This window comes from Microtus oregoni, unplaced genomic scaffold (assembly GCF_018167655.1).
Source record: "Microtus oregoni isolate MIOR12 unplaced genomic scaffold, Mior012 000032F_ref0000030, whole genome shotgun sequence".
In the NCBI taxonomy this organism is placed as follows: Eukaryota; Metazoa; Chordata; class Mammalia; order Rodentia; family Cricetidae; genus Microtus; species Microtus oregoni.
In genome coordinates, this window is record NW_024543091.1 from 7998207 (window position 1) to 8142385 (window position 144179).

The window sequence follows — 144179 nt, forward strand, 5'->3', positions numbered from 1 at the left end:
ATGCAGACTAAAAGTTGAAGTTCTTAAAGTAAAAAACAAAAAAGGAAGAGAGTTGTTGTGTGTGGTAGCACACGCCTTTAATCCCAGTGCCTAGAAGGCAGAGGCAAACAGATCTCTGTGAGTTCAAGGTGTACTAGCTTACACCTTTAATCCCAAAGCCTGGGAGGCAGAGACAGGCGGATCTCTGAGAGTTCAAAGACAGCCTGGTCTACAGAGTTACTTCAGGTCAAAGATACAGAGAACCTGTCTCAAAAAGCAAAAAGTTAAAAGTAAAAATAAACAAAATAGAGGTTAAAACAAAGCTGTACAAAGATGGAAAATACACAGAGAATCTTGATACTGTATGCTATTATGCTCTCTTTGAATCGTTTGAATGCTGAGGAAGGAGCAACAGCTGCTAAAAGATATTTATTTATAAATACTGCTGAACTAATCCAACATAGATATTTTGAATTTGGATCTAAGGACTTGATGCTTTGGAAAGGAGTTTCTTATTTTGTTTTCACAGAGGATGAGACGCTGTTCATTTCTTCTATTCCGATTTGGTATGATGGACCACGCCCTCCTGAAGGGTTGGTGTAAACATCTTTAGAAAATTGCTTCGCTCAACTGCCAACTGAGAAGAAACTAGCACACAGGTTATACCATGAAAGACCTAATTAACGACGCCCCCATTCAGCAGGAAGCAGTTTGGAGAGAAATAACTGCGCCCATATTCCCAAAAAATGTTTATAAATGTTCTTTTACATTTAAAGGGGGATATGATATAGATATGAATAATTTACATTAGTATAGATTTTGCTTTATTGATAGAGATTTAAGGTCAATTTTGTTATATGTATAAGTGTTTCTGATTTTGATTAAGGTATTGTGATTGTGCAGTTCATTTAAATACGTACTGTATAATTAAGAAATATAGGTTGTTAATGGATAATCATCGATAATAGTAAAGCTTGTAGTCATGTTAGTTAGATTTTCTAGACATATAGAGATATATTTCAGATAGGCATTCTTCATATCTCTCAAAGGCTGCAGAATATGGCATTTAAAATATTTTAATAACTTAGGACTTTTCATGACAATGAGACACTCTGCTCCTGGCAGCACCAATCTACTTCAAGAGGAAGATGGGCATCGAAGAAGCTCGTTATGGAGTTTTGATAGCCATTTGGGCAAGAAACTGCTCTTGCCTGGACTATTTCATAAACTGGACACAGAGAACCCGCAGAGAGAGGACTACTGAACTTGCCTAAGGTGAGATGATCTTTCGGGGTTCCTGATTCATTTTGAAAGAGTCTGCGAGACATTCTGCAGGACACAACAGATAGTGACTGAACTGACTTTGAATTTTCCTGCTTTATGGAAATGTCTGCTGGATACCATGGGCCTGAAGGCTGAAGATGGATGCCCCAACGGTATAAAAGAACTTTGGGTGACTGTCCAGGCAGCGAGATGTCTTTGTCATTTCTAGAGTTTGAAGTTTCTTAGTTCTTGTTTACTTAGGTAATATATCTTTCTGGAGTCTTTGATGGAGTTAAGAATAGTTAGTTATAGTTATAGTTTTCCTTAGTTATGATAAAGATTATTGTAACTTTTACTTGATAACTGTTTTGTTATATGTAATTTTGCTATGTTAAAGCCTTTTTTTTGTTTAAACCGAAAAAGGGGAAATGATGGAGGAAGGTCATTGGCTAATAAAGGCACTGCCCTGGCCCATTTTATTGGTTAGAGGATAGGTGGGAGGAGTAAACAGAACAAAATGCTGGGAGGAAGAGGAAGTGAGGTCAGAGTCTCGACAGCTTTCCTCTCGGGAGCAGACGCCTCAGAGAGAGACGCCATGCCCTGCTCCCGGGATGAAGCTCCGACCCAGGATGGACTAGGCTAGAATCTCCCTGGTAAGCGCACCTTGGGGTGCTACACACAGATGATTATAAATGGGCTAAATTAATATGTGAGAATTAGCCTAGAAGAGAATGGGCCAGGCAGTGTTTAAATGAATACAGTTTGTGTGTTGTTATTTCGGGGCATAAGCTAGCTGAGCAGGCAGCCGGGGTGCTGGGGACGCAGCCCCGCCTCCCTTATTACTTCAATTATATAATGGAAAAAGAAAGCACCTTTAACAAATGGTGTAGGCATAACTGAATGCCAACATGTAGAAGAATGGAAATCGATCCATATCTATTTCCCATGCACAAAACTCAAGTTCAAATAAATCAAAGACCTCAATATAAATATAGCCACACTGAACCTCATAGAAGCCTTTAACACATGAGCACAGGAGACCACTTCCTAAATATTACACCAGTAGCACAGACACTGAAAGTAAAAATTAATAAATGGGACCTTCTAAAACTGAGAAGTTGTTGTAAGGCAAAGGACACAGTCAATAAGACAAAACAATAGCCAACTGAATGGAAAAGGATCCTCATCAGATAGAGGACTGATCTCCAAAATACCTAAAGAATTCAAGAAACCAGACATCAAAATACCAAATAACCCAATCAAAAAATGGGATACATATCCAAACAGAGAATTCTCAACAGAAGACTCTCAACTGGCCAAAAGACACTTAAGAAACTGTTTGACATCCTTACCCATCAGGGAAATGCAAATCAAAATGACTCTGAGATATCATCTTACACAAGTCAGAATGGCTAGGATCAAAAACACAAATGATAACTTATGCTGAGTAATGTAGAGTAAGGGGCACACACCTCCATTGCTTGTGGGAGTGCAAATTTGTACAGCCACTTTGGAAATCAATATGGCAGTTTCTCAGAAAGTTAGAAATCAATCTACCTCAAGACTGAGCAATACCACTCTTGGGCACATATCCAAATGATGCTCAATTACACTTCAAGACATTTATTTGTACAGCTATGTTTAAAGCAGCATTATTTGTAATAGCTAGAACCTGGAAACAACCTATGATGTGGGATGTCCCTCTGTATGCCATGATTACCATTGGTTAATAAAGGACTGCTTTGAGCATATAGCAGAGCAGGCCAGAAAGAGCTGGGCAGGAGGACTAGGCTGAATGCTGGGAGAAAGGAGGCAGAGTCAGGGAGAAGCCATGTAGCCCTGCCAGAGACACCAGAATTTTACCCGGTAAGCCATAGCCACGTGCCAATACACAGATTAATAGAAATGGGTTAAATTAATATGTAGGAGTTAGCCAATAAGAAGCTAGAGCTGATGGGCAGTGATTTAATTAATACAGTTTCTGTGTAACTATTTTGAGGGTCTGGGAGGTTAGGAAACAAACAAATGGCCAGGCAGCTTCCCCCAACAAACCTAGATGTCCCTCAACTGAAGAATGGATGAAGAAAATATGGTACATTTTGATGGAGGAAGGTCATTGGCTAATAAAGGCACTGCCCTGGCCCATTTTATTGGTTAGAGGATAGGTGGGAGGAGTAAACAGAACAAAATGCTGGGAGGAAGAGGAAGTGAGCTCAGAGTCTCGACAGCTTTCCTCTCAGAAGCAGACGCCTGAGAGAGACGCCATGCCCCTCTCCCGGGATGAAGCTCTGACCCAGGATGGACTAGGCTAGAATCTCCCCGGTAAGCGCACCTTGGGGTGCTACACACAGATGATTAGAAATGGGCTAAATTAATATGTGAGAATTAGCCTAGAAGAGAATGGGCCAAGCAGTGTTTAAAAGAATACAGTGTCTGTGTAATTATTTCGGGGCATAAGCTAGCCTGGCAGGCGGCAGGGGTGTTGGGGACGCAGCCCTGCTGCCACCCTTATTACTTCAACATTTGAACAATGAAATATTACTAAGAAGTAAAAAATAATGGCATCTTGAAATTTTCGTGAAAATGGATGGAACTAGAGAAAACCACCCTGAGTGAGGTGACTCAGACCCAGAAAGACTAACCCAGTATGTACTAGCTCATAAGTGGATATAAGATGCAAAGCAAAGGATAACCAAAATATAGTCCATGACCCCAGAAAAGCTAGGTAACCTAAAGAACCCTAAGAGAAACATACATCTATCCTCCTGGGAAGTGGAAATAGACAAGATTTCCTGAGAAAATCGGTAGCTTGGGGGTGGGGGAGAAGGGAGGGCAGAAGGGGAGGAGAAGGGAAGAAGGGAAGGAAGAAGAAAACAGAACAGAACAGGATGGTCGAGATGGGGGAAAGACAGAGAGGGAGAGCAAGGAAAGAGATAATATTGATTGAAGGAGCCATTATGGAACTAACAAGAAACCTGGCACTAGGAAAATTTTCAGGAATCCACAATGACAAACAAAGCTAAGCTATAAAGGAGAGGGTGCCTGAATTGGCCTCTCCCTGTAAACAGATTGATGACTACCTTAATTGTCATCATAGAACCTTCATCCAGCAACTGATGGAAGCAGATGCAGAGATCCACTGAGAAGCACAGGGCAACCTCCCAAAGTCTAATTGAAGAAAAAGAAGAGTGCTAATATGCGCAAAGGGGTCATGACCATGATGTAGATACCCACTGAAATGGTTTACCTGATCTAATGGGAGCTCACTGACTCCAGAATAACAGCAGGGGGACCATCAAAGGACCAAACTAGGCCCTCTGAATGTGGGTGACAGATGTATGGCTGAAGCAGTCTGTGGGGCCACTGGCAGTGGGACCAGGATCTATCATTAGTCCTTGGAATGGCTTTTTGGAGCTCGTTCTCTTTGGAGGACTACCTTGCTCAGCCTAGCTTATCACTTGGTCATGCCTCAAGTGATGTGCTTGACTTGGTTGACTAACTATAGGAAGCATAATACTCTCTGAGGGTGGAGGAGTGGGGACAAGGTGAAGGGAGCTGGAGGAGGGAAGGAAGTGGGAACTGGAATTGGTATGTAAAATGAGAAAATATTTTTTAAATAAATTAATTGAATAAATAAAAGATGTTACATGCTTAGAGTACAAGACTTGGGTCTGACCTGAAAGCCTCTTTCCGCTATTCCAGCTTCCATGGTTCCAGAAAACCTATGCAAGTTCCCATGGAAGGGAAGAAATTAAACAGTCCGATCAAGTTGTAACATCTATGAGCTATTACAAGTACTAGCATAGCAACCTATGCATAAAATTGCAGCAAGTGGCATTCACATAGTGATGGTAACCACCAGCTGTCTAACTGGACTTATGATCACTCAACATGAGGGAAACCATGCCTGGTCCTGGAACCCTAACCGGCTTCCTGGGGCTAGAGAGGTCATGGACGTAAGAAAAGAACTTATTACTTCTGTTTTGCTAGACCAGTTTAATTTTTTACTAAAGCATAAATCACATCCATATACCTCACAGATAAGTGTAATTTTTATCCCTTTTCAGGTAAGCATCTTTGGCAGCAAATAGAGAATGTCACAGAATGCAGAGATCAACAGACAGATCATGGGAATGCTACTCTCGAGGGATACATCTATAGCACACTTTCTTCATCTGTGGCTCAGGAAATAGTTCTTAAAGAGATGGTGTCCTCAAATGAAAGGTAGAAGAAACAATTTTAAATAGATACAAACTTATGAATAAATTGCAGGATTGATAAAAGTAAACGCCCCAAATGATGAATATTGTTTGCTATGCACATAAGTTTACAGCATATTATTGATGTCTATCTATATCTGAGTCCTCAAATCTTTTCTTGTATTACAACTTGATGCCTGGATATCAACCATCTAATTGTTTCTCTGGTTGGAATCTATCCCTAGACTTTCAGTCTCCTTCAGTAATGTCAAGTGTAATCTATCAATCCAGGAATTTTAATTTCCAAATATTTCTCATATCTTACTCTTTCCATCTCCCCTCTGGCCCTCAGTGCACGTGCCTTACATCAAACTTCTGCCTCATGCGTGAGCTGCAACAGCCTCCAAAATTGTCTTTCTCTAGTTCTGTCCTCTTTACATCACACCCCATCATAGTCTAGGAAATTCATTTCAGGTGAAGGTATGAGCCATGTATCTTTCCTTTAATAACATCACACTATCTATAAATCCAAGTTCCTTATCAATAAACCCAAGTTCCTTAGTGAGGCATTAGAGAACCCCTCTATGATCATCCCTGGTCATTCTCTTTAGCCTTCTCTTACCCTTCCCATCTTTGCTATGGAATCGGTAGAGCAGGTAATTTCATATATTATGGGTTTATGCCAAATATGTTCTGAATAAATGTATGCCTACTGAAACTTAAAAGTAGGGTATCAGAACATAGCCAAAGTAATGACATAGGGTTAATAATGCTTTGGGGGGACTGTGAGAAAAGCTCCAGGAAAAAGGGTAGAGGGCTTAGTATCTCAGGTACATTTTGTTCCCAGAATTATTCTTGGATGTAATCTCATGCCTCTTATGTTGAACATTTGTGTTCAGTTCATAAGACTTCTGTATTCTTGTTGGATATCAGAACACAGCAATAGAACCCAATCTGGTTAATGTATTCCGAATCTGAATATGACCTTCTGTCTTTTGTGCTGTCCCAGATATAATTTGTAGTATGTACCAAGCAATTGTATTTAAATTGGTCTATCCTGGGAAAGTTCTGGGAAATGGCTACTCTATCAATATTTAGTATGTGCCCACTGGTGTTTATTTACATGATTTTTGGTCCGGTTTTTCTAAACTCAACTCTCATTAAATCATTTCTTTCTTTATTATTTCATATATAAAAGTACACTGAACTGTATTAAGATTTTCTACTGCGTTAGCCTGTAGTCTGCTCCATTCATTTAGGTCCTGAGATCCAAGATCTCGCAGACAGTTCTGCTCAGGGTAACAAAAGTCACCAGCAGGAAAACTACTTCTTTCTGTAGTTTTCTCTCTGTTGAAATAAATGGACTAAGCATCTCTCCCCTCAAACTTGCTGCTTCTTGGTTGGACCACAATATATAATACTGGATATATTTGCCCAAGAATTTGTTTCTTTTACCATACTCTAATGATTTGGATAGCTGAGGCTGTGCACAAATCATGCTTCATTCTTTTCAGTCTGTGGAATATTTTAGGTGGTGAATAAATGTCTGTTGAATCTAACTGACTTTACAGTTACCATAAAATTAAATTTAGCTTCAGTTGCCTGCCATAGAAAGATAGTGCTGGTGATTAAAAGCAATTGAAAAATATGTTGAACCTCGGAACTGAGCAAGACTATTATTACTTACACTGCATGATATGAAAACTTCGAGAGATTACTTGATCATCTGCTGTTGCTGTCTTTGAGCCCATCCTAGAGAGTTGGATACAATGTTCCACAGAAGCACAAAGACAAAAAACATATTTTTAAAAACTTTAAAGAGCAGACAGCTAGATCCTATGAAGCTTTCTGTGGCTTGGAAGCTGATTCCAGAGGCATCATGTTTTTCCTAACACTTACCTAAGAGGACATACCTAAGGTTTGGAAGTCAGTTGAGAACATCTATTTCTGAAAAATTTCCTGTCTTTTGCGGTTCTGGTCAAGATGGTCAAAACGTTGTGTGTGTATCCTCTTGGTCTGGGCCCAGGTTTAGCACAAGAAGATTCCTTTAGATCCACATTTGATGCTGATTAATCACAGACTCTGGGAAAAGCAAATAAATTTTTGAGTTTCAATTTCCTTTCCTGTTGCGTGCTGGCATCAATCCTACTGCAGAGAATATCTGCCCTCCTCACCATATGGACCACCATTTTCCCTGCTCACCACCATCTCAGGAACTTCCTGTCAGAGTGCAGATCATGGCTCTGCCTTTTAGAATGTTGGCACTGGTTTTCTAAGATGTTTGCAAGAAGTTATAGTTCCAATATAATAAAGTATAAAGTCACAGTGTCAATCATCCTGACAGGTATGTGGATAATTTGTAGCTATTATTTGTTAGATCAGTCAGATTTTTTGTTTGTTGTTCTGTCATCATTTAGAGTATATTTATATATTATATAGCACAGTTATATTATATATGCTATAGTTATATATTAATATATAACTTAATGCATATACTGAAACTGTCACTCAGAATTTTTTTGATCTTGCCTTTGTTTTACCGGTGTCTTCCTGAGTAGTCATGGGTTGTCACATAAAATCTTTTGGTAAACTAGTTGTGTGTAGTAGGCCTTCCTGCTTCAAATATTTAAACAACAATTATTTCATAACTTTTTAGACAAAATAACTCATTTTAATCTAAGCCATAGAAAGCCCACTTTGTTTCTCTTGTAAAGTGAAGGTAGCCTACCATGAAGGGAGTTCACTGATAAAAACATGAGAAAACGTTTCAATTATAGTTCCAGACAAACACCAATGTTGTTTGTAAAAGAATCTTAGAAAGGGTCGCAGCATAGGTTTGTTCTGATTTACAAACCAAAGGGTTCTAGTGATGCTGACAGTGCCTAATAGTCCCTAGTAATAACCAACAAGAAACAATGAAATGCGACTGGAAAATAGCAATTCATAAGAAGACAGAGTAGAACACTGGGATAAAAGGAAGGAGGAGGTATAAATAAGGTTGACTGTTTCCTTTGTGCTGACCATATGGTCAAGAGCTTTAAACATTATAAACCGCTCAACCCAAATTTTACTTATTACATATTTATCTAGGGCACAATCTTATTATTTCCATTTTATGCTTAAATATGTGTCAGGGAAATTAAATAACATGCCAAATGTTACACAGCAATTCCTCCAGTTCAACTTAGAACTATGGTTGAGTTTCAACAGGCATCTACCCATCCCCTGCTGAGTGTTTGCACTGAGAAAAATATCAAAACCTACGACTTAGCCTCTTAATCTTTTGAGAAACACTTTTATAGCTCAAGATTTTCCTTTCCACATCAGCAAAATATTGGATGCCTGTTGCTTCCATGTATTATTTAAATATATGACTACATTCAAGATTAATAACAAATAGAGAAGTGTCTTTGACGGTACTGAAAGCATTTGGAAATTCTTCAAAAAATTAGGTTAAATATAATAATTTTCCCTTGGCCCAAAACTATACTGCCTCATGATCAAATCGTATTTTTCAGAACTCAGGATATAATAAAAATGGCTTATAAGCATTTAGCATGTGGTAATATTATCTAGGATTAAAAGAGCTAAATGAAATTATCATTATATTTAAAAACCATCCTTTAATACCACGTGAGAAAAAAATGTTACCAGTTCCAGCATAAAAATGTAAACTGTTGAATGACCAGTAATATATGTTTTCAGAAGATAAATACTAAAGACAAAAAAAAAATCAATTTAGATGACATGCTCTGCTATGATAGGCCAATTATCTACATTAAATTTGAGAGAAATTTGGTAAGAACATGGAATAATTAGATAATTTATTTAATAAAGCCAAGAAGTGAGAGCTAACTACAGTGGGCAAGCTTTTCATCCTCAAGGAACTCTTAAACTTTAGGACTTTTAGAGGAGCCCAGATATAGTGCTATGCACCTCTTCTCCCACTATATGGGAGTTAATGCCCACCTGGACTGCAAAGCAAGAACTAGCTTATTTATTTAAAAATTAATAAGTAAAACAATATTAGGATTGCATTGTGTTGTGCCATGTTCAGTTGATATCATTGGGAGGCCTGATCTTTCCTGAAGGGAAATGGAAGAAGAGTGGATCTGGCAGTGCAAGGAGGTAGGGGGAACTGGGAAGAGAGGAGGGCGGGGAGGCTGCGCTCAGGATGTATTATACGAGAGAGTAAATTAAAAACAAAAAAGAAATGATAGCAAAAATTGCTGTAAAGTAAGCCTGTAAACAAGTTCATTTAAAAATTATGTAATTGAGTAGGTGAATCTTAATTATGTAAAAAAAAGTTGGTACGAATGTGCATCCTTTGGGTATATGCCCAAGAGTGGTATTGCTGTGTCTTGAGGTAGACTGATCCAAATTTTCTAAGAAACTGCCATTCTGATTTCCAAACTGGCTCTACAAGTTTGCAGAACTAGCTTTCTGGAGTCCATTCCACATGGAGGGATACCTTGGTCAGCCTCGATATAGGAAGAAGGGGTTTGGTCCTACCTCAACTTGATATGCTAGACTTCACAGATTTCCCCTTACAGACCTTACCATTTCTGAGGAGTGAGTTTGGGGTTGGGTCAGGGGAAGGTGGAGAAAGTGGGAGGAGAGAAGGGAAGACGAACTATGATTGGAATGTAAAATGGAAAAAAAAACATTTTAATAATTTTGTTTTTAAATTTTAAATGTCTTTATCAATCTTAACAGAATTTTCATATTAAAAGAACTTTCTGGAATCTGTGAGAGTGATCCCAGTGAGGACTCCTAGTAACGGAGGACAGAGAGAGTCTCAGCTGGCTATTTCTTGTAGCCAGGCAGGGTGGTAGGATTGGGTTGTATTCTGTTGAGTTGTTGTCCACCAAGAGGGTCCTGTGGAGAGCCCCACACAACCAGGCTGATGCTAGGACAAACTGACAGGAAATGTGACATTGTTGAGGATAGCACCTGCACAGCTCACTGAAGGTAGAGAAGTTGAGCTGGTGCCTGCATGGAGCCTGCACCCCTATGTTTTAGTCTCTTTGGTGCAGGGAAATACTTTGCAGGTTACCAAAGGAGAAAACTTGACCCCAGTCAAGCCACAAAACCTTTGGCCAACAATTTGTCCAGCCTCAAAGATGTGCTGGGGCAATGGTGGCTACAGAACTTAAGGGAGTGGCTGACCAATGTCTGATTTAAATTGAGGCCCACTCCCTGAGAGGAAGACCACATCCAACACTGCTTGGATGGCCTGGGATTCGAGACTGGATAGCCCGTAGACCTAGGGTAGAACCAAACACACAAACACAACTGGTCTTTTTTTAAAAAAAAATTCGATGCAATGATTCCTAATGATATTCTGCTATACTCATAGATTGGTACCTTATCCAGTTGTCATCAGAGAGACTTCCTCCAGCAGCAGATGGGAGCAGGTGTAGAACCCAAGTCAGACGTTCTGTGGAGGTAGAATTCCCCTCAGACCTCAGGGAATCCTGCAAAAGAGGAGGCAGAAGAATTTTATGAGTCAAATGGGATAGAGGACACCAAGAGAACGGCCTACTGAATCAACTAAGTATGGCACCCATGGGCTCACAGAAACTGAAGCGGCAAGCATGGGGCCTGCACGGGTCTGCATCAAGTCCTCTGCTTATATGTTGTGGCCGTTAGCTTGATATTTTTGTGGGATTCATTGCTAATTATGGGAGCCAGTGTGTCTCTGATTCTTTCCTGCTCTTCAGACTATGTTCCTCCTGTTAGGTTGCCTTGTTTAGCTTTGGTGTGACAGCTCTTGCTTTGCCTTTATTGTATTTTGTTTTGTTGTGTTTGGGTATTGTGTCTTGGAGGCCAACTCTTTTTCTGATAGGCGACAGGGGGCAAGTGGATCTCAGAAACAGGAGAGGTAAAGATGAACTAGGAAGAGTAGAGAGAGGGTAACTGATCAGGATGTACTGTATGAGAGAAGAATCTATATTTTCAATTTTTTTTTAAAAAAGGAATATGAAAGACACTTTGTGGAAGTGGAGGTAGAAAGATTTTAAGGACCAGTGGATATGGAAACAGCCAAGGAAATAAGTCCTTTTAGACAAAACAGGGCTGACATGCACATAAACTCATAGACATGCACTGGCCTGCACAGGCTTGCACAGGTCTAAGCCAGATGGGGTCCAAGCCCTGAGAGGGGAAATGCGCACAAATCTCCATCTATAAACTAAAAGCTATCTCCAATTGGCAGGTACTCAGAAAAAAATAATTTTCTCCAACAAAGTCTTACTGAGTATACAAACCATAATTAAGGAGAGGCCCCCTTCCCAGAATTAGATGGCCAATATAAAACAAATTCAATGTATACTTAGAGGTACTTTTGTCTATAATGCTTTGTCTGTGCTTTTTGTACCTTACAGATGTTTGATTTATACACTGTAGATTCTAATTTTGTGTTTTTATGAGATATGATAGTGTGTGTGTGTGTGTGTGTGTGTGTTTCTTGTGCTTTTTCTTTGGCTCTTTTTTTCTTCTTCCATTTGTTTTGTCCTATTCTGGTTTGTTTTGCTTTGTCTTATTACTTTTATGTTGCCTGTTTATATTCTAATGAGAGAAGAAAATATAATGTGGATTTTGGGCAGATAGGTGGGAGCTGGAAACCATGACCAGAATATAATTTATATAATTTTTCTTTTATTATCCTCTCTCTCTCTCTCTCTCTCTCTCTCTCTCTCTCTCTCCCTCCCTCCCTCCCTCCCTCCCTCTCTTTTTTCTGAGACAGAGTTTCTGTGTGTAGATGTGGCTGTCCTAGAATTTGCTCTGTAGATCAGGCTAGTCTTGAACTCAGAGATCCATCTACCTTTGGATGCTGAAGTTAAAGGCACACATGGAAAACAACCTGAGGAAATTCAGTGTTTGCCCTTAATGAGGCAGCATCCTGAGCATGAATGGATATTGTGTGCCAACACTAAGAACTCAGAGAACTCAGGTCAAATTTGCGAGTAGGTATTGATGCTTCATTTTCATACAGTCTTTCAGAGTCACAAGATATTCTTCATTTGATTTTTTTTTATCATTGACAAAAGTGAAATTGACCAGTTTAGCTCACAGACCATATAGTCACCTAAAATAAGACTAATCTGTCCTATAAACCAAGGGTTGTCAACCTCTGCCTTAGGTTGGATGGATGGCTTTTTGTCTACATGGAAAAACCAGAATATTTGCTTGGGAGAATCATGTCACATCTAAGTGTCTGTGGTGAGTACAGCCAGGGCTGATCACACCCAGTTTTGTTTTGACTAGCACCCAAGGACACTGTGGGGACAGGACAGCAGCACACACTTTAAAAATATTAAACTCTGAAGACTGGCTTTTGGGACAAGATCTCCTCAGTAAATGGGAGTGTGGGGGTCTTGGGAGAGGGTAGAAGAGGAGAGGGGAGGAAGAGAGGGGAGCGGACAAAAATGTATAGCACAATAAAAACAATTTAAAAAGACAGATTTTGGGTTTTCACATAAAAGTTAACAGTTGCCTTTTGAAAGACCTACACAACAGGAAAGTCAAAACTGAAATTCATATGTTATAACCAAGTGCTTATCCCAGCTCTGGGCACGCACAAGCAGCCTTTATATGCTAGATAAGGGAAATTGAAGAAGTTACAAGATGTCAGCACTTGAAGGACCCTTCCCAAAATTATGCCTAATTCAATTTATTATAAATGAACAGATTCAGTCATTTCACAAGAACGATTCTGAGTAAAGTGATAAGCTAAAATAATGAGCACTCGTGTGGAAACTTTTACTTTGCTTTAGCTACAAAGTCATATGAAGCTTTATTCAAATGAACAGACAAAGACATTAGATATGTGTTACTTAAATTCCTCTCTCTGCATTTTTTACATAAAATGTCATAAAACTGTTTGGGTCACATAAAGTTTTCTATTAGCTTCAGCTAACAGAGAAAGAAGGACTAGCACAAGACCTAGGAGAAGGCTTCCTTCAGCTTAAGTACAGAAGCCCAGCTTGTTCTTTGCCACTGAATCAAATTAGAAGCAGCTGGTAATTGGGACCAGATGAAGTTTCAAGGGGAGGAGATGGAGAACATTCCAAAGTGAACACTGAACATTTTTCCACAAAGACTAATGTCAATTAGTACAACATTATAGTCTCTGCAATTACACATGGCAACTGAACTACCTTGAAAGTGAAGCAATTCATTTTTGCAGATTGACATAATTCCAAATCTGGGTAAGATTAATGGCAATCAACGTCTTTATACATGCTTTGTGCTGCTTTGATGTGTTCTGCTCAGCAAGGGCTTGCATCTCTCCGCAAAAGAAGGAGCATTTTGTCTTTTTATTTTATTTTCTTTGTTTCATGGAAATTAAGTTTTTGATTAGCGAATGCCATAAACGTTAAGGGAAGTGTAAATAGTTAAGCTCACTTCACATTGCTTGCATGTGTTCCGTTTCTCATGCTTCATCGTCCCTTCACACCCTTTAAACAAACAAAAAGTCAGGATATAAGTTACAGTGTTCTCAATTTTACATAGTCTACAAAAACACTGCTTCAATTTTAGAGTAAAATGCTTGGTATGCATTTATTCAAAAAGTTTTTCGAAACAGCCACATAAAAATACAGGTGTGTTTGTTTTGTTTCATTTCTGATTGCCCCATGTAGGAACCTATGCACCTTTATCTGTAGTGATTCTGTCCTCTGGTCTCTAACAATGTCAGAAAGATCAAGTCTGTTATGAATAGATTACCCTGGAAGAGAATTCTTAGAAGACTAATACTTTCACTTTTGTTTGTTTCTTTGTTTGTTTCTATGTTTTTCAAGACAGGAATTCTCTGTGTATCTTGGAGCCTGTCCTGGGACTCTCTGTAGACCAGGCTGGCCTCAAACTCACAGAGATCCTCCTGCCTCTGCCTCCTGAGTGCTGGAATTAAAAGCGTGCACCACCACTGCCCAGTTACTTTAACTGTTTAAGTATATCCTAAAATAGTAAGTCCTGCCTGACAACCAGCGAAGCTGACATAATTAGGAACAGGAAACAATAGGAGGGAACGAATACCTTTCCCAAGATCCTGGCACTGCTATACCAAGCACTGAGATACAGCAAACTGAATTTCCCTTAATCTTATTACATGTCCCGGCTGGTGTTTGGTTCATGCTACCTCGCTTCTTATTCCACGAAACTTTTTACTGTGTATCTCTATCTCCTCTGGAACCTTAGGTCTCAAGCATCTCTCCCAAATTTCTACAGAAGTTTGCAAACAGAATATGGATGGAATATGGATGCCAAGCTGTTATTGAGTGATCCTGCCTGTGTGTAAGTAGACAGCCCCTTGCAGAACCTGGGTATAGGACACTACTTCCCTCCTCTGAATAAAGTAGCTTCCTCTCCAACTCATTCGTGCTTGCCACCTGAGAATGGAAGCCAACGGCACTATGGGTGTTGATTTTATATGTGCTAAATTTTTCATCAGTCTTAATAGGTAAATCATAAAACATGGACATTGCTTATCACTTACCTGCAGATACCTCATTTTCATTAACTCATATGAAAACTTCATATGCATGTATATGCTTTGAGTATCTGACACTAAATGATCATTTAAACTTTAAAAGAATCTCATGGTTTTACGTTGTATGTTAGTTTTTATTTTTGTCTAAACAGAATACAGACACCTTTACATAAGACTAAATAGTGTATGTTTTTGCCAACGTGGTGACTTAACCATGAACATTGTATAACACATAGCAATTTGGTCAGCAAACTATTTTTAAAAGATTTATTCATATTATTTTTAATTATTTGCAGGTGTTAGTGTCTGTGTGTGGGTATGTGCATGTCATTATAGGTGCCTGTGGAGACCAGAGGCCTTGGATCCCCGAGACCATTAAAGAAACAACTAGTGCTTTTGTACTTCTGTAATGGTGTTACATACCGTACCTGTTAACTTGATTAGCTTATCCACTAGTAGTTGATCATTAAATCTATTTCTGACTGGTGGATTTATAGAAAGACGTCTCTAAGCAAGGTATCTTCATTTCCTTATATATTTTCCCTTGCGCATTGATTTCCTTTAAAAAATAATTCTACCTTTTAGATTTCAGGAAGCCCAAACATTTGAGCAGAATAAAAAGAAGCCATTTAAGAGGCTTCAAGATCATCAAGAAAGTCCGGTTCTATCCCAGGCTTTTTCAGACCCAGGCCAGCTGGCCTTGGTGAGTTCCCGATAGAACACCCCCATTGTCTCAGTGTGTGGGTGCACCCCTCGCGGTCCTGAGTTCCTTGCTCGTGCTCCCTCCCTCTCCTTCTGCTCCTGATTTGGACCTTGAAATTTCAGTCCGGTGCTCCAATGTGGGTCTCTGTCTCCATTCATTGCCTGATGAAGGTTAATAACTACTGAGAATTCAAGAACAATGGCAATGGGTTTTTGATCCTACTGCACGTACTGGCTTTGGGGGAGCCTAGGCAGTTTGGATGCTCACCTTACTAGACCTGGATGGAGGTGGGTGGTCCTTGGACTTCCCACAGGTCAGGGAACCCTGATTGCTCTACGGGCTGATGAGGGACAGGGACTTGACCGGGGGAGGGGGAGGGAAATGGGAGGCGGTGGCGGGGAGGAGGCAGAAATCTTTAATAAATAAATAAAGCAAAAAAAAGATCATCAAGAATGCTTTATTCCCCTTATCGTGCTCTATTAGTGTCATCTCACACAATAGAAATTCTTTAAAGAAAACTGTAAATGAATAACATCCTGAAGAGAAATCATTAAAGTCATGGAAATAAAAAAGCAAATTTTACACCGTGCCAAAGATAGGAATTACAAAAATAATATGTGTTTTTCCTATTCGCTTTGAAATATTTTTTTGGGGGGGGGTTGGTTTGTTGTTTTGGGTTTTTTAAAAGTTAGTATTATTTACACAGTTTGAAAATTTTTAATCTGATGAAGGAAGAATTCTTTCTTATCCACTCGAAATATCTAAGGAGTTCTGTTTGCAGCATAGGATGGTCATTCATAGGGTCAGCTAGGGTTACACGCGTTAGGGTAGTAGAGAGTAACAACATGCTCTTGTTTCTCCCTTCTTTCCCAACAAGGAACCTGCTTATGTTTGACATGGTTGCACCTAGTGTGACCGGTGAATAACCAAAACCTTCATCTCACATTCCTATTTGCATTCCAAATGGCAATCTTTCCAATGCCCTTGGGCATCCAGGGAAGCCAAATCCTGAGTGCCAAATCTTAGGAAGAAATAGCAAGCAAATTAAAAAGAACATGGCATGAACTCCTTCAGTGAATGACCAGTAGTAGAGACCGCAGGAAAGGAAAGCCTGTCTCGGGTCAAGCCTGTGGGCAGGACGTGTCTGATGAATTTGATTATTTGGTCTTGCTTTTTTTTGTACATTTCTGAGTAGACTTAAAGAGGTTTAAAAATGATGTTTAATGTCCATAGTTTGATAAATATATACCTGGTTTAAGTTACTTGAATTTTATGTATCAAACAAAATAATTTAAAGATTTTAAGGGTAGTTGTAGGAAGGGAAGTGATCTTTCTTTCCATTAAGAACCCTTTCAGTAAAGGCCAGCATACCTACACAACTCATTGAACATGCAGAATTCGAGCTGGTGCCTTCCCCATTATGTGTATCTTTGGTACAGGAAGGTACTCTGCTGCTACCAGAAGAGATCTGTAAATACCATGCCAGTCACAAACCTTTCCTCTACAATGATATCCTGTTTACAAGACATACATACTGAGTAATGTTGGCACAAAGCTTGTGGGAGTAAGTAAGCAACATCTGATTTGACTTACGGCCCACTCCATGCAATGGAATGCCTACTTGATAGCATTTGTGTGACCTAGAACCAGAGACTAGCTATCCCAGAGACCTAAGGTAGAACCAAATAATACTGGACTACAAAACAAAAAAGTAGTGATATAATGACTCCCAATGATGTACTAGTATATTCATGGATATGTGCCTTGTTCAGTCATTATCAAAGAACATTCAGTCCTAATTGGGGTGTTTCCATCAAATCCCTTCCCTCAGTGCTCAGGAAACCTCACAGAAGAAGAAGTCAGAAGAGTTGTAAAAGTTTTATTTTTCAAGTTTTATGTTCTTATTTAGGCTTATCCCAAGGGTTTGATTTTGTTTTGTTGTTGTTATTGTGTCACTGGTTTGGGCTATTGCAAACGGTTTTGTTTCCCCGAGTTCTTTCTCAGTATGTTTGTCATTTGTATATAGGAAGGCTACTGATGCTAATTTTGTATCCTGTCACTTTGCTGAAAGCATGTATTAATTCCAGGAGTTTTCTATTAGAGTTTGTAAAACCTTTAAATATAGAATTACATTGTCCTCAAATAGGGACACATTTATTTATTTCTATTTAATCCATTTTATTTTCTTATCTAGTGCTATAAATCTAGTTAAGAACAACCATCATATTAAACAGATGTAGAAAGATTGGAAATCCTGTCTTACTCCTGATCTAAGCAGGAGAGTTTTGAGTTTCTCCCCACTTAGCGTAGTATTAAATATAGGTTTGTACATATTGACCTTCTTGGACAATTGCTTTTATTCCTAGCCTCTTCAGGGCTCTTGCCATGAGGGATATTGAATTTCATTAAATTCTTTACTTTATTCATTGAAATGATTGTATGATTTTTTCCTCAAGTCCACCTCTATCATGAATTACATTCTTATTTATAATGTTGAATAATTTTTGGTTCTCTAGAATGAAGCCAATTTGATCAGTAAGCATGTTATGTTTTGACATGCACTTGTATTTATACTGCAGAAATTTTATTAGAAAATTTTTGTGTCTAAGTTCATCAAGGAGATTGCTTTACTATTTCCTTTTAATGTTGTTTGCTTATCAGGATAATACTACATTTCTAAAAGGAATTTTGGAGCTTTCTTTTCTACTATAGTTTATGGAATGATCTAAGAATAATGGTGTTAATTCTTCTATGATGATCTGGTAAAATTCTTCAATAAATTTGACTGGACCTTGGCTCCTTTTAGTTGGGAGATATTTTATCACTGTTTTAATTTCTTCACTTGGTATAGGTCTGTTTGAATTATTTATCTCTTTGTGGTTTAACTCTGGTAGGACATATTCATCTAGAAATCATCCATATCGTTTATATTTTCCAATTTAGTGGAGTGTGTTTTTAAGGTACGACCTACCAAGTTTTGAAATTTCATTAGTATCCATATTCATCTTTGATTTTGTTATTTCCAGTGTTCTTCTTCTTTGTTTAAGTGAAGAGATTCTTAATGCTTTTAACAAGGAGCCTATTTTCCACTTGAGCCACTGAAATCAAACAATGACCCTATATTCAAGCATCACTCTTGCTTAGCTTTATTCCCTTTGCCAAAGGCTCATTTTCCACTTCAGAAAAGAAGCGTTTTACACACTTATCACAATTCCTGAAACACACTGCACTGGCTGCAGGAAGGAGGGAGTGGAGGATGTAAAAGCCATTTGGCTGCAAATAAGGAGATAGTTAAAAATATTGACTGAAGCCACAGAAGAGTATCTTGCATTCCTCTGCACATTTCTTTACGTCTAAGTTTTGATTTTAGTCATTTAAGCTTGTGTCATTTGTATTAATATTCAGAATCCCTAAAGGACAGAGACATTTTATTTTTGGCCTCACTGATTTTATCTTCAGATCACCTTGAAATAATGCAATCTTCTGGAGAGAGGGCCACATGTGGAAAGGGGAAGAGAACAATAGCTCCCAGTTCCATCTGGGTCATAGACCTTGCATAAGGCACAGATCTTTACCACTTGCACTAATCTGCTCTTACTAAGTTTCTTAGTTGTCTAAACTCAGAATAAAGATGGGTTTGGTGTGAAGGGATGAAATATTAAATAAACTCACAAGGGTGCCGTGAGGTAGAGCAGAAGGTACAGGGGTCTGCCACAAGGCTTGAGGATCTGAGTTTGATTTCCAAAATCCATAAGGTGGGAACGAGAATCAAATTCTACTAGTTGTCCTCTGACCTCCACATGTATGCAAAATAAAATGTAAAAAAAAATCAGAGTTCATTCAGAAAATTTGGCATATAGAAATACAAAAACAATTTCCAGAAAAAAAATCTTCTAAAATCATTAACATTTATATTTCTCCAAATGTTTATGAATATACTCTGTAATTAGATAAAATTTAGTTCTGCTAAGTAAAAGACAATCATAATTTATTGATTAAATCATGTTAATACCATTTTATTCACAGAATGCTAATGAAAGGAATTCCTCTGCTATGAGACAAAAACTTTGATAAATCTATGATTTCCAATTAATGAACAGTTTGAAGAAAAAAATAATCAAATATCTATTTTATAAGCCATAGTTCATGACATCTTAGCTAGAGCAACAAGAAAACCAAAGTAGATAAATGGGACACGAACAGGAAAGGAAGAAGTCAAAGTATCCTTATTTGCAAACAATGTGATTTTGTGTACCAAAATTCCTAAAGAATTGTTCAGAAAACTTCTATATCTGATAAATACATTTAGTAACGTAGCAGAATATAAAATTCAAAAACAAAAATCCATGTCATTCTTATATACAAGTATAAAAAATAGATCTATTCAGAGATAAATCATAGAAACACTATCTTCCACAGTGGCCTTTTGGAATAGTTCTAGCTACAGTAGTAAAAGACTTGTATAGTAAAATCTTTAAGACACTGCAGAAAGAAATTGGAGAGGATATCAGAATTATCAGAATATAAAAAGAACTCCTATGCTTATAGATCAGTAGAATTAAGATAGTGAAAATGGCCATCCTAACTAGAACAATCTGCAGATTAAATATTCCAACACAACTTAAAATTCTAGCCATTTTCCACAGATATTGAAAACCAATCTGTAACTTCCTATGTAACCACAAAAGACCCTGGATAGCTGAAACAATCCTGAGGGAAGAGAACAATGGTGGAAGGCTTACCATTCCAGGTTTCAAGACATATCATATAGCTATAAAGATAAAATCCACATGACATTGGAAGAAAACAAATATACCATTCAATAGAATAGAATTGAATGCACTATCATACGTTCACATACTTCCAGTCACCAATATTTTAAAAAAGAAGACAAAAATATACAATGGAGCAAAGAAAGTATCTACAAAAGATGTTGCCAAACAAACTGGATAATTGCATGAAGAATGAAACTTGATCCTTATCTTTCATTTTGCACAAAACGCAACTCCAAATGGATCAGTAACATCAATCTAAGATGAGATATCCTGAATCCAAAAGAAGAGAAAGTAGAAAATACACCTGAACTTGGTGGAAAAAGGAAGGACTTTCTGAACAAAATCTTGATATTTCTGACTTAAACACCAACAATAAATGAGAACTCATGAAATAAAAAGGCTAATGACCAGTAAAGACCACCATCAACCAAGTGAAGAGACAGTCAACATAATGGGAAAGATCTTTGTAATAGTACATCTGACAGAGGGTTAGTCTGTAGACTATACAAAGAACTAAACAAACAAATGAAGAGCATCAAGAAAACAACCCAATTTAAAAATGGGTCATGGAACTCAATAGAACATTCTTAAATGATGAATTACAAATGGCTAAGAAATTTAAAATTCTAGCCATCATTTAACAACTGCATAATACTCCATTGTGTAAGTGTACTACATTTTCTTTATCCATTCTTTTTTTTTTAACTTTTTTTTTATTGAGAAAAGAGAAAAAAAAAAAAACAAATTTCCTCCTCCTCCCAGCCTCCCATTTCCCTCCCCCTCCTCCCACCCTTCTCCCCCTCCCCCCACTCCTCTCCCCTTCCCTCTCCAGCCCAAAGAGCAGTCAGATTTCCCTGCCCTGTGGTAACTCCTAGGTCCTCCCCCCTCCGTGCATTTCTAGGAAGGTGAACATCCAAACTGGCTAGGCTCCCACAAAGCCAGCACATTACGTAGGTTCAAAACCCGGTGCCATTGTCCTTGGGTTCTCATCAGCCCTCATTGTTGGCCATGCTCAGAGAGTCCAGTTTTATCCCATGCTTTTTCAGTCACAGTCCAGCTGGCCTTGGTGAGCTCCCAATAGATCAGCTCCACTGTCTCAGTGGGTGGGTGCTCCCCTCGTGGTCCCGACTTCTTTGCTCATGTTCTCCCTCCTTCTGCTCCTCATCGGGACCTTGGGAGCTCAGTCCAGTGCTCCAGTGTGGGTCTCTGTCTCTGTCTCCATCCATCACCAGATGAAGGTTCTATGATGATATGCAAGATATTCGTCATTATTGCTCTAGGATAGGGTCATTTCAGGTTCCCCATCCTCAGCTGCCCAAGGAACTAATTCTTTTATTGAGTGATATTCTTGTTGTTTCCAGTTTCTGGCTATTAAGAGTAAAGCCAAAGTGAACATTATTGAGCAAGTATTTTTCTCGTAAAATGGAGCATTCTTTGGGTATATGCTCAAGAGTGGGTGGTATAGAGGTGTCTGACTCTGGGACCTCTGAGGGAGTATGCCTGAGCCAGTAACTCCATGGGTCTTGGCACCAGTCTGGAACCTCCGAAGGGATAGACCAGATCCAGAGACTTTTGTGGGATCAGGCCCAGACCAGGGACATTTAGGAAAACAGGTCTGAGCCAGCACCCTAGGCCAGAACAGGCCTGAGACAGTGAACTCCACAGGAGTAGGTACAAGGGAGCAACTGCTGAGGGAGTTGGCTAGAATCAGAGACCTCTGAAGTCCACATGTGAGTCTGGAACCTCTGAGGGAGTAGAGTAGGTCTGAGGCAGGACCTCTACCAGAGCAAGCCCAAGACAGCAATCTCAGCAGAAAGAGCCCCAAGCAAGAAGTCTCTGTGGGAGCAGACACAAATGATCCCTGGTATTGCAAAGCAAACCTCACGAGCACTGGGTAACCTCCAGGAACACAAAGTGACCAACGGCTTGACTGGAACAGTGTCCCTGGCTGAAGCACAAGGAACAACCATCTGAGCCTTGGATCCACTGGCAGGTGGAAGATTGATCACCAGAGTCACAAACAGCCCCAACTACACCAATCAGAAGAAAAGATGGGTAGACAAGGTAAGAACATATGCAGCATCACAAAATTCTTCACAGACCTTGAAAGAATGGTACTCAACTTCATATAGAAAAGCAAAAAACCTAGGATAGCCAAAACAATCCCATGCTATAAAGGAACTTCTGGAATCATCACAATCTCTGACTTCAAAGTCTACTACAGAGCTACAGTACCAAAACCAGCCTGGTACTGGCATAAAAACAGACAGGAGGACCAATGCAACTAAATTGAGGAACCAGATATCAATCCATACACCTACAAACACCTGATTTTTGACAAAGAAGAAAAAATATAAAATGGAAAAAAGAAAGCATATTCAACAAATAGTGCTGGCATAACTGGATATCAACATGTAGAAGAATGAAAATAGATCCATATCTATCACTATGCACAAAACTCAAGTCCAAATGGATCAAAGGTCTCAACATAAGGCCAACCACACTGAACCTCACAGAAGAGAAAGTGAGAAGTACACTTGAATGTACTGGCACATGAGACCACTTCCTAAATAAAACCTTAGTAGCACAGACACTGAGAGAAACAATTTATAAATGGAACCTCATGAAACCGAGAAACTTCTGTAAAGCAAAGGACATGGTCAACAAGACAAAACGGCAGCCTACAGAATCAGAAAAGATCTTCACCAGCCCCACATTGGACAGAGGTCTAATCTCCAAAATACAAAGAACTCAAGAAATTGGCCATAAAAATAACAAATAATCTAATAAAAAATGGAGTACAGACCTAAACAGAGAACTCTTAACAAAGGAATCAAAAATGGCTGAAAGACACTTAAGGAAATGCCCAACATCCTTAGCCATCAGAGAAATGCAAATCAAAACAACTCTGCGATTCCATCTTCCACCTGTAAGAATGGCCAATATCAAAGACTCTTTTTTTTTGGTATTTATTTATTTTTATTTTATTTATTTATTTATTTATTTATTTATTAAGGATTTCTGCCTCGTCCCCACAACCGCTTCCCATTTCCCTCCCCCTCCCCCGATCAAGTCCCCCCCCCCCCTCATCTGCTCGAAGAGCAATCAGGGTTCCCTGACCTGTGGGAAGCCCAAGGACTGCCCACCTCTATCCAGGTCTCCTAAGGTGAGCATTCAAACTGCCTAGGCTCCCACAAAGCCAGTACGTGCAGTAGGATCAAAAACCCACTGCAATTGTTCTTGAATTCTCAGTATTCCTCATTGTCCGCTATGTTCAGCTAGTCCGGATTTATCCCATGCTTTTTCAGACCTAGGCCAGCTGGCCTTGGTGAGATCCCAATAGAACTCTTATGATAGCTAATGCTGTAGAGGATGTTGGGTAAAGGGAACACTCCTGCATTGCTGGTAGGAGTGCAAAGTGGTATAGCCCCTTTGAATATTAGTATTGTCATTTCTCAGAAAATTAGGAAACAACCTTCCTCAAGACCAAGCAATACCACTTTTGGGTATATATCCAAAGGATACTCTATAGTACCACAAGAACATGTGCTCAACTATGTTCATAGCAACATTTTTTGTCATAGTTAGAACCTGAAAACAACCTAAATGTCCCTCAACTGAAGAATGGATAAGGAAATTGTGGTATATTACACAATGGGGTACTACACAGCAGAAAAAATAATGACATCTTGAAATTTGCAGGCAAATGAATGGATCTAGAAAACATCATATTGAGTGAGGTAACCCAGACCCAGAAAGAGAACTATCATATTTACTTACTCATCAGTTGCTTTTAGACAAAAAAAAAATGAAAAAAAAGAAAACCAACCTACAATTCACAATCACAGAAATCCTAGACAATAATGAGGGTCCTAAGAGAGATATAGATGTGATGTAGAAAAATATAAGATCTCCTGAGGAAACTGGGAGCATGGTGACTATAGGAGAGAGTTGAAGAGAAGGGGAAAGGAAAGGAGGGGAGCAGGGAAATATGTACAGCTCAATAAAAAAGAGTGGTATTTCTTAGTTTTGAAGTAGATTGATTCCCATCTTCCTGAGGAATTTCCATCTTGATTTCCATAATGACTGTACAAATTAACACTCCTACCAGCAATGGAGGAGTGTTCCACTTGCTCAACATTCTTGCTAACATGAGCTGTCACTTGTGTTATTGGTGTTAGCCATCATAACCTTTGCAAGCAAATAGAACTAGAAAAAGTCATTCTGAGTGAGGTAACCCGGAACCAGAAAGAAAATATATTAAGTATTCACTTATATATTAGTCATCAATTAAATGATAACCAAGCAACAATCCATAGAACCAGAGTAAAGATAAGGGGTATAAAGGAGTTTCAGGTTTATTCCTGGGAGGGGAAAATAGAATTGATTTATGGGTAGATTAGATGTCACTAGGGATGGGAGCAGAGTATAAGGTGTGGTTGAGTGTATATAGTGGTGGGAAAAAGTGTTGGGGGAAACAGCTGGAAGTGGAAGACATTTGAAGGGCGATGTGGAGCTCTAGTACAGTGGAACTTCCAGGAGTCTATTAAGATGATCCTAATGGGGACTCTGATTAATGGAGGACACATAGTCTCAACAGGCTATCTCTTGTCACCATGCCAGGCTTCTAGTGGCAAGACTGGGTTGCTTTCAATTGAGTTGTTGACCAAAGGGGCTCCATGGAAACTCCCAAATAACCCAGGCTGTTGCTAAGATGAAGGGTTGCTTTCCCCAAACCGAGAGCAGGGTCCCATTGCTGAGAACAACACCCACACAGCTCACTGAACACAGAGAAATGGAGCTGATGCATACATTCAGTCCTCATTCCTATTCTCTAATCTCTTTTGTGCAGAATGATATCCTGCAGGCTACTGAAAAAGAAAAATGGACACCAACCCATACACAAAATCTTGAGCTGCAATCTGTCCTGCCTGCAACTATGTTAGGACAATGGTGGCACAGAATTTGTGGGAGTAGCCAACAAATGTCTGGTTTGAGTTAAAGCTGCATTATGTGGAAAGAGAGAGTATAAATGGAAGTCTCCATTAAATCCCTCCTCTCAGAGCTCAAGGAATCCCCCAGAAGAGGAGACTAAAGACTGTAAGAGACAGAGGGGATAGAGGGCACCAGAAGAACAGGCCCTCTGAATAAACTAAACAAGGCTTGGTTCACAGAGAATGAAGCAGCAAGCATAGGACCTGCAAGGGTCTGCACTAGGTCCTTTGCATATATATTATAGCTATTAGCTTAGTGTTTTTATGGGACTCATAACTGTGAGAAGGAGTGTGTCTCTAACCCTTGTGGCTGCTCTAAGGCTCCTTTTTTTTCCTGCTGAGTTGTCATGTCCAACTTTGATATGATAGCTTTTGTTTCATCTTATTAAGTTTTATTTTGTCATATTTGGTTGTTATCTGTTAGAAACCTGTTCTTTTTCTAACAAGAGATGAAAAGGAGTGAAACCAGAGGGTGTGTGTGTGAAGAAATGAGAGGAGTAGAAGGAAATGAAACTATAATCAGGATATATTGTATGAGAAAATAATCTATTTTCCTTTCCTTCTTTTTTTGTACTTCATTACACTTTATTAAGAAGATACCTACATTAGTACTTCTATGTAAATAATGATGACAAAGCATCATGGGAAACCCATCATGTATCATATGTAGACAGTAACTTAATCATTCTTTACACAATCAACATGCAATATTTAAGCAAAGTTTAATCCTTATTAAGCAAACATTTTTCTATGACTTGCCTTCTCTTTAATCTTTTTGTACTCTTGTAATTTTTTTTAACTTTATACAATTCTGCTTGGATAGCTTTATCTCTTGGGGCTATCTCCTGTGGTTTTCTTAGATCAGCCAATGATTGATCAAATTCTTTTCATCTTTGCCATACTTGTATTTTGTAGTATAGTGCTTTGGTGTTTGATGAACCCCTTTCAAGAACCTCCAAACAACTGTCCATTGCTCCCTGCCAATTTGACATTTCAATTTGCAAACACCAACACTCATTACACAGCTTACGGCTATAGGCTTCAGTCTGGATGTATCTGCTTTCTCAATAATAGCCTTTAGACTATCCATGTACATTAAAATCTTTTTAATAGCCATCTCCCAATTCTGAGATTTGAAAAAGATATTTCTAATATTTTTAAGTCTTATGCTATTGATAAAATTTTATCTACAACTTTTAAATCTACATCTGCATCCTTGAGGAAATCTGGATGACTGTCACCAGAGCCATCTTCGGGGAATATTCCCCAGTCCTCCCCTTTCAATTCTCCACATTCAGCAAGGACAGTTTGGCAGGTTTTTCACTTCTACATTTTCAAGCATCCTTGCCACACCTAGTGCTTTAATTACTTGTCTCAATAACACATGTTTCCCACCCAACTACACAGTTGGAGTGGTTGTGAAAAAGAACTGAGAATCATTTGTCTTAGAGCCTACATTTGCCACGCTCAGCAAATCCTCAGATCAGGCTTACAATGAAAACTTTCATCTTCAGATTTTTCATTACAAATACCTTGTCCTCCTATGCTCTTCTTATTTGAGAAGTCTCCACCCTAAAGCATAAATTTTTTAATAATTCAGTGAAAATAGCATTCATTGAAATTGGGAGGCTTCCAAGTGGCAGATCCACTCCTCTCTTCTTTACACAATGAATGAAAATTTTCTGCAGTTCTAGAGCAATATGTGCAAACAAATCCAAAATGATTCTGACAACTCACCCCTCCCTAGCTGATGTCCTTGTCAAAGAAGACCTGTAGTTCTTGGGATTGGAAGGCTTGGCTGGCGGGGACAGGTGTGACATCTTGGATACACACACCAGCAAACAGAAGAAGGGCACCTTGAAAGCAAGGGGGGGGTGACAAAAATCTATTTTCAATAAAAGAAAAATGTCAGAGGGTATGGAGGACACCAAGCACCAAAGAAATAAGGTCTTCTAAACACAGCACAATATAGACTCACAGACACTATGACTGCATACAGAAACCTGTACAGGTCTGGGCCAGATACAGTCTCAGTGACGAAGAAGGGGGTGTATATAGCCCCTATTCCTAATTCTTAAAACTGTCCTCAACTGATAACTAATAATAAATAAAAATTAGTTTTCTCCAAGGGAGTCTTACTACATTTACAAATCATTCTTATGTGTAGGTCCCATGTGATATAAAATAATTCTTCTGTACACTGTATGAATATATGTCACTGTGATTGGTTTAATAAATAAGCTAATGGAACACTAGCTGAATAGGATGAAATTAGGTAGGTAAGCCAAACTGAGAATGATGAGATGAGGAAGGGCAGAGACAGAGAAGTCACCAGCCAGACAGGGAATGAGCTGGATACACAAAATGGAATGAGGTAAAAGCCATGAGGATTGGGGCAGCATATTGATTAATAGAAATGGTTTAAGTTATAAGAGATAGTTAGTAACAAGCCTGAGCTATTGGATGAGAATTTATAATTAACACAAGCTTCAGTGTATTTATTTGAGAATGGCTGCAGAATGATGGAAATCAGTGCGGAGGTCTAACAGATGATTAAAATAGATCTATACTACTCTTGGGCATATACCCAATACATCTTATTGCAAAGCTACTAGCTCATCTATGTTTATTGCTGATCTTCTCGTAATAGCCACAAAATGAATAATTTAGATGTATATATAATGAATACAGGACATTTACACAATGGAATACTCTTCAGCTTTAAGAAGAATAGTAGTTATGAAATTTGTAGTTAAATGAATGGATTTAAAAACAACCATACTAAGGTAATTTAAACACAGAAAGACAAACATTGTTTCTCTTTAATATGGATATCATCTTTCATGCTTTTGACATGTGTATTTCATTTAAAATACCCACAAATGTTTGGTAGCTAGTAATGGACTGGGAAATCTTCAAAATAAGGGGAAACAATGCAATTATAAAAAAGGATAAAATTATAAAAGTGAAATCATAACAGGATGATTAAATGGGGAAAGTCAGGGTAAATGAGGGAATATGGGGTGAGATAACTTACACTAAAGACCTTTTGAAAAGACATATGGAGACTAACATGTAAGCTTCCTAAAATGAGTTTATGTAAAATTATCACATAATTGGGAAACAATACCCCAAATCCTACCAAAGAAACCCCAAGTACCAGGAATGGATTACTTATTTTTAGCTTTCCAAATGGATCGCATAAACCCCAAATAATTACAGACTATTACCAGTATTATTGGTTACCATATATAACATGATGTTAAGACTCTATTGCAAAAGACACCACATACTTATTTCATAGAACCTGGAGCACTTTCGCTGGTATTCAAACAGACACTATACTCATATTGGCTGAGGTCCATAGTGCTGGAAGTTGCTACTGGAGGAGACACATATTACTATCATCACATATCAGTAAATCAATCAACCCTAATCCAAGAAGCTTTTTCTCTCAGTAGCCGGCAACTAACACAGAAACCCACAACTGGCTGGTGAGCAGAGAGTAAGAGACTTCGTGATGCTCAGCCCTAGATGGGATCTACAATTCACAACAATTTTGAACATTTACAATTTGTTTTAAATTGTTTAAAATTCACATTTATGTCAAAAATGTAAAATTTATGAAAAGATAATTGTTCAAATTTGCTTTATGAATAATTAGAATTAACCCAAAGACCACCAGGCCACTGGTTTGTACTTTGCATTTTAAAATATTTTAAAGATTCATTTTATTTCACTATGTGTGTGTGTGTGTGTGTGTGTGTGTGTGTATATTTCTGTGTGTATCTGCATAGAAGTATGTACCTATTTGTGTGCAGGTGCCCATGGAAACTAGAGGAGAATGTTGGATCCCTAAGAGCAGAAAATAATTATACTCACAAGTTTTCTGATATGGGTGCTGAAATCTGACCTTTTGTTCTCACAATTGAACACTTTTAAATGCTGAGCCATCAATCCAGTCACTGCATTTTGTATATCTTTAAAATCTACCATTGGATTATTTTATCTACCCATATTTCATTGGATTCAGTTTTTCCAGTTGAGTATTTTTGAGAACTTCATACATAAGTACTGTATTTACATCATTCTCACCAATATCTCTATCATGTACACTCTCCTAAGTCTCCTTTTAATTTCTCTAAATACACAACATCTTTTTTAATTGTTGTTATACACACACACACACACCCATATCTGCTTGAGATTGTATAACCTATAGGGGAGCTCATCCATGGACAATACTTATTATTCCTCTCACAGTTCAATAGAATACAGAAAGAATTTTTGGAAAAGATCATTATTAATGAACCAAAACCAGGGTGTAGGAAATATTCAAAGCATGCTCAAATTCCATGGTTTTAGATAATGTGAACTTAATTTCAACCTTTCTGGGATTTGTGATTTGGTTTATTTGGAAATTCTAAAGTAAAAATCTGGAATATTATCTGACTATTCTCTGACACAGGCTGGATCACAATAAGACTCAGGAATTCTTTTGCTCATTTCTGGGTCAAGACTCTTTTCTTTTTGAAAAGGGTAGCATTTTCATGACACTCCCAATTTTCAATGTCACATTTTATTTCAAAAATAGAATAAATCTACGAAGAGTTCATTTCGTGCAGTGAGAATTATGTGTCACAGTCTATGCTAGGTATTGAGATACATGCTTGGGAACTGTAAGCAAGCAGGCATTTATAATAAATATGAAGTAGTTCTGCTTGCCATACATGAAGAGACTTCAAACAGACATCTGGGAAAGATGTTCTCCCTTGACTATAGGAAGAATTCTATGAAGGAAGAGGCCTTAGAATCCTTTCCTTATACCATTTCTTTGTATCGTACTCAAGTTGGATATTTGATGGGAGCAGTTTGCAATGATGAAATTCATCATGCGGATTGTAGTGAAGCAGAAAAATGGAAAGTGAAACAAAGTCTTCAAATAGAAAAATTATTTCCCTAGTGAGTGAATGCCAACAAATAAACATGGGCCTTATTCACAGACAGGGTACATACACAACAAAAAGGAAATTTAACAAGATAAGAAGTCTACAGAACACAGAATGAAGGTGATCTGAATTTGAGTCTTGGTGAAAATTCCCAAGATGCTCACATGATAACAATACTGGAAAGCTCTGGCATCTCACAGACAAGAATTTTGTGTTTTTATATTTTATACAACTGTTAGATTTTCTGGTATTTATATCTCAAAGAATCTTGACTAGAGATATGTGACCTGGATGATCGTTTTACGGCCTTCTTAGAAAAGAATAGATACTTCCACTGGATCTACAATGACTGAAGACCTACTAGTAGACCAGACAAGAGACAGTCAAGTGCTAAGTAGGAGGATGTTTGAGAACTAAGAACTAGAATCTAGAGAAGCTGATAAGGATGGAAAGAATGATAAACTATATTAACTGATATTTTTGGGAAAGGGGGGTATAAAGGAAGAATCCCAGAGACACTATGTTACCTATCAGTTGAAATTTCTCCAAAACTTTCATCCTTTCTAAGTGTGATCCAAAATCCTTTATCTGCCCCTAAGATTTCACGATCTGTTCTAACATTAGTACCTGGTATTCTTTCCTTGGTGTCTCTGCTGCAGGAACAGAGGCTTCATTTCTGTTCTTCATGGATTTTTAGCTTGATAATGCTTTTCATGCTCTGTTCCATCAAACCAGAGCTGTTCCATTCCTTTTTTACAAACATCACCATGGATTTCTGCCTCTTGCTTTCTTTAGGTTTCTGTTGACATATCACCTCCTTGGTGATGCTTGGGATGGCTACTGTATATAAGACATCAAACTCAAACAACTTTCTGTGCTTCAGAGACCCTTTGGCTTCTTAACATTCCTTTTCTGTTAGATATGTCACTGTCCTCTCTGTTAATGGGGTCCATGTTTATTTGTTGACATTCTCTCATGAGAGAAATAATTTGTCTCTTTAGGGAGACTTTGTTTCACTCTCAGATCCTGAATATTCCATCTTTAACAGAGGTTTAGTGACAATGTATGTTGACAACATCAAGAATAAGATTATGAACATTTTAAGAGTGCCAAGAAAAAAAAAAATATATATATACTAATTACTTTAACTTGCTTTTGTTCTTCATTTTCCAAAATTAACCTAGGCTTCATTCTTATTCTTTTCCATCAAGGTTGAAGGGATGGTAAACACATGACTACCCATAAAGTACATATAACAGGATTCATGTTAATCCCGAGGCATTTAAAACAAGAAAGTCACTTTTTTCAAAAGACTACACTCACTCCATTATAGAGAATGAATCTAGAAGGGAAAAACTATATAAAAGAAGCCCTATCAAGAGGCAACACCAGGAATCCAAGTGAGAAACTACTAGTATTTTCACAGAGCAAATGACAAAAGTGGCAAAGACCATAATTAGGCTGTTATTTAAGGTAACTGGACTTGCTGAACATAGCGGACAATGAGGACTGCTGAGAAGTCAAGAACAATGGCACTGGGTTTTGATCCTACTGCACGTACTAGCTTTGTGGGAGCCTAAGCTGTTTGGATGTTCACCTTACTAGACCTGGAAGGAGGTGGGAGGTCCTTGGACTCCTCACAGGGCAGGGAACCCTGACTGCTCTTCGGGCTGATGAGAGAGGGGGAGTTGACTGGGGGAGAGGGAGGGAAATGGGAGGCAGTGGCAGGGAGGAGACAGAAATTTTTAATAAATAAATAAAGAAAAAAGAAAAAAGCCATTGCTAATGACTATTCTGTCTTAAGTGTAGGCTCAAGAGGCTTAGGTATCCAAGCTGAGGTTACAGTCATGCATCCAATGATGCTCTACAGCCAGCATGAGTCTGTCAATTCTGGTTCATCTGAAATTGTCCCTTTTGTGCTCTGAGTTTGGCCATAGCACATGGTCTTCTCCTACAGCTAAAACTACTTCTACTTCCAACCAACTGGGAAGAGAGGGGATGCCAGGAAAATGAATTTTTCAAGGTCTTAAAATTTTGGCACTTTTTTTCTAACAGATGCTTATTTTTACAGCTCATTGTTCCTCGGGGAATTTCTCAGGGGAAAGAACTGACAGAAGATGACTCATACATGAAGAAACCAATGTGGGTATGAACTGCAGTGATGTAGAGAGTGTGAGCTTTGGAACTGGAATAAGCAGCTTGAATATTTGCTAGCAGAGTTGTTTTAACAAATTAACAGTATTTGCTTTTTCATTTTTAAGGTGTAGATAATTGCACCTAAGTGTCATAAAGAGTTATGAGGATTATGACAAAACTAATAGCCTAATGTCATAGGCACACAGTAGATGCTAACAAACAACATGTGGCTCCTTTCTTCTCTAAACTACTGCCAAGGTGCTGGTAACTAGCTAATCATCCTATCAAATGTTTTCACACTCACCTTCCTGGCCAAGAATTCTCCAAACTTTGTATGTAAATCAGAACAACCCATGGTAATATCGATTTTTTGCTGCGTGATGAAGTGTTGCCTCGGAGAATGTTCCAGTATTGGGAATCCATTTAAACAAGGTTAACAACAGTCATTTCTATCTTGTGTTTACCTAGTTTTTGCTGTTGATTGTTTTTAACCATTTTCTCTATTGTTTGATTCTTGTGCTTACATATTTATCATGACCTAAAAGCCACTGTGTGTGTGTTTCACATGTCTTAGGTGTGGTGTAGGCTTCGCCATCCAGCTTATGTATTCTGTGATGAATACATACCACACAGAAAGTCACCTAATGATGCAGTAATCTGACGATCTCACCATCACTAAATGATACATGACTGTATTATAATTGTTGTGATTCAGGAGGGTTTACCAATGGAATTTCAACAGGAGGATTCATGCCATTATGAGTTCTGGCTAGTTTTATGTAAACTTGAAACAAATCAAAGTCCTATGAGAGGAGGAAGCCTCAATAGAGAAAATGCTTTCATAATATATGATAGGCAGGCCTATAAGATATTTTTTAATTAAATAATTGACAGGGGAGGACCCAACCCCCTGTGGGGGGGTGTCATCTCTGGGCTGGTGGTCCTGGATGATATAAGAAAGCAGGATGGACTAAGCTATGAGGAACAAATCAGTAAGCAGCACCTTGTAGGGCCTCTGCATCAGCTCCAGCATCCAGGTTCCTATCCTGTTTGAGGTTCTGCCTTGGAATTTATCAATGAATTGTTGTCTTGGGGTTTCTATTGCTGTGATGAAACACAATGACTAAAACAACTTGGTGAGGAAAGGGTTTATTTGGCTTACACTTCCACAGCACTGTTCATCATCCAAGGAACTCAGGACAGGAACTCAAGCAAGGCAGCAAGATCATAAGAATGGATCTTCTGGAGGAATTTTCTCAGTTGAGGTTCCTCTTCTCACATGACTTTAGTTTGTGTTAAGTTGACATAAAACTTTCCAGAACACCTGGGTTTCAGGATATGGAAGCCAAACAAACCCTCTCCTCCCCAAGTTGCTTCTGGTCATGGTATTTCGTCACAGAAATAATAACTAAGACACTCTATCATTCACACATTTGTCACTAAGATCGCTGTCAAAGCACTTGAGATTTTTAAATCTAGTGTTCAATCTACAGTTAGTTGGAGTGTAATAGGTAAATATATTTCACAATTAATCCTTATTCTCTATCAATTCCTATTCAATCCTCATGGAAGAAAATGTTTAGAGGCATAGTAAGCCTGGGAGTCCCAAGATATAGTACAGCATACTGTTCTGCAGTAAACTTCTTCTTAAGTAACTAGGAATCCCTTTTAAAATAATAAGAAGAGTATACTATAGAAACACATAAACTAATAAGAGTCAGTCAGTACCAAGCACGCTGTATACTGTACATAATTACACTGGTTACTTTTCCATAACTGACAGCACAATATGTTCGTGTACATCGATGATGACACTTACAAAGGTAATGATTGGCTATGATGGCTCTAGGCAACAAGGTTTCTAAGTTACATTACCATTTTATGGGACTATCATTCTATATGTCATTTGTCACTAATGGACACACTGTTACACAGCTGCAACATATGACTGGATAAGAACATTCAATACAGTTTATCATTTGCCAAGGGCCTCCTTCATTTCTATGCACATTCTATTGCTACTGAGTCCCCCAGACTCCAGATTTCTTATGTTTGGGAAACTATTACAAAGAGACTGCATTCTATTAATACGACTGAGTGTCCTGAAGTTTCTCTACTGAACGTTCATTGTAAGGCAATGAATGACTCTATCCCTGTTTCCAATCCCCACTCTTTAGAGTTCAAGGCAATGTGACCTTCAAAGCAGCTGATGTGGAACTCATTCTGAGCTTTTTTTGTGCTTTCTTTCAAGAAGAAAACTTGATACGACTATCCATATATGAAGATGAATTTAGAGAAGAAAGTGTACACAGTAGGTAAACCTTACGTAGAATATTTTTCCACTATCAAAGACTGAAGCTTATATCTGGAAACTCACACGCTGTCTTTGGTGGACAAAGTAGTCAAATTCAAAGTCTCTTTAGCAAGCACCAAAACAGAACCTCATTGTAACAAGACAAAGCTAGGTGAAGATCAGAACCTAAGTTTCTCCTTGCCATTCCTTTTCTTCACATTTCTTTATCACTCTCTTTCTATCTTCCACTCAATGGGTGGAAGAAGAATCACACACGTATATGACAGAAAGTAACCAAAATTCCATATTTTCTTTGGCCCTGACAGGACTAATTTGTATCTCTTATATTTTTGGTTGTGAGGCTAGGCTTTAGCAGCTGAGCCATCTCTCCAGGCCGAATGATTTGCATCTCTATCACCTTTTCTTTTTCCTCTTTTTCTTCTCTTTCCCTCTCAAATAAAAGCATTTCCTCTCAAAAGCTGTCTCTGATACTGTTGTGGTTAGTCTCCCCTCTTGCCTTGGAATGTATTTTGAAATGCCAGACAAGATGACTCAGGGACGATGGAGGGGAAAGTCTGCAAGTCTCTTGGTCTCACATAGTGTGTGAAATAGAATACTATTAAGAAGAGTTCATTCTGCCAAAGTAGCCAGAATAACGTGCAGATAATATTTTCCACAATCAAGAACAGTACCATAAGGACTTATAAATGATGGTTATGAGCACGGAAGTGTTCACAATGGCTTAATTTGTTGAGGGAATACGGGCATGGAGTGTCAACGTTTGGCTAGACGCTCTGTGCATATTTAGATATTGGGGGAGAAAAAGAGAACTTGCTGTAAGGAAAGAAACCAAATGAAGAAGTACATACTTAAGAGGCCTGTGCTTTTCATTAGTGAAAATAGGCCCTTGAGTTCTGTCAATGTAATACTAAATGTATCATTGAGTATTTGAACTTGTGCCACTGTTTCCACTCCAGCAAAGAAACTCAATAGTTTCAGAAGCCCCTTGATCTCAGTCTCTCCTTTTCATGCTTCAGAAGCAACAGTTCCAGGCAGGGTGGAGACACAGAAGGACCAGAGACAGGGAGAGGCAAGAGTGCTTGGGGTGGAGGAATGAATGAAGAAAGATGAAGAATCAGTTATAATACACAAAGATTGTTCAAGTCTTTTCAGTTGGCAGATAAAATATTGCTTCCTGGTTGACTTTACAACTAGGGCAAAAAATCTCATAATTTAATAACTGGTTATATAATATTTAATTCACATATTAGGTTTTTAATATTTTATTAAATATTGTGGTGTCAAAATCCCACAACTTAATTTCCTTTTCTCATCACTACTAAGGTTATTGGAGGATAAGAACACAGTATGTTTATAGTATGAATCATACACATTTTGAAGACATGATAATCATAGCTCTCTCAACATTATTTTGTTATTGAGGAATCTTAATAATCTTTGGTAAGCCAAAATATGCTTTTTACTTGTATAATATGAAGACTCTAGGGTCTTTAGATGAGCAGGACATCCTTACATCTTCCCTGGCATGCCTGGGGTACTTTCCACCATGGTCAGGTGAATGACAATCCCAGGTGGACAGGCGGACAGGCAAGTCCTTCGTTCAATAGTCAATAAAATTAAAGATTTGGACTATATGTCTCTTAAAATAACTTTCCCTTGAAATTTCACTGCTTGGTGACAGTTTAGTGACATTTCTCTGTTCTCACTAAGCAATGAATCAGTCTATGGAGAAGCATCCAGTGTTTTAAATTGCCAGAATGGAATCAATTCACTTTCTTGGGTAGGATGTCCTGCTGGTTAATTTGATATGTATTCTTGGAACTTCCTCAAGTCCTTTATGGCATATAGAAAAATGAAATAAATCAAAATAAATGTACAATCAAAAAACCCCAAAACAAAAACAAAAAACCTAACAAACATAAAACCACCTACTGTGTCAGCAGTCTAAAAGAGAAAATTCTGAGTTAAGGCTGTAGTTCTTTATTGGAAGTAAAAGATCATGTCCAGATACTTAATGATTTCTAGAAGAATTGAGAAATTACTTGAAGAATGTACATGGCATTCCTATTTAAAGAGAGAAACAACATCCAGGTCACAGGGACCACCTTGTCATTTGTGACCAGTCATCTGGATCATACTACTCAGAGTATGGGTCCCTGAAGACAAGAAAATCCTGTGCCAAAAACCACATCAGACTGTTCTGCCTATCTTCCTTCTATAAAACTTTTCTTTTTCCAAAAAACTTAGAGGGGTCAAAATGGTCAGACAGGATTGAGCTCACATGTTTTAGTGATAGCCTACTGATGTCCCAAAGGTTCCATTTCTTATTCCAACATGAAGAGTGGGTGCTTGCTCATGTACATAGTTTGCCAAAACAACTCACTAATTAATGAGTAGATATTGTAATGCCCAAACCGAGGCTTGTGTAAAAATTTAAGAACAAACTATGCCAGAGCAGTTCTGTGTATTCAGATAAAATCTAGACATCAACAGAAATACAATGTATTCATTATGTATTAAATCAATTTTACATCTAGGTAATGATAGCCCTTACCTTGTTTCATTGGTGGTCTTCCTAATAGCTTCAAATCACAAGAGTTACCTAAAAGAGGAAGACTATGACTGAAAAAGCATGGGATAAAACCGGACTCTCTGAACATGGCGAACAATGAGGGCTGATGAGAAGCCAAGGACAATGGCACGGAGTTTTGATCCTACTTCATGTTCTGGCTTTGTGGGAGCCTAGCCAGTTTGGATGTTCACCTTCCTAGATTTGGACGGAGTGGGGAGGACCTTGGACTTTCCACAGGGCAGGGAACCCTGACTGCTCTTCAGACTGGAGAGGGAGGGGGAGAGGAGTGGGGGAAGGGGGAGAAGGGTGGGAGGAGGGGGAGGGAAATGGGAGGCTGGTAGGAGGGGGAAACTTTTTTTTCCTTTTCTCAATAAAAAAAAATAAAATAAAAAAAAGAGGAAGACTATGGACTTACTGGAAAGGATGTGAATTTAACAGGAAGAATAGGAATCTCCTGGGCTAAACCTGAAGCTGTATTCTGGCTTAACATCTTTATGAGTAATATTTAAATTTCTAGTCCTCTCATCTCTCATATAATTAATGAGAATAACAACTTTTCATAGGACTGGGATAGAAGCATCATGGGCATTGTCTACGGCAGAACTGGCAGATAATAAATGGATATAATGCCCAAATCTGTCTGTAGGATGAGTCACGGGGACTGAAAAAGGGGTTGACCAACTTTTCCTATAAAGCATAAGACTACAAATATTTTAGATTTATCGGATCATGTTATTTCTGTAGTAACCATACAGTTGTATTGTTGTAGTAAAGCTGTAACAATAAACAGTAAAGAAATGAATGTAATCACTAATATTCCAATAAATTTTATTCACAAAACAGAAGGTACAACAGGAGGTAAAAATTGTGCCTTACAGATTGTCCAGCCCTGGTGTAAAGCATCATGTTATTTTGTAAAACATAAGTACCATAGCAAAATTACATCTTTCACAAGCTTTTTATTAATTATATCCAGAGTTCAAAATTCATGATAAATCGGTCTTTGTGGGTAATTTCCAAACGTCCAAACCACAAATCAAAATTGCTTTCACACAGAAGTTATTCTTCATGTTAAGGGCACCCCCCACTTTACTGTTTAGTCTAGAGATAGCTGTGGAAGACTAAGAAGCATTAGAATGAGCCAGTGTTCAAATGATATTAGACAAACACCAGGAAAATCTGGCATTCTGGCCATCAACTTACGTGCATTTCCCAACATGTTGAAACCCTGTGTTAAAGGTCACACAAACTTTCCAGTGCTGTGATTCTTGAGCATACAAAACCGTTCTGGCTCTGTAAGATTTGTCAGGGGCTGCCTTGGTTGGCAGGGTAGTCTCAGCTATTTCATGCATGGCACACCACGTTTTAGTACAATGATATAGTTTGTGCACTGTGTGACATTTTTAGTATTCATTTAATCTTCATTTTATAGGGAGGTTTTGTGTCATGAAATATTATGATATAATCAGACCAAGGCTGCTCAAATTATGGAGAAGGAAACAAACTTGTCAAAAATAAGCTACATATAAATATAAATCATATCTAGTTATTTGATTCAATATAAGTAAATAAACTGTAAAATGTAATGGCTAGCATGCTGTTGCACAGGAAGTTGAATATAGATAATAAAATTTTGCTGTACATTATTAAAAGTTAGAAAAAATGATATTGACTCTTAGGGCTACTATTGCTGTGATAAAATGCTATGACCAAAGCAACTTGGAGAGGAAAGTGTTTATTCATTCAATCTAAAGACCAGATTCCTGGTGCCCTAAATTTGACTGGCGTTTATTGTAAACTATCTCAGCATTTATCAATACTAAGTAAAATTCTGGAATGAAAATAATTTAAAAATATTTTTCTTTATAGGCATTTTTTCTACCTGAAATATATAGTATCTAAGATATATATATGTATATATATACATATATATGTTTAAATTTGCTGTCAAGATTTAAAATAGTGTATTTCTCATAAATGTTCTTATTTATAATTTTCTGAAAAGCTACAAGATCTAGCATTATTATAATGGCCCTCTTGCTTGTAAATTCTAAGAACAAAATGTCATTTCAATGTCAAGTTAAAGGGTTGCAAATGAGTAGCTAGTCTTGAGTAAAGCTACAATTTACTTTCTGTTAGTATGTCAAAGCAACAACAATTAAAGAAAACAGCTGAAGTTGATAGCTGCAGGATGGAGACATTGAGTTAAAATGTGCATGGCCATCATTAACATTTTTAAATTTAAATTTAAAGCTTTGATTGCCTGTGTGAAATCCCTCTATGGTTATTAACTATTAATTTATTAACTAAAGGCCTATTAACTTTCCCTAAGAGGAATGGGAAGAGAGTTATCAGATCCTCTTTTAAGGACACAGCATCACTTCCTTCTGCTTGTCCCAATCAAGATGCAGGTATCCCTGCCCCAGCTGCATGTGATCTTGATGATATTGGAAAGCACTAGAGAATACAGGAGGTGAAGGGTTAAGTGAAAAGGTGACTTCATTTATGCTGGTGTTGGAGGTCCTCACCCATGCCAGAGTGGAACATTCCTGCCGTGCAGCTGTTTTGTAGGAGATGCAGGCAGGCCTGCTTTTCATCCCACCCGGCTTCCGCATGGCTAGCTTAACACCCGAAATAACAACACACAAATTGTATTCATTTAAACACTGCCTGGCCCATTAGTTTCAGCCTCTTATTGGCTAATTCTCACATCTTGCTTTAACCCATGTTTAGTAATTTCTGTAGCACCAGGAGGTGGTGGCTTACCGGGAAAGATTCAGCATGTCTAATCTGGCTCCATGGCGTTTGACTCCCTGCCTTCTTCCTCCCAGCATTCTGTTCTGTTTATTCCGCCTACCTAATTTTCTGTCCTATCAAAGGCCAAGGCAGTTTCTTTATTAACCAATGAAATTAACACATAGACAGAAGACCCACCTACATTTCTGTTTGGGGTCACCCATGCTCTCATTAGTAGCTATCATCCATGTTATTATTAGTAATCCCCATACTCATATGTTCACCAAGCTGGACTTGGATGAAATTGTTTATTCTGCCCATGGGACTCTGGAGCAAACAGACACTAGTCACATCTCAGAGAAAAGTCTCATAATAGCTTTTGAGTAACACATAGTATTTTGTAGTCTATATTGTGAACCGCCTCCTATATCAACAGTTTCCTATGTTGATTAGATATTTCTCACAGATATGAGGCTTGCTTGCACATTTGCTATTTTAACATCAGTGGTGACAGGAGATTTCACCACAGCCAGTCAAAACTGAAGTGGAGATGTTAGCGCTAGCATGAAGTGGAGAGCTCTCTTTACAGTCGTCAAGGGATTCATTGTACCCAGACCAGTGTTTCTAAAGAAACAGAACGGTCAAATATGACTCATCTAATTTGCATGTCAGTGTGGCTTTAGAAATATTTGTGTGAAATCATATATTGTGTCACATTCCTTATCAAGGCATTAAATCTTCAGAAAATTCATAACATAAAGGAAGGAGTCCCTGCTGTGTGATATAAATAGGTCAATTATTGTTATCTACTGGTATTTTAAAATTATTCCTGCTTTCTCAATGATAGCCTTAAGCCTTTAATATTCACTGTAACTCTTGTTTTCTGACTGATAACAGGAATTGTTAACATAGCATAAATTGTAAAGATTAGACAAGTTTTGTAATAAAACATTTTAAAGCTTTTTGTTGAACGCCGATTTCCAGATTCTTAGAAGTAAATTACAAGAATAACACTACGTGTGATTATTCCATCATACTTTTTGACATATTCAAAGACAGACAGGCCAACAGAATGTTTACTGAGATATAGCTAGAGAGCAGGAGAGATGGCTCAGTGGTTAAGAGAACTTATTGTTCCTGCATAGGACCACGGGTCCGTTCCCAATGACCATATGATAGGCTGCTCACAAAAATCTGTAACTCCAATTCCAAGGAATCTAATGCTTTCTAACCTCTGAAGGCACCTGGGCTACACATGGTGCACATACATGCATGCAGGCAAGACACTCATACACACCAAAGTAGTAAATCTAAATAAACATTTGTCAACATAGAATTAGGTAGCTGATGAAATGACTCAATGGATAAAGTGCTTAAAAAATAAGCAGGAGGACTTAACTCCAGACGTACAGCACTAACATAAAAAGCTGGGTGTGGTCATGAATATGTATAACTGCAGAATATCAGGACAGAGACAGGAGGATCCGCATAGCTTCTGCTGATGCTGCCTAGCTGCAGTGGGAAGTTCCAGACTCAGTAAAAAGAAACTGTCTCAAGGGGTAAAATAGTGAGCAAGAAATCCTAAAGCTGATCTCTGGCTTCCGCAAGCAACCTCATGGGTGTGTACTCATCTGTGCATATGCACACCACACACACACACACACACACACACACACACACCACATTAGCATCATCATTAGATTAAATAATTTAGTAACTGGTTTGGAGAGATGGGACAGCACTGATTGCTCTTCCAGAGATCCTGAGTTTAATTCCCAGCAACCGCAAGGTGGCTCACAACCATCTCTAGTGAGATCTGATGCCCTCTTCTGGCATAAAAGTGTACATGGAGATAGGGCACTAATGCACATAAATCTTCTTTTAAAGATACCTTCAAAAAGAAAAGAATTTAGTATTCCTTATGTTGATGATGTGTGCTTTTAGCATCTGACATATTAAACATACCTGGAGAAGAACAAATGAAGATTGTCAAGTAGAATTTATTTTTCCGCCCTCCGTCCTCATTAGCTAAACAACATGAAAGCTATTTATCATGTGATAGACATAAATACAAACTATTTGCAAAACAAATTACCCACGAGTCTATTCACCAGCCAAATATGATCTTGCGAAAAATGCAGTGAGAACGAGTGATGTCTAGAATGAAGAATAAATATTACGAAGTTTCACACTGGGAAAACAAATGTCTAAAAAATCCTTTGATTTATCTCTCCACTGACTTTCTCTTGAAGTCAAGAACTATGTGGAGCTACAGCATCTAGTCTGATGCTCTAGTCCTGACTAATAATGAATGCGATATTCCTTGGTTTCATGGTTACATCTGAATCCGAAATATAAATGTATTCAGAGGGTAAAGGATGTGACAAGTACCCTAACACTCTGTGATGTTACTAAATTTGATTTTACTTGTGTTATAGAAATCCATCCTGTACACAGAATTTTGTGAGTTGAAATAGGAGATGCTTGTTACATAAAATGTACATAATTTTCCATAAAACTTTTGTACTTGGCCGCAAATGTCACCACAACACCAAAGAAGGTGAGGATTCAAAACCTCCCTTGGTATTTGCTGTCCTTCATGAGAACAAGTTAGCAGAGGATTGAGAGAACAGGCTGCCTCTAAAGAGTTCAAGAACAAAAAAATGAACCAGGGGAAAGTTCAGTACCTTCTGGAGAGTTGGGGAACAAAAAAAGGGTCTACTGAAACTGCAGAGCATAGATAAAAGAAACGTTTTCTTCTACAACAGGAAATATTACACTGTAACTGTCTGACATCAGGCTTGCAAGGATGGAGACTTTGCTGGAGAGCAAGCCAGTAAAAGCGAGTAGCACTAAGGGATCACAGCATATGAAGGCGCTGCCCTAGAGTATGGGACTGCAAGCCACATTGTTGATGTTTGAAGTTTAAAGTCACGGGGTTCAACCATAAATACTATTTAAATCACTTTATTTACATTTTAAAAGCATATTGTAATGTGATTCTGTTTTCTTGTTTTGAAACAATAACTGTTTAAACAGATGATTATAGAATTGAGAACTTCAAGAAGCAATCTAAAACTGATTCAAAATGATTGCAGATTCCTATAGCATAAATATTTTTGCCACTGATGCTTTCAAGTTACCAACCACCTCATCACCAGCTCTCAATATTCCTCAGCATTTAGCAAGCATCTCACAAAGCAGTAGTCAGATCCAACGTATCACAGCTAGTAATAACTTCAAAATCACAATCCCCCCATTCCTCAGACAGGAAGGCAGCCAGTCCATCTTTCTGCCCCTGTAAGCACAAAGTGCTTGATTTATCCAATATAGATACAAACATTAGATACTTATGAAAAGAAGGATGGATGGCTATGTGCTGTGATCGATATTGGGAATAAATGATAGCTGTGAATCACTCTTTCTCCACATCTTTCATTAAGTATCACAGTGTTAGGAGACATCTTTCATTGACTAGATGAGTAATAATTATTTAGTTAGGGGGCTTCACCCCAGCCCCCTGACATCCATTCTTGGAAGGTTGGGTGGAAAACTCCATCCATGCTCCCTTCCCTGGGAGTTGCCTCAGTCCAAACTCTACCCTAAAAAGGCCCACCAAATAGTGATCCTCCCCAGGGAGGGTCAAGAAAGCCGTCAACTGGTAACCCCTTCCCAGGGAGGGTCAAGACCACTCCCATGGGCTGTTTAAACTGCCCCCCCACACCCAGAGAATGAACACACGGTCTCCCAGTTTCCTGTGGTCTTCCCTTTTACTTTTTTACCTCTCCGTATTTCTCTGTATGGGGCACCCAGGAGTGCTGGAAGCCATTAAACCTGGGCATCTTTTAATTCAGTCTGATTTGGTCTGATTGGGATTACTGCATCAGCAGAGAGGTTATTTGTTTAAGGAAAAATACTTAACAATAATAAAGTATTCATCTCATATTTTCAGCTATCCACAATACAATTGCATGATCCACTAGCAATACCAGCTTTTGTGAGAGCTATAGAGAAAGCAGAATGTTCACGTTCCATTGTAGTATACCAAATTTTTAAATATATTAATAATTATAAAAAATAACAAAAAACTGTACAAAATAATTGATTGGAAATAAACTAAATGCTTTGCGATAATCAACTATCCCAGCACATATCCTTGAAAGAAAGTTGTTATCTAATAAGGATCACATGAAAGTGGAAGATGCACTACAGATGTACAGTTTTAAAAGATAAATGCAAGAAATGTTCAGAAGTTTAAAAAATTATATAATAAAGGTTCCAATGATATTGAAGTAGATAGAATCTTTGATAAATAAATCCTGGGAAACTGAAAAACTCAGCAAATTAGTGAAAGTATGGATGAGAAAGTCACTAAAAAGTTAAAAACAAATTAAAAAGCCGAACATAAGTCTGGGATATGGAAACATCAATAAATAAAAGACAAAAAAGAATGATCCCTAGGAAAGCCTTATGAATGAACTACATCAAATAGAAGAAAAGAATTCAGAACTTAAGACAAGGTTGATGAATTAGAATATTCAGAAAGTAAAGCATTAGAGAGGAAAAGTAACTAGAGCCTTTGGGGTCCAGCCCCAAGGTACTCTCCAGGGTTCAAATTGGATGCTATAGCAAGCAGAAAGCACTTAGGTTATCTGAGGGTGAATAATTTCTCTCATACTTTGCTGTTTAGAACAAGTCGCTTTATTTTACTTTTTTATTTTTTAAAAGGATCTTTTCTAATTTTGCATACTTACCCCAGTTCCCACTCCCTCCCCTCCTCCCACTCTCTCTACCTTCATCCCACCCCACCTCCATTCACTCCTCAGAGAGGGTAAGGCTTCCCATGGGGAGTCAACAAAGTCTACCACCTCACTTTGAGGCAGGACCAATCCCACCCCCAATGCCCTATATTTATCCCTAGGAAAGAATGGGCTCCAAAAACCAGTTCAAGCACTAGGGGTAAATCCTGGTAAAAGATGCTATCTCAGAGTCACTTTGATTTGCATTTCCCTGATGGCCAAGGATGTTGAGTTATTTGAGCAATTCCTTATGTGTATTTTAACCATTTGAGATTCTTCTGATGAGAATTCTCTGTTTAGCTCTGTACCCCATTTTTTAATTGGATTATTTGTTCTTTTTTATTTGTTTATTTTTCGATACAGGGTTTCCCTGTAGCTTTGGAGCCTATCCTGGAACTAGCTCTTGTAGACCAGGTTGGCCTCGAACTCACAGAGACCTGCCTACCTCTGCCTCCTGAGTGCTGGGGATTATTTGTTCTTTTGATGTCTAGTTTCCTGAGTTCTTTATATATTTTGGACATCAGTCTTTCGTCCAATGTGGAGTTGATGAAGATCTTTTTCCATTATGTAAGCTGCCATTTTGTCTAATTGACTGTGTCCTTTGCCTTACAGGAGCTTCTCAGTCCCATTTACTAATCGTTGTTCTCAGTGTCTTTGTTACTGGTATTATATTTAGGAAGTAGTCTCCTTGTGCCCAAGTTTTGAAGACCACTTCCAAGTTTCTCTTCTGTGAGGTTCAGTGAGGCTGGATTTATTTTGAGATCTTTGATCTATTTGGACTTGAGATTTGTACATGGGGATAGTTATGGATCTATTTGCATTTTTCTACATATTGACATCCAGTTACACCATCACCATTTGTTGAAGATGCTTTCTCTTTTTCCTGTGTATAATTTTAGCCTCTTTGTCAAAAATTAGGTGTTTATAGGTATGTGGATTAATATCAGGATCTTCTATTTGATTCCATTGGTCCACCTGTCTGTTTTTATTCCAATATCAAGCTGTTTTCATTACTATAGCTATATAGTAAAGCTTGAAGGCAGGGATGGTGATGCCAACATGCAAAGCATGAGTCTGGGACCTTGGAGGGAGTGGGCTTGAGCAAGAGACCACTGAAGGAGCAGGCCCAGGCCAGAGACATCTAAGGAAACAGGTCTGAGCCTGTGACCCCCGCTGAAGCAGACCCAATATGGCAACCTCCACAGGAGCAAGTACAGGGAGCAACTGCCCAGGAAATAAGCCTGAGACAGAGAGCCCTATAGAACTGGATGTATCTCCCTTTCCCACTCCACCCTTCCGCTGAAGCAGGCCAGAGGCAACAACCTCCAAAGGAGCAGGTACAAGGGAGCCACTGCTGAGGGAGCAGGCCAGAAGCAAGGACCTCTGAGGGTAGCAGGAGTGAATCAATGACCTCTGAGGAAGCAGGACTGAATCAGTGACCTCCACTGAAGCAGGCCCGAATCAGTGACATTTCTCAGAGCAGGCCCAAGTTAGCAACCTTAGCAGAAACAGCCCCAAGTAAGCAACATCTGTGGGAGCATGACTGAGCAAGCCCTGGAGGGCTGAGCAACCTCCAGGAACACAGAATGACCAATGGAGTGACTGGAACAGTGGCCCTAACTGCACCATGAAGAGAACCCATCTGAGCCTTGGATCCACTGGCACCTGGAAGATTGATCACCAGAGACACAGACAGCTTCAACTACACCAATTAGAGGAAAAGATAAGTAAACAAGATAAGAACACACACAACACCACAAAAAGCAACAAGACACCAATAAAAACTAGTGGCCCTACAACAGCAAGAATTGAACAACCAAATATAGATCAAGCAGAAGAAAATGACCTAAAAAGTAACTTTAAGAGACTGCCTGAGGCCCTTAAAGAGGAAATGAAAAATTCCCTCTAAGAAATGGATGAAAAGACAAACAAAAATAAATGAAATCAACAAATCCCTTAAAGAAAACCAAGGAAAAAACAATCAAGCTTATGAAAGAAACTATTCAAGACTTAAAAACTGAAATAGAGCCAATAAAGAAAATACAAACTGAGGGAATTATAGAAATGGAAATTATGAAAAAATGATCAAGAACCACAAATGCAAGCATAAACAGCAGAATACAAGAGATGGAAGAGAGAATTTCAGGTGCCGAAGATAACAATAAAGGAAATAGACTCATCGGTCAAAGAAAACAGTAAATCTAACAAAAGCTTAACCCAAAATATCCAGGAAATATGGGACACCATGAAAACACCAAACTAAGACTAGTAGGTATAGAGGAAGGAGAAGAAAGCTAACTCAAAATCACAGAAAATATATTTAACAAAATCATAAAAGAAAACTTTCCCAACCCAAAAAAAAAAGATATGCCTATGAAGATACAAAAAGATTACAGAACACCAAATAGACTGGATCAAAAAAAAAAGACCCCTTGACACATAATAATAAAAACATGAAATATACAGAATAAAAAAGAATATTAAGAGTTGTAAAGGATAAAGGCCAAGTAACATATGAAGCAGACCTATCAAAATTACACCTGACTTCTCAATGGAAACAATGAAAGCCAGAAGGTCCTGGTCAAGTGTTATGCAGACATTAAGAAACCACGGTTGCCAGTCCAGGCTACCAAACATACCCAGAAAAACTTTCAATCACCACAGAAGGACAAAACAAGAAATTCCATGACAGAACCAGATTTAAATATTACCTAGCCACAAACCCACCACTATACAAAGTACTAGAAGGAAAACCCTAGGAAGTTGGCTAAGTCCAGAAAAACACAGACAATAGATGATATCACAGCAGCAAATCACAAAGAAGGGAAAAACACACAAAATAATATCACCAACTACAAAAACTAAGATAACAGGAGCTGGCAACCACTGGTCATTAATATCCCTTAATATAAATGGGCTCAACTCGCCTTTAAAGAGACACAAGCTAACAGACTGGATAGGATAACAGAATCCATTCTTCTGCTGTCTACAAGAAACACCCCTCAACCTCAAAGACAGACATCACGTCAGAGTAAAGGGTTGGGAAAATTTTTTTTCCAATCAAATGGACCTAATAATCAAGACGATGTGGCTATTCTAATATCTAACAAAATAGACTTCACATTAAAATCAATCAAAAGAGACAAAGAAGGACATTTCATATTATTCACAGGAAAAATCCATCAAGAGGAAATCTAAATACTGAACATATATGCCCCACATACAAGGGCATATATGTAAAAGAAACAATTCTAAAGCTTAAATCATGTAATTGAAGCTGATGGAGAGTTCATGAGCAGTCCTTAAATTACTACATCCTGCCAAGGATCCAGTTCCTGTGCTTCTTTCTCCAGGACTCTTATCAAGACACCATATACTAACTGCAGAGTAATGCTAGCTGATGGGTACTAGACACATAATCGATTATAAAATAGAAATCCCTGTGGGCTTTTAGATCTGTATGTATATAACATCCGACTTAGCCAGGCACAGCATGGCTAAAACCTTGTTCACAGATGGCAATGCCCTTACTATATTCTTTTTACTGATATAAAGTACTTCATGGATTTATATAGTTATATATGAATGGGTTTTATATGTGTCAGAGAAAGTACGAAGATTATAAAATATGCACTTAGAAGAAGAAAAAACATAGGTCTGTAAAACTCAATGTAGTAGTCATTTAAAATAATATGTGCACACAAGGCTTCAGATGTCTTCTGCTAAGCAGAGTCTCAAGTGGAACAGATCTACCATTCTGATTTGAGTAAAACCCATCCAGTGTGTATTTGTGCTCATCAGAAACCTCTAACACGGATATGGAAAATTATAGTCAGCCTATTGCTCCTTGGAATTTTATATGCTTACCAAATAAACAGCTTTTATAGCATGATCTTATTTCATCCTAATAAGGTGTTAAATTTTTTCTGCTTTTAATTATCTAATTTTATTGAGCAAGTGCCTATTCATTTGCTCGATAGAAAGAATTCTACTTTTCCACTGTAAACGTCATCCACATTCTTCCATGGCTACTGATAGTCTAACATCTGGTATTTCTAAAGAAAACAGCAGAAAAGCCCTGAATCACAGTCTGAGAGAACTCACTTAAATAACCAGAGAGAACTTCACAAGAAGGAGAAAAAAATCTCTTCCTTCTTGATTTGCGATTGTTCTTCAGTGCTCACAAGGCCCCCATTATTGCACTGGTTGGAGCAGATCCTTCCTGATATGAAAGGCCCAGCTGTTCTTGTCTCCATGCCTGCGGGTAAGACTTTTAAGAGAATTAAAACTGAGCCCCCCAAAGTCTGACTCTTTCACATGCTCCACTGTGTGGATGGACAGCAAACTGGGGCAGTTAAAATTTGACCCACTTACCACTGTCAGATGGTTCCGATCAAGGTCTGACAGCCTCTTTAAACCTTACCATTAGGGGATTAAAGGAAATAACAGATTTTTCCTTCAGAGCTTTGCACTTTCCTTTTCAAAGTTGATTTCTTTTTAGATTATTCTCTGCACTGATTCTAATAAAATACATATTCTCACACAATAAAATATAGTCAGAGTGGATGCAGAAAGAAGTTTATGACAACCTTTGGAATTCCTAGATGGTTGCCTAACATTTACATTTGGAGTTGGTAGAATAAGAAGACCTGTTCTTCGTTTACGAAGTGCACACTCTTATGTGCTAAAACAGAGATCCCACAGTTGCATCTCCTCACCATGACCACAAAGCCAGCACTAAATGTGCCCTCATGAAGTATTGCTATCCAAGAGCTTGCCCTCTTTACCCCAGATTATTCACCTGGTCCTCAGAGGCCTCCTCTGACCAGCCACTCTGCCTTCTTTTTTGTTCTACTTGGGAGTTCATTTGCTATAGTTTCCTTCTTTCCATACTGTCTCTGTGAGAGTCCTTGGCTTCCCCTGTCAATGGTATTCCAGCTGTTGGCTCATGTTTTCTCTAGGAAAGTGATACCGATGATCTTCCCTGGAAATTTAGACCACTACACAGGCAGGAACCTTTGCATTCAGGATCCTTCCCTGTCTGGATTCTGGTTCTCTTAAAGTGAAGGGTTATATAGTGACAAAACCATGCCATTTCTAGAAGGGTGTTCCTGTGGGCTTTAAAACTGTGTGTGTCTTCTGCACTCAGAATAAGGAGCTAGACTTCACACAACAGTCTTTTTAGCAAAATGACTCCCATCCTTGATCATTAAAAGAATTCACCAAAAGAAGAGACAAATACCGAGTAAAATTTAGTTGCTAATATAATCACATAGATAATTTAATTCTGTTTCTCAAATCATAATAATCAATAAACCCTTATTTCATGTTCTCTTTCCTGTCTATCTCCCCCTTCAGTGTTGTAAATTGACAACAGAGAAGTGGGAGCAGAGGAGATGCCCATCTTCTCAAGAATTCTCGGATTTGCAATGTCCCATGTGTGTCCTAGCTGCCAGATACCTTCTGCCCATTTTAAACTTATAGGTTGTTTGTTTTCCATGACTAAGGGGTGTCTGACTATCTATTGCTCTGTGTAGTCTAAACAAAATTCTTTACCTTTTGTTAACCTCATTTCTCTAAAGAGTGGGCCGGTATTGAATAAAGGAAACTACAATTAGGCACTATGCAAGAAGAGGGCATTTGCATGTGAGGTTGCTAAAAGACCAAAACCTGGTAGTCAATCATACTCTGCATTTAGTGCAGCACAGACCCTGCTTCAGTAAATATATTCTTTGTCTGATATTTCTTTTTGAACGTTAGTACGTCAGAGGGAGCGTTTTAGATAAAATATTCTGCAAGTAGATATCTGCTTTAAAACCAAAGGCAGAAACAAAAAGGTGGTTTATTGGTTAATGTTTGTGCTTTCTCTTTAATTAAATGTATTTTCCAAAAGAGTTTATAGTTTCAAAGCATTTAAGCACTAGAGTGACTGACAAATCATTTTCTTTTTCTGATGCTGAAGGAAAACAGGATTCTACTGAGACTTGTCATGCTTGTGAACCCGTGGAATTCTAAACCAAAAGTACATGATCACAATGACAAATTTTGGTGGTGTTTCTGGATGGAATATGTAACTCATTTGTCTACATTCCATATATGATGATGAATAGTTTAATCTCTTTCACTATGCTGCACAATGGAAAAATAAATGAGACTTACATAAACATACAAAATCCATGCTTAAGAGTTTTAATATATGTGTAGGATAACTTTTTATTTAATATTTGACAACTTCATACATATACATAATATTACAACAATGGAAAGAACATTATGACAGGAAATAGTCTTCTAATCTAACACTTTATCAAGCAGACCACGGGCTCTTTATTCTGTCAAAAATGTGCTTGTGTGTGTTGCGTGGTGTGCAGTATGCACAAACAATCCTCATCATATGGGGAAGATGCTTGGTGCCCTTTTCTGCCATGTTTCACCTCATTCTTTATTTTCACCTTGTTATTGTGACAGGGTCCCACAGGAGACCTGGCAGGCACAGATTCTTAGGGATCCTGTTATTTCTATTCCCCCACCTCTGGGTGTACAGATGTGTGAATTGCCATGCCTACCTTTTTACATGGATACTTGTGATTCAAATTCAGGTTCTTATGCTTACAAAACAAGTACTCTTAGCAGTAAATCCTATGAAACCTATTTTTTCAAAATATTTTAAACTATGATTTCCAAATTGCAGTCAAGGTTTATCTTTATTAATAATTGGTGAAAGTACTCATAATCTTCAAGATATGCACTCTCTCTCTCTCTCTCTCTCTCTCTCTCTCTCTCTCACACACACACACACACACATCACATCATAAATGTCATGAAAATTGTCTTTACAAATGTCTACAACCAGTACAGTGATGTCTATTGCCAGGAGGGTAAGTTATTGCTTTGTGGTTCTATCTGATTCTAGTTGGAATACAAACATGCAGTGGTGAAGCTGTGAAGAAAGAACAGCCCTCCTTTGTTGCAGGTAGAAATTAAAATTTATTGCAACCATTGTAAAATAACTGTAGTGACCTCTTTCAAAAATTAAACTACCAGCTATCACCATTTGGAGTATATTCCCAAGAAATCCTAAGTCAACAAACTACAAAGACAATTGCACATAGGCAACAACTCATCTCTGTAGAGTTAAGGTCAGCACCATGCCTGGTAACACATACAAATGTCCTAATCTCTATTTATGAATCAGTGAGATGCAACAAGGAGAGTGTGTCAAGTTGCAAGAATCTGGAGAAGTTCCTTGTAGAAGTGGATCCAACTCACAACTACAACCTCAAGTGTTGACTTCCTTCTTTTCTCTATGAATGTGTCAGATGAAAAATGCATACATGCAATTCAAGAAACTTGTCACATCTCAATTTCCCTGATTCAGTTCAAATCAGTGTGCCTTTCAATACAAATTCAATATGGATCAGATGCAAATGTAGAGATGATGAAGGGATATTCAACGTTCACTAGCAAGAAGGGTAGCAGGCACAGGCTGTATGTGAGGCTTGACAGGACCAACTTCACTGGGGGTAAACAAAAATCAAATTCTCACATTTATGATTCCAAGCTTTTTTAGACAGCAGAAAACAAAGTCAATAACTGTCTTGGATTCAAGATGTGCCATTAAACACGGTTAAAATTGTTAAACCTTCTTATTGACTAAATTGATCAGGATTTTCTTTTGCCTGCGTATTATCAGTATCATCTGATGTTAGACCTTTTCACTGCTGATTTTGTTCAAATCACTGATGCTCTTAGCTCTGTGTTTGTGAATTCCGAAGCATTAATCCCTAGTAGCTTGTTTGGACGCGTGCCTGTGCACTGTTTTGTCAATTTCTAAGACATAAAGAACAAGGTTTCTTGATTACATGACAAAATTAGCATGCATTACATCTATTTTTAGAATCTAGAAGAAAATGCATGTCTCAGTATCAGTATACTGTGCAACATTTTCTGCCAATTGTGGATAAAGTGAACTGAGACAGAAGGATAAAGCTGTTATTAGACTATTTGACTTCATTACAGGAAGAAAATGAAACCTGAGGCTCCCGTTGTTTAGTCTTAGTATTCAAACCAATGAGTCTCTGAGCTAGTCCTGCCAGTACAAGATATGAAATAGTTCCCTTTAGATAGAAAGCCAAACAAGACAATGATATTCAAGGACTGAATCAAAGTTGAGACGTACATCATCCTTGGGAGCTACTGAAAGTTACTGTTACATTTTGTAATGCTAAGTTTACATGTAGGTATATAAATACAGATACCTTTAGATACAAACATTTATTGCATTTATGTGTGTTTGAATATTTATTCCAAAACCCGGGCTTCTCTTATTAAGAGAGAAATCATATGTCATTCTAAGCTTTAATGTAACTTTAAATCAATGTGTTTATTGTCTTAAGAAAAATAAAGTTCTTGTGTTTTTTTAGGGGCAAGAAAAATAATATTGAAATGTTTACCAAGAGAGTAAATGACAGGTTAAAATGAATTCAATGGATTAAAAGGGTAATTCATTTATCCTCCTAGAAATTGAGACTCAACTACTCTTTTGGTGTTATCAGAAGTGTGCTTAATCTAGCTGTGCAATGTTTTTTATTTGTAAGTTCATTGGAGTAAAATGATTTTTAAACTTTTAAACTTTTTTTACTTCAATATTCATGGTTTTATAGGTAAAAGTAATGCTAAAATCTCCAAGAACGAATATTGTAAAATTTTCTGTGCCAAATATTATTATATAATCTCTCTATATAAAGAAACTACTATTCCTATCTAGTCTGTTATCCTGATCATTGTTGCCCTTATTTATCAATTACAGGGGAAGCTCACAAAGAAAAGCTGGGATTTCAAACCAGCAGTTTGATTTCCTGGTTGTCAGCTATTAGAATATACACATAGTTTGTCAAAACTTTTGACATAAGCATGGATCACAAACACATGCATGCCAACTTGTAGATAAACTGTGATTCTCTGACAAAGAGATAATTGCATAAATCTTAAGGAAAAGAGAAAGATCTGTTACTATAAATTATTATTTGTTATAACTTTAAGAGAAAAAAAAAGTCACCACCTTCTAACTCCTTGTATGGCACCTTCTTGACACAGAAAAACACTGAAAAAGTTTTATCATCTTCTCTTGATTCAGGTAGTACTAATCTCCCTTAAAAACATTAGAATATATCAAGCTATTGGTGAAAATCCTTTATTTTATGCTTTCTATAGCAAAGTTCATATTTTCAAAGAGGATGATACTAAATATATGCAAAGGAAAAAGACCAAAACATCTCTTAAATGAGGGTATAAAGATAAAATATTCTAACATCTTAAAAATAAAAATTTCAAATTAAAAAATCATTTCATGACAATTTACCTGAGAGACTGTGAATCAAACTATCATTTGTGACATCTGAAGCAGTTATTTCTTAAAGAATATTTACAAGTCTATGTCTTATAACACCATGTTTGTCACTCGATATGAGTGTCTTGCAATCAAGATTTTATGTTCCTTCTCATTTAAATGTTCAGTCTCTCACTTGAATCTAACCTGTGTGTGTAGACATTTCTAGGCAATGAGTTCCACTTTTATGTAGGGGGTGACTTAGACAAGAACTTCTAGAGTACACAAAGAATAAGCAGGCTTCTTAACTATCTTCTGCAGCACCGACACAGCTACAGGATAAAACTGTCTATAATGTTGCCAATATGGTTTTAAAACACTCCAGAGCCACAGGCACCAACATGCAGGAATTAGACAACTATTGAAAAAAAAAATGTGGGCAAAATCTCACAGTTGATTCTCCTTGAGTAAATCTTCCAGTCATTTTTCACCTCTAAAATATGATTCTGAAACTTCTCTAAGATGTTTTCCCTGAGTGTCTGTAAGTAGCTGTCCACTCCACAATACCTTAAACTTTGTCCTCTGTTTTCAAGACGGGGCACAAACGCAGATGCATTGTAACTTACTCAAGACAACTTGGACCATTTTTCTAAGTCAACATCCCACAAAAAAATCTGCATTACTGACCCTTTGCATGGTAGTGATTCAGGAAAACCTCAAATCAAACCTATTTGAATGAAGTAGTAATGCCAACCCCTGAATTCATTCCTTACTTTTCCCCTCTCTCATACAAATCTAGGTCTCTTTATGATACAAGTGTACAACCATTTCCGAGCTACCCAGAATGGCATTCCACATGGTAACTTGAGTAGAGAGAAAGCAATGGAAGAGAAATTATCCATGCCTCAAACTAACCTTCCACCCTGCAATTTAGGCTTTGCTCAAGATCCTACAGAAAGAGATGCATTCAGAGTCTTGTGTGGTCTCCTGCTGGCAGGAACCAAAGGAAAAAGGAGGCAATGAATGAGCCACCCGGGGCAAGCATACAGAAGGAAATGCAACCATGACACCACCACTCCAGTCCTCACACTCCCTTCTGTTCTAATGTGTACTCTTTTAAGTCTAGTGATTTGTTCTTGGCCAAAATGCAACATAGTATGTTCTTTCATTCTTGAGATTTCCATTCAGTACAGTGTGTTCTAAGCAAGACTAGTTTTTATCATGAAAATAATTTGTACAGACATGTGATGAAGAGAGATAATTTAAATCTCTTTTTTCAACTATTCTTACACCAAATGCTTTAAACGTTGACTATGACTACATAAGAAGATGACAAATCAGTCCAAAGAAGAAGCAAAACAACTAGTTCAATTAGTAGCCAAAAGTTAAAACCTAACAATAGTTTTCAACCCTCACATTGGCAAAGTATGAAAATGGATGATCATTGTTTTGGGTGTAAAAACATATATGCAAATGACCGATCAACACAGAAACTGAAAACCATCTCTGAAAAGCTACTTTAAATTTTATAAAGATATTAATATGTGCAGAAGAGAAGTTTTGTACCAAAGAGAATAACACATTGCAAAAGATGACCTATGGATTAAGGTAGGAGTTTATACCCCACTCAGAAAACACAGAAATAGTTGGTTAAATGACTTCAAGACTGATCAAGTGTATCATATGATGATCTGAAAATAAAATTGCTTTCATCTCAAATGTATGCAGACCATGTCAAAGGATCTCCCATATTAGCTACAATGTTTTTTGGTTTAACAATTTAGTAAGTGGTAAATAATATCTCTGCCAATTTCATTTACATAATTTCAACAAGATAGAAACTATTTTCATGTTTATTCAACACTATAAATTATGCTTTTGAACATTATGTTGTATCAATTAACTTTTTATCTCTATATAGTTGGCCTTTTAGTGAATCACTGGAACTATTTTTACATTAACAGGTAGAGAACTTGTTAAAACTGTTTTCCCTATTTGGTCTCTGTATTTCATTTTTTAGTACACACAGGTTTTCAAAATTTTGTCTGAGGTTATATATAACAATTTCTTTATAACTTTGTACATGAAACATTTAAAAAAATTCTGTTACACTGTTACTTTTTCAACATATTTTATAAAGAATTATAAATTTTTCTCTGAAATATTACTACTTCCCACTCAATTTACTCATAAGTTATTCTTTATGCCAAACAAAATAAATAACATAGATTTAATTTTTAATTCCTTAATATTTAATTCAAGAGAAATTCATTTTGATAAACATGTAAAGACATTTTTAAACAAAATATTTTGCTCATGAATTGTTATTTTTATATCTGTTATGAAACTTTATGCTAAGATCTGTTTATTGGCTTTCTAGTCTAGTGAGTTTGTTACTACTTTCATAAGCACTCATCTATCTTTCCTTCATCTTACAGAATCTGAGAGGAAAGTCTGCTTATTTATCCTTTCTAATGACTCTTGTCTAGACTCATACATTTTTATGCCTTCTGTACTTTATGGATTACAACAATAATTGACAAACTAAACTTTGAAAAAGAACATATTTATTATTGTCCTAACTTTTGTAATAAAATGCCTTGACAGTATAAATTTATGGGAGAAAGAGCTTATTTTAGCCCACAGTTCCACTTAATAGTACATCACAGTGAAGAAGTAAGAGCTTGAGGCAGTTGGTTAAATGCCCAGGAAAGAGCAACAGGAACATGAATGTGTACTTAGCACTCAGCTTTCTTGCTCAAATATTGTACAGTTACAGACTCTAAAACCAGGCAGAAGCACTGCCCACCTTCATACTGGGTTTTCCCATATCAGTTAAGGCAATTAAAACAGTTCTCTACAGACTTGGCAACAGGCAATCAAGGCACAAGGCATTCTCTCACTGAGATTCTATTCCAAGGTGATTCAGGGTTGTGTCAAGTTGACTTAAAATTATCCAGCAATCAATGATGTGGGAGTGATTTCTTGTTAATAAAGAAACTGCCTAGGCCCATTTGATAGGCCAACCCTTAGGTGGGTGGAGTAAACAGAACAAAATACTGGGAGAAAGAAGCTGAGTCGGTGAGTCGCCATGATTCTCTCACCAGAAACAGATGCAGGTTAAGATCTTCCCTGGTAAGCCAGCTCGTGGGCTACACAGATTATTAGAAATGGGTTAGATCAATATGTAAGAGCTAGCCAATAAGAGGCTGAAACTAATGGGCCAGCCCGTGTTTAAAAGAATATAGTTTCCGTGTAATTATTTTGGGTATAAAGCCAGCCTTACGGGTGACTGGGTGCCAGGAACATAGCCCGCCGCTCCAATTACAACAAATCAACAATTAGTCTTTTTTATATACATCAGTGGCAGCATCCCCTGTTAAATATTTCAAAGACTTTTATAGCTTTCTTCATATTAATTTATGGTAAATTGCTCATATATGTTTCTTTTATTGATTTTCATCTTGTTTAATCTCATTAACATTATACAGATTATTTTCTAATTTTCTAACTGATTCTTGCTTAGTGAACATTGTTCACAATATACATTTGACTGTTTTCTCAGTTTGAAATCAAGTTCTTTTCTTAAGATATTTTTAGAACTCTAAGTAGTTAATTTTATCTAGAAATCATAGTAACACAAGTTTCTAACTGTTGTGGGAGTTGATGTATGCTGTGAATATATTTTATTGCCATTGGTTAATAAAAAAGCTACTATCAGCCAATGGCATAATAGATTAAAGCAGGCTGAAAGAGATAGAGAGCAGGCAAGAGTCAGAGAGACTCCATGTAGCTGCTGCCGGGAACAGATGCCAGAACCTTACTGGTAAGCCACAGCCATGTGGCGATACACAGATTAATAGAAATGGGTTAAATTAAGATGTAAGAGTTAGCCAATAAGAAGCTAGAGCTAATGGGCCAAGCAGTAATTTAATTAATACAGTTTCTGTGTTGTGATTTTGAGGCTGGGAAGCTGGGAACAAATGAGCTAGCAACCTCATACAACATCTGACCTCATGCTTCTAGTTCGTATATTATTTCATTGTCTTAAACTTAAAAGAAAGATATTAAACAGTAATATTTGACAGCCATTCTTACTCCTGACTTAAATACAAAGGCCCATAATGTCTTACTCTTAAGCATAGAACTTACTGATAACAATAAAAGTACAATTTTTTCCTCAGTAATTGAAGTGTTTACTTTCTTAAAATTCATTGAGTTTTGAATCATGAATAATAGCAGCATTCTATTGATTCAATTTATTTTTGCCTTCTTCTTGTTTTTACTCTTCTGCCTTAAGGTTTGTATGTGAAAGAGAGGCCTAATAGAGATTCGAGTAAGAAATTAGATTCTTTAAAAAAAAACAAAAACAAAAAAACAAAAACAAGTTTCTGCCTCCTCCCAGCCTCCAATTTCCCTCCCCCTCCTCCCACCCTTCTCCCCCTCCTCCCACCGTTCTCCCCCTCCTCCCACCCTTCTTCCCCTCCCCCTACTCCTCTCCCCCTCGCTCTCCAGTCCAAAGAGCAGTCAGGGTTCCCTGCCCTGTGGAAAGTCCAAGGTCCTCCCCGCTCCGTCCAAATCAAGGAAGGTGAACATCCAAACTGGCTAGGCTCCCACAAAGCCAGCACATTAAGTAGGATCAAATCCCCGTGCCATTGTCCTTGGCTTCTCATCAGCCCTCATTGTTCGCCATGTTCAGAGAGTCCGGTTTTATCCCATGCTTTTTCAGTCACAGTCCAGCTGGCCTTGGTGAGCTCCCAATAGATCAGCCCCATTATCTCAGTAGGTGGGTGCACCCCTCGTGGTCCCGACTTCTTTGCTCGTGTTCTCCCTCCTTCTGCTCCTCATTGGGACCTTGGGAGCTCAGTCCAGTGCTCCAGTGTGGGTCTCTGTCTCTATCTCCATCCATCACCAGATGAAGGTTCTATGATGATATGCAAGATATTCGTCAGTATTGCTATCGAATAGGGTCATTTCAGGTTCCCTATCCTCACCTGCCCAAGGAACTAACTGGGGACATCGCCTTGGGCTCTTGGGAGCCACTCTAGGTTCAAGTCTCTTCCCAACCCTAAAATGGCTCCCTTAACTAAGAATTGTGCTTCCGTGCTCCCCTATCCAACCTTCCTTTATCCAAATCATCCTTTGTCCCCAAGTTCCCCCCATCCTCCCCTTCTCCCTTATCTCTCCCCATCTCCCCTTACCCCCATCCCACCCCACCCCCAAGATCCCAATTTTCTCCCCGGCAATTTTGTCTATTTCCCATAGCCAAGAGGATAACTATATGTTTTTCCTTGGGTTCACCTTCTTACTTAGCTTCTTTAGGTTCACCAAATGGAGATTCTGTGACCCTTATTTATGGCTCAAAACCAATTATGAGTGAGTACATCCCATGTTCATCTCTTTGGGTCTGGGTTACCTCACTCAGTATAGTGTTTTCTATTTCCATCCATTTGCATGCAAAATTTGAGAAGTCACTGTTTTTTTACCACAGCGTAGTACTCTAATGTGTATATATTCCACACTTTCTTCATCCATTCTTCCATTGAAGGGCATCTAGGTTGTTTCCAGGTTCTGGCTATTACAAATAATACTGCTATGAACATAGTTGAACAAATGCTCTTTTCATATGATAGGGCATCTCTTGGGTATATTCCCAGGAGTGGTATTGCTGGGTCGAGGGGTAGGTTGACCCCGAATTTCCTGAGAAACCGAAACACTGATTTCCAAAGTGGTTGCACAAGATTGCATTCCCACCAGCAATGGATGAGGGTGCCTCTTCCTCCACAGCCTCTCCAGCAAAGGCTACCATTGGAGTTTTTTATTTTAGCCATTCTGACAGGTGTAAGATGATATCTCAAAGTTGTTTTGATTTGCATTTCCCTGATCGCTAAGGAGGTTGAGCATGACCTTAAGTGTCTTTTGGCCATTTGAACTACTTCTGTTGAGATTTCTCTGTTCAGTTCAGTGTCCCTTCAGTGCCCCATTTTTTAATTGGGTTAATTAGCATTTTAAAGTCTAGTTTCCTGAGTTCTCTATATATTTTGGAGATCAGACCTTTGTCTGTTGCAGGGTTGGTGAAGATCTTCTCCCAGTCAGTAGGTTGCCTTTTTGTCTTAGTGACAGTGTCCTTTGCTTTACAGAAGCTTCTCAGTTTTAGTAGGTCCCATTTATTCAATGTTGCCCTTAATGTCTGTGCTTCTAGGGTTATACATAGGAAGCGATCTCCTATTCTTGTTCCAAATAACTATTGATATGTATTTTTAAAAACTACTCAAAGCTAAGCAGCTTACAAAAAAATATTATTTTATTTTCTCCTCACTATGTGGATCTTTGTATATGTTATGCTAAGCTCAACCATTGTTCTGCCCATTGTTTCTCATCCAGTAAGACAGTTGAAGTCAACTAGACAAGGACTGCTAGACTGAGATGCAAAGGGGCAGGGAGTCCACACTCCCCTACTGGTCCTTACTGTTGGATGTCAGCTGACCATGCTCCATTCCTATGCTCTTCTAAGTCACTTTTCACATTAATACAATGGTATTTATAGTGGTTTGGAAAAAAATGGTCCCCAAAGGAAATGGCACTACTAGAAGGTATGGCTTTGTTGGAGTAGGTTTGGCCTTTGGGGAGGAAGTGTGTCATTGTGGGAGTGGTCTTTGAGGTTTCCTAAACTACAACTAGACCCAGTGAGACTATTCACTTCCTGTTGCCTGTGGATCAACATGTAGAACTCTCAGCTCCTTCTCCAGAACCTTGCCTGCCTTCATGCTACCATGTCTCCCACCGTGATTATAATGGCCTGAAACTGTAAGCCACCAATTAATTTTTTCTGTTGTTTTTAAAACAAATCTAAATCTTACAATTTCCCAAATAAAGACTCAAGAATCAGATGCTAGGGTGAAAACCTGCAAGATCAGAGAGGTCAAGGAACAACCAGCTGACCTTCCTCCTTAGCCAATATCCCAGAAAAAAGTTTCTTCTCTATCATCCCAAAACAAAAAGGCCACCAAACTCAAAGTCCTTCCTAACTATTTCCTGTGTATTTCTGTATCCATTTCCCTGACTCCCTACTATTCTATATAACTACTTCCTGTCAATTAGTTGTTGGTTCCTCCTCTTGACCTAAGGTTAATTTTATTTAATTAATATAATCTCAGGGTTCACAATGTGATCAAATATCCAGCAACATTTCCCCGTTTTCAACTAATAAAAAGGAAAGGTTTTAACTCTAACACAGTAAAACTATATACAATAAAAACAATTATCAGGTAAGAATTGTAATCACAATATCCAGTCCATTTGTATTTGGCAACTTTGGAGAAAGTACTTTATTATCTGTCCTGTCTTAGGGGAGTCTAAAGTTTTATACCAGAATCACTTTCTATCATTACTTGTATTACATACTAAAAAATATCTTTTTAGAACTTAAACATTTTCTTAGAAAAACAAGTTAAGCTTTTATGTGTCACAACCCTTACAAACTTTACATACATATCTTTGTGAGTTTCCTTTCGGAATTTGGTAACAAAAAAAAACTGTAAAACTATAACTATCTAGTCTTCATTCCTATCAAAGACCTGAAAAGGAGATAATATTACCTTAGTAAACAGGAAGTGCAGACCAAGCAATTTCCAAAGCTATATAAATGATAGAGGCAGCTGGCTGCCTAGATTGTCAGCCAAATTTCCTCTGCAGTGTCGGAGCATCCATCTTCAGTCTACATGCCTAGAATATTTGAAAGACTTTTTTGTGAAGCAGGAATTTTGGAGGGCTGGCATAATTTGTATTAGCAAAGTTCAGCAGTCAACATTTGTGTCCTGCTTGTCCAATTTGGACAGCATACCATCAGCAGTGGAGGAAAGAGCATTTTTTTCCCTATAGCTAAATTCACCCCCTTAGAAGCAAATTCTACTTGAAGGTTCTTTGATGCCCATCATTTTCTTTGTAGTAGATGGTGCTGACAAGAGCAGATGTATCTCACTCTCATGAAAAGTCTTAAGTTATTAAAAACATCTTAAATGCCATATTTGTAGATCTCTGGAGTGTTTGAAGACCATCTAAATTCATCTAAAATATATGTCTGTTTAACCTTGAAAACATATATTACAACTTTGATTGTTTTAGGTGTAGGTGACTGCTACTAACCTGCATTTCTTAATTATCCTAAACAGTTTGTAATAATAGTTTTCAAGTACTAGAACTTTACATTACATTTTTAAATGAGGTGCATAGGTAACATACCTTAGGAGTCTAAACACATATACAGTATGTTGTAACAAAAATAACATTAAATTTGTATCAACATATAAAAATTCATACCAATGCAAAATATTTGATACTATTAGTTGCTTTTAAGTGTAAAAGCAGATCCAGCAATCTATCATTTTGTCCATAATTCCTATATCTCCCCTTTTTTTCTTTTCATCACCTATCTCCTCTCTCCCCCAATACTAGATAGAGAAAGAAGGATAAAGGAAAGAAAAATAAAGAGATCCATGAATCTAACCTCCTTCATTTAGTTTCCTCTCTGACCATGACCATTAAAAACTTGTAACCAACTCTTGTATATGAATACGAGCATCCTTAACCTACCAAATGACAAAAAACACCCATCCCACCTCTTCAGAATGTGGGTTGTGTTCTTAAAATTGCTTTCTGTTGTCTAGGGGTGATGGCATCTTTGGGGTATACTGGGACAATTTGGATGTTGGTCAAGTCCTGGGAGAGCTAGCTGTATCATTTGTTGTCCAATCTCCCTGTGTGATAGGAAAGTGCAGGAATTAACTGAAGTCCTGACTGGAATAGTCTGTGAGACTGGTCCATCTTAATTAGCTGCTTTGAAGTTGTTCTGAATGCAGATTTTTAAGGAAGCAGCAACAAAGACATCTGTGAGGCTAAATCATCTGGGCTACCTTTTTCAATTATGTCTGGTCCTTTTGTTCTGAAAACATACAAACTTTAAAGGTAGCACACATATCTGCATTAACACAAGTCCTGAATATGTGGTGGGCATAAGTCAGCTTGATGATTTTCTGTTTTCTTTTCAATCAGGTTGGACTGCCTAACCAAGCTGTTATGAAGACTCTGTAGCCACCAAAATGTATCATGTCTCATTCAGTCTCAGAGCTATTCCCATGTATTGGGATCATCATATATGTTACCTGTATTGTAGATTTTCTTGATTTGTTCCTTCATGTCTGTAGTCAATATTTTTCAGGAGTTCTCCACAGTCAAATCTGATCTTTATTAATTTTGAAGGAATCTATAGCTTTTCATTTCCTGTGGAAACAAAGGCCTAACCTATTCCCCAATGCAACACATACCCCAGCTTCCATTCGAGGTCAATACATCTTTTAAATATACAGGCTGACTTAGTTCAGAAGTTTTTGTCTATGTTATCCACTGTCTCTCTACAGCAGTTGATTTTTGTTCATTAGCATTTAAAAAATTTAAGGTTATAAAAGACTATATAGGATCCAAATGCTCTGTATTATGGTAATTCTCCTAACATGGCTTATATTTTTAATATTACTTCATTCTCTCTTTAAAATCTTCACTATTACTTTTGAAGTATTTTTTCTGTGACTGTCTATACCCATTTTATTTTCTTCCTTAAGAATGTACACATATTTTCAAGCATACTGTACCTGTTCAGAGGTTTTCTCCATCTGAACCTGACTTTCTGCACCCCATAGATCTGGGGAAATGCTCCTTTGTAGAATCCTTGTGTGGCTCTGCTTCGCATATGGTGTTATCAATTGTCTCTACCCCTTGAATCAGGCCAGCAGGCTACTCAATTGGCTCTGGGCTGCAGTCCTGCTTACCCTTCCCAGAGAGCTGAGCCTCACCCATGGGCACCACTAAGGAACCGAGCCTACCCACTCCAGCTCTGGCAAATTGCTGGAATTGTACTGAGGCAGGCGTTTCTACTATTCTCCCACCTTGAGTTGCACACTTGCTGGTCACATGCTCCAGTCAAGTGCTTAGCTGCACTGCAGGTCCTCTTAATAGATCATTGCCTATGTATTCCCGGAGCACTCAGAACTGTCTGAGACTGTGCTTGTCAGGAAGCCATCTCCAGCTCCTTGTCAGGAACTTTTTCTGTTGTCCTAGGCTTTATGCTTGTATATACACCCCACACATTAGGCACTAAATGTTGATTTTAAACTAAAACTCAGTCTTACAATTTTGCTAATAAAGACTCAAGAGTCAAATGCTGTGGTGAAAGCCTGCAAACTCATAGAGGCCGAGGAACAAACAGCTGACCTTCCTCCTTAGCCAGAATCCCAGAAGATAATAGATAGATGATAGATAGATAGATAGATAGATAGATAGATAGATAGATAGATCTTCTCCTCTACCATTCTAAACCAAAAGACCACCAAACACAAAGTCCCTCCTTATCACTCCATGTGCCTTCCTGACTCATTTTCCTGACTCCCTCTTTTTCTCGTAACTACTTCCTGTCAACTTGTTATCTTTTGATCCAAGGTTGGTTTTATTTAATTAACACAATCTCTGAGCTGGTGGTGTGATCAAATATCCTGCAACACTTCTCCTTTATGAAAGTCACTGTGGTCATGCTGTTTCTTCACAGCAATTGAAACCCTAAAACAGTACTATTCCTAAAAGAAAAACATTAGCATGAAATTTATGGTCAGTGTTTGATCACAGTAATAGCACAAAAAGCTAGGATGAACGGACATCTGAAACAAGGGGAATATCTCTTCAAATGTCAGATAGAACACATAAACTCCAAAAATACCACTGCAAAGCATGACAAACAGAATACTAAGAAAAAACAGCTAAGTAGGAAGAGCATGGTGCAATTGTGGTGAGAAAGTGTTGAACTGATGTGTATTGAGCTGAAAGTTGGGGTGTTTCCTGACATCAATGTGCTTTAGAAAGACTGCAAATACTTGGGGAACATGAAGAAAAGTTAGGTTTATTAAAGTTAATTAAAGAATTTATTAAAGTTTAAAATAAAAAACTTTTTATAATCAAAATTCTCAAGATAGTGATCTATATATAGCTTTAGATTGCTTCTGATTTTTGGGTGCTCACTCTGCATTCTTCAGTATTTAGTTCTGTGTCAAAAATCAGTGTCTCCTGGAGTAGGAACACCTCCAGCCAGTAACCTTTAAGTTACCAACCAACTTGGGTGTGGCCTTTTATACTATAAATGTTGATATAAAACATGTACTTGCTCTCTCTTCTCACTGCTGGATTTGGTTCCTGTTCTTCTTTCCTGAAGAGGGCTGTTTTATCTGTGAATCTATTCCTAAATAAATAATCCTTTATTATACTCAAAAAAAAACCTCTTCCTTATTGTATCTCTAAGTTAGACATTAATGCCCAAATTCCTTAGCATGATATATAAAGTCCCTTCTGATCTGTCCTATGACTGTCTTATTACCTAAAGTTAGAAAGTTAATTTCAGCATTTGTAAAAATAGTGAGGCAGTGTTGACAGTGCTAGGCAGGGTCAGAGTAATAATAGTCACATCTTCAAAAATTCCTCATTCTAAGATGATGTCATTCATCAACCCTACTGAAATCCTTTTTGAATGTGAAAAGAGAGTATATTAATAAATAGGCCAGTATGAAATGCATGGCACCATGCCAGGGAGCATCACACAAGTTTCTCTATATGCTTATGTCTCTACTGCATAGCAAACCTGCCTCATAGTGTGAAAAGGATGTTTGAAAACACAAGGGCTGCTTTGTGTCACCACTGTCTACAAAGACAGTCCTTTTCTTGTAGTATCTCTAGTGTTTTTCCAAACTCATTTTACAATTCTGACAAAAGTGTAGCTCACATAGTTTCCTGCAAGATCTGAATCCTTGTATTAAGGAACATCGTTATAATATGTTATCCCTACCATTCATACAGAATCAGTGAAAATAAGAACCTGAATAAGTGCATTGTGTTCTTTTAATAGGTAACTGAGGGTTTATCTTTATATATCCCCTTTATTAGAGGGAAAGTAAAAGATTTAACTTGTAGACTTCAGGATAGGTATGACATCATTTTTAGCTCTTCACATGTGACAAAAGTCCAAATGTACAAGACAGGAACACACAGTTAATGAACCATGTGTTGTACTAATAGAGAGTAGTCATGGTCTGGGATACTTATAAATAAAAACAATACTCAAACCATTGCTATTTGGCTTCATAGTATGAGCTATTTTAAAAACAAATTATTCTTCTTAGTTATTGTGTCCTCAGGCTTAAATGATGAGCAATCTGGAACTATTGAACATGTGATGAAAATGGGAGACAGAACTCCAGAAAGGACAGAAAGAAAACACAACAGGAAGGCAAACTAACTTCTATTAATTGACAGTTTTTAAAATATCAACTTTGCATACAAATTGCAATTTTTTTTATTCTGCAACTTGAGTTTTTAAACTCTAATAGTAGAGTATACATTCTTATATCTAAAGACTCAAATATTTCGTAGCATGAGATGGTTGATCAGACAACAGTTTCAAAGCTTACTAGCTACCCATTGCCAGCTACTAATTGAAAATTAACTCATCACAAATTCATATCAGATGACTGGGAACTGCCTAAGTCTTCTTTAAAGCATCCTTGCAAGCAAGCTTCTGGCATGAAAATTCAAAATATGTTGGAGAATATTAATAAAATATTGAAAACTTGAAAACAATATTAGAGTATAGAAAAAATCACATGGGAAGATTTTGTTCTGGAAAACAGCTTGAAATGCTTGTTCCTGAACACTCCATGGATGATTTCCATATCCACATCTATACTTACCATGCCGTACAAGGATGAAAGAGGGGAGGAAGGAATGTGAATGTCTGGAACAGAGAAAGAAAGCCTGATGTGCTGAGGGAGTTTGTTTTACAGCATACGTGCTCCAGGTATTAACTCACCCACACACAGGTCACTGAGTGTCTCCCTTAATTATGTATATACGTAGGAAGTCACGAGCAGCCAGACTCAGAGTTTCTTCTCTCTCTCTCTCTCTCTCTCTCTCTCTCTCTCTCTCTCTCTCTCCTCAGGATGCTCCACAGAATCACTGGTGTAAACTTCCGATTAGAAACTACCAAAAGCAGTCACACACCCCTTCATTTGTGTTCTAGTTACTTAGATTTATGCTTTCCTCTCTTCATAACAGCCCAAATCAAGCCAAAATCTGTGGTGTGAATAATGACAATAATTAAAACTCACAGACGAGTAGAGCTGATGTTTGTGTTTATGTAACAACTTTCCATGGAACAGTGATTTTCAAATTGAGTTCTTATCTCATCTATTATAAAATATTGTCATGGGAGAATTGCAGTTTGGAAAGGAGCCTCATTGTGATTAAACTCACTCAGTCCCTTCCTGTAGCATGCTGCAATCATTAGGGCTTCTGAAATCTCTTTTACAGATTATACTGAGGCAAGCTTCAAAATGCCCATCACAGATTGTATGACAAAAGACAGAAATTGAACTAGGGAATCTTTCACAAGTACACAACTATATAATTTGTATGAATTAGGATTCTGACCAATCAGGTAGCATCAGAACTTTATTTTTTTCAATATTGCTTTAGGATCTCAGGTAGAAATAAATTTTCACACATTTCTAAATATGATTCTTGGTTACAACATAATGAAAAATTAGTTTTCCTATTATGACCCATACTTCATGTGGCAGTTAACTGATAATGGCTTTGCCCATGAAAGGAAATAAAGCCACATTTAAATTTCTAACTGTTACTGTACTAATGTTTTTGTTGCCTAAAATATAGATGAAACTGGTTATTTTGCTTTTTGAGATAGGGCTTGTGTAGCCCTTGCTAGCCTCAAACTCCTTATTTATCCAAGGATATCCTTGAGCTCCAAAAATTTTCCAGCTTCCACGTCCCTAGTTTTGGAATTATGGACATGAGCCACTGTGTCTGGCTAGTCTGCGGATCATTAACAAAGCTTTTCAGTTTTATTACATTTTATCATATAGACATAACAAAAAATTGATTATTAAATTTAGCCCATTGAAGAAAAATAAAGAAGTAAAAGTAACATCAAATTTTTACAGCTGAAATATGAGATAAACTTTTTCAGTCTTTTAGAATTTATTAAATTCTCATTCATTTACCAAAAATAAAAACATCAAATAACGAAAGCAAACACATAGAATTTACAATTAAGTTGACTGACACAAAACAGATACTCTCATTGATCTTAATTAAAAATCTAATAAATAATTCTATAACGAATTTGAGAGTTTAAAAGCACATAATAGAAAAAATATACTAAAAATGGTAAACAGTATTCTCAAAAAGTCATGATAAGGTGTAAAATTTGGTTCTTAAATTCAAGAACCCAACATCTATGTCCTTTTCCTCAATGACACACAGTTAGCCTGTGTCCCCACTCCCATTGGAGTTATAGTAGCCATGTACCCAAATCTTTACCCTTAAAGTGTGATCCATAGATGCACATCTGCCATGTCAACCAGGCTGTGTGTTCACACCATCCTATGCTCAATCCCCACTCCATCCATAACTGGCTCCTGAATGGACTTTGTTCTGGCATTTAAAAGAGAATGAACCCTCAATTACAAAGAATATATCTACAAAAGACTAGACAGAAGAGACCAGACTGGATATTTATGTGTGCAAAACTATCTCTGTATGAATGTATTAATACATAAATAGAAATAATTTTGTTAAGACAGTGATATTGTTTAGTTTCTCAGAACAGTTAGCACCACTCATTATTAGAGATATAATAAGTAGAGAGAATTATCAAAATGTTAAGAATGTTCTACCAACACATATGCAAAGGTACTTGAAACAATCTGAAAATGCTCTGTGGGATGTAGCAATGTCAGTTCCCTGGTGTTCCTCTCTGAGCAGTTGTATAAGAGGTTAGTTAACCTCTGGGTACATGAGGAAGAGTACATGGTATTCCCCGTACATTGCTTTGGAAGTACTCATATATGTACAACTATTTCTCATTAATGGGTTTTTAAGACTATTAATTTGTGTGGTAATAAAATGAAATAAGCATCGTATGTGCTGATACACCATGAATATCTATGTACTACATAGACAATGGCAACTGGAAATCCTTATGTCTAATTCTGAGTTTGCAGAAAAGGTGGAAGGTAATACATATAGAAGTATTAGTTGGTAACAATAACTTAATGTTAAAGCAATCATTGTGGTTTAAAAATGTGAAGGTCTATTGAGTTAGCTTAATAAAAAACAAAAGCAAAAAGAGGGAAAATAGCTAGCAATGCCAAATATTTTCCATTTCAATTCACAGCAGACAAGGCTCTCATATAATACACCCTCCCACAAGAGTTGGATATAAATTCACCCATTCCTTTATCAAGAGAAATTATTGAATGCAAAAGCAGAAAAACAACAAAATCACTAGTTCTAATTTAATATTGTTTAGATTGTTTTTAACAAATATCACCTATAACCTTTAGCACTTATTTTTGAAAATAAATGCTGTAGAAAAACCCACATTGTGGTTAGATATACTGTTCTGGGATACTCTTTTGTATGCTGTGAATATGTTTTATTAACATTGGTTAATAAAAAAAAACTGCTTTGGCCTATGACAGGGCAGAATATATGTAGGTGGAAAAACTAAACTGAATGCAGGAAGAAAGAAAGCAGAACCAGAGAGATGCCATGTAGCTACCAAAGGAGAAAAGTGCTGGAATCTTACCGGTAAGTCACAGTCTCATGGCAATACACAGATTAGAAATGGGTCAATTTAAGATATAAGAGCTAGCTCAGAATACTCTTGCCCCATTGGTCAAACAGTGCTGTAATTAATACAGTTGTGTGTGATTATTTGGTCTGAGTGGTCAGGAAACAACAAAGCAGCCTCTAATTATAGATATACTGCATTTTGTGTTTTAGAGAAAGCTGAGATGGGGTCCTAAGGCTTTGACAGTTCTTGTTAATGTTGCCTCAAAGTGTTGTATGGCATATCTTTATGACATGCTGCTTTGATATAAGAAACAATGTGTCACTGAAGGCCACAGCAGGAGTGCCTTTCTCTTATTGCATGCTGTTAGAGAAAGTATGTCAACCTCATGCTTCAGTAAAACAAGAATTCAAAAGTTGAGAAATCATGGCAAGAAAATTCTGAGAATATTGGAGCAGCACAAAAAGTGATAGCTAGATAATCATAAAAATGTAAAAATTTAGCATAGAAATTTGATGTTTCATAACTTTACAGTAGTAAATCCAAGTAAAGGCATTAGTCAGGATGAAGGCTATCTCCACCAGTGATAGGTTAGTCATGCTGATGTTACAGACAGACCCTCCAACATGGGGAGATGAGTCTATAATCACACCCCTGTGTTCACGTTCTTGAAGACCTATACCCCATGTCTAATTATGAGAAAGTATAAATTGAGGATAAGTGCACTTGTCAAAATAATCAATGTCCTCAAAATAAGCCAAGAGAGATTATCACAGGGAAGAATATGGGGGGACATGGTGACTGAGTCTTTGTATATGGGAACCAAAGAAGACATTAAGAAAAACTATTGAGGTCAGGCAGTAGTGACACATACCTTTAATCCCAGCACTCAAGAGACAGAGGCAAGCAGAGCTCTGTGATTCAAGACCAGTCTGGTCTACAGAGTGAGTTCTAGGACAACCAGTACTACAGAGAATCCCTGTCTTGAAAAACCAAACCAAACAAACAAAAAACTGCTGAAATCTAAATGTTTAGCTAAAATTATATGCAATACCTATAAATGTATGTGTATACACACACACACACACACACACACACACACACACACACACACACACTTAAAATTATACCACTAGGACTTTCAGTTCTCCTCAGAAGAACCATAGACTAACAAAAATCACAGTACCGAGCATGAGAAATCTCCTTTAAAATGGTTAGTTGGGGTAACTGTAACAACTATTAACACCAATGAAGACCAGCATGGTAAGATATTCATAAAGGTGCAGTCGGTGGGCCTAGCATGTCTGTAGTAACCAACAGCTCTCTAATTAGACATAAGGCCCACTAAGTATTATAGAAACCATGCCTGGTTCTTGAAACCTGTCCAACTTCCCAGAAATAGTGAGGTCACAGACCTGATGAGAATCTTCTGCCTATCACTACTTCACTAGACCAGCATAATTCCTAGCTGCTTTCTAAATCTTACCTTTATACTCACAGATACATGTTGCTACCATCCCTCGTTAAAAAAATCTTCTACTTTTAGCAAGTGGAGACCATCACAGAAAATCACAATGAAACACAATGTGATCAAAGAATACAGGAAACCTAGTCCCAAAAATACATCCATGTTGGTGGAGGTTTCTGTCCTGCCCAGTCCCACAGTCATTCAGTTCCAAAGAAACACACAGAGGTCTACATTAATCATAAACTGGTTGGCCTATTAGCTCAGGCTTCTTATTAACTCTTACATCCTATATCAACCCATAATTCTTATCTGTGTCAGCCACATAGCTTGGTACTTTTTATCAGTGAGGCATATCATTTTGTTTCCTCTGCATCTGGGTGATGACTACAGACTCAGTCTTTCCTTTTCCCAGAATTCTCCTGTTCTGATTGCTCCACCTATACTTCCTGCCTGGTTGCCCCACCTATACTTTCTTCCTGGCTACTTTAGCCAATCAGCATTTTACTAAAGCAATACAAGTGACAAATCTTTACAGGGTAGAAGACCATTGTTCCACAGAACATCTACTTTCCTAGAAAAAAAATCTTGCATAAACAAGATCCAAGCCATGGTAATGTTGATAAACATGCTAACACAGAAGGGGGATAATCTCAAGGGTCACAGTCTTGGACCTGGGCAAGAAACTGTTGGCAACTGATGGCTGCTCAGAGAGAAAAAGAGTTAGCTTTTCTCAGAGATGAGCCCCCTCCTAATTGATTATCCAGTACAGGGTGGTCATCCCTGAAACCATATACACAAAAATAACAAAACAGGCTCAACAGGTTGTATTTATGTATTTTTCATATACTTATATGCACATGTTTGTGTATACCATAATATGTACACATATACATATAATGTACACATATATACAGTAATGTTCAGAAAAAACTATCAATTTGAGAGTGAAGGCAGACAGGGAAGGAGTTAGAGAAGGGACTCAGGAGGAACAGGGGGAAGAAACAGAAAGAAAGTGATGCCATTATATTTTAACTTTTAAACATATCAAATCTAAGGACTTATATTAAAATTTTCTCAGACAAGCTCTAATCTTTTACTACATGTATAAAATGAAAAAATTTAAAAATATAAAAACCACAGAAAACCATTTTAAAAAGCACCTTTATAATGTAACCTCTTAACTACAAGTAAAGATGGCTGAGTGAAGGGTGCATGGGAACACCCGAGAAAAACTTGGCAAATTTTCTGTAAATATACAACTGAAAAATAAAACAATGTTTAGCCCGAAGATAGTAGGCATGCTGATTAATTTTATGTCAGTTTGACACAAGCCACAGTAATTAGTAAAAAAGGGACCCTCAGTAGGGATAATGCCTCCATACGACTGGTTGGTAAGCAAGTCTGTAGGGTACATTCTTGATTGGGAATTCATGTTGGAGGGTCCACAGTGGACAGTGGCACCCTTGAGTGTGTGGTCCTGGACTGTTGAAGGAAGCAAACTGAGCAAGCCATGGGGAGCAAACAAGTAAGCAGTTTTCCTCCATGTTCTCTGCTTCAACTTCTGCCTCCAGGCTCCACCTTGAGTTTCTACCCTGACTTTCCTTCATGGTGAACTGTAAGTTGTAATGTGAAATAAGTCATGTTTTTCCAAGTTGCTTTAGATAATGTTTATTACAGCAATGAAAGTAAACTAAGGGATTAAAATATTCTCCAATTTTCTGAGTTTTACAAATAATTTTAACAATTAGCATAATAATAGAAAACAAGAGCCTTACTCCCCTTTAAGTGTTTATATTAAATAGCACTGTCATTTGAGGCTTCTTTTTTATCTTAAAAAATCCAACTATTCAATTATGAGAGTATCCATTTTTCTGTTTAAAAATTTTCACAAATAAGAAAAACAAGTACCACTAAAAATTCTCTTAGACAATACTACCTGGAAATATTTCTTTGATCAATTTATACTTTAGAGAGCAGGAATGCAGCATTTCATATTCTGATAAGAAGTCACTCTGAAGCTGGGGAGGTTCTTGTCCTAGTGAAAGAATTGCTGGGCAGTTAGCATTCAAGCATATAGATGAAAGAGTTTAGTGCATTACACTTACTAAAAGAAAGCTCAGATGAAGTTGAGCAAAACAGAATTTGCCTCAAGAATTTAAAAATCATAAAATTTGTTCTGAAGATATTTGATTAAATGCTACTCATAAAATTGATGTGTGATCAAAATGTTAGGTCTAAACCCTTTCATTAAAATCTGGTTCACGTTCAAAAATATATTTGAGTGTCTCCAGTCTTAGCAACCAAGGAGTAACAGTATTTTGAATGCTATTTTAATCTGTTTGGCTGCTGATTCCATCAAAATTTCAAAAGCTGAAGAACTGTAACCCTTTTAGGCAGACCGTGCTGGGTTTCATGTGAAGGTTTTAGCAACTTAATGTCCACAGGCAGGCAGTAAATATTCTGTCTGCCCAGAACTTTACAGTCTCCGCCAAAATTAAAATGCTAGTGTTTATACAGCAGAAAGATGGTTTGATTATAGCTTCTAGCATTACAAGGCAATTCTTTAAAGAATTTCCATAAAAAAATACCTTTAATTATAAAATATAAAAAGCAATGAGATAATTCTTATGAGAATACACACATGACATTGGGGCATTTTAATATCATAATGAGAAACAATAATTAAGACCTGGACTTTCTAAAATTTTCTGCTAAGAATAATTTTGATTTATCCAGTTTAGGTATCTGATGGTAGTAATTTAAATGTTCTAATAAACAAGCCAAAGGGTGGTAAGAAAACTCTTCAAGACCATGGTGCTTCCTTATAAATGAATCTGATTGTAGCAGATGGATAACTCTTGATTAGGTCTTGTTTATTATAAAAGAAATTAGTGCAAAATTTTCCAGTGTCATTAAAGCTGATTAAATACATGTTAACGTTCCTTTCACAGTCAAACAAGCCAATTGTTTTTTATACACATAAAATTTAGCTATTAAATTAATGATCATAATTGATATAGCTTTATATTATTTCTGCTCTTTGTCTATTATGGGGATATTTGATTCCACCACTAACAGAATTTCTTCTCTTCTTTCCTTATACTTCTTGTCTTATTCACAGTGGATAATCTCGAATAATCATCCCATTGAAGAATTCATCACCAGTGTGTAGCAGTAAGATATTAAATATTTTAAACATTTCAGAAGTGTCATTGGTGTGTCTAGATGTCACATCAACATGGGTTCTGATTACTGTGGCTGGGAAGTACGTGTATACACACTGAGTATTGTATATATGCCCAAAGTAGGTCATAATCTTTCTATAAATGGGGTTTGGTTCCAATTACATTTGGTTTTCAAAAGCATTATTAGTTCATAGCCAGGAGCAGAATCTTGTGGTTTGAATATGAAATGTACTGTGTCTAGACAATTGGTCTGCAGCTGTTAGTGCTATTTGAGATGGTTGTAGGACTATTAAGTGGAGTCTGTCTCAAAGAAGGTCATTGGGGTTAGCATTAAGGCTCTATAGCCTTGCTACATGTCCTGGTCACTCTCTGCTTCCTGGTCTACCAAAATGTGAAATGATGAATCCCAGCTGCGTATTTTTCCCATAAACTGAGATATAACCCACAAATTGTAAGCCAAAACAAACCTCTTCCACAAAATAGTACTATATAAGTAATTACACCATTGACACCATACCTCCTGAAATATAGTATACTCAAGAGTGGTTTGAATAGGAATATGTCCTCCACCCCCCATAGACTTATGTGTTTGAAAGCTTGGTCATTAGGAAATTGCACTACTTGCAGGATTAGGAGTCATGGCCTTATTGGAGGAAGCGTGTCACTGAGGGTGGGCTTCAGGATTTTAAATGCTCAAGCTGGACCCAGTGTCACTCTCTTCCTGCTGCCTTTGGATCTGGATGTAGAACTCTCAGCAACTTTTCAGAACCATGTCTGCCTACTTCCTACCATAAGTCAGCCCCAGTTAAAAGTTTTCCTTTATAATTGCGATGGTTATGGTGTCTCTTCACATCAGTAGAACACTGGCTAAGGCATAATCAATTACAGTATTATATAAAAATTAGATGGAAGCAAAGTTGCATCACAATATGAAAATGATATCAGATAGTATGCAATACATAATACAAAATCAGGAGAGCCAGAAATAATAAAAATAGATATAAATGTATTTTGTTCTATGTTTATACTTATTAATTAATAAATATAGAGTATAATGAAGTCATATTTTTAACAATGTATTATTGGCATCACAACATATATAGAGGCAGATACAGAATTATACAAAAAAGAAGAGAGAGCATAAAACTAAACAGTAATTATATAATATATATATATATATATATATATATATATATATATATATATTTTCCAGGACAATTATTATGGATATGAAATTGAGGTGAATAAGATAAAGGATATGTAGCTATACATATAGAATAGTGTTTCCTATGAAGTGTACAAAGACAGAATTCACTAAAATAGGCTTTTCCACCAAGAAAAAGCTAAATTAAGAGCTTATTTTTACAATTGTGTTCAAATTTAACTTTCATTCCCCAAAGGCAACTGAATAATATTTAAGGGTGTCTACCCTTGATTAATTGGCCAGAAGAACCACTAAATTTTAGTCATCTCCAGACTTCATATCCTCTTTGGCAAGTTGGTGCTCCTTACAGAACAGGATAATTTGAATTCTATTACATCTTTTTCTTATGGAGTGATAAACACATCCTGGTCAGGTTTCATCTTGGATCTTTAACATACTATTGATGATTGCACGGTTTTGCTTGTGGTTTGAGAGTCCCATAGCACTGGGAGCCTAATTTGAGATTACTCTTCAAGTTTAAATGATCCCAGCTGCACGTTTTACCTTATTAGGGAAGGTGGCTAAAACATATGCAACCTCAGCAATTCTGGGTGAGTGAAGTCAGTCCTTAAGTTGCATATAGAAAATACTTTGAGCAAAATAGCAATGAATACAGTCCTCCTAACCCCAAATATATATTTTGAATATAAGTGAACATTATCAAATGTCATACATAATCTTCCTTGTTAAATAAACACAGTTCAAGGGTGAAAGCAGAATGTACATTTAGAAATGTTTAAGATAGAGTCTTCCTATGTACCCCTGCATTTATCTCTGTGACAAAACATCTGTGAAAAGAAACTTAAGGAAAAAAAGAAATTATTTTAGCTCACAGTTTAAAAGACTTGGTTTCATGGCAGAGTAGCTTCACTGTTTTTCAACCCAAATGAAAGAAAATATCATGATGACTGGAAAGCAGAGAAATAACAATTTTGGGACAAGGCACCACTATCAAAGGCACATCTCCCCTGATTTCCTCCTTCAAGACCTACTTACTAAGAGCCCAGTTAGCTACAAACTCAAATGAGTTAATACAGTGATAACAACTGAAGCCTTCACAGTCTCGTCTCCTGTCTATTGCCACCATGTGAGGAACAGGCCTTCAATTCATGAGTCTTTAGAGAGCTACTCAATATACAAACTATATCCATGAATAAAGATTATCATCTCTGTACTCCTCAGTTCACTCCAGGCAATTCTGAATCACTGGAAATCTAAATGATAAAATCGTTCTTTACCTTTTCAGCATTAATTTTAAAATGAATTTGTATAATAGAATAAGATCTATACCCAGAGAGCAGTGATGGAGGTGGGTCTTCTATCTTATCTGTTGCTTTCATTGGTTAACTAATAAAGAAAACAGTTTGGCCTGATAGGACAGAAAATTAGGTAGGCGGAGTAGACAGAACAGAATGCTGGGAGAAAGAAGCCGAGTCAGGCAGTTGCCATGATTCTCCCACAGGACACAGATGCAGGTTAAGATCTTCCCAGGTAAGCCACCTCGTGGGCTACACAGAATATTAGAAATGGGTTAGATCCATATGTAACAGCTAGCCAATAAGAGGCTAGAACTAATGGGCCAAATAATGTTTATTTTATTTTTTTTAAATTTATTTATTTATAAAGATTTCTGCCTCCTTTCTGCCACCGCCTCCCATTTCCCTCCTCCTCCCCCGATCAAGTCCCCCTCCCTCATAAGCTCGAAGAGCAATCAGGGTTCCCTGACCTGTGGGAAGTCCAAGAACCACCCACCTCTATCCAGGTCTAGTAAGGTGAGCATCCAAACTGCCTAGGCTTCCCCAAAGCCAGTACGGGCAGTAGGATCAAAAACCCATTGCCATTGTTCTTGAGTTCTCAGTAGTCCTCACTGTTCACTATGTTCAGCAAGTCTGGTTATACAGTTTCCATGTAATTATTTCGGGCATAAGCTAGCCATGCGGGTGGCTGGGTGCCAGGGGCTCAGCCCCGCCGCTCCATATTACAACAGAGCAGATTAACTATTTTCAAATTTTCTGCAAACATATTCATATTAAGACCAAGCAATGTTAATATTCAAACAAGACAGGAATGATGGTATATGTCTGTTGTCCTAGCAACTGAGAAGGTCATTAGTCTAGGCCACCCTTGGTCACACAGTAATAACTTGTCTCAAAAATAAGCAAACTATACATAAGAGGAATATTTCTTTTTATTGTTTTTTTAAATGCCAACCTCAGTTTTCCTTTCTTCCTAATCCCTCCCCAACACCTCTTCTCTGAGCTCCCCATCCAGCCCCCCTTCATTTCTTTTTGGAAAAGGGCAGGCTTCCCATGGATATCAACAAAACATATCATATCAAGTTGCAGTAAGACTAGGCACCTCTCCTCATTTTAAGGCTAGACAAGGCAAACCAGTATGAGGGTCAGAGAAAGTCCCTGTTCCCACTATTAGGAGTCTCACAAGAAGAGCAAGCTAAACGACTGTGATGTATATGCAGAGGGCCTAGGTCAGTCCCATGCAGGCTCCCTGGTTGTCAGTTTATTCTCTGTGAGCCCCTGTGAGTCCACATTAGTTTATTCTGTGGGTTTTCTTGTGATGTCCTTGACCCCTTTGGTTCCTACAATTCTTCCTCTGTGTCTTCTGCAGGATTCCCCCAGGTCTGCCTACTGTTTGGCTGTGAGTCTCTGCATTTATTTCCATCAGTTGCTGGACAAAGTCTCTCTGCTGATAATTGGGCCGGAGTATGGCAGAATATCATTGGGTATCATTGCATTGGCATTTTTGTTTTGCCAGTCATGTTTGGGTCTAAAAAGGAATATTTCTTGACATCGTAATGGCCATCCCTGACCAACCTGTACCTAATATTGTATTAAATGAGGAGAGACTCAAAGCTTCCCACGAAAATAAGGAAAGAGACAAGGGTGTCCATGTTCCCACCCTTATTCAAAACAATGCTTGAAATCTCAGCTAGAACAAGACAAGAGAAGGAAATAAAAAGTGTATACATAGTAAAGGTGGATGTGAAGGTGCCCTGTTTTGTGCATGACACATACAGAGTAGGCCAGAACCCATCCTGAAACCTCCTGGTCTCATTAAGGTGGGAAGCAATTCAAATACTTGGGGGGGAAAATCAAGACTGTAAGTATATTCTTACTTTTTGTGGACAGAAAAAGAAAAACAAATCTATGCAGTACTAGAATAAATAATTACACTTAGAATGGTAACAAAAACAGCTAATTGAGAAGCCAACTGTACTTCTTTATAGTATCAACTTCCAAATTGATGAATTTATTTATTGACAAAGCATATACTTTTCATGCAGCTATGCTTATAGTAAAATGTTTAAATTGAGTTGTTTAAAAATAGATGCTACATCACATAATTTTTTGGCAAAACTATTTAAAATCTGCCCTTTGGAATTGTCAAAGACCTGGTAGGTAGTTATTAACTAGTCCTTATGTTGAAATATATATATATATATATATATATATATATATATATATATATCCACCCCAGTTAATCAAAATATGTCTTTTAATAAATGTCTCCTCAACCTCCTAAACACATCCCCTGATAACCACCCTTGTGTTCTGTTTCTATGTGCTCAACTTGCTAAACTTGCTAGGGTTTAACTTGTGAGATCATATGATATCTTTTTGTGTGTGTGCCTGATTTATTACACCTGATAGAATATCCTTGAAGGTAAACCAAGTTGTCAGAGATAACAAGATTCCCTTTGTTTTTTTTAAGAACAAAGAATATCCCATTGTATTTATAATTTTAACCATTGTGCTTGCTAGTGTTGTGTCAAGTTAACACAAATTAGAGTCATCAGAGAAGAGAGAATCTCAATTGAGAAAATGTTTCCATAAGATTGTGCTGCAGGCAAACCTGCTGAGCATTTTATTAATTAGCGATCAGTGAGGATAATCGAGCCTATTGTGCGTGGGGCCACCCCTTGGGATAGTGGCCCTAGGTTCTAAATGAAAGCAGTCTGAGCAAGCCATGAGGACCAAGCCAGTAAGCAGAACCCCTTTATGGGTTCTTCATCAGCTCCTGTCTCCTGGTTACTGCCCTGCCTAACTTTTTATCCTAACTTCCTTCAGTGATGAACAGTGATATGAAAGCATAAATAACTAAATCCTTCCCCCAATTGTTTTTTTTCTTCCCCCAATTGTGATGTGTTTCATCACACATAGGTCATGTTGTTTCATCACAGCAGTATTAATATTAACAAAAACAGCCATGAGCAGTTATGATAATTGAATATATATATGCAGCATTGCAAATAATACTGCAATGCTGTGGGACAATGGTGTGTACCCTATCAGGTGTATTTTAAATAAAAGTTGATTGGCCAGAAGACAGGCAGGAAGTATAGGCAGGGCGACCAGGCAGGAAGTGGAGGCAGGGGCAATGAGAATTCTGGGAAGAGGGAAGTTTTAGTCTGCAGTCCCCACCCAGACAGAGAGGAAGTCAGACACAGAGCAAGCAAGATATGACTGCTTGGCCACAAAAGGTACCAAGCCATGTGGCTAGCACAGACAATAATTATGGGCTAATATAAGTTATAAGAGTTAATAAGAAGCTGAGATAATAGGCCAATCAGTTTATAATTAATATAGACCTCTATGTGATTTCTTTAGGACTTAACGACTGCGGGAACCAGGCAGGTCAGAAACCGTAATCAACATTGCAACATTGAATAAAGTACAAATATATCTTTGATACATTAATTAACTTCCTGTGGATAGGTACTAAGTAGTAGGATTACTGCAACATACATCATTTCTATATTTAATTAATTTGAAAAATGTCATATTGTTTTCCAAAATGAATGTGCCCTTTACATTCCAACTAAGTACTTGCAAGGTTTTTCCTTTCTGTACACTCTTACCGATGATTAACATTCATATTATTGATGAAGACAACTCTGACATCATTAGGTGATACTTCATTTTAATTTATTCCCCTACCGATTAATAAAATCACACTTTTACATGTCTGTTGACCATTGTACTTTCTTTGATGAATGTTAATTTAGATAATATGCTCATTTTCTGCTTAGATAATTTGACTTCTTGATACTGAATTAGTTATTCATTCTAACTACTGTTATGGTTTGAATATGTCTTTTCAAAGACTTATGAATGAAATGTGTATTTACTAGCTGGTTCCCCTGTTTTAGGAGGTACTGAAAAACCTTAAAAGGTGGGACCAACAGGTTTTTAATGAAAAAGTAAACAAATATTAACTTCTTCAGTAAAAAAACAGTATGTTCAGACCTGTAGGGAGATGTAGATTTGTATGTGTGTGTGTGAATGAATAAATGTTTCCATCTAATTATTAATCTTGCTAAATTATAGCATAAGAAATTCACAAGCATTAATCTGTTCTTATGAAAATTATTATAAATCTTTCACAGGCATTTTCTTATAATTCTATGATTTTTTTTAAGGAATTGATCCTTTATAAAAAGAGCCTAGGGTCCATATTTTGCTGTAGCCGAACAGGGATTAAGGTATTAATTTAGCACATGAAAATATTCAATGAGGACTGTGAAAATGGATATGTAAACATGCCCTATGACATTTAGGGTGTTAAGGAAATATCAATGAGAAGTATCAACATCTGCCTTCCTGGGATGTTTAATGTGTAAAAGCAAGCAAAGCATACCATTTGAATGACCAAATTTACAACCACATGATAGAGTGCGTCTTTTTCACTTTTATAAAGTGGACAAAATAAACACGTTCTTTTGCTAGATCTGAAATCCAAACGGCTTAATGAGTCAGTTGGTGATCATGTTCTGTGGGTCTTGCAAGTCCTAACCAAACGTCATCAAATAGCTATGGGGAATATCCAGCCACAAGTTTCTCTTCCTCCTAGATTGTGTAAGTTAGAATCCTAGACCAAGTTGAATTTGCATTACCTACAAAATTTATTTAAAATTGATATTTAAATGACCTCACACAAAATCCCTAAAGTAAAACAAAATACCACAAGAATTTTAGTGCTTTCTCCTCCTCAATTCTCTCAGAGTATAGTTTGGAATTAAACTATTTTAGCTAGAATTGTATACTCAATTTAAGAGTGGTCTCATTTACATCATTGAAACATAATAATGTTATTAAACACCGTATTATGATGCAGTTATTTAGTTCTTCGTTTCTATGTTGTTTTTCATCCAGATTCAACTTCTATTTTCTTTCTCTTCCATCTTAACCACAAACCACAATAAATAAAATATAAAATATTTCCTGAACAGATCCTGTATTTTCCTGATTCTGACTTGTTCCTATCTGAGGTTTATCTTCAGGGTTCTTTTTAAGAATATACACGTTTGTAAAGGCTTAATGTGACTTGTAGCCATCTCTGTGAACCTCTTCCTCTTTTCATCCTTCTACCAAGAATACCCTCTCAGTATCATGCAGATATATGTATTACGTATTACCATGTATTACCTTGTATCTCAGTTCCTAGTCAATACAGTGATGGGAAGCCGAAGCACACTTTAAAGTCTAAAGAGTACTCACATCATGTCCCTTGGAGCACCCAACACATCCCAGACACAGAGTATGAATTCTCAAGCTAAAACATTTGTTGTATTAATAGATCTCTATTTTTTTAATCACTGGTTTCTTGTTAACAAAATACTTTTTTAAAAAGTTTGACTATAGAATGATGAAATAGAGTCTAATAATTATCTACCACAAGATTTTCCTTAGAGTTCTTATCTGTGAATATATTTAAATAGACTTTGTATATATTAGGCATGTTTACTTTGAAAATTTATTAATAATTAAAGAGGTTATGAAAAACGTTTCCGGTAAGTAGCAAACTGTAATTAGTATCAGTGTAATAAGATGAAAAGATTAAGATTAAAAACACAATAGATCTCATTTCTGTAAGAAAATGAGCTATGGAACGCAAAAAATAAGATGAAGTAATGTTTCCACAAAAGTGGAAGTGAGTCACAAATAGGAGGCAGCCAATGCTCTCTTCCTCCCCGGCCAGCATCAGCTAGATCGTCCCCATCAAAGTCTTCCCACTGACATGCATCACCAGCAATGTAGGCAGATAAAGTGGTGTGGGGAACAGGTGGAGCATGTGGTAGCGCTTAAAGATTCCGCTGGAGGGCAGGAATTTTAGGAAAGAAATGTATAGTGTTTCATTTAAGGGATAATTACTCCTCTTTTCTCTCTAACATGGCTCAAAAAGATGAGTCCTGCTTCCAATTAGTGGTCCCACCTTCCTGGGGAGTAGCCCCTTAACCTGGTGATTAACAGAACCAACTGGAATGGTTCTTTTATTTTGGGTAGGTTGGGCTGTTAAGTCTCTTCCCAGACCAGAGATTTTAACCAGAATATAGCAAAAAATAATTTTCCCTTACGATAGGCTTTTTCAACTGTTGTTTTATTCACCCCATTTTAAGAGACAATTCTAAAATCATTTAGGAGATGGGCTGAAATTAGAAACTAGATATTCTCATCATGAAAATCTAGAGATCCAATTCCTGAGCAGTTTACCAGAGGAATCATGTCTGGACTGGCGAAACCCCACCCTCATGCATAAGCCTGAGTTGGACTGGAGTAGCCCCACACTAAGCTTTAGGATGGTCCTCGTTGAGAAACCAGTGCTTTATCTGGCATTCCTGACAAGAGACTGTCTTTGAACATTTCCAGAACCACCACATTTGGGGTTCCAGCCCTGGGCCAACTCTCCAGTTTCTAATTCCAGGTCTTACCATTTTCCTTTCTGGAATGGAAACCTTAACTAGCATTATGGAATTGGGGCAATGATCACTCTGACTCCTTTGAGCTAAATGGGGGCACAAAGTATATCCAGCTGATTCCAGCGGACCAATCTTAAAAGACTTCAGGCGTGCATCAGTGGTCCGCCTTCTCTTACAGTCAGGTGTGGGGAGGAAGAGAGGTTTTCCACTGGCACCATGACAGATATATGAGGGGGGACAACAGAGAAGTGTTATTAGCACTGCAAGGCCTAGGCAGGGAACCAGGAAAAATACAGATAGGATATTTTCGAGTACTCCAAGGAAATCTAATAGAATCTCTTGATGGGTTCACTGGGTTCCTCCTCATTTGGCCTCCAAGGATGGACTAAAGACATAATGAACCCAGTGTCTGTCATCAGGCACTCTGATGGCTGGTGGGGTGCCTAGAATCACAGTGGGTAGTCCCTTCCAGATAGCTTCTAGAAAGGCTAGAGAAGAAATTTAACCATCATTAGATGTTAAAGTTAAAACAATAGTGAGTCTGTTTTTCTCAGCTGCCAGTAGGTGCTGCAGCGTTGAACTGAGCCAAGGCCATGATGTCCTGTATCTGGGCAGCATTTCCTTATCAAGAAGAAAGGTCTTACCAGGAAATAGCTGTCTAAACAGCTTATACGAATTTAAGTCTAAAGTATGAGGAGTGTAATCCCTTAAACTATTAAAAAGAAAAGCAAACCAAACAGTTTAATTTGGGGGTTACACTGCCTAATGGGTGTTTAAAACAGGCAGGTAGCCACAGTTAATCTTTTGTTTTATTGTTGAGACTCTGGTCCTCAGCCATCAGCTGGTCTTGGGAGAAGTCTCTGGCTCCTTCCATTTCCAGTTCCTTGGCCTAAGAGAAAATTTCAATTATTGGTCCAAAATTTCTTTTAAACATTTAGTCAAATACAATAAAAGTCTTAAATACAGTTATAAAGGCTTCTTTTAACTGTAAAATAAAAACCAACTTTAGTAGATGTGGACATGGTACACGAAGGGGTGGATTTTCTTTGCCAATGTAGTAACCCAAGCATTTAAGAAGAGAAGCAACTCCAAGAGAGGAAACTAGAGCCTAAAGGGGAGCAATATACTAATTAATAAAAATATACTAAAAGTATAAAGTACGAATAGCTATAGTAAGCATGAATATTATCATTAGACCCCAGGCTTCTCAACACAAACAACAGCAAAAAACTGAACAAAATTATAAAATTTCAAATAATCTCTGCTCTTGAGTTGCAGGTGGTCCTGAAGTGGAGGTGACCCTAACTTACAACTTAGTGGTCATTTCCCAGTAACCTACTTCATCATGTTTAGCATTAGGAATACCATCTGAAGAAACTGCTGCTACAGAATGCATAACGGAAGAGAAAGGGCTGCTTTCTTCTTTTCTCTCCTCATCCTTCAGGTCTATAATCAGGAAAAGCCTGGGGGAACCTGATCCGGTAGGAGAGGAACCCAAGGCAATAGCAAAATGCAGACGAAATGAGTCACGGGCAATGAATAGTCACTTCTCTGTCTGGCATTGGGAAAATAACAGTGTGAGTTCTTCTGAGCTATATCATCAAGACATCCCCTCCAGTTCTACTGGTGTCCCCATACCCATCTTTGAGTCAACGTTGCTATCCATACACTCACCAGGTCCCCACTGCCTTCGATCTAGTCCATGAGCACAGCGTCTGGTGTGAGTGTTACTCCAGAAACAGGTTTCCATAAAGAGCATCTTCATCATTTTATGGTGGCCCTCTAGGGTTTGTTGGCCTGGAAAGTCCCACATATATTGCTGCACAGCAGGACTGTCTTCTGGCAGCCACAGTTCAAGCATTTACAAAGCCTGGCTGCAAATAGCAAAATATTCCTCTATAGCAAAGACCTCAGTCGTGGAGCGGGGGGGCCTGCCATCTTCTGGCTCTCCCTGAAAAGTCACTGCTGAACTGTGGTCAGGCAGGATGCAATTGACCTTGCGGCTCTATTTGCCTTCAGTGATTGCAGGGAACTCATTTTGATACTCCAAAATGTTTCCAGAGCTTGAAGCATCTCAAGTGAGATTGACTAAAGCATGAGCAGTCCCCTGAGAGTAGGAAGCAACCTTGGTCCTCTCTACACAGTCCTTTCCTAGCAGTAACCAAACTCTGCCTTTTGCTCCCGACCCTATTGACCAGTTGGCTGGGAGTTCTGCCCCACCTAGTGAAAATCAAGTAGTAGATGGATTTCCAACAATTCCCTCCACAGGACACTCTTCCCTTTTTCCCCTCTCATCAAGGCTGAGGCCAACGCTTCCCTTTGTAACTACTGATCATGGGGTGCCTTTGGAGCCTGCCACCCTGTTCAGCCTATGACCTCATCCATACCCTACTTTCTGTGATGAACACTTGTAAGCCACTGAAGATGAAAAGACCTCCTTGTCATTTACGTGATGTTGAAGGGAACATGACCTCACTCCCACCACCTACTTTAATGGAGCAGTAACAGAAGAGTTCTACAGAAGCTTCTGGGGGTGTAGATAAGTTCTGTGAAGACTATAGCAAAGATAACAGAGGTACCAAGCCCTGAGAAACAGCCACAAGGTATGTTTGAACCTGTATCCTGAGAGCCTAGCCAGGTCCCTTTCACATCACATAAGAAAAAAGAGTGCCTCCTGCCTCCAATTTGCTATATCAGGAGTCGTTTCCTGGGCAGCCAAGTCAGAGTCCTTCCCAGTCAGAGGCCACCCCAGACAAAGCCCTTCTATACAGAGGTCATCCCAGATTCCTTAGCATCCAGAGCCCTACAAAGCTAGAGGTCACCTCAGCCAGATTTATGTCCATATAGATGTCCCTTTCCAGTCAGATCTCATTCATTCAGAGCCCACTTTAGCCAGAGATCAATCCAGCCAGAGATCACCCCAGCCAGAGATCACCCCAGCCAGAGCAGTTCACAGCTTGATCCTGGCAGCTCTTTGGATATATTATCCCTCCAACAAACATCCACTGGAAAAACAACATGGTAATACACTGTTATCAATAGTCACAATTTATCTCAATGTACCCAAGCTCCTCTAATGTCTGCATTTTACTCTAATGTATGCAGCAATGCCACTTCTCAAGACGTACTTCTCCTGCCATGTTACAGCTTGGATGCTTCGGTTAAAACTTTTAAACATCTGTGCTGTTATCCGCAAATCAACGTTTTAACAAAGCTGCTACATTTCTCTATGTTCTTGTTCGTTTGTGGAACATTCTGATCTATAACCCTCTTTTCCAAGTCCTCATAAAAACTGTGCAAAGTTTCCTTCTCTTAATGAATTTTTGAGGTTGTTTCTTTTATTTCTGTCAGCTTCTCCTTTATAAAAAGTTAATGTGACGTCACTAAATATAAAAACTTCAGAATTTCTTTCCTCTCATGGCAAGTGGTCCCTGTTCTCACTTTTCCCAGATTGCTTTCTGTTTTAGAAAGAAAAAAAGCTTCATATCTGGTTAAGTAGTTGATCTTTTCCATTTTATTTCTTTAAATTTTTTCTATGACATTAATGTTCATATATGACTTAAATTATATTTTAAATTATATTTTTGATGTATTTTATCTGTTAATATTAATGCCTCGAGATTTATCAGATATTTTTGAATTTTGTTTTCTATGTGTTGCCTTTACCCTGTGCCTTGAATATATTTTACTTAGAAAATGCAAATGCCATCCCTCTCCTTACTAATGATAATGAGTACCTGTTAGCACCATCCCCTAAGAGAAAACCCTCCAGGCAAGCCTAAGGGGCATCTATCTATAGGTTAAGTAGTAAGTCGAGGTAGGAGTACATGCTCTGAGTTTCACCATCGCCATTCTGTGTCCTCCTGAACTGAATTCTGAAAGGAAGAAACAAGCGAACACCAATGTTCACCTCTTTCTTCCTTTTGACTCTGCCATCACTAGCTGTAACAGACTGAACCTCCAAACTGTGAACCAAAATAAAACCAATCTTCCCTGCTTTGCGGGGAAGTATTTTGTCAAAGTTTGGAGAGAAGAATCAATACAGAAAGTTGACCATCCTCCATGAATCAGACACTTGACTTGGTTGAGTATGTTACTAGTTTCAAAGATATGTACAAACTTCCTGTTTTGAGTTCCTGAGCCACATTCCCAATTGAAACCATAAATTGCTAAAGTCTACATCTTAAAACTATCAGTGAACAACCCAAACTCACATGCAGAAAGTATTCAAAATTGTTATTTTTATCTCATCAGGAAACTCCCACCATTAATCATGTGTGTAAACATACAAAACAGTGGTTTAACATTGAACTAATTTGTTGGGGGAAAGATGTGTGCTTAAAAAGAAAAAGAGAAGGGAGGGCCTGGGGTAATGGCCCAGTGCGCAAAACACTTGCTAGACAAGTTTGAGGGCCTGAGTTTGAGTCCCAGAATCAAGATAGAATAGGACAAGGACGTGAGAGTCTGTAATCCCAGTGTCGCTAGTGATGGAAGTTGGAGACAGGAAAATTCCCTGAAGCCTGCTGGTCAGCTAGACTGGCTTACGAGACAGTGAACTACAGTTACCATCATCACAGCACACACACATGCACACACACATACACACACACACACACACACACACACACACACACACAGAGAGAGAGAGAGAGAGAGAGAGAGAGAGAGAGAGAGAGAGAGGATCAAAAAAATAATAATAAAACCAGAACAAGACACTGATGTATCCAGTGACATTTGCTGCTTAGTAATGTCCTCTATGATCCTCCCTGAAGTCATACACACATCTAATGTCTTTTCTCATAAGACCCTTTTATGTAATTCTGATACTTTAAGCATGACCTTTTCTTACTCCTAAGATAGATAGATTGACAGACACAATGTTGAGCAATGTAACTGTTTGCCAAAAACTGTAAGGTTCCTTAGGAACAAATAAATAAATAAATCTAATTACTTACTGAACAAAAAAGGTCCTTGTGAATTAGATATTTCCAAGTAAATGCGAATTCTCAAATGCAAACTAGGGCTCTTGTGTTAGAATTCGTGGGCCTGAACGTGTTTGAGCCGGAAAGGGAAGAAAACATGCTCCAGGTGAGGCTCGAACTCACAACCTCGGCATCAACCGCACATATACTGCTGTATAAGTACCGCGCGCTAACCGATTAAGGTCATGCTCAACCTCCTTAGCGATCAGGGAAATGCAAATCAAAACAACTTTGAGATATCATGTTACACCTGTCAGATTGGCTAAAATCAAAAACACCAATGATAGCCTCTGCTGGAGAGGTTGTGGAGGAAGGGGTTCCCTCATCCATTGCTGGTGGGAATGCAAACTTGTGCAACCACTTTGGAAATCAGTGTTTCGGTTTCTCAGGAAATTCGGGATCAACCTACCCCTGGACGCAGCAATACCACTCTTGGGAATATACCCAAGAGATGCCCGATCATATGACAAGGGCATTTGTTCAACTATGTTCATAGCAACATTATTTGTAATAGCCAGAACCTGGAAACAACCTAGATGTCCTTCAATGGAAGAATGGATGAAGAAAGTGTGGAATATATACACATTAGAGTACTACTCAGCGGTAAAAAACAATGACTTCTCAAATTTTGCATGCAAATGGATGGAAATAGAAAATACTATCTTGAGTGAGGTAACCCAGACCCAAAAAGATGAACATGGGATGTACTCACTCATAATTGGTTTCTAGCCATAAATAAAGGTCAGTGAGTCTATAATTTGATATCCTTAAGAAGGTGAACCCAAAGAAAAACATATAGCTATCCTCCTGGGTAGGGGAAGTAGACAAGATTGCCAGGCAAAAAATCGGGATCTTAAGGGTGGGGTGGGAGGGGGGAAAGGGTAGATGGGGAGAGAAAAGTGAGAAGGGTAGGATGGGGAGAACTTGGGGCAACAGGATGATTGGGATAAAGGAAGGTTGGATAGGGGAGCAGGGAAGCACATATCTTAATTAAGGGAGCCATCTTAGGGTTGGGAAGAGACTTGGACCTAGAGGGGCTTCCAGGTCCCCAAGGTGAGGTCCCCAGTTAGTTCCTGGGGCAGCTGAAGATAGGGAACCGGAAATGATCCTATCCTATAGCCATACTGATGAATATTTTGCATATCACCATAGAACCTTCATCTGGCGATGGATGGAGATAGAGACAGAGACCCACACTGGAGCACTGGACTGAGCTCCCAAAGTCCCAATGAGGAGCAGAAGGAGGGAGAAGATGAGCAAGGAAGTCAGGACCAAGAGGGGTGCACCCACCCACTGAGACAGTGGGGCTGATCTATTGGGAGCTCACCAAGGCCAGCTGGACTGTGACTGAAAAAGCAGGGGATAAAACCGGACTCTCTGAATATGGCGGACAATGAGGGCTGCTGAGAAGCCAAGGACAATGGCACTGAGTTTTGATCCTACTTAATGTTCTGGCTTTGTGGGAGCCTAGCCAGTTTGGATGTTCACCTTCCTAGACCAGGACGGAGGGGGGAGGACTTTGGACTTTCCACAGGGCAGGGAACCCTGACTGCTCTTCAGACTTGAGAGGGAGGGGGAGAGGAGTGGGGGGAGGGGGAGAGGAGTGGGGGGACGGGGGGAGGAGTGGGGGGACAGGGGGAGGAGTGGGAGGCTGGGAAGAGGCGGAAATTTTTTTTTCTCAATAAAAAAAAAAGAGAATTCGTGGGCCTGGAGTCAGTGAGCCTGCCCAGCTCTAACATGAAAACCCAGCTGTGGAGATGATTGCTTTCTGTCTCTCCAGGTGAGAAGGTAGGAAATCAGTCAGCAATGAAACCAAAGGCTACACAGGTTGAACAATTAAAGGTTCCATACATGAGGTGATACACAGAAGAAACTCTGAAGACTGGAGCGAGCTATGGACCAGGAGTTGGGGCTTCTAGGAGCACAGTAGAAGCTGCAGGGTCCAGTGCTAGTGAAATACCAATACAAGAGAGCCTTGGTACTGTGCGGGCGTTTTCCTGCCTGTGAAGCATCAGGCAACTGAGTGTGATTTGTGGTCTGCTTCAAGCTCTAATGAAAATCTTTTTTAAAGTTTTTTAAAAATCATATTCTAGCAAAGGAGAGAAAAATGCAATTGTATAAATTGTATAAAGTACCTAAATAAAAAAAATCATAAAATGCAGAAACCATTAGGAGAGAAAAACAGAAGCAAAGAATAACAGTCAAGTAATGGTTAATTTTGGTTATCAACTTGACTGGATACTAGACCTGGATGGAGGTTGGTGGTCCTTGGTCTTCCCACAGGGCAGAGAACCCTGATTGCTCTTTGGGCTGAAGAGGGAGGGGGACTTGATTGGGGGAGGGGGAGGGAAATGGGAGGCGGTGGAGGGGAGGAGGTAGAAATCTTAAATAAATAAATAAATAGATAAATAAATAAATAAAATCACTCCAAGGTCAGTGACATTTATCACTTTTTTCACTTGATTAGAGTCTATTAAATCAGTTTTAAAAATTAAAAATTGCCAATAACAGTTTTATTGTAGTAAGTGAAACTTAGCAATTTATTGTCTCAGATTTGAACTAAATTTTTAACCTATGTTTTCTTATGGTGGAGAAAGGATGCCCTGTTAAGACCATTTTTCCAATAGGAGGTGTAAGATCGGGGTTTGAATCCTGGGAGAGGGGGGAGGGATACTTTTCCATTTTCCTTTCCTGTCATTCATTCCTATAAGTAGCCCCCAGAATTGTATTCTCACTCTCTGTGAGGCAATTTCTTTTGAAGCAATACCAGAATTAATTTTACACCTTCAGCTTTTAATATTTCCCTTGGGAGACCCAGAGCAGCTGAGACTGTATTTTCAGTTCTCGTCAAAGGATAAAGGCTTCCCTTGACTCTCAGATAATATCTGTCAAGAAGCTTTTTGCCCTTCTCTCCTTTTGCCAGGCTTTGGGTCTTTTCTTCACCCTTTCTTTTCTCTGCTCTAGCCCAAGATCCCTAATGTCCTAATATGACTGCCTCTTGACTTTTCAGCATTCTTTGGTTATATAGTTACTATCTACAATGCTAAGTTCATAAATCAATCTCTGCTCAATAAATTAATGGGGCTTCTATTTCTAGACTAGATCCAGACAGTTACAACATGGATTGCAGACTCATAAAATTTTTGATCGTGTGTCACTTTTCTGGGATTAAAAAGTAGCTAGCTTTCCAAAGATCAGTAGAGAACACACTACGCCTTGACTGGAGACTGTCTTCATTTTTGTTCATCAGCTTTCTCTCTATTTCTCCAATTTAGCACCGTATGGCTTTTTAAAGGCTCTGCCTGAAACTGGTGTCTCCATATGGACATGGCACGTGGCTGTGAATAAACCAAATGGATGCCTCACCTCTCCAGCACCATCACTACTTTGTGGTTTTCTGAGGCTCATAGATGGTGCCCAGCACTGAGAGTGGGCATTTGATTAGGAGAGTGCTGCCTCTGAGCTAAAGATATGGCCGTATTTTTAAATAAATATACATATATGCTCTTACACATTTCAAAGGATAGCCACTATTAACTGTAACTAGATTTAGACAGAATGATAGAAATATAAATTCAGTAAAAATTTGTATGCTGTTTCAGTCTATTAAAATTATTCTAAAATTATTTTCAAAGCTTAGAATCTCACGATGTTTAGTAATGTGCTAATTTTTCTAGTTTCTTTACTCTCTTTAACAAATCCATGCAAATCGATAATTGTGTTACTAAAATTTTGTACATTTCAAGTTCCTTCTAACTATTCCATGAATTAAAATAGGGCAAGGTAGTCAGTAACATTTGAAATCTTATTTTCCTGTTGACACTTCTTGATATAACTTTCTTTTGACTCTTGGTGAAATATCTTGAACTCTTTAGAGATTGTTTCCCTATTTTCAAATAAATTTATTCCAGCAAATTATCTAAGATGTGGTTGAAAAGATTCAACACATAACTGATTATATAAGAATACAAAAATTGCTTTGAATACAGAAAGAAATATTTTTAACTACTGTCATAATCACGATGAATTCAAATTATGCTTTAGTAGTCCATATTTGAAGACCTTCCCAGAAAGAATAACTATTTCATAAATATTCATTATCTAAAGAATTATCTCAAAATTGAAAATATGCAATTATACATCACTTAATGAAAAATATTTCTAAGAAACTTGTCTTCAGGTGATTTTGATATTGTGTGAGCATGATGGAGTATACTGACAAAAACTAAATATCACTATCTTGTTACTAGGTTATAGACTCATAAGAGCATTGTCTTATAAGGACTTTGTCATTACTGTGTGGCACATGACTATATAAATAATGTTTAATTATTTACCATGCTTATTAGAGTTCAATTTCTGTAGTAATTACTGCTAACACTAGTTTATCTATGCTTTTATTCTATTAGTATAAATTGTATCCAGTACCTAGGCAGAATAAACAAATCAAAATAATCATTCTCTTTGATATTTTCCATGACATGTTTTTTTGTTAAATGAAACTAATAGATAACATGAACTATGATTTCTGACATATTAAGGCCAACCAATGAAATCTGATTCTGGATATAATGATAATTACTTGGTTTTTAGAAACATGGTATTTTAGATAACTTTGAATCAAGTAAAATCGTCCTGTGGATTCTGGTGTGTTGTTGGCATGGTTAACATAACTATAAACACATAACAGTTGCATGGACACAAAAATAGGAGCTGAGTTCTGGTTTGAATGACATCACTGTCACTCATTGAGAGCATGTGGAAATGTGGGGAAATGTTCATCTCTAAGGTAAACAAACAAGAAAAAGAGGACAGAGAGGAATTTTCAGGAAGATGGGAGGAATCCAGCAATAAAAAGTATAAAGCTCTTTTAAGAACTCTTGTAAGGAGGCTGCTTGTTTGTCCCAGCTGCCCAGAACTGAAATAATCACACAGAAACCATATTAATTAAATCACTGCTTGGCCCATTAGCCCTAGCTTCTTATTGGTTGACTCATACATATTAATTTAACTCATTTCTATTAATCTGTGTATCGCCACGTAACTGTGACTTACCTGCTAAAGTTCCACCTGGCTCTGGTGGGGCTACATGGCTTCTCTTGACTCCGCCTCCTTTTTCCCAGCATTCAGCTTAGTTTTCCATGTCTAGCTCTGTTCTCCTATAGCTCTCAGCTATAGGCCCAAAGAAGTTCCTTAGTTACCAATGGCATACAGAAGGAAATCCCACATCAAAGAACAAGAAAGGAATGGTAATTGGAGTATTATGGTAAAGCCTTAATTCATGCTTAGTGGACAGAAGTGTCCTTTTTTTTCTTATAAGAATTTAAGTGTGTGGGGGTTGGGAAAGTGGGTATGTGTATGTGTGTCAGCTTCTCTGTGCAAAGGTCAGAGGATAACTTCTGAGAGTCAGTTCTGTCCTTACACCACATTGATTTCAGGAATTGAACTCTGGTGTCAGGCTTGGTGGTAAGCAAGTACCCTTACCACTTACACTACCTCACAAGCACCCAATTTTAATTTTTTTAGTTATATAGAATTATTGTTGTCATAAACTGATACTGTAATTATTATTGAAAAATTCTTAAAATTTTAAGTTTTAATACTATTGGCCTTAAATTTAAGAGAAAACTCAAGCAAACTCCAACCATTTATTGTCTGTACCCAAGAGGGTTGGAAGTAATTTACAAATGTCTTTCAAGGTTTCTATTGGTGTGAGGAGAAACCATAGCCACAGCAACTCTTAGAAAGAAAAACATTTAATTGGAGGCTGACTTGCAGTTGCAGAGGTTTAGTCCGTGACAGTTGTGGTAGGAAGCATGACAGAAGCATGCAGTGTGCAGGCAGGCATGGTGCTAGAGAAGGAGCTGAGAGTTCTACATCTGGATCAGCAGGCCGCAGGAAGAGTTCTGCAAGTCACTAGGCAGGCTTGAGCTTCTGAGATCTCAAAACCTGCCTCTAAAAAACCCACTTCCTCCAACAAGGCCACACCCACTCCAGCAAGGCCTCATCTCTTAAGAGAGCCACTCCCTATGAGCCTATGGGAACATTTTCATTCACACTACCACAGCATGTTAACAATAGAGTCATTCAGAGGTTTGGCATTTTGAAGAAAATGTAAGTGTTCTACAATTTTATCTGCCTCTGGCAAAATGTAGCTCGCACTTCTTTTTTGTCATTTTTTATTAATTTTTTATTGAGCTCTACATTTTTCTCTTCTCCCCTCCCTGCCTCTTCCACTTCTTAAATAATTGCTTTTGTAAACATTCCTTTGGACGGCCATGTATAAAATGCACGAGATGGCACACAGATTCATACTATACATACCTGCAGACTTACTGTCATCATGACAGTCTATCAACACCTTAGACTTGCTATTGTCATGACAATCTGTCAACAGTGTGAAAGATTCTACAACATGCAGACAATGAGATTCTAGAATTTACCCTTTGGTGCTTTAAATTTCAAGGTTATTTCATAAAACCTTAAAATTGCATATTCCTTCACTAAGGGTATTTTTGAAAGAAATTGTGGTACCATCAAGCTTTAACTATTATTCTTTATGTGAGCTGTGAATTTGGTGAAGAGAACTTATTTTGAAAAGTGAATTTGCAGCTGTGTAAAAAGTTACTTCAAAATATTTTATTGTGTTAAATTCTCAAAACAAGGGGCATACACCTTTAATTCTGGCACTCTGGAGGCAGACACAGGCAGATCTCTATACAGTCAAGCCAACCTGGTCTACAAAAAAAGTTCTAGCCCCCCAGGGCGACACAATGAAACTCTATCTCTACAACCAAACAAACAATAGACTTCACACTTGACATACATTTTACTTTACCTCATTGTAGCTGTAGAATTCAGTGATATTGAATATATTAAGAATGGCTTAAATCATCAATACTCTCCATTCCAAACTTTTTGTCATCTAACTGAACCTTCACTAAACGATGACTTCTTTTCCCAGAGCTCCAGTCTGTGCGATCTTGATTCTATCCCATCTCCATAAATCTGACTGCTCTATAATCCACATATAAGAATAATCATCTAAAAGTTGCTTTACTACCCTTAGCTTATTTCTTCAAACAAAACATTCTTAAGGTTGATCAATATTATAGTATATATCAATGTTTCATTACATCTTATGGATGAGCAAAATTCTACTGTGTAAATTTTACATTTTGATTTTCTAGTAATCTATCAATAATCTTTTTCTTACCTTTGGATTATTATAAATGTTGTTGTTTTGAACAGTGATGTACTAATATCTAAGTTCCTGCTTTCAGTTTCTGTGGTTTTATATGTGTGTGTGTGTGTGTGTGTGAAACTACTAGATCATATGCTAATTTTTATCTTTAATATTAAGTAATTCTGTATTTTCACAAGATCTTTAGCATGTAACATGCTCATTGACAATGCTCACATATATCAATTGTTAATTAATGTCAACAACATTTGTTACTTTTCCTTTTTAAGTGACTTATTCTAGCATGTGAAAGAATATCTTAATTTTGCTTTTATTTACCTTTCCAAATTATAATAATGCTCGCTTCCTTTCAGATGGCTTATTGACCACCTTTGGAAAATAGCTGTTCAAATGTGCTGATCAATTTTAAATAGTTTGTTTGATGTTATGGTTATCATTGGATTATAGGCCTTGTAATATATTAGTAGAACAATTTGAGTGGTATTAACACCTTAATGGTGTATGGTTTTCTACCCATGAACATGGATATTTTCCCATTAATTTAAACCTTACTTAGCTTATTTTAGCAATTTCTTTCTTGGTTTAACGTACATATCTTTGTGTTTATATGAACAACTACTGTGAAATGCTCTCCTAACTACCTTTTCAAGTTGTTCATTGGCAGCACTGAAAAATAAACTGGTTTTGTATGTTAAACTTGGACCCTACAGCTTGGAAGTATCCATGCATGAATTTTAATACTGTGTGTGTGTGTGTGTGTGTGTGTGTGTGTGTGTGTATGTGTGTTTCGAGTCTCTAAGACTGGCTATGTGTAAGATTTTATCTTTTCTTAGATATCTAATACTGAACATGTGTGTAATTGATAGGTTATGTGATACATTTATGCTTAGCTTTACAAGGAACTGACAAAAATGTTTCCCAAGTAGCTGTATCATTTTACACTCTCAGTAGCAATGCATGAAATATCCCTCCAGTTGGTCTCCAGCACTTGCTATAGTTACTGTTTTCATTTTAGATACTCAAAATTTAGGTAGTGAATTAATCATTCTTCTAGCTTTTGCTTGAAAATATAAAATTTTCTAGTTATTTGTTAATTATTACTGTGAAAAATACCAAGACCCAAAATAACTTATAGAAGACAGGTTTACTTTAGCTTTGTTTCCGGTGAGCTAAAATCAATAACTACAGGGAAGGAACCCAACTAGAGCAGGAATCTGGCTGATCACAAATCTTCACACAGGAAGCACTGGGTACAAGCAGGAAAGGGGTGAGGCTATACACCTTTGACGTCTCACCCTTGCCTTCCACCAGTAAGGCTACATCTACTAAAGCTTCCATAATCTCCACAGACACCATCCACCAGCTGTATACTCTACAAATGAATGAGCCTGTGGGGATATTTCTCACTCAAACCACATCAGGCAGCATCTGAATCATACGTTGTTTTTATATTTGCAGTTACTTAGTGCAAAATGATGTTGATCATTTCCTTCATGTGCTAATTTATCATTAGTATGTCCTCTTGAATAAACTGCCCTTGCGAGTCTTTAGGTATATTACAATCATTGTGCTCATTTTTCTATTGTTTATTGAGTTTTTATTATACACATTTGTCACATATGTGATTTTAAAGCAAGACCACACCTACTCCAACAAGGCCACAGTTTCTAATAGTGCCATTCCCTATGGGTTAAACATTTAAATGCATGAGCCTATGGGGGCCATACCTATCCAAACCACCATGCAAACAAAACCCCAGTACCAGGAAGAGGTTATATCTTTTTGAGTCTTTGATCCAAGAGGTTGCATAGATCTCCTCAAAGGTTACAGAATATTGCCTATTGTTGTAGGAGCTGCGGGTTGCATTCCGCCACCCAGCTCCTGCCACCAGCTAGCTTTACCCGAAATAGCAACACACAAATTGTATTCTTTTAAACACTGCTTGGCCCATTAGTTCCAGCCTCTTATTGGCTAGCTCTTACATATTGATCTAACCCATTTCTAATATTTTGGGTAGCACCACTAGGTATGCTTACCGGGAAAGATTTAGCATGTCTGACCTGGCGGCTTGCTTCATCACATGTGGCCCAGAGAGGGGAAGCATAGCGTCTGAGCTCACTTTCTCTTTCTCCCAACATTCTGTTCTGTTTACTCCTCCCACCTATGTTTTAACCTATGAGGGCCAAGCAGTTTCTTTATTATAATTAACCAATGACCTTCCTCCATCAGCCTATACTATTGGTTACCTTCCACAACCCAATGGTAAGCCCCTATGCTGAAGACACCATGTGCTTATGTCATCAAAAATGGAGAAATATAGCTGGAACTCAGCTAGAAGCTTCAGACATAATTTTCATAGCACTGGAAGGTACTTTACTTGTGACTGGAGGGGGGAGGCACTCGTCAATTTAACCAAGCTATGGATCATGAAAACTATAAGAGAAACCTGCCTGCAAGATATACTGATACAACAGTGGCACAATACAAGAGAGAAACCAACCACTTTTGTTGGATGTAAGACTCACTCCATAAGACAGAGTCCATATCACGCTGTTAATGAGGCCAAGAACCTGAGACTAGATAGGTCACCATGGGACCTTGGGAAAGACCTACTACAATTATTGTGCCAATATGCTATATAGCATATAACATATTTTGATACCCATAGATCAGTATATTTCTCGGCCTCATTAGAGAAGCTACCTTTTTATGACACATTTGAGTTGATAAAGGAATTCTTGAAAGATACATCTGAAAAGATTTTGGCAAACAAGAGGACCAATTATGAAAGCAGAAAACACTAAGAATAGCATGAAAACTACTTACTAACTTTGCCACCACGTTCCGTTTACCAGATTTACTCCTTTGTTATATAGTAAATTAATAATCCCTAAAGATGTCAATGTTGTATCTTAGCTATCCCTATATCTCCCAGTCTCTCTAGTAGTGGCCTTCAGATAGTAGGTGCTAAGACTATGCTGAAATCCAAAATTGAATTTATTTACTGAATTAGAGACTAAGGTCTTATTAGCTGTTTATTTCATGTAAATAAATTTTTAATAATTAATTACAAACATCTCTGATGGAGATAGTTTATTGTCATAACATTTTAAGTAAATTTTAGTATCTCTAGAGACATAGGAATGTAGTAATCTTACGGAACATTGTGTTTAATTTACAGCCAACTCTTTAGTGTCTATGAAAATGCCACCATAATATAAAGTTTATTTGGAGACATATGTGGCTGAACTATGCAAATAAGTTAATAGTTTATAAGGTCCTGTACTAATAAAGAAAATAGTTCCATATTTCATATGTTGACAATCCCTCAAAGACATAAATTGCTGTTTTGTATATCAAATATAAAATCATCCTAAACTACATACTTTCTGTGTTATATAAACTCCTCAGAACATGTATACTTTCTGTGACGATAAAATTGAAATCACCCTTATTTTCCTCATGTTTTTTATTATTCTGATACTGTTTTGAATTGTTTTATTTTATATTGTTATTATTGAAGCTGTTTAACAGTGAAAATAATACTATCATAGTATTTGTTTTATAACAAAGAAAAGAAATAGTTCTTAGCCTGTGTAGCATTGGTAGGGTTTAGTTTTTAAAATCTTTGTTGCTTAGCAGCTTTTGAAATAAATTTTAGTCTCATTCATCTGATGGAAGTTTTTCCATTGTTTATAAACACAAAGGCAGTAGAATATACAATGACATTCCATTTTTTACAAGAAATTCTAGGAATACTTTTGATACAGCAATGAGATACAGTAAGACATAGACTTTAGCATTGAAAAAGGCTTTGCCAAACTCTAAGCACCAGCTAAGTGGGTCCTTGGGTCCTCACAAACAAGAACACTCCATTCACCACCAGAGTTGTTGAAGAAATACTGTGAGCATGTCTTTCACTGACTCACTTGAAAGTGCAGTGTGATAACTCCATCCTGGTAGATTTGATCAAGAGTAGACAGATTTTATGATGGTGGAGCATCCGCTCTAAAACAATTTCAGAATGAGCTTCTCTATTTATATGCATCTCTCTGTCTCTTGGAGCATCTGAAAGGGTAGTGCATCAGAAAGTACACAGAAGAAACCCCATCTCCATTCTTTTGAAAAGACAGACCACCCTCCAATTGCTTTCTCATACTCAAAACCTGGTCATGAAAATAGGCTAATGATATAGATTCCACACAGTTTCAGATGTAACACTATTATCCTTAAATAACATTTTTACCAATTCCTTAAAAAAATCATTCTTGTATACAATACATTTTGAACATATCCACTTCCTACCCTTTAATTTTTAGACACCACTGAGTCCAATTGTGCTGCTCATATATACATAGAGGTCATCCACTGGAGCATGATTGTTCTACAGAGGAACACATTCCTAAAGAAAAGACTGACTCTCCTTTCGCTAGTAGCCATAAACTGTCAATCACTCCTTACCCATAAGACCATCTCTCCTCCATACAGAATCTTGATTAACTTGAACTTGTGAAGGTCTTATGGAGGCAACCACAGCTGTGTGAGGTCATGAGAACAGCATTCCTACCATGTGCCAAAGCCACTGTTTTGCCCTAGTAGTCCCTGACCTCTGCCCCTTAGAATTTGTCCACTCCGTGAATCTTCCTAATCTGGTAGGAGGGCGATGTCCTCATTAAAATCATTATTGATGTTATGAAATGTCATGGCCAAAGCAAGTTGGTGAAGAAAGGGTTTATTTCAGCTTAGAGTTCTAGATAACAGTCCTTCACTTAGAGAAGTCAGGGCAGGAATTCAAACAAGACAGGAATTGGAGGCAGAAGCTAATACAGAGGCCATGAATAATTGCTCATTACTAGCTTGCTTGTTTCTCGTGGCTTGCTCAACCTGCTTTCTTATAGAACTGTGGTCATCTACCCAGGCATTGTATCACCCATAATGGGCTGACCCCTTCCCCATCATCAATAAGTAAGGAACGGCTCTACATGCTTGGCTATAGCAGATCTTATGAAGTCATGTTATCAATTGAGGTTTTCATCTTTTAGATGACCCTAGCCTGTGTCAAGTTGACATAAAATCAGCCAGCTTAGTGAGTGATATAGAAATTCCATTTATTACTGAGTATCCCACAGTCTCTTATTCTCTGCACTTTGGTAAGTTGTAAATTTCTGTGTTAATTTCCATCCACTGCACAAAGAAGGTTCTTTGTTGAGAACTGGAAGCTTCATTAATCTGTAGGTAAAAATGTCTTTAGAGAGAAAATTGACATTTTCTTCATTTAGCAAAATTATAGTGTATTCATGTCCAGAGTTTATGAGATCCCAAGCTATGAGTTAATTGTCAGATTTATGGTATCAGACAAGCATGTTTGTCTTAAGGAATGAGCCTTAAATTCAGGAATAAAGAGACTGATTGCCTTCATGGCATTTATACCACTATTGCACCCATAGGTATATCTTTCCAAAACCAGTCTTTATTTTGGCTGACAGCATTCATAGCTTGATATAACTACCAATGGCATTTCTCTCTCAGCAGCCTATATATCCCTTTCTGATACTATGAAAGCTAGCCACCAAGATGAAAGCTCCTGGGTCAGTGCTAGCTTGTTTTCCCCAAATCGTATGACCAGAGTGTGTGATGGCTTCAGCAATAGGGTCTTACCCTAGTTCATGGTAGGCAACCAACAGCAATGACAGTAACTTGCATTTTTTCTGGGTAAATTTCAGAAACCCTTAGCTAAAAACACAAGTATAGGTATCCTGAACCTGGCACTGAGCTTTTTTATTTGGCAACAATTGTCTTCTGGGAACAGTGTTCTTTCCTGTGTATAATAAAGTAAAATTGAATGCAAATGTATGTGTATGTGTGTGATATACATATATTATAAAATAATAGAATAAAAAGTTAAAAGGCCTTGGTGAGCCCCCAATAGATTAGCCCCACTGTCTCAGTGGGAAAAAAAAAGTTAAAAGGCTTCCATATGTTCTTTTCAAATATCCTTAATGCTAATTTTTCCTCTTCCACCTCCTTCTTTACCTTACCCTTCCATTTTTTCCCTTCCCACATATACCTCTCTCTCATTATCCTTTATCCCTTGCATCTATCTCCCATCTCACATTTATCTCCCTTCTCCTCCTTATCCTGTGTGTTCTACTATCCTACCTCTCTTAAGATCTTTCTTCACTCTGAATTCAGACACTCTTTTCTAGTTTCCTGGCTTCTACAGCGACTCCACGTTAGACAGACAAAACTAAAGACTATGCTAAAATCCACATAAAAGTAAAAGCATGTGGCATTTGTCTTTCTGGGTCTGAGTTAGTTTACTTAGAATAAATTGTTCAAGTTCCATTTATTTAACAGAAATCTTTTATAATTTTGTCTTAGTTTTGTGTAAATGTAGCACATTCTTATTATCTGTCCATCGGTTGATGAACAATTGCTCTGTTTCCACCTGTTGTGAAAGCACTTGTGTCTCTGTAGTACATATAGTAGATAGAGTTCCATCAAAAATGTTTAAGATTTAAAAAATAACTCAGTGATATATAATGATATATATAATGATAGACTATTTTTATGATAGATCATATTTTTACAGTGGCTTAAGATTAAGAGTGTAGGCAGAGACTGCTCGTTTGCTTCCCAGCCACCCAGTAAAGTTCTAGCTGGCAGTTGGTGTCATTCACCTTCAGCAGCAACAAGGCATCTCTCTGACTCCACCTACATTCTCTCTACATACCTATTTTCCAGATTTCCTGCCTAGGTTTACTCCACTAAGTCATGGCAGAGGTACCTTTACCACCAGCTCTGAGACCACCAGTTGGGAGCCGCACTCACTACCTCAGCTCTGTAAAGCAGATGGCCCATGCTGCCACCAAGTCACTTGCAGCATGTTGCCCACAAACCCCATTTAACTTCTCAGCCTCCAGAAAGAGGCAGAGTTATTTGTACAACTAGCATGAACCAGCAAGTTTTCTTAAAGGAGACACACAGTTTTTGCTGCTACTCTTGAGTCAGGAAGCCTTATCTCAAAGCCTCTGCTTACTTCTAGCAGACAGAGCCCACATGAAAAAATGCTTTTACCATGAAGCTGTGCTTAACTCTGTTCTTTTATGTCTATTAACAATAACGAGATGAACATATCATTAAATATATGTTTAAACTTGTAGGATGAATGGTTCCTAAAGTAATCCCCAAATTAATATGACCTCTGGTTTTGATGGGTCCAGGTACACACATCAATGGGAAGAAACTCTGGTGAGGAGTATTGATAACATAAGAGCACTGTGTATATATGTGTAGGGCTGTAGGCTGTCTTGGGACTTTCATAACCTCCTCTGATCTTTACTGCAGACCCAAAACAACTCAAGATTAGTAAATACTTTAGAAAACAGTGTCTAATGACAAAGGGAAACTCACACTCTGTGCTTTGTATTATCCTAGGTAAAATCACATCATGGCCCAGAACACAAATGTATTCCTAGTATTGTTATATTTTACTTGGTTGAATCTACTGTTGCCTAACACCAATGACACACTAGAATTTTGTCAAATGGCTTCCATTGCTTCCTCTCTCCAGCCCTCCAGACACCAGCAAATTTTCATAAGTAGTTAAATTTATCAGGGACAAAACACGCATACATTAAACACACACACAATGGGTGAGATTGAGATTTAAACTATTCAATCAATATTCATTTTTTAAATCTCATCTTGACTGCCTATCAAGATATATTAAGTCCCCTAAGATTACTTATAGGACTCTGCACATCGCTATAGTCACCTCAAATTCAATAGCTTCTTCAACCTTCATGTTCCTTGAGTTATAAGTCATGATTCATCCATATGGAAATATTGTTCTTCTTCCTTTTCTTCCATTTGGGTGAGAGAACTTCATTCTGCACCCAAGGTGTGGGACAAGTGCTCTGGAATTATATTTCTTAGCTTGCTGCCCAGCTTCTACTTCTTCATAGTTATGAAATATGATGATGGGGTATTATTTAATTTCTGCATATTATTATTAGAGAATAACAATGACATCTTTGTAATTACACAGTAAATACTTTTTAGATGAAACTAAGAAGTTCAGCCCAGATCCAATAGTGCTTTGATTTCTTCACAAGTCATTTTCTGGTCCATCTTTTGACCAGTTTTGCTATTATGAAAAACAAGTTAAAATTTAGCATTTTGTTTTATTATCTAATTGTGTAGAAAATTCTAAGGAATGTAAGCCCTTCTAAGGCCTTAACTTTAGTTTGCTACAGTCCCGGAGGTTTTTAGGTTTATATTCATGATTAAACATTTTCAGAACCCTATTTTTAGTCAACTGCATTGGTATTTCCTACAAATGGTATTCTGTACCAATTGAAACCAGCACAAAAAGGAAAAGGAAACAAAGGCTATGACATTTAGCACTGAGTGGCAAGCTTGCTTGTCATTAGTAAACAGAGACTCTTTTTGTTAATTTCTGTACCCAGAAACTGTGACCTTTGCCTGTTACTCACTGGTGGCTTTAGGCTTACATTGTTTGTATGATTCCTTCCTGAACATTCATCCTTTTTTTGTTTTCCCTTTATTTTTCACTTAAAAATCACTTTATTCTTATCTAGAAAGGAAGATAACCTATGTCTTCTGGCTTTTTGTTGATATCCATGATAAGTATCTAGCAGAAATCTAAAATAGCTCAAAACTCCCAACTCTGACAATTCATTCTAGAAAATATTTTCCTCCTGTTCTTTTTTTGTAAAGCAGCTAAACTGAAGAAAGACATTACAGAAAAATCCCTGTTTCTTAACTGCTAAACTTATTTTACTATGTATTCATCAGTTATAATCAGGCAGGTCAGGCATGACTGTCAAGTTTATACATTTCTTACATATCGTAGTGGCATTTTTCTTCCATTTCCAATGGTACTCAAGATCCTACATTTAACCCAAATACAGTCAGTCTTCATTGTTTGGGGAAATTAACAAGTCACCTACTTTCCAAAATTTGTATTTAGCTCCAAAATAATATCTCAATATTAATATACTCATTAGTAGACAGTATGTATGATAAAGTAGGGGGAAATTGAAGCCTTCTACTATACATTCCAACTGAGGCTGAGGAAGGCCTTGCTTTGTCTTTCTATTTTTACCTCTCTTCCACAAATAGACAGATCTCAGTACCATGCTACTTAGTGCCACACTGTCCCCACTGTTTGATCTCCTTGGTTACTTTTCTGCTTAACAAGCACCCAAACATAGTGCTGAAGCCCTGCCTAGTGTTATGAAGAAAGGATGTCTGTGCTGTGACTACGGAAATATACACATGGCCATTATCAAGAAACCAAATGGCAACAAAGGCATTTAGGATGTACAAAACAAAAGGATGTAGCCAAAGAGAAGCCCTTACACTGTTAGTGGAAATGTAAGGCGGTTCGGTCACTAAAGAAAACAGTGTAAATATGTCTCACAAAAGGTAAAAATAGAACGGCCAGATGACTCAGATGCAAAAGATAAAAAACATGCAAAAGACTCTGTATCTTCATAATGGTGGAAACAATGCTCAACTAGATATTGTTTGCCACCAAGTAAAACAGACAGTGTCAGGAATGGGTTTTATGTTTTAGGGTAGTTGGACAAAAAGGTACCCCATAGTCCCCTAAAATCATCACAGCCTATTGCCAAGGCCACTAGTTATTCTCTACAACCTGATTGTAAGACTCTATTGCTGGAAGACACCACTTACTTCTGTCATCAAATATAGGGAAACTAAGCTGGTCCCTAGCTAGAAGCGTCATTCTGGGGATTAGCATTTATGGTACCAGAAGGTACTTTGCATGCTACTAGAAGAGGGAAGTCATCAACAGTTTCATCTAGCCACAAACCCTGTGAGCTACAACCCAGGCCTGCTTGCAAGATCTACTGTTAAAATAAAGGCACAAATGTTATAAGAATAAACAATCACTTTTTAGTGACTATAAAGCCAACTCTGTGAAATGAAACCCGTATATGACACTGCAAGTCACCAAGAACCTAGGACTAGTTAGATCATAGGCCCAAAGAATGACCTACCTGACCATAGCAATGTAATGACTCCTAGTGACCTTGCTATTTTCTTAGAGCAGAGCACTACTCATCCCTTACCGGAGAAGTTTATTACTTCAATAGGTGTACATTAACGAAGAGATTTACACCTGGACAATGTGGAGAGCGTGAGAGACGTAAGTGCTCAGTCCTAAGTGAGATGTCTTCATAAAACCCCTCACAAAGCTCAGGTAGAAGAGAAAATGGAAAGATTGTTAAGAGTCAGAGGTGGTGGATGTCTTCAAAGAAACGTGTCTCCAGACACAACAGGACTGATACTCACAAGCTGGGGCTGGGAAGAGGAGGAGAGGAGGAATACAAGGAAAACATATTGTCTGAAAACAAATTTTAAATATAGGTATTTTAAGACATACATTAATTGCTGTCCCTTTGTTTTGTTCTTGTTTGTTTTTGCTTTTGTAATGCTTATGACTTTCCAAATCTTCTTTTACTACTCTCTACTGTTCTTGGACAGTTTGCTCTCTTTTGTGACCTCAGAGATGTGTTCTCCTCAGTATGTAGGATTCCTTTAGTTATCTTCTGTATAGTTATCATAAATTTCCTTAGAGTTAGTGTATGTGTGCCTACATGCAAGTGCATGCCTTAATGGTGCTCTATAATTTCACATAGTTTCTTTACTATTTTCTGATTTTTTTAATTTTACTGCTGTCTGTTTATATCTTCACTCCATCTACCTTCTTTTCAAGCAATGAACCATGACCTCTTAGTGAGGTTTCATACAAACTTCCTTATTTATTAACCTTTTAATTTCTACAATTTATCAAATTTTTCAAAATAATTTTGTAACCTCATTGAATTCTTCTTTCCTATTATGCATTAAATTTATTTTCAATCAGATTTTTATTCATATTTGCCTTTGGGTTTATTCAAGATTTTATTTGTGTCATCTTTGATTTTATTAAACATTCTTATTAGCATCCTTTTGAAATTTTTGTTTGGATTTTAATAAAATTTACTCTCACTGAAATACATTACAATTAAACAACTATTTTCATAAGAGTAATCTTGCATTTTTATGTTTATTTTGTTTTGCATAAGGACTTTACTTCTGATTTTAGGCATTAGTTTGATCTTTTTAAAATTAGCATATATATTTTTCCAATTGAAATATTTTTGATGGTCTATTCTTCCTTCCCTCTGTGCTGGTGTTATGGTTCAGAAGCTAGTTCCTGATGTACCTGTTAAAGACATGGTATACAATCTGTAGCTTCATTCCAAAGGTAAACTATCTACTACAGAAACAACCACAATTACTGCATAGGCTTGCTGTGAAAATATAGTCATGGTTAAATAAAAGACTATTCTCTTCAATCTCAATAACTTCTGTGGATATTATTAAAAGTGGAAGTTGGAATTAGTACAAAACTCCCTACTGTGCCCACAGCTTAAACCTATGTGACCAAAATGATCCATTTATAGTCTCTTAATGGCTTCCAAAAAAGTTGCCTTTGGGGCTTAATTTCTGCCCAGGTGTAAGAGGAAATCAGCTGTACCATAGGAGTTCTGCTGGCCTCAGCATGGAGTGTGTGACTAACCTGTGTACTCTCTCCTGTCGTCAGCATGCGCGTAGTGGTCCCACTGCACAGATTGCAATGTCTCTGGCTCTTCTACAGTCATACCCAAGTCTGCATTTGCTGTAGAGATGTATATTCTCATTATTCCAGGACTCAGACTTCTTTGTATCAGCAGTCTTGGCTTAAGTGTGTCTCCGCTGAGTTTCAGTTTAGATCAGTTTACCTGGTGAACTCATGGACTCTTCATTTTCCTTGGCTAAGGTTCTCATTGCATGGAGGGGGCTTTGGAGTTTAGGTATCAGTTGTCCGGATTTGTCTACTCTTTCCTGAAGAGCTGTTTTATTGCAAGGATGCTCTTGAGATCGGCCCCATTCTTTGTCCTTCTCAACAAGCAGTGGTGCCATGACACAGCGTGGTGGACAAGCAACATTGCTAGCTTCGCAGATCGACACAAAGGCAACTCTGCAGGTCAGTTATGCGAAACTTTGCTTTCCTGCCATTTCTTCCTATTTTGTTTACTGATTCAGAAAAGGGGTGTGAATAGAAAGGTAATTAATTGGTGCTCTGTTTTGTGTCCTACCTGCATTCTGATTCTTTATAAATTCAACGTTCTATATTTCTGTATTTTATTTAGCCACAGAGTGTTGCATGCTTTGACCCTCCATTAATTTTCATACTCCTCACACCATCTTGATGTTGTGGATCAAATGTTTTCTTCCAGATGTGTGAGGATACAGGAGAGAGATGACTTTCCCATAGTTGGCCATCTGCCAGGATTTCTAACTCTTCACATGATAACTGATTTTAAGTCTCCATTTTTGAATTTTAACTTCAAGTGTACAAAAATATTAAACACACTAGTGAATATATCTAGGGATTCTCGTCCATCCCATGTTTTGCAGCCACAAGGCATTTCAGGTTCCCAATGATTCCATATGAATACATACTATGTGAAGAAGGTAGACAGATGCCAAACCTCTGTCTGCAGAGACAACTTTTTCAGGAAGAGGAAACAGAAATAGAGCTTGCTAAAATGATTTCCAGGCATGGAAGTCTAAAGAGTTCTGTTTAAATTTGGCTTCTGTATAACAGAAATCACTGTATAATATTTAAAGGGAAAATATAGGCTTTAAATAACACTTTGCGTGCAGACTATAGAAAATGGAACAACTTCTGGGTGTCCAGGAAGGATACATAATATCCTTCAGTCATTCAGACTTCTGTCCTCCACCGAAAAAGCTTTCCTATCCCAAGGCCATAAATCAAGGATTTCCCTCTTTTTAAAAATAGTCTTGTAAAGCTCATGTTTCCCCATAACTATGTAGTAGTGAGCAAAGGAGCTGTCAGCTAGCAGAATGAAACATATGTAACATATGTACAGTTTCTTTATTATACAAAAACTCATTTAATTTCTGCCTCATCATCAGTCCACTTCGAAAGACAAAAATCTCACAGCTGAAGCCCACTTCTCTTTTCACTCTTTGTCTAAAAATTTATAGTGGAAAAAAACCTTTTCTTTCCATTTGATGGTATGTATAGTAAATTAAAGCAAGAATGATCCTTAAAGCCATCTCTATGAGGACTTGAGAGATGGCTCAGTAGTTAAGAATACATCTTCCAGAGAACCCGAGTTTAGTTCCCGATACCCATATCAAACAGCATCTGTTTCTCCAGGAGACCTGATGCCCTCCTCTGGCATCCACATGCACCCACACACCCCGACACATACATAAAGAAAAATAAAGTAAAATACCTCCAAAATCACCTCTATGCTATTTTAATTATCTCTACTGCTACCAAAAGAGGAATTAAGTCAAAAAATCTATTAAATTTACTTAAAACTTAGTTTAAAATAAATTTGTTTTTTTACTTTTCCAGTAACCCCTTTAAAAGTATTTTTGTTAAGTCTTTCAGAATTTCATATGTTGTATTTTCATAACATTTACCCTCATTTGGAATCTCCTCCAAAAACCACCATCTCCCATTCAATACCTATCTAACTTGTGATCTTATCCTTTGTTTTTTCAATCCATTGAGTCCCGTGAGTGCTACCTATTACTCTCTGGTATGTGGCCATTCTCGTGAGCATATTAGAGTCTATGACCACACCCTTAAAGAAAACTAACTCTTGCAATATCAGCAGCTATTAATTGCCAATTGCTCTTCAGCTAAATGTGGGACTCGATATACTCGCCTCCTTCTTCCATGCTCACTGTTTCTGAATATTTTAGGACTTGAAATTCTTTTTCTTTCTAGTTCTCATGGGCAAGGTGAATAGAGAGTCTCAAGACTATGTGTTGCCTCTCTATCCCTAGCCTGTTGATTTTCTGCCTATGTCATGGCGCAGAGAATCCCACTACTATCAGAGGCTCACCATACATGACAGTGCCTCATCCATCTCTATTGCAGTCCTTGGAGTGGAAACATCAACAGCTCAGTTCTAAATTCCTGCTATCCCAGAAAACATGGTGCAATTTTATTTAGCTTAATTGTAGTTCCTTGGGCTTGAGATTATTTCTCCTCAAAATGCTTATGTCAAAGTCCTAGCCCTCAAGGTTGTAATATTTGCAGGTAGACCACTACTAAGGAGTTAGTAGGCTCGGGTAAGTTCTTAAGGATGCTCCCACATCTCTCTTTTTCTCCAAGCCATTTGAAAACAGCCCAAAGTCAGATTGTAATATGAAGATCTCTATTGTTTATGAAAGTATTCTGTGGTATTTTGCTAGAGATGTCTATGATAAGACATACTCTAATTAGATTTCCCACAGTGCTAGCACCAAAGCACTTTCTCTCAGCCATCTTGGGTATTCTCAATACATCCTCTAGCCACTGGATTGAGGATGAAGAATAACCTTTGTGTATTCAATGGTTGTTGTACATGGCCCTGTTGCCAGCCTCCAGATGTTCACACCATTGATTTTATTCATCAAACCCTTCTAATCTGGGCTGTGTGTCAGACATGGTACACAAACCAAAAGAATGGATTTAAATCGGAATTACTGTGTATATTAATAAGGGATATCATAAAATCATAGAGATACAAATCTGAGCTCTAACTTAAAATCAAAACCTTTATTCAGTTGCTAAGGAGACTGAATGATGAAAAGATGAATAGTTTATCCAAATTCAGTCAAGGTAGATAGACATGGACATAAGACTAATATTCTTGCCCACCTGTTATGTTTATCTCTTCTGATACTTTAGATTACAGTTTTTATTGAAGAAAATGTTGTCAAATAAAGAGCTAAGATACCTGTAAAATTATGCATACATATGCCCTATTTTGTCTTGTAAGGTTTTGGAAACATTGGTAGCATCATGTGTGCTTATTTTTTTTTTGCCTCGTGCTGATTTATACCATATCAAATAAAGTCATAACAGTAACCATTGCTTCTTGTTCTTCTAATGTCAATTGTCATCCCCTAAACCAAAAAATCTTCCACATCAAATGAGGGAAAAATTTAGAGAGATATGCTTGCTAAGAATTTGAGACTGGAGAGACAAACAAGACAATTCATGCTTTAAGCAAAATATAGCCAATTGAAAAAATTGACAGCTGCACAAGTCTGTCAGGAGGAACTATGCCAGAATCCTTTCAAAACTGCTGTAATCAGAAACTAACATCTTGCAATCAAATAGAAGAGAAGAGATAATTTGTTTTGGAAGAATCAAGCGAAGTTCCACGCAGTAGATTTCAAGTGGTGTGTAGTAATAATACAGAAATAAATAGCCAAACACAGAAAATAAAGAAACTACTGTGCATGAGTGTGCCGAGGGCTGGACAAAGACAGGCTGTCTACAATGAGCTCTGAGGACAACAATAGAGAATGGATGGGGTCATTGCTAACCAGAGTACTGGGAAGACAAGTTATGGTCAGAGAAATCAAATGGGGCTCATCCGCATATTAAAGATTTTTCTTCAATTTAATAGGCAAGAGAATGAAATCATTATCCTACAGAAATAAACACTGAGGTTTCTATTAATTACAAGATTAAGTGTTATAGCAAATGTGTAATAATGCATTTCCAAATATTCCCCTTCTTGCTCTTCATTTGGGTATTCAGAATATGTCTGACCCCTGTTCTCACTGACGGTCATTAAAATCTTATCACCACAGTTATCTTTATACCATGATTGGTTTTCATCTTTTCAAACCATGCTCATGTCTCCACTTACTGGCTTTCCTAGATCCTGGTTGAGGTTTCAGCTTTCACTCAAGAGCTCCTTGGCTTCCTGTCTCCGTTCATCCATCATATGCTGAAAGTCCATCCAAAACTCTGCGGCACATTTCACTTTTTCCATTTCTTATAATCCTCATATTACATTGGCCTCTTGAGCACCTGAAAATAAGATTCAAGTGAGTCGTGATTCAAATGCTGCAAGCACTTCATGCTCTTTTGATTACAGAGTTTGATTACAGTTTGATTATCCTCCGAGGTGCAGGTTGCCTTTATGCTATTGAAAGTAAACTTAGGTAGCTTCCTTGATTCTGGTTCGATCTGATTTTGCTTATGAGAACGAGAATCATCCAGGAGGTTTTGTAATGTTAAGTTGAATCATAGCAGGTCTAGGTCTTGAGGAATGGCTCTTTCAGTTAGAAACAGAACTTACTGTAAAAGCTAGAGGGCCCGAGTTGAAATCCCCAGTACACACATAAAAGTTAGGCATGTGCTTATAACCCCAGAATAAGAGGCACAACCATTCAGATCCTGGGAACTGTCTGGACGGCCTACCTTGTGTAGCTAGCAAGCTGATTCAGGTATGTTGAGAGATGCTGCCTCAAAAACAGGCACGCAACAATACTCTTCTGAACTCTGCAAGCATACCTGAATATGCACTCCCACAGGTACACATACTTACACACACGTACACGTACACATACACACAAGGGGTGGTTAGGCAATTGAGCGCTTTGGTTAATCAAATGTATTGTTTGCAAAACTGAATTCCGCATTTCTGCCCCTGCACACAATATTTTCCATGAATGTTAAGCTATATCTTTCTGATGGCGGCTGCTAAAATTAGTAAAATATTTTTATTTCATGGAAAGTTAGCATTTTAATAAAATGTTTATGTCTTTGTTTTGTTGGGGGGAAAATCCTAGCTTCATATGTAAACCAGGTTTGAAATGTATATGATACTCTTTCTTCATTCCTTATATGTGTGCCTCTCTTACTTATTGCTCTCCACCTCTACCTTATCTTTCTCTTCTATATATTTGTCCCAAATGCTCCCTCAGTAATTCTTCATTTAATAGTTTTAATGATCAAACAGGCATTTATTTGAGAGTGAGCTCATTTTTGTGGAGTTTTTATTTGTTTGTTTTGTTTTTAGAAATGAAAAACCTATGACTCAGGAAAGACATATTTTAGTTGTAAAAGTGAAGATAATTACAAACCGAACACAGGAAACCCAAAGCTCTCAAATCCATACTACACTGAGAAAGTTTAAAACAATTTAAATTGCTTTGGAAAAGACCATGAGTCTTTGTTCTGACTTGGAAATAATCTTGGCTTCTGGCGAAGAAATCAATTACATCATATCAATTAACTCAAGGACAGAAAAGTCTGGCCAAGACCCGGCTGACCCATTATTTAGAAGAAATCAGCTTTGGCTAGAGGAATCTTTTATGTAAGTGAGTTAGCCTCAGTAACCGCTGCAGAATCCTACACTTTGCTTAAATCATCTTGCCCAAATTCATGTTTCAGCAAACACAACTTATTCATGAGATATGCTAGCTTTCTGCACCAAGAGATATGTCTGCATTTGGTTTAAAAAGTCATTGTAGTTTGTCCATTTATAAAATGCTGTAGTAGGGCTGACTTGGGGCTCAGTGGCACAGTGTTAACATATGCACATCTCTACATGTGCACAGCTCTATGTGTGCACAGCTCTACATGGGCACAGCTCTACATGGGCACAGCTCTACATGGGCACTGCTCTACATGGGCACAGTTCTACATGTGCACAGCTCTATATGGGCACAGTTCTACATGGGCACAGATCTTTATGTGCACAGCTCTACATGTGCACAGCTCTACATGGGCACAGCTCTACATGTGCACAACTCTACATGTACACAGCTCTACATGGGCACAGCTTGCTCTTCATGTGCACAGCTCTACATGTGCATAGCTCTATGTGTGCACATATCTACATGTGCACAACTCTACATGGGCACAGCTCTACATGGGCACAGCTCTACATGTACACAGCTCTATGTGTGCACAGCTCTACATGTGCACAGCTCTACATCGGCACAGCTCTACATGGGCACAGCTCTACATGTGCACAACTCTACATCTGCACAGCTCTACATGTGCACAGCTCTCCATGTACACAGTTCTCCATGTGCACAGCTCTAAAATCCATAAAATAAGATGTCTAGGGTATAAAGCACACAAATTGATTCTTTCTCCTCAGAAATTTAGTATCATTTTTACAGCTATTTTACAGCAAATGATTTTACAAATATTGTCTTACTTTCTGAACATTGCAGCAATGACTTTTAAGAATACTATCATAACTTCATTAAAATCTCATTAGTTGACTTTAATTAAATTCATCTAGGTTCTTATGTAACGTCTGCTCTGAATAGTTACATGATTAGGTGTACACACGCATGATAAAGGAGTGTGTTGCTTAAAGAGCGAAATGGGACGTAAGTGGTTTACGGAAACTGAACCAGGAGAGTCTAACCAGACTTCCTATGTCTAGCATTTAAGAAGGTTGCCTGGCATCTCTTTGTGTGAAATGTGGAGGAGTAATTATATTAATATTATAAAACGTGATGCCAAGGATGTCCTAAAACATTAGGATGACCCAAGAATATTAGCTTAGTATAAACTCAAAAATGTTACTCATGCTTCTCTCCCAGGAGTGAGTGTGGAGCGCTGGCACGGTCACGCCTTTCACTCAGTATAGAATCCCACTAAGAGTGGTCATTACTGGTTTCAATCACTGCACAAAGTGAAAGCTAATTAATGACAGAAGATGGAGTCAATTTGATCCTTCCTAAATGCCAACATATTCTTGTTAGCCAAGCTCTAGATAGAGGAGATTTAATACATGTGTTTCCCTCAGTAACTGGTTCAGGATTTATGGAGGTGTTACTCTGAAATTTTTACTTCGCTTAAAACCAAGTGGCTGGTTGCTTTTCTCATTAAGCAGAAGTCGTCATCATTGGGTTATATTCCTAGTGTATACTTCAATAGCATCAGCTTGTTCATTTCCTCCAAGTCACGTTTGACATTATATTTTAAGTCTACATACTAAACTCACCAAGGAGAAAAGTTTAATGTCAAATCTAAAGCTAAACATCACAATAATGTACTCAAAATTGCTAGCTATAAACGAGGTGAAAGGGACATGTGTGGGGAGAAAAGAAGACAAATGAAGAGATCAAGAGAAAAGTAAATTGAATGAAAACAATTTCATAAAACTAGAGATAGGGTTTGATTTAAGCTCAAGGTAGATGAATATACAGAAGAAATCTATGACTCCAATGCAGGCTGATTCAGATTATTTTGAACAACCTAGAATAATACCAAATGGACAACCTTAAAACATACACACACAAGAGCATTACGCAGACTGTATAAGGTGGTTTTATGTATTTAGGAATGTGTGTCTGTGTGTGATGCACACGTGCACCTGTATACACACACATGTAACAACAATCAAAGAAAAAAGAGATAAAAATTTTAAAGACAACAAGGAGCAATATACAGGAGGGTATAAAGGGAGGAGAGCAAAAGAAGAAATTGTATAATTATATTATAAACTCAAAAAAAATTTTTAAAATGTATTTTTAAAAATCTGCAAAGAGATTCATCTCTATCACCATGCACAAAACTCAAGTCCAGATGGATTAAGGACCCCAACATAAATACAGTTACATTGAGCCTAATAGGAGAGAAAGCATGAAGTAACCTTGAACACATTGGCACAGGAGACCACTTCCTAAATATAATACCAGTAGTACAGACACTGAAAGCAACAATTAATAAATGAGACTTTCTGAAACTGAAAATTTTATAAGGCAAAAGACGTGGTAAATAAGACAAAACAACAGCCTACAGACTGGGAAAAGATCTTCACCTACCTCACAACTGACAGAAGGCTTATCTTCAAAATATATAAAGAACTCAAAAATCTAGGCATCAAAATACAAAATAATACAATTAAAAAATGGAGTACAGTCACAGTCCAACTGGCCTTGGTGAGCTCCCAGTAGATCAGCTCCACTGTCTCAATGGGTGGGTGCACCCCTCGTGGTCCCGACTTCTTTGCTCATGTTCTCCCTCCTTCTGCTCCTCATTGGGACCTTGGGAGCTCAGTCCAGTGCTCCAGTGTGGGTCTCTGTCTCTATCCCCATCCATCACCAGATGAAGGTTCTATGATGATGTGCAAGATATTTGTCAGTATTGCTATAGGCTAGGGTCATTTCCGGTTCCCTATCCTCAGCTGCCCAAGGAACTAACTGGGGACCTCGGCTTGGGCTTCTGGGAGCCACTCTAGGTTCAAGTCTCTTGCCAACCCTAAGGTGGCTCCCTTAACTAAGAATTGTGCTTCCGTGCTCCCCTATCCTACCTTCCTTTATCCCAATCTTCCTTTTTCCCCAAGTTCCCCCCATCCTCCCCTTCTCCTTTTTCTCTCCCCATCTCCCCTTACCCCCATCCCATGGGAGAAGGGTGGGAGGAGGGGGAGGGAAATGGGAGGCTGGGAGGAGGTGGAAATTTGTTTTTTTTTCTTCCTTTTCTCAATTAAAAAAAATGGAGTACAGAACTAAACAGAGAATTCTCAGCAGAATCTCAAATGACCAAAAGACATCTAAGAAATTGCTCAACATCCTTAATCATCAGGGAAATACAAATCAAAATGATTCTGAGATACCATCTTAGACCTGTCATAATGGCTAAAATCAAGAGTACTGAGGACAGCTTATGTTGGAGAGGATGTGGAGTCAGGGGAACACCTATCCACTGTTGTTGGGAGTGCAAACTTGTACAGCCACTTTTGAAATCAGTATGGCAGTTTCTTAGAAAACTGGGAATTAATCTTTCTCAAGATCCACTACCACTCCTGGGCATATAACGAAAGGATTAATTACTTGATCATATCACAAGGACACTTGCTCAATAATGTTCATAGCAGCATATTTGCAATAGCCAGAACCTGGAAACAACCTAGATGCCCCTCAACTGAAGAATGAGTAAAGAAAGTGTGGTATATCTATACAATGCAGCATTACTCAAGAATAAAAAACAATGACACCATGAAATTTGCAGGCAAAAGGGTGGAACTAGAAAAAATCCTGAATGAATAACCCAGACTCATAAAGACAAACATGGTATGTACTCACTCATAAGTGAATATTAGATATAAATCAAAGGATAACCAAACTACAATTCACCACTCCAAGGAAGACCATCAGAGGGACACATGGATTGCCCAGGAAGGGGAATTAGATGAGATCCCCTGGGTAAACTGGGGGTAAGGGAATGTGGTAAAGACGAGGAGATGGGAGATGAGAACACGAAGTAACTGGATGATCAAGGCAGGGGAAGGATGGAGTGGAAGAGCAATGAAAGAGTGATCTTGGTAGGGAAAGCCACTGTGGGATTAGGGAGAAATCTGGTGCTAGGGAAATCCTAAGAATTCACAAGGATGACCCCATCTAAGACTCCTAGCAACAGTGGAGATGGAGCCAGAACTGGCCTTCCCTGTAATCAGATTGGTGAATATTCCAACTATCATCAGCCAGCAACTGACCAAGCCAGGTGGAGAGATTCCCAACCAAGCAGCAGATCAAGCTCCAGGAATCCAACTGAAGAGAGGGAGAGAAGAATATATAAGTAAGGGAGGTCAAGATCATGATGGAGAAATCTAGAGCCAGCTGAACCAAGCTCATGGATTCATGACCTCTTGATAGACAGCTCTGAAGCCTCCATAGGACCGAAATAGACCCACCATATGTGGGAGACAGTGGTGAAACTTGGACTATCTATGAGGCTCCTGGCAGTAAGAACAGGATCTGTCCCTGGTGCACGAGTCAGCTTATTGGAGCCCATTCCCTACGGTAAAATGCCATGCTCAGCCTTAACGCAGGTCTTGGGACTTGGTCATTCACCAACTTACTGTGTCAGATTTGATGACATCTCTTTAGTCTGGAGATTTAAAAATATTATATAGATATTTATTCTAAAAATTACTACTTGGTTGTTTAGAAAATATTGAGTACTTTGGAAGCACTAAAGGAAAGATGAAATCAGATACATGATCTATGAAACAGTTTAAAACATCTTCTAAGCATTTTGGTCCTTTAAAATTCTAAATATATTTTCTCATAAAAATATTAAATGCATTTTGCTAAAAAAATGAAGCCATATTTTCAATTTCTTTAATTTACACTGGTATAATAACTATTTATTATACTAAAAATTGTATTGTGTTTACTGAAAATAATAAAGATTCTTTAATAGAAAAAAAGCAATTTGAAAAGAAGTAGCTTTTGAACAGGACATCTTTTGGTGTTACTAGGAGACACACTCTCACAGCAAAGTCCTTGATCCTCTGTATCTTAAATATTTCCACCCTTATCTGTTTTGTTTCCTGAGTCTTTTATGAGGGAATGTTTTATAGATGTATATTGGCACTGGACTCCACAACGCTGGATTTTGATTGGTTGTGGTTTTCTTTAATGGTTTCTGTCTATTGCAAAGACATTTTCTTGATGATTGGTGAAGACTACACTTATCTATGGATATAAGGACAAATGTTTATAGATTATTGTTAGGGATTATGCTGGTTTAGTAAATTAGTGGTTGTAAATTCTCCTTCAATAACCGTGATTTTACTAGCACTAAATATCTGGTTAGGTTCCAGTTCCAGGCATGGTATCCTTCTTGTTCAGTGAATTAGAGAGCCACTGATGGTTACCACAGGACACCAGTGAGCATGCCAAGCTGGATGGGGTTCGGAAGCCCATGAGGCCTTCAACCCTAAACAAAGAAGTATAGACAAGGGAGGAAAGCTGGAAATGACAGAAATGGTTCTCTGCAGGGAAGAGCATGCCAGCTGGTTGTCCAGTGTGAAGCCATCAGTCCTGAAAACATACAAATAACATTATATGGACTCAACATATGATAATAAGGATATGTTTGTACATACACTATATAGATCCAAACAATAACAATTAGTGTAAAAAAAAGGCCATGGAATTGAAGAAGAGCAGAAAGAGGTTATAAGGGAGGGTTTGAAGGGAAGAAAGGGAATGAAAAAATGTAGTAATTAAATTACAATTTCAAAAATAAAAAGTAGCAGCTACAATGGCTTTTACTGTTAATTTAGTATGAAATAATGTAACATTGCTTCTGAAAGAAAAAAAGAAATCGGTGTGATCTTTCCAAAGAGAGTCTTTCCCCCATTTTGCCGAGTATTCAGTTTTATTTTCAAGATATCATCATTTAATGTTATTTGTGCAAATAATTTAATTGCTAGTAACTTTAAAAATCTAGAAATATTCTAGCTCAAATAAAAACTCTGTAGATATATCTTAGAGCTTAAGAGTAGTGAATGATTTCCCAGAGAACCCAGGTTCAATACCCAGCACCCATATGCCAGCTCCTAACTGTCCACAGCTTTAGTTCACAGGGTTCTGGCACCCTCTTCTGGTCTCCATGGGAACCAGGTAAGCAAGTGGTATACAGACATACATGCAGGCAAACAACTACACACTCCCTCTCTCTCTCTCTCTCTCTCTCTCTCTCTCTCTCTCTCTCTCTCTGTGTGTGTGTGTGTGTGTGTGTGTGTGTTGCATTAGTGGTAGCATTGTTGGGAGCACATATCCTGCTACTTAGTGGTTTCCACTTCTGTGAGGTCTCTCTTGTACATATGACACACATGAAATACATAGGTTTCTTCAAGACTACCTCTGTCTACCACCCTTATTTTAACACCCATTTTCTTATGTAACAACTGTCTTAACAGGGCAGATTTCATGATGCTGAAATAAAAGATTTATGCATTGGGTAAGAGTATGAAAGTACTGCTCACTCCCCACCTCAGGCAATGATGGCAAAGAATTCAACATGATGTGTCAATCAGCTGTGGCATGATTTGCAGAATAATTTTACGGATAGATGAATTCCTCAGGCTACTATTGCAGATTTCAGTGAGAACCTACGCAATAATTATAGGGTACCTAGACCTAACAGTATGCAAAAAAAAAAAAAATACAAGCTTTGTTCTCCATAAACCAAAGAGTAGTTGAAATGGTTTGGTTGTGTTGCTTCATTTACTATGTGATGTAAATCTAAAACTATTTCATTATTTGATAACACTTTCTTATATTAAATAAAATTTTCTGAGACAATGAGCTTAACAAAAGGAAGTATATGTTTATATTATCAAGAAATTTTATAAATATAATATTCATAATAAAATATTATTGATAGATACTGTCCAGCAAGCAAGCAAAATATTACATCTTCTGTAAAGAAAAGATGGAAGCACACCAAAGAAACAGTGATATGTTTTCCAGAACAGAAGGATAACCATAGCAGAAGTTCATAACTGCATAAAATATCTTTATGGAACTTTAAAGTATGATTTCACTCACTTCTAAATAAAACTTGTGAACTTTATATTCCAAATTGAATTTTTTGGACATATAAAAAACAAAATAAGTGCTCTTAATTTTTAACTTTGTAACAGAAGAGAAACTCTCAGATAAATCATAATTTTTTTAAAAAATATAGCCAATGAGTATCAGTTCTATTAATAATTAGCCTTTTTCTAATTCATATGCAGATAAAAATTTAATCTTGAAGAAAAATATCTAACATTATTGTAACTGATGAGGTATACTGAATTAAAAAGCTAAACAAAATAATTTTTTCACCGATAATACTAGCATTAATTGTGTCCGAGAAATGCATTGTGGTACAAGAACTATATACTCTTACTGTTAAATAAGTAAAAATACATCTGAAATTTATTAGAATCCTTGCATAATTCACTTCTATATACAAGCAAGATAAAATATTTAATCAAAATAGAGGCTGCATTTATCAAAATTATAGCATTTGTATATGTTTTCAGAGTGCACCTAAGAAATATGTGACAAAGAAATTAAGTACAAAATGAAAAATATTCAGAATAACAAAAATTACTTTCACTAAATTTTGTTTGTAATTAATCAGACTTAAACATTTAAATCACGGAAGAGCTATTTTGTAAACCAATGAAACTATACTACATTTCAGATAGAATATATTATTAGCAAATTCTTTATATTATCTACCACTTTTTCAATATTAGCAATATTTACTTATTTAACAAATGGAATGTCTAAAATAGCATTTAAATTTTTATTAATTGCACTTATTGGAAAGCAAGATTCCAGTGTAGAAGATATCAAAATTTATTCCTCTAAAAATAGAGGAGAATTTGAATCAATTAAATAGTGATGACTCAAAAATATAAGAAATGTAATAATTTGATTTAAAATATCATGGCATGAAATCATTTATATATAACTTCTATATCCAGGTAGGCAAACTATGCTTTTATAGTCTCATAGTATCACAATGTTGAAAAGATAAAAGGGGTATAAGTAGAAAATTTGATTATTTTCTTACAAAATATTTGTCTATATACCATAATAAAATTAAACACCAAATATTTGAGGAACTATCTGTAGATAAGTAGTTTCCTTTTTTTTTCACTACAAATTTCAAATAAAGACTGGCTAGATGGTTCACTGAGTAAATAAAGATGCTACCTAGCAACCCTGACGAGCTGAGTTCAAACTCCAGAATCTCCTTCAATTTCTCCTCTGACCTCTGTGAGTGTGTGTGTGTGTACACATACATATGTGATGGAGGAAGGTCATTGGTTAAAAAATAAAGAATCTGCTTGGCCCTGATAGGTAGAAAATTAGGTAGGCAGAGTAAACAGAACTGAATGATGGGAGGAAGAGGAAGTGAGCTCAGACTCGATAGCTCTCCTCTCTGGGTAAGATGCGAGGCCATGCTCCCCTCTCCCGGGCAGACACCATGAAGCAAGCTGCCAGGTCAGACATGCTGAATCTTTCCCGGTAAGACTGATGCTACACAGATTATTAGAGATGGGTTGATCGGGATATGAGAATTAGCCTGTAAGGGCTAGAGTTAATGGACCAAGCAGTGTTTAAAATTTGTGTGTTGTTATTTTGGGGTATAAGCTAGCTGGTGGCCGGGAACTGGGCTGTAGGAAGAGGCCCGCAGCTCCTACAACACATATGTATGTATGCATGCATGTATACAAACACATGAGCACACACTCACTTTCTTTTACTACCCAATAAGAATTTGATCTGAAATTTCTATAAAACTTTATGTGTTAAGAAAATATCTTCTCAATTAAGAACACAATTCAAAAGTAGCTATAGATATATGATACTCACTTCCAACTATGCTTCATCTTTGAAAAGAGTTTCATGAAAAATTTTTAGACATAAGGCCATACTTCAATAATAGGTGTATTCTATGGTAAACACTAGTGATGTGTATTAGATAAATGTTTAAAAACTTATTAAAACTATTACGCATATCAAAAATAAAGATTCTACTTTATTTTTAAAGTTAAGTTTATGAGTTTTGACAGATAATATATCAACTTCATTGTTTTCTATTATGGATTATTTTGGTTTGGGTGTTGGATAAGTACACAAAATATATCTGACTCCAAAAGTGTATAATTTACTGTAAAGCTCTGTGCCTTTGTTCCAGATGCCTATTCTAACCTATAGAAGTTCATAGAACTAGATAGAATTCGATTTGTTTTATTTTAATGTATGGTGCTTTTATTTGTTTGTGAGTTTTTAAATAAATTTTGTCAAATTAAAAAATAAAGTTTAGAAAGATAAAAATAATTGTTTGACATTGTCTTCAGGTAAAAATTACTTCGAACAGAACTTTGTTTATTAATATATTTTCTGAAAAGAAAGAATGTGTGAGTTCACCAGCACAATATAAACATGCACATGTATTTGTATAAGCAGAGTTTAAACATTTTATGACTTTATCATTGAGGGAACACTTTTGGTTCTCTAAACTATCCTGTTTCTGTGCCAAACTGCATCAATTCCATCATCATTGTTATTGGCTCTAGGAATTCTCTGCTACCTGTTTCTGTTCACAAAATAGCCCATAAAGTATGTTCTAAAAATATCAAAAATAACATAGGTGTTTTATAATGGAGGCATAGGAGACTTTAGAGCGGATAAAGCATGCTAGTTGAACTCCACAATTTTACAAGTCAAAAATCACATGTTTCTGCCAACTTCTTTCTTTGTAAGGATTTCTTCATGTGTTGTTCTGATGTTTTTAAAAGTGAAATGAAAAAGAAAGAAAATATAACAGTATATATTTTTCTGGATTTAGTGTTTTTTCTTCCCTGGTTTGAATCATTTTGAATATTTTCCATACTTTCAAAATTAAATGAAAATAACAATTTAGGGTCTTGACATTCAATTTGTGGCTTTAATGCTGACTTTAGGGAATGAACTGACCTTATTTATCCCAAGACTACTATTATGATGTAATTTCCTTTCTACAAAACAAAGAAATTACCAACTCAAGATTTATTGATTGTGGAGAATGAAGTCATATTCATGTTTCAAGAGGTAAAACAAACAAGTTTTCTTCAAATTGTTACAGCTCAACATCTGTGTCTGAAGCCTCAAAAATCAATATGTTCCTACTTTCTGGCATCAAACTTATTTGAGACGATTCTGAATTTCAGAAGGAGAAGGAGGAGAAGGAGGAAAAGGAAAAGGAGGAAAGGTTGCATGCTTTGAGTATATGTTGATGAAAACAAATATTGTGTGGACCTCTCTTCATAAATCATTTGACAGTCTTCACATGTACTAAAAAGTGTAACATGTCACTTTTCATCTAAAAATTAAAAAAAAATAGACCTCAGGATGTTTGTACCACTATCATTATCATTATTACTCTTTGAAAATGATAAGACCTTTTTCTGCTGCCATGCATGGGTAACTAGATGCAAAAAATAGTATGCATATATATTTTTAAATGTTTTTTATCCTCACTATTCAGATACTCTATATTTTAATTAATCTACTCACTAAAGTTTGGTTTAACTCCAAAATCAACAGCAAGGGCTCAATTACAGGTATGCACGCAGTAGAAAATGAAATCCCTTCATATTTATGCTGCCAGTGGGGTCTGCAAAATACTATTTGGTAATTTTGTTTTAGCTCTTAATGTAAGCAGCTCTCTTTGGGGGTTTATTTGCTACTATTGACTTTTTTCTTGCCATTTCTATTTTGCTTTGTGATTATGTTTTTGTATGTTTATTTTTTGCATTTGGGGGCTCCAAATGATTTCACTATTTAAATTAGAACCAAAAAGTAGTGATAAAATATTATCCATGGTTCCTGACTGGAAGATAACGCTGTACTGCACCATACAGAGGTAGATACATTAGAGCATCTTCATTCAAACAGGACTTTAAACACTGTTGATCATGTGTTCACTATCCAGGAATCAACAGCATATTTTTCATGAGAATACAAACATAAAATTAGATTATGTATTGACTTACTAATCAGTTTTATAACTAAGTCTTATGAGACCCTAGTGCAACATTTATCTAAGAATCAGTGGCTCAATGTTTGTTAATTCAGTGTATAATGGTAATTTTATAAAACCTATCCATGTAAATTGACCATATGATTTTAAGAGTTAATCTTTGTTGTTGGCTGATGTGGGGTTTCCCTCTGTATGCTGTGATTACCATTAATGAATAAAGAAACTGCTTTGGACCTATAGCAAGGCAGAACTTAGGTAGGCAGGGAAAGATAGGCTGAATGTTGCTAGGAAGAAGAGCAGAGTCCAGGAGATGCCATGGATCTGTTTCTGGAGATAGATGTGCTGAAACTTTACTGGTAGGCCACGACCTCGTGGTGACACACAGATTAACGGAGATCGATTAAATTAATATGTGTTATCCAATAAGAAGGTAGAGCTAATTGGCCAAACAGTGATTTAATTAATACAGTTTCTATGTGATTATTTTGGGTCTAAGCTAGCAGGGCAGCCAGGAACCAAACATGCGACCTCCTTGCTACAGTTGGCTTGAATAGGTTTAGAATTACATAAAACATATACCTCAGTGATTGTCTGAAAGTATTTTCAGAGGATATTAACAGAAAATGGATGTCACCATTCCATGCCCTGGCCCCCTGGACTGAATAAAAAGGAAAGGAGAAAAAGCAAGCTGAGTAGCAACATCCATTTCTCTCTGCTTCCTGACTACTGATGCCATGTGACCTGCCACGTCATCTCCTGTTGCATAACTTTTCTGCCTTGATGGGCTGTACCCTTAAATCATGAGTCAAAGTTACTACTCTTTTAGTTGTTTTTCTTAGGTGTTTTGTGCCAATAACCAGAAAAGCAACTAATCCAGACTTTATAGTGAGTAGGACTGTTACTCTGACTACCTCATCATGTAGTTTGTAGGCCTTTGAAACTGACTTGTAGGAGTAATATGGAAGAGTTTTAAGCTGTGGGCTATAGAAACCCTACCATAATGTAATCAGAGTTCAAGGGGCCATTCTGATAGAAGTATGGAAGACAGTATCCTGAAAGAAATGTAGGCAGTGAAGTCTATCACAAGGTTTCTTTAGGAAAATGATCTATGGGCCCTTCATGTTGAATTCCAGCAACAAATATGGCTGTGTTCTGTCTCTTTAATGAGAAGTAAGGTGAAGTCAAATTCAAGGATAGTCCAGTTGTTTGCTCAAGGAAATTTCAAAATAGCACAGCAGTTGGGCTGTAGCGTGATCATTTCCTGCTAATCTCAATCACATGAATCAGAGAAAGCAGAAAAGGATATGCATGAAAAAGTGTGCCTTTTGACAAGAAACAGGCACCTGAGTTTGAAGTTGTAGACAAGATAGGTACAAAGAAAGCTATACGTGTTTTAAAACATGATTGGAATTAAGAGGAAACTCATGATCTGCCATAAGACAGCAGGATAGGAATTCTGAGGGCAAAATCTAATGCATCCTAGGTTTTAACTTCACTGCAAAAGTGCAAATCCACTACAGATAAGAGAGGATGAACTGAGAATCCCAGGAAAAATGTTCCCTGCTCCATAACAATCGAAAAGAAGTGTTTGTCCAAATTCATCCATCAAGGTACACAGAGGCGACAACAGATGTAGGAGTCTGGGAAACGTTGTATCTCATTCTGGATGTAAAACTTGGCAACACTGTCTGTTTGACTCAGCAGTCAGACAAAATGCAACGACAGCAGTGATATGGAGGCTTGGAAGCTTGTACCACAGTTCCAGAAAGTCATGGAGACCAGAGAAAATGTATCCTAGGATTGGGATTTCCTGCAAAACGGTCCTAAGAGGCTATTGTATAAAGTTGTGAAGGTAAAGTCTAAGTTGTCATGACAACCCCAGGATGTTTCAGAAACTAGGATCATTGGATGTCTGAAGCAGTAAAGCTGAAAGCTTAGAGTGAAGCCAAGCCAAGAGAGAGGCTATGTTTTTAGCGGGTTGTAGAACTGAAAAGGCAGGGTTGCCTAAGTCTACTGAAGACCAGGTGATACAAGTGACCCAAAGCTCCAAGCACTAACCATGAAGCTACCGTGTTTGTTAGCTGTCCCGCTGGGTTTCTGTCTTGCTTTAGTCAACTATTTCCTTGCTATTTCCCAATCACGCCATGGATAATAGGAACGCTTACTCTGTGTCATTGCACATTGGATGTGTTTGATTTGTGTACTGTTTTACAAGTTAATAGTTTTTCTTGTTTTTTTTAATAGTGTTGAAACTGTTAAAACTATGTAGGTAAAATAAATGCATTTTTTTTTTTTACTTTGAAACTATCATGAGACTTTGGGAGTCAGCAATGGGATGCCATATCTTAAAGAGAGTGTGTGCATTTTGAAAGTTTAAAAAAAAAAAACAATTTCTTTCTATAATTTTTAAAACTCAAATTTCTTGAAAAGTCAGGCAGAGAACCCTTCCAGGAGTTGCCTGTCCCCTGATTTTCCTAAACGAACTGTGAGAAATTAGGGAACTGGGCACAGAATACCTTTCCTACTGAGAAGTTACGTAGCGGTTCTCTCAACAGCCTGGGAGCACATATACCCTCATCAAAGTAACCTGTAAAAACAAACAATGTCGTTTCTGCACAGTTTGGCTTTGAAACAAAAGTCCTTATTCCCCAAAATAATATTATCAGATGTCGACTCCCACACAGTGTCCGAAAGAAACGTTATTTAGTTAAAAGGTGGAGTGTATTTTGATGGAAATTGTACTAGAGTCCACCTAAGTGATGTGAAACTAAATGGAAATCTTGGGGTGTTACAGTTTCTCACACCCACATTTCAAAACAAATTTTATTCCATAGTCACATGTATGTCATAGTTTTAAAAATATCCATTTTAAGTCTCAAATGTATGTATGTGAAGAGTTTGTCAACAATTATCATTCAGTACAAGCATGTTCTCCTTGACTTTTCCTGGTGTGGCTTGGCTTGGGCAGAGGAGACTGTTCCCCCAACTGAGTCAACAGTCATACAGTGAAGCACCAGCTCACATAGATCATGACAAACAATAGGGCCCATTTCTCTTCCTTACCTACCTATTTCAATACATCACAGTGTGCTCATTGATTTTTAAGGTAGAAATTCTATAATATAGAAGCACTGAGGCCTTGCAAAATTGAAACACAGATGCATGCACCTGAAAACGATTCTACAAAGGGTGACTATCATTTTGTTCCTTGCATAAATCCTACAAGGAAGAAAATCCAGATAACCCTTGTTGGCCCACAAGAACTTCTACCTGACTTGTCTGCAGGTAACTCTTCCATCACTTTTTCCACCTCACTCTTCTTCCAATTAAACTAGTCACATTGTCCTGTATGCACCTTGAACAATAATATCTCTGCCTTGGAGACCTCTTTGCATTTTCTTTACAGCTGGAATTCCAACGTTGCTAACATATTCTTATTCGACTCTCAATTTAAAACTTACCTGTTTCTTTAGAATCTTTCCCAAACTAAACCTAAGGTTCTGAAACCCTAATTAAATAACTCCCAGTATAATTTTCACAGCCTACACTTCCTAAAACCTGTTGTCCTTGTATTAGTTGATGTGTGTTTTGCCTGTCTCCTTTCCTGGAATACACATCGGGGATTATCTTTAGTTCCAACCCTTTTCTAGTCTGTCTCTAGAGAACTGAGTAGAACACAGAAAAGACCATCAAATAGTTTCTGTGATAAAAGCCCGAATTGTTCGTATCTGCTTTGGACAAAATGTAGTCTTTCAGGGAAATTATAAACTGAATTATTGCATAGAGTCCTGCTGCAAAATAAAACAAGTCACTTTTAACTATTTATTTTGCCTATATAATGTGTAAAATATTATTTTGGTTTGGATTTATTTTTTCCTTTTTCCCATATTTTATTCCCTTGAAAAATTACAATATCAGTCAATAAACATGGAATGAGATTTTGCAAGAACTCCTGGGACGTGCAGGCCAACACAGTCTCCACGTAAGCGACAGCAATATGTCTCCTTGGGTAGGAGGTAGGCTTACACTTGCTTGGGTGTGGAAGGCTTAAGTCAGAGAACTCTTCCTAACTATCTAAACTGTGAAAGATAGAAATAAAGGTAATGGCTAAAATCCAGCCCTCGGTGCTGTCAAAGTAAAAGAGAGACTTTCAAGAAAGATGATAAGAAAAGCAGAACTACTTTCCAGCGGCACTTAGACACGTGGGTGCAATCTCTGACCTGAACTTCAACCCATGCTTGAAAATCTCTCAAGAGCGTCCCATGGAGCAAGACATAGTCTTCGATACGCATGCAGCGAGATTTATTGTTCCCTTCAGAAATCATCCCCTTACAGAGCAGGAAATGTGAAATGCTCTCTCCTGTTTCCCCTCACTGGGACACATGTCCTCATGCACAAATCCCACTTGGCCAGTCTCCTCGCCCTACCTTTGACTGTAGGCTTTATCTGATAATGGATTCCCAGAAACCTCACCAATCTTCCTTCCAAGTCGTCTCTCATCAAGGCTGTCCACTCATCCCCTTTGAGATGGGTTGATCTCCCCAAAGCCCTCTAAACCTTCATCAAGGTTCAGAGAAAGGTCTTGACTAGTAAATTATTCATGTTCAGAATTGCTTATCTCTAGAAATGGCCTAGGATACCAATAGGGAGGACAAAGTGACCAGAGAACTTGTTTTAGTGATACATATGCTTAGTATTTTAAACAACATTAGGGGAAATCTCTTTTGTCTAAATAAAAGGGAATGTTAGAGGGCTCATAGACATTGAAGAAGGATGAAAACCCAAAGTTCTGCCAAGAAACCTCTTGCTGCTACTGACACTCAGGACTCAGTTGGTGCTATTTTATTAATTTTTTTCCATGGCCTTTTTCTTTGAAGAGTGAATAGTAAGATGCGCTCACACTGGGCCACCTGTACATCACAGGGTGAGGTGAAAAAGCATGTTTCCTAGCTCTAGATGCAAAAGTTCTTAATACCATAGTACATAGCCAGATCCCAGTGTAAATACCAGGAAATGTGGTGACAATATCTATGTAGTTACAAAACTAAAGTGAGGCTGAGCGGTGGTGGCGCACGCCTTTAATCCCAGCACTTGGGAGGCAGAGGCAGGCGGATCTCTGGGAGTTCGAGACCAGCCTGGTCTACAAAAGCTAGTTCCAGGACAGGCTGCAAAGCTACAGAAAAACCCTGTCTTGAAGAAAGAAAGAAAGAAAGAAAGAAAGAAAGAAAGAAAGAAAGAAAGAAAGAGGGAAGGAAGGGAAGGAAGGAAGGAAGGAAGGAAGGAAGGAAGGAAGGAAGGAAAACTAAACTGAGTAACAAATCATCCTAAAGTGTGACTAAACTATAATTTGTAAAGTAGCTGTTTTTAACTTAATAATGCTGTCCAACAATTTTTTTTAGGTAGAAAACTATCTGTTTGTTCAGAATATGTATTTAATTTGTTGAGAAGCTTTGGTAAATTAAGAGAAAAATTGAAAATAGCTCAAACATATTGTGTACTCTTCAGTAATAAAAATTTAACTTCAGTGAAAGCATGAACTTTACAAGAAAGTATAACGATCTATCAATAGACTGACAAGCCATCCTTAGCAGCAGTCCCCGAGGCTAACTAGCTCAGAAGGCGAGAGAGGAGCTCACCAGACTGGCATTCAAGTTCACTGCCTGTGGGATAGCGAGCTCTCGTCAGTTTCCGGGCCACAAATTATATACCTAACTCTTGTCTACCAATTAAATTGTATGACTTTGGTTGTGAGGATGGCCAAAAAAAAAAGAATGCGGCTGTCTTCTGGTAATGTCACCAGTGGATAAAACCACCTTAAGAGTTGTGCCTGGTTGATGATAAATCAGTGTGTCATTAACACATAAAAGAAGGTAGCGCTTTAATGTACCGAATGAATCTACTGTCAGTGCACATTCATAGAGATGTCTGCTCCTGAGGGAGGACCTGTGAACACGCTTCACCCTGTGCCTTTCCCAGTGGGTCTTATTCTTCATTGCCAATTACATGTACTCAGTTGCAGACTGACGTCTGTGAACAAGACTGAACAGAGCATCAGGACAGCCTGTGGATTTTCATGGTGCCACCTCATCCTTCTGTTCTGTTTTATAGGAATAATCTATAGTGCAGAGTTTTCTGCACTCAACGATTTCACATCATAGCGTTCAAAGCCCTCTGATAACTAAGCATATAGCAAGATGGGCCTTCCAGCCATGGCACTAGACACTGTCTTCCCATGTTTACTTGCCTCTGGCATAATAAAAGACCAATTAAAACAAGACAGCGCATTTGTATGCTGAGAAAATAACTAGGGCCACACCTTTCACCATAGACAAAACCAACACGAAACAGATCAAAGGCCTAAATGTTTGGCTTAAAACCATGACACTTCAAGATATCAGTGGGGAAAGATTTGTTCCAGCAGAATCCCCAAAACACAGGCAGCAAACCAAAAGTCAACAAATGGCATTCTATCAAATTAAAAGTTCTGACAACAACCGACATTTAAGAGACAGAGAATAGAATTGTTGAAAATATTTATAAACAACAATTCCAGCAAGGAATCAACACCCAGGACACATAAAATACCAAAAAATCTCCACAAAAAAAACCATAAATAATACAATTAAAATAAGCAGAATGTCAGAATAGATATTCCTCAAGAGGAAATACAGAAATGGCCAACAAGTAAATTAAAAAATGGCATCATTGATCCTCACAGAAATTAACCAGAGTCAAAACCACAATGCAACATTGTCTCACCTCAGTAGGAATGGCTAATGTCAACAAATCTGAAGTGTTAAGTGAAATGAGGCATGCGCAGAAAGACAAACAGCACACTTCCTCACTCACTGATGGAAAACACAGTCCCACAGGACCACAGAATGGAATATCAGTCACTAGAACCTAAGGAGAGAACACAGAATGAAGGGACAGAAAAGCACAGCTAGGCTTTCTCTTCCACACTCAGGGAACAACTTTCTTTAACAAGCTCGGTTATACTTTAGGAAAGCAGGGAGGGTACAAAAGATTTCAACATATAAAAATAATTAATGTCAGAAGAGATGAAAGAGTGACTTATCACTGAGTGATCACTCCAGGTTTTATGTGTATGTGTGAACACATTCATATATGCGCAAATCATTATCATACAGTACTTCATGCAAGTACAAAACATTTCATACCAGTAAAAAAGAAATATGAAATGAACAATAGCATTTGAATTTGTGACAGTTCATGCATATCTTTATTATATCATCTAAAGTTCTCTTTGTGAATCTTAGTTCAATTCTTCATTTGCCTGCTTGTCAAAATTTTTTATATTTCAAAGCTGGGGAGATAGCTCAGACGGTCAAGTGCTTGCCATGCAAATATAAGGACCTAAGTTAAATCCCCATATCCACTTTTTAAAAAAAAGTCTGGGTGTTGTTCTAGGTGCTCGTAATCCCAGCCCTCGGGAATTGGAGGCAGGCGGATCCCTGGAGCTGCTGACTGGCCACCTCAGTCTTATTGATTAGCCCCAAACCCTAATAAAAGCCTATTTTAAACACAAGACGAACAGCTCCTAAAGAACAACACTGCATACTGACCTCTGGCATCTACATGCAAATGCACACACATACTCGTACACACATGAACACACACACATACACACACACACACACACACACATCATTACATTTCACTGTATTTCCATGTGGATGTCATCCTTTAACCACTGGGGTGGTCACTATGAGGACTGCCTGCCTGCTGACAATTAGGTTATTCTTTCCAGGAATGTTAAGCTTCCCCTAACTTCATGCTTGACATTAGTCTCTATCTCAATTTCTTCTTACTACATAGTGTGTGTTCCTACAGATTTCTTTAAACTAGTTACTTTAAAGTGAGCACAAACTAGTCACAAGTCTTTGTCTCCCAACTGGTGTTCATATAAATTGATATGTAAACACTTTAGTATAAAGAACAGGCATGAGAAAGAAGCCTGAACACAAGAGAGAACATTTAGCCTGTACTCTATAAAGTCCAGACTCAGCTAGAACCTGACATAAAGGTTCAGAGCTCAGTCATGAGCCCTGAATTCGGAGATCTCTTCATGGACTGTGACTGCTCTCTACTGGACAGAAGATATGTCAGCTAGGCTTCAGTGTTAGCACTTCTGAAGAGAGTGGATACATCGTTTTTTTCTCATACAAAAAGAGCTACAGAATCACTTCTTATTCTAATTTTATAAGAAAGATGGTTATACATTATAATTAATATCTAGAAGCTTTAATTATTTCAAGAAGAGAAATATATGTATTAGCTTTATTTTAAAATGTGCTTTTAAACTTATTACCAAGTTATTTCCAGCTAATTGGAATTCATATCATCATTTATTTAGATATCTTTATTACTCACTGTTCAACGAACAATGATTTAGTATGTTTTTTCTTAAAGAGAAGTTTACTATTCCCTATATTGCCAAGAGAGAAGGGTGGGGGGAGAGAAAGATTTACACATGGTAGTAGCAATTCCCTGTTGATATTTTATTAACGAAAAACTAACAAAACAGTCAGACATCAATTTTGAAACTAAGAATCTAGTAATTCCAGTTTTGAAAATACAGCAGCTGCCTGGGACTGCTGCTTCCCTGATGCCGGTGCTACTCCTCCCACACTGCCAGCACTGCACTCCTGCTGCGATGGGAAACAGTGTTTATTTGTTGCCTATCTGCCCTTCACACCCCTCTCCATGAGTAAAGCACAGAAGGAATTGTGACGGGAGGAAGGATGAGGACTTTGCAACCTGACTAACTGGAGAAGGATGGGGAAAGGAGTGGGGGGAGGGGGAGTGGTGTGGGAGGAAGGGGAGGGAAATGGGAGGCTGGGAGGAGGTGGAAATTTTTTTTTATTTTTCAATAAAAAAAAGAAAGAAAAAAAAATCACAAAATGAAATTATATTTATGTTTCCAGAAAAATAGCAAAGATAAGCCTTTCTAATGTCTTCTGATTTTCAGTTCAAATATGTGTATATTACCCACAATATATTGCAGAAAGAATTATATATTAAACACTTTAATTAAAGAAATTATTTTCAAACCGGTCTATGTATAGTCCTGCAGAGTCTGGAGGAACATGCCGAAGAACATCCAGACGCAGTTGGCTTTAGAGAGACATTTTCTGGTGTCCCAGTTTTTATACATCCCCCCTTCCCACATTCTTATTTTTCTGGGAGTCTCCTTTTATGATGGGAATTTCCCCCCTCTTCTCAACAACCAAACTAAAATGACTTCTCTCTCTTCCTACAAAAACTCCAGAAGAGGGGCTGGAGAGATGGCTCAGAGGTCAAGAGCGTTGCCTGCTCTTCCGAAGGTCCTGAGTTCAATTCCCGGCAACCACATGGTGGCTCACAACCATCTGTAATGGAGTCTTCTGGCTTGCAGGCATACACACAAAGAGAATATTGTATACATAATAAATAATAAAATATTAAAAAAAAACTCCAGAAGAAATTCAGCAGCCTTTTCCTCTCTTAGAAACTCCTTCCAGTTCCTCGGAGTTCCTCTCACTTTCCCTCAGTTTTTCACCTTTCTGTAACCTTTCCTTAAAAACCTGATTCTGATTCACACACCTCAACAAGAGTCTGCAACTTCAATCTTCATGGTGAGACAGTGACTTCACAATACCTCTCCTACATGTATCGTTGAGTGTGAGTGTCTAGTAGCTTGGGGGTCATATACAACTGGACCATGAAAGGTCCCAGCATTCCTCAAACCCTGCATATCATCCCTACATAACAATCTCTATCTCAGCTACATAAAATTGCTATTAATTTTCTAAATAATTTTTATCTCATGCTCTGTGTGGTTCGTTCCACTTTGCCTTGACCTGACCTTTGTCACTCAATTCTTTGCTCTCAGTTAATGCTTTAAGCTTCACTTCAGTTATAGCTCTTGCAAACATTCTTTCTTGAACACCAGCTTCTCAAAACTAGAAGCAGGCTTCAGTTCTTCACTCTCCTGATGAAGCTTTCTTCCTTTCATCATGACTGTTTAACTGTTCACACACCTGCTCGTCGTATCACAGATAAAGACTGGAAATTTTATTTTATTTAATCGTTGTTGGAGTGGATCTTTCTTTTTCAAACAGGATCTCATTTAGTCTGGGATAGGCTTGAGTAGACAAGGATGACCTTGAACTTGTGACTCTCCTGTATCTGTCTCTTGAGCATTAGAATTACTACTGTGTTCTACCATGTCCAGTTTATAGGGAACATTTCTATTTTATGTACTTAATTCTATAATTTCATTTCAGACATAAAACTAAATTTATCTGGACTGTACTATACTCTCTGGCCTTCTCAATAAACCAGAGCTGCTGACTGATGTCCTAGCAGATGACTGGAATCTCTTTGAATACTCAAATGCTATAGGCACACACTGTCTACATTTAGTAAACATTTGTGCTGTGTGTGTTAGCTGACATGAGACTCCTTACACATTTTCAATCTGAGAAGGCCACATTTCATAACTTTTATGAAGCACAGTTATTTTCAGTGATTCACAATGGCCAGAATATTATTCTTAAGTTCTCAGCATGAACTTGGATAGACACCAAGTGACTGTACTCAGCACTCAGTGTCTGCAGCATCGCCACTGAAATACATTCACACTGTCTCATAAGGTCAGAAGAAGAACTAAATGAAGTATTCCTTATTGCTACTTAGATTGCTCTGTGATATGTCCTACTCAATCTGACTCCAGGAAACAAGACTATTATTTCTATTAATCTGGCCTAAACATTTGAAATGTTTTTATAGAATTATATTTCTTTATAGAAATGTTTCTCCATAACTTAGTCATTAAAAAAATCTTTCAGAAAAGAACTGATAAAAATTATTACATTCTATATTGATTTAATTATAATTTCTGCATTGTAATGTATTTGACCTAAGTTAATTAGATTTAGTCTTTTAATCTCTGACTTGGAGTTGTCAGTGGATTTTGGCATACCTGAAGAGCAGCATTCTCTGAGAGGCAGTTTCAAGGGAAAAGAAAAGACAGTTTGCCTGAGGGATGTCTCTTACCAGGGAGTTTTTACAGGTTTATGGATCTCTTTCAGAAGGGGTTTTTCCTCACCACTGCTGTAGGAGTCTGCTCAAACAACAAAATAATCACTCAGAAACTATATTATTTTCAATACTGTTTGCCAATAGCTTAAGTGTATTGCTAGCTAGCTCTTACATCTAGAATTAACCTATTTCCATTATTTTATATTTTACCATGAGGTTCATGGTCTACCAGCAAGGTTCCAGCTGGCAGCTCACATCTTTCCCCTCTGGCGGCTACATGGCGTCTCGCAACTCTGCCTCCTTTCTCTATATGTATTTCTTACAGCCTGGCTATATTCCATTAAGCCATTTGTCAAGAGCAGCTTTTTTATTCATTAACCAATAAAAGCAACACATATACAGAAGGACTTCCCACATCACACCACTAAGAATAACATTCTGCATGATGCTCATTTGAACAATTCGAATTGTGGGAAGTCAAAACAACCCACAAATGTACTACACAACCAAATCCAATAGCTGTCATTTTCTTTATTTAAGTGTGAAAAGGAAGTAGAATGGATCGGGGAAAAAAGAAGAAGAAGCAATGGATGTGCCTGTGAATGGCTCTTTGTGTTTCTTACTGTCAGCATTAATCACAAACAGGTAGAGTAGAATACTATTTGTGTGGTCTTGTATTTGCCATTTTGGTTATGGTATCTTTCATGTATTCAAGTCTGTGTCATTATTAAGTCTTTTCCCTCATTTTATTTTTTTTTAATTTATATATTTATTAAAGATTTCTGTCTCTTCCCCGCCACCGCCTCCCTTTTCCCTCACCGTCCCCCAATCAAGTCCCACTCCCTCATCAGCCCAAAGAGAGATCAGGGTTCCCTGCCCTGTGGGAAGTCCAAGGACCACCCACCTCCATCCAGGTCTAGTAAGGTGAGCATCCAAACTGCCTAGGCTCCCACAAAGCCAGTACGTGCAGTAGGATGAAAACCCAGTGCCATTGTTCTTGAGTTCTCAGTAGTCCTCATTGTCTGCTATGTTCAGCGAGTCTGGTTTTATCCCAGGCTTCTTCAGACCCAGGCCAGCTGGCCTTGGTGAGTTCCCGATAGAACATCCCCATTGTCTCAGTGTGTGGGTGCACCCCTCGTGGTCCTCCCCTGCTCTTGGATTGGGAGGATCAACATAGTAAAAATGGCAATTCTACCAAAAGCAATCTATAGATTCAATGCAATCCCCATCAAAATCCCATCAAAATTCTTCACAGATCTGGAGAAGACAATAATCAACTTTATATGGAAAAACTAAAAACCCAGGATAGCCAAAACAATCTTATATAATAAAGGATCGTCTGGAGGCATTACCATCCCTGACTTCAAACTCTATCACAGAGCTACAGTATTGAAAACAGCTTGGTATTGGCATAAAAACAGAGAAGTCGACCAATGGAATCGAATAGAAGACCCTGACATTAACCCACAAACCTATGAACACCTGATTTTCGATAAAGGAGCTAAAAGTATACAATGGAAAAAAGAGAGCATTTTCAACAAATTGTGCTGGCAAAACTGGATGTCAATGTGTAGAAGAATGAAAATAGTCCCTCATTTTAAAACAAGATCAAAACATTACATAACCAATGAAGTACTCTGATGGCTCACAAAGGTCACAGTAAAAAGTATGTTAGAACTATTGGTAAACTGTAATTTCTGATGAGCTAGGTTATGCCATGCTATTTTTTGTTTTATAAACTATTCATTTTGTCCCCTAAAATAATGTCTTCCTAGGATCCAGAGAGCAGAAAGTTTAAGGAGTGAGTTAAGTGGTGGTGGATGACATTCATTCTAAAGATATTCAGATAAACAAGTTATGAAAATTGACAACCGACAGCATCGAGGGAACCTTGAGGTATAATGCAAAACTTGTGGAAAGAACCTTCAGGACACTAAGAAAACTACAGGAAAGAAGGAAGAGGGAGAGATGAGCAGCAGGCAGCCCAGTAAGAATGTGTGTGCAACAGCTAAATACGGAAAATTTTCTTTTCAGACGGACAAGGAATCATTGCTGGGGTTGAAGCAAAGATATGAGGTGACTCGAATTTAGTCCAGGTCTCATCTCTTTGAATGGAACTTACGTTAAATAATCTATTGCAATTTCTGTCCAACTGCATTGGGCGGGGGTGGGCAGGCTGCTGCTAACAAAGCATGTGCAGAACCAGCACAAAATCCAGACACAAGAGAGAGCTCTGACTGAACACTTGCCTGCTTGACCTGTTCCCTCTACAGCCATCTGAGGGTCTTTAAACACCCACGGTTCCATAAATCACAGAGCAAAATAGGCATGGAATATGTGTGTGTGTGTGTGTGTCCTCACCTTTACCAAATCCCATAAGCTATAGATAGCTTAAAATGCATTTTTATATGCACACCCTTATCCAGGTGACTTTTCAAAAAGGGATTGTAAAACAATATTTTCACATCATTTAAATGAAGAAAAAAATCCAAATTTTATTTTCATTTTGGTGAAAAAAAAATGTCCTCTTTAGTTGAGAATATTTCTTCCTGAGACTAACTTTTCCAAAAATCCAAATGCAATTGTTAGAATGAGAAAAACAACTTCACTATGTCTTAACTAGTTTTTCAAGTTGATGTCTAAATAAAAGCTTAGGGTTGTTAACCAGCAGTAATGGAAGTTAGTGGAGACATCAACTCCCAAAGTTATACTTCATATGTATCCTAAGGATCTCATCAGAGCAGACTACACAGAGATTCACTCACCAGTAAGGGTTATTGTTCTCAGGTTCTAGTGCCACCCTTATATCTAACAGAATTTAACCTACTGTAATATTCTTATCAACAATGTTCTAAAGTCTTTTATCTTATTCATAACAAAAAGTAAAGAATAGGTATTTTGCAGAGTAACGTATTTAAAATACAATGGGATATATCTAAAATAATCAAAAGATACATCTAATCCTCATGCCCATTATACTTCATGGTGCTTCCAACATCTAGGGCATCTTACTATTCCTGCATAAAGCAAAGGATAGCGCAATAGAAACACTCAGAAAAATAATCAATCTGTGATTTAGTGTGGTAAACCATAAATAATATATAAATGAGAAAATAATTTAGAAGTTCCAAATTCTACCGAATTAATGACTTGAAGCCTATGGCTGTAAAGTAATTGCATATGACAGAATAAAAGCTATCCAAGAATGTGTATATGATCCCTAGGATCTGCAAATGTATTGCCTTTTATGGCAAAGGCTCATCTTGAGATGGGAAGATTATCCTGATGGGCAGGCACACTGTAATAACAAAGCCTTTGTGAATAAGGGGAGACAGGAGAAGCAGAGCCAGAAGCGGGGAGATTTTAAGACACGAATTGAGGATGAGAGCCAGAGATTCAAAGATGCCTTGATTCTGGCTTTGAACTTGGATGAGCATTTTAGGAGCCTGGAAATTTAAGTGGCCTCTGGAAGGCAAAAAGGACAAAGAAACATATCATCACCTAAAATCACCAGGAGAAATGAGACTCCACTCATCCATTTTGGACTCTGTAACCATAGTTAATAAACCTAAGTCACTTTAATCTACTAAATTTATTGTCAGTGAAAGAGAGAATTAACACAGATTTGATCATGAATGCAGAGATACAATTATAACAGATACTTAAGTATGCAGGAGAAGTTTTGAAATTGAGGAAAAGGTACAGGCTGGGATAAGGCCAAGAATGTGAGAAACCCCAAAAAATGTGAGTTTGCTTTGAACACAAGTGACCTGGTCAAAGGCCTGGCTGGGAAAGAGTCAGGGTGAAGTGGAGGGTGTGGCAGAGAAACGCTGTATCATCCCACATGCCAACGTAGTCTCTCTGTCGACAGAAATCTGAGCACCCAGGAAACTCCTGGGAAGAATGAATAGGAAACAAAGAGGGTCAGGACCTTTATTGTACAGGGTAGACAATGTCACATGACTTATTTCTTGCAGTTATGTAGAAAGTAAAATTTTAGTGACTGTGTCCAGGTTCTTCTTTCCACAAAGAATAAAGCATGAGAAGAAAAAGCTAGACTGAAGGAAGAACTCTTCAGGAAAAGGGAAGGTAAACTTGATAATACCGGAATTCCGTGGCCTATTCAGATGGCAAAAGATGCAAAGAACAAGTTAAGAAAGTATCTTCTTAAGACAAGCTCAAGAGCATGAAACCTCTTGCAATTGCCTCAGCTATATCAAGGAATCTAAACATTTACTCCCTCAAACACTCCATGGAAAGATTAGGATGGCCACTGATAAAGGCCTCCATCATCTCCACAGTTTCCTTATTGATTCTTTTATTAGACACTACATTGTGTTTGCAGGGCTTCATGGCACGGAGCAAATTCAAATAGCGGGCCTGAGTCTCAGAACAAAAGAGAGAGAGAGTGCCAAGGGCACAGCTCAGCCAATGTGAAGCCATGGCTCAGTTGTGAGTAGTAAAGAGGTAAATTCTTTCATTTGATGCAGTTTTGCAGTCCGAAACTCGTCTTTTTGATTTCTAGTTTTACTACTTTGTGGGGAAAGATAATTTGAATTTGGCAATATTTATGCCTTTCTATGTTTTAAATGGAAATAACCACAGCTACTATTCAATGCTGGTTTCTTATCTCTGTATGATACCTTTGGGACAAATAACTTGTTTTCTCATTTTAAAGATGAAGACATAACTTCCCTTTAGGAGAGACTGAAACTGGAGCCCCATCCATATCTGACTTCTACGTTGTCAATGATAAATTTTGGTTCTTTGAGCTGATGAAGTATAGATGAGATCTTTAAATTTAGTATTGAAACATTTTTAAACTATAGCAGACACTTTGGGGGACCTTGGGTTGAATAAATGTGTTTTTTACGTGATCCTTGAGGGCCAGAGAGCTCATAGACATACATGGGGTATTCAGCTTGTTGAGACGTTCACATCCGTCTGGAGGAAACTGTCATTCGGAAGACATTTTACTAGCACAGGGAAGATAGAAACCCAGCGAAGGAAATATCTACCGGCAAATATCCATCTAAGAGCAGCTTGTTGAAGACTTGCGTTTGCCAACAGAAAACAAATAAAAGTTGGATGAAATCCAAGATTCATGTGTTTGAAAACCACTGCAAGGAGTGTAGCAGTATAACAGAGGAACTCTTAAGTCAGAGAGGCCAGCAGGCTCAGAAGGGATCTGAAGGAGAGAGATGATAATTCCAGCACATTTGTGTTCCCTTCAGCCTAAGGAGACATTCGGGTGCAGACTGAAGCTATGAAATCTTGGTGTGCTTACGATGTAGCCAAAATCAGGGAGCTCAGGCACCTTCACTCAGAGAGCTTTCCCCTCACAAATACTGCCCAGAGTCGAGACACACAGGATGGAGAGATAAAGGACTAACACAAAACATCTGATTAAGCCGCAATTTCTATGTTTTTTCCCCTTACTCTGAATTGACAAACATTCTGGAGGGAGGGGCCCCTGTGAACAGAGCAAAATAAACCAGAATGTCCTGGGAGAAACAGAGCTGAGAGCTGTGGCTCTTTGTGCTGTGGTTACTTGAGGATTTTGAATGCAGCCAGAGCCTGGGAATCGGGAGTTTTCCTCTGGGGTCTAAGAAAACCGGCAGATGTTTATGAATCATTTGGAATGAGAACTTTTTTTAGAAAATGGACAATTCTAATGTCTCAAAATGTGATCTGTATTCCCTAAACATTCATAGTGCATATGGAACCCCAGATAATCCAAAAGGTCACATGATGAAGCTAAGCACTGTATTGAAGAGATAACAATGCCTTCCACCCTCTTGGTCCTGAGAGGAAAAATGGTAATGTGATCCATGTCCCAAAGAAAAGATTCCCTACTGGTGGTCACAACACCCCCTCCAATATACCCAGTAGAGGGGTGCAGTTCCCACTTGACAACAAACACCATTAGCTGCAGTTACTTCATATGCAATGTAGTCAACCAAAAATCACAATTATGGCGAAAGTTTCCCAAGATCCCAGAGCTAAACATTAGGAAAAATATCAAACCATATGAACAAAGAAAAAGTATGAAATTATTACTAAATGATTTCCAAGTAGTTCAAAGAAGGAAATGAATAAAAGGTAAGTAATTAAGAAATAGACACAAAATAACTGACATATTGATTCTATTTCCGGGGGGAGAGGGTTGTAAAAAAAAAATTCTCAGAAAACGAAAACAAATGAAAAATGTTTTCCATCGAACAAAAACTAATAGAATTTATCTCCAAGTGACATGCATCAAAAGGTATATTAAGTTCTTTGGAGGTGTTCATGGTGTTTGCCTCAAGCTCTCTATACATCCAAGGATTAACTTAAACTTCTGATCTTCCAACCTTCATCTCCCTGTTGCTTTATACAGAGCTGGCTAGCTATGCTGTACAAGCTCTACAGCAGTTAACTGAACTACATTCTCCACCCTTAAATGCAGCATGTGAAAAAGAATTAACATGGTATTTTAAAAAAGAATCATAAAAAGAGGAAGAATAAATGTGTGGGCTAAAATCAACCGACTTGGTGTCCAAAGTACTTGAATAGAGAGTGTGTGCATGTGTATGAGAGAGAGAGAGAGAGAGAGAGAGAGAGAGAGAGAGAGAGAGAGAGGTGTGCCAATAATAATGCAAAGAACAGAACTGTTGTAAACAATAACAACAACAAAACCAAATGTGTGCGATGGCTACTGCTGGCTGCCAACTACCAATTTGGTATCACCTGAGAGATGGGTCTCTGCATAAATCTTTGAGAGATTATCTTAGTGACATTAACTGAGGTTAATTGTAGATTAGTTAAATCTCACGCAGAGAATCCTGTACTATGTGACGTGGAGAAAGGGAATGGACTGGAAGCTTACGTTCATCTGTTTCCTGACACTAGATTCAATGTGACCAGCTGCTTTAAGTCTCAGCTGCCTTGACTTGCCTTCCGTGCTGGACTGTGTCTTGACTGTGAGCTACAATCAACCCCTTCTCCCTCAACCTGATTTCGTCATGGCATTTTATCACAGGAACTAAGAAAGTATGTTTTAGGGTTCTAACATTATTTACAATTAGAAATGTGATAATTTAATATAAAATATTTCAAAACGTAATTAAAGGATGTCCATAATAGATTAACAGTGGGGGGATGCAATTTGCCAGACCAAAAAAAGGAAAAAAGAAAAAACGTAAATAGCAGAGGAAACAAGTGAGTCAAATGTGAAACGTGTCCCATAGGCTCATGTGTTTGAACATTTGTTTCCCAGCTGCTCATTCTGCTGGGAAAGCTATAAAATCTTTATGAGAAGAACATCACTCACTACTAAAAGGAATGATTTTCTGGAGGCAGGCACTGAGGCTCTGTAGCCTGGCCCCACTTCCGCTTTACCCCGGAGCTGCAATGTGACCAGCTGCCTCCTGCTCCTACTGCCACGCCTTCTCCACCGCGATGGACTCTAGCTCCTCGTTGTAAACTTTGATGCAAACATTTTACTTGGTTTTTTATTTATTGTCTGGCTGCATCTTAACTTCATGGTAATTGTTTTCATGTAATTGTCTTAATGGCATGGAGAGATGGCTCAGCGATTAAGAGCACTGCCTGCTCTTCCAGAAGTCTTGGGTTCAATTCCCAGCAACCGCATGGTAGCTCATAACCATCTGTAATAAGATCTGGTGCCATTCTTGAGGAAGAGACCTGGTCAATCATCCTCATCAACTTAGACCATGAAACCCAATATGGACAAGTTCAACAGAAGCACCATGTATGGGCTGCCCATGCATGCTTCATCATTGCCAGTGCATAAATTTCATTCAATTCATTCAACTGTCTTTATGCATCATTTTTAAATTAAGAAAAACTGAAAACATATTTTATTTAGCTGAGGTGTGTGTGTGTGTGTGTGTGTGTGTACCTGTGTGAGTAGAGGCCAGAAGAGGGCATTGTTTCCCTCAAAGCTATAGTGACAAGGGTTTGCAGGATTATGAGTGCAGGGATCCTACGTCTATACTCTTGATTGTGCAACAAACACTCAACCACTGAGTTATCTCTCCAGGCCTCATATGATTTCGTCCTAATTTACTTCCCTTGAACGCTGCTGCTAGTAGTGACAGATTTAACTTCCATGTAAGCCTGAATGCTTAATTAATATTAGCAACATATGAATTCTTTACACATTTGAGAGACTTACATTATGTATAACAGATTCTTTTAAGAAACATTAATAAAGGACAAGGGCTGAGGAGATTGCTCAGTGGTTAAGAAACACTAAAACAGGACTAAGCGATGCTCATCAAGAACACATATTTATTGTTCTTGCAGGGGACGCAAGTTCAATTCCAAGCCCCGCTAGAGAGTGGGTCACAACAACCTGTATCTCCAGCTCTATGGTTATCTGATACTGCTGGTCTCTGCAGGCACCCACATTCATGGGCTCATAAACACACAAAAATACACATAAATAAAAATAGGATAAATCTTTTTTTTTAAAACTGAATATAATAAAACTACCATTGTTTAAATGAATATATAAAGCAAAACTTTACCTAGAATTGGAATTGAATTATTAATATGATAGACTATACTAAAAATGTTACAATGGCTCTAAAGTAATGCTTTTGGGGTCTAAGATCAATAGAATACCTCCAAAAGAACATTACGCCAAATCCAAAGAAGAGCTAATAAACAAAATAAGAGTGGGGATCAATATATAGGTAGATAAATGCCACTTTCAGAATTTTCTTTTAGAAAATGAATGATATTGACTTGAAAAAATAGAAAAGTAACACAAATTATCGGGGCTTATAACGCAGAAATTAAAAATGTTTAGAAAATATTATGAACAACTTTATGTCAATGTAAAAATTTATACTACAGACAAATTATTTTAAAATACAAATTTCCAAAGAAAATAAAAGTACAATAGCTGATTAATCCAACACCGAGTAAGGAAACAGAGACGACACTTATAATGCCTGAGCCCCGGGTGCTTTTACTTACAAGTTTGAACATTGATCTCTTTTATGTAAAGGAAAAAACGGTGCTCATTCATGACCTTTCAGAATTCTCCTAGAACAGAAATGATACAAACATTTCCCATCATTTTTACGACCCTATCATCATATTGATACAAAACACGGTGAGAGAGTCAATATTAAGGTTCCGTATTCATCTCTCATGTAAACATAATCAGTAAAACACTAAACAAAATATCAGCAAGTCAAACTTTGTGTTACATACACAAACACACACATATATTTATAGA

At 37.7% G+C, this 144179-nt stretch overlaps 1 pseudogene; it reads right to left on the reverse strand.

The window, feature by feature from the left end:
• Positions 1-26138: 26138 nt before the first annotated feature.
• Positions 26139-107682, reverse strand: LOC121465953 (annotated as a pseudogene).
• Positions 107683-144179: the final 36497 nt, after the last annotated feature.